Source organism: Megalops cyprinoides, chromosome 19, assembly GCF_013368585.1.
Source record: "Megalops cyprinoides isolate fMegCyp1 chromosome 19, fMegCyp1.pri, whole genome shotgun sequence".
NCBI lineage: Eukaryota > Metazoa > Chordata > Actinopteri > Elopiformes > Megalopidae > Megalops > Megalops cyprinoides.
Genome location: NC_050601.1, coordinates 5155173 through 5294973, shown reverse-complemented (window position 1 = coordinate 5294973; position 139801 = coordinate 5155173). Strand labels below are relative to the sequence as shown.

General features: G+C 46.8%; 8 protein-coding genes and 3 non-coding genes across 15 annotated transcripts; 9 read left to right on the top strand and 2 right to left on the bottom strand.

Annotated features, from left to right (window-relative positions):
• The first annotated feature begins 8206 nt into the window (after positions 1 to 8206).
• On the top strand, positions 8207 to 24590 carry slc25a23b (solute carrier family 25 member 23b). 2 transcript variants are annotated; one of them, XM_036552518.1, is made up of 10 exons: positions 8207 to 9245; positions 17275 to 17398; positions 18218 to 18305; positions 18417 to 18528; positions 20024 to 20182; positions 20825 to 20977; positions 21258 to 21371; positions 22068 to 22235; positions 23186 to 23336; positions 23631 to 24590. In XM_036552518.1, exons 1-10 carry the CDS (start codon positions 9045 to 9047, stop codon positions 23810 to 23812), a joined length of 1452 nt encoding a protein of 483 aa, XP_036408411.1. In that variant the 5' UTR covers positions 8207 to 9044; the 3' UTR covers positions 23813 to 24590. The 2 variants fall into 2 exon arrangements, with proteins under 2 accessions (XP_036408411.1, XP_036408412.1); XM_036552519.1 differs by having other exon boundaries at positions 17272 to 17398.
• Positions 24591 to 30591: 6001 nt separating this feature from the next.
• Positions 30592 to 48767, top strand: LOC118794533 (far upstream element-binding protein 2-like). The gene is made up of 18 exons (XM_036552790.1): positions 30592 to 31051; positions 33161 to 33266; positions 36753 to 36812; positions 37011 to 37047; positions 37451 to 37506; positions 37936 to 38007; positions 38180 to 38237; positions 38352 to 38523; positions 38963 to 39061; positions 39739 to 39837; positions 40296 to 40398; positions 40698 to 40819; positions 41226 to 41516; positions 42063 to 42175; positions 43284 to 43369; positions 44258 to 44461; positions 44645 to 44802; positions 48744 to 48767. Exons 1-18 carry the CDS (start codon positions 30926 to 30928, stop codon positions 48765 to 48767), a joined length of 1986 nt encoding a protein of 661 aa, XP_036408683.1. The 5' UTR covers positions 30592 to 30925.
• A 1155-nt stretch (positions 48768 to 49922) lies between these two features.
• On the bottom strand, positions 49923 to 70945 carry LOC118794445 (MHC class II regulatory factor RFX1-like). Of its 2 annotated transcripts, none has more exons than XM_036552697.1 (18): positions 70806 to 70945; positions 66568 to 66958; positions 64608 to 64717; positions 62626 to 62721; positions 59759 to 59856; positions 58957 to 59395; positions 58033 to 58214; positions 57240 to 57359; positions 56788 to 56909; positions 56514 to 56632; positions 55853 to 55962; positions 55315 to 55466; positions 54589 to 54686; positions 54200 to 54349; positions 52869 to 53077; positions 52252 to 52405; positions 51401 to 51446; positions 49923 to 51293 (listed from the first exon to the last, which is right to left on the bottom strand). In XM_036552697.1, exons 2-18 carry the CDS (start codon positions 66935 to 66937, stop codon positions 51133 to 51135), a joined length of 2736 nt encoding a protein of 911 aa, XP_036408590.1. In that variant the 5' UTR covers positions 66938 to 66958; positions 70806 to 70945; the 3' UTR covers positions 49923 to 51132. The 2 variants fall into 2 exon arrangements, with proteins under 2 accessions (XP_036408590.1, XP_036408591.1); XM_036552698.1 differs by having other exon boundaries at positions 59011 to 59395.
• Positions 70946 to 73542: 2597 nt separating this feature from the next.
• On the top strand, positions 73543 to 74586 carry LOC118794447 (relaxin-3-like). Its single transcript, XM_036552699.1, has 2 exons — positions 73543 to 73793; positions 74241 to 74586. The coding sequence occupies exons 1-2, from the start codon at positions 73631 to 73633 to the stop codon at positions 74534 to 74536; spliced, it is 459 nt and encodes a 152-aa protein (XP_036408592.1). The 5' UTR covers positions 73543 to 73630; the 3' UTR covers positions 74537 to 74586.
• Positions 74587 to 92955: 18369 nt separating this feature from the next.
• On the top strand, positions 92956 to 109303 carry LOC118794200 (transportin-2-like). Of its 2 annotated transcripts, none has more exons than XM_036552403.1 (25): positions 92956 to 93111; positions 94578 to 94684; positions 95136 to 95211; positions 97322 to 97471; positions 98013 to 98119; positions 98608 to 98741; positions 99162 to 99243; positions 99337 to 99459; positions 99714 to 99832; positions 100094 to 100154; positions 100629 to 100800; positions 101943 to 102095; positions 102991 to 103216; positions 103461 to 103632; positions 104344 to 104430; positions 104551 to 104658; positions 105050 to 105208; positions 105534 to 105621; positions 105912 to 106010; positions 106668 to 106763; positions 107159 to 107234; positions 107457 to 107556; positions 107926 to 108000; positions 108600 to 108742; positions 109197 to 109303. In XM_036552403.1, the coding sequence occupies exons 2-24, from the start codon at positions 94586 to 94588 to the stop codon at positions 108705 to 108707; spliced, it is 2670 nt and encodes an 889-aa protein (XP_036408296.1). In that variant the 5' UTR covers positions 92956 to 93111; positions 94578 to 94585; the 3' UTR covers positions 108708 to 108742; positions 109197 to 109303. The 2 variants fall into 2 exon arrangements, with proteins under 2 accessions (XP_036408296.1, XP_036408295.1); XM_036552402.1 differs by having other exon boundaries at positions 95136 to 95217.
• Positions 97736 to 97804, top strand: LOC118795235. Its single transcript, XR_005005801.1, has one exon. It is a non-coding gene; the product is annotated as a small nucleolar RNA SNORD41 (small nucleolar RNA).
• On the top strand, positions 98467 to 98537 carry LOC118795237. Its single transcript, XR_005005803.1, has one exon. It is a non-coding gene; the product is annotated as a small nucleolar RNA SNORD41 (small nucleolar RNA).
• Positions 100266 to 100336, top strand: LOC118795236. The gene has a single exon (XR_005005802.1). It is a non-coding gene; the product is annotated as a small nucleolar RNA SNORD41 (small nucleolar RNA).
• A 4385-nt stretch (positions 109304 to 113688) lies between the features above and the next one.
• On the top strand, positions 113689 to 121018 carry fbxw9 (F-box and WD repeat domain containing 9). Its single transcript, XM_036553042.1, has 8 exons — positions 113689 to 114008; positions 115369 to 115521; positions 116101 to 116248; positions 116586 to 117609; positions 118284 to 118432; positions 119012 to 119215; positions 119783 to 119848; positions 120031 to 121018. Exons 2-8 carry the CDS (start codon positions 115376 to 115378, stop codon positions 120103 to 120105), a joined length of 1812 nt encoding a protein of 603 aa, XP_036408935.1. The 5' UTR covers positions 113689 to 114008; positions 115369 to 115375; the 3' UTR covers positions 120106 to 121018.
• Positions 121019 to 121908: 890 nt separating this feature from the next.
• Positions 121909 to 123547, bottom strand: LOC118794982 (guanine nucleotide-binding protein G(I)/G(S)/G(O) subunit gamma-12-like). The gene is made up of 3 exons (XM_036553296.1): positions 123413 to 123547; positions 123126 to 123313; positions 121909 to 122230 (listed from the first exon to the last, which is right to left on the bottom strand). Exons 2-3 carry the CDS (start codon positions 123216 to 123218, stop codon positions 122105 to 122107), a joined length of 219 nt encoding a protein of 72 aa, XP_036409189.1. The 5' UTR covers positions 123219 to 123313; positions 123413 to 123547; the 3' UTR covers positions 121909 to 122104.
• A 975-nt stretch (positions 123548 to 124522) lies between these two features.
• Positions 124523 to 131243, top strand: dhps (deoxyhypusine synthase). 2 transcript variants are annotated; one of them, XM_036552946.1, is made up of 10 exons: positions 124523 to 124665; positions 125344 to 125543; positions 126640 to 126798; positions 127224 to 127345; positions 127948 to 128044; positions 128316 to 128402; positions 129064 to 129169; positions 129461 to 129564; positions 129863 to 129988; positions 130358 to 131243. In XM_036552946.1, exons 2-10 carry the CDS (start codon positions 125349 to 125351, stop codon positions 130448 to 130450), a joined length of 1089 nt encoding a protein of 362 aa, XP_036408839.1. In that variant the 5' UTR covers positions 124523 to 124665; positions 125344 to 125348; the 3' UTR covers positions 130451 to 131243. The 2 variants fall into 2 exon arrangements, with proteins under 2 accessions (XP_036408839.1, XP_036408838.1); XM_036552945.1 differs by having other exon boundaries at positions 125332 to 125543.
• Positions 131244 to 139801: the final 8558 nt, after the last annotated feature.

The window sequence follows — 139801 nt, the reverse complement described above, 5'->3', positions numbered from 1 at the left end:
ATTGGGTGACGTATCGCAACCAAAGAGCTCCCCCTGCTGGAGCTGACCAGCATCAAGAGCCCCAGGTAAAAGTGAATGGTGCACTAACATTATGTGTGTTTGCAGCGTGAGTGGAGAATGCTTGAAAAGTAGATGGCTTTAAATTACATTCACACATCCAGACTCCAAACAATTTAAACGATTCTCCCTAACATTGCATCGAATGTTTATGTTTGTTTCTTAATGGGTTTCAGGGAGATAAAAATAGTACAATTAAATATGACATCAGCGGGAGTGAAATCACCCTTGATTGTGTCATTACTTAACAATATCACTCTCAAAAATGCACAGGTCTGCGCAGACATGGCAGGAGAGCTACACGCGCCTCCATGAAAAATACATTTTTCAGATTTGCACGCGGTGCCAGAGCGTGCTCACAGCAGAAGGCCTCATAAAGCTGGGCGTCTTCCTGCCCCCTAAACTGCAGGCTTCACTGACTCACTGCACTCTAGCGGCCTCGTCTGGCCAAAGATGGGAACTACATCATGCACACAGAGATCCACGCATAGAACGCACGGTACATGCAACGCTAAAACATGCGCAAATGTACGACGTAACACATACAGATCCTTCCGTGTTTCTTTACCCGCTCTCTGTGTCTGTCATCATCATCATCATCATCATCATCATCATCACCATCTCTGTCATTCCTCAGCTCTATTGCTCCACGGTCGTATTCTGCCGTCACTCAAGTTTATACTGAAGTAACAGACTTTACGTAAACATTTCTTCTCTGTGGAAAACGGTTTTTAAGCCTTTCCAATCAAATGCAGATGCTAAAATGATAAAATGACTGATAAACTTAATAAAATAGTTTTAACATCTAACAACTCCCTTATAGGTAACAAAGCAGACACCAATTCAGTAATAACAGATGTTATTAAATTGTTCCACACAAAATGCCTCTTGTAATTTCACTGTTCTCCTCTAAATGTATAAAGGTTTTGTTTAGGAAAATAGAACAATTGTGTATAAAAAGTGATCAAGAAGAACAAATATCAGGTAATGATTATAATGTATTGTTAAAGCCATAAAAACAGCTATGCCTATTTTAACAATGTGTCTGTATTGTCTAAACACATATACAAACTGCTTATTTGTATATTATTTTATCAGTATGACCATTAAAATTTTTGGCAAGACTGCATGATTAAAAAAAAAATCTAGCCCTGAAAAAGTACTTGAAGAGCCCTGGAATATATCAGCCCACACAGAGCTGCTGTTCAGCACCTTACAGACATCACTGAGAGCACATTCAAAACCCTGAAGAGACAAGACGGACACATTTGCTGTTGTTTTAAGGTGTTCACGAGCCTCGCAGACCAATGTTTTTGGGGGTATCTAAGCTTTAAGCAGCACAGTTCTTGATTCCAAAGAACAACTGATTCCACAGTGTGGGAATCGGGTGTTCTAGAACCAGACTCTCACCGTAGGTTGATGTCGTGGGTGGATTTACGCAGAAGGGAGGAATTCATCAGAACTTGAGTGTGTTTGGTTTCAAGTTTTTTTTTTTTTCTGCATTTGAGAAGAGTCCATAACAACACGTTAAGATTAAGCAACGAAATTTGTAAATTGTAATGTAATAACAGCTGATATCTGTGTGAAATGAGCAGTTTAGTGACACCAGAAATGGTGTGTTTTTTTTTTTTCTGGCACGTGCTGTGCTCCTTAGCAATGAATGTTTTACTGTGACTCTCCTTTATTTTATCTCAGACTTCCGACTGAGAGTCCTTGTCCTTACACAGCACTGCCCACCACACACAGTAACAGCCATGTGGTATACTGGTTAGGGAACACAGTTAGTATCCAGTGGGTTGCTGGTTTCAATCCTACGTGGCACACTGCATTCGGACCCTTGAGAGTGGTACTTAGTTGCTTCAGTGCATATCCAGCAGCTCTGTATGAATAGATAATGGATAAGTGTAAGCTTTGTTAGCCACCCTGGCGAAGGCCACCTGCGGAGCAAATGAATAGAATAAAGTAAGTATTTAGCAGTAATACCCAGCACCCGGGAAATCCCCCTGCCTGCGGAGAGGGAGACCTGTTTTTTATTCATCTTTTCATTTGTATTATTATGAATCACAGCATGGTTCAGTTTAGTATTCTGCAAATATTATTCCACCGTTTTTTTTTTTTTTTTTTAATCTCCGACTGCATGCGGTGTTCCGTGCCACGAAACAAAATAAACGTGTGTGCGTTTATACCCTGCGATGTCGTCCTTATTTTTCAAGGAACGGGTATTGGCGAACATCACAAACACAAAATGTAAAACGGTGGCTTTATTTGATCATTTGACGTACAGAGTTGAAATGTCCAGATTTAATGGGCGCGGAGCGTGCAAATGAAAATACTTTGTCCTGTGCCCACACGGAGTGAGTGCAAAAACCTGCTTTAAGACTGCGCTCTCAGACCCACAGACGCACTGGAACTCTGCCCGCGTCTCAGCCGGGAAAACGCTTTCTCTCCTTCAGCAAAGATGATTGACCACAGCGGTGTCCCAGCCCAGGTGGCTGGCTAATCCCGTTTCCAGAAAGCCATGTCTGAGCCTCGTCTGAGTCACTCATTCACAGCCAGCCTTACACGGATCTGGTGATGACCATGCTCTTCACTGAGATAAGCATGCAGGGACAGCCCCTGACCACAGGGAGGAGTGCTGTTTATCCCCGGCTTTACTGATAAATGATAGCGATGCTGATAATGCTAAATGTTAACGTTTAGCAGGTGAATCACCATTGGTTTTGATCTGCGCATACATTATCTTGATTTGGAGTACGGTTGCCCAGCAGTGTGCTGTCAGTCTGGACATGTGGCTGTTGAAAGTAGGCACATTTCCAGAGGGAACTGCAGAAACAGGGGAGATTTAATCACCCCCTACTGAGTTACTGTGAAATGGAAGGACAAAGAAAAAAATAAGATGTTCTTAGGGCTCCTCGGGAGAGACGAGTCCTGCGACACCCACTGGGAGTTAGTTCACTAAACGTTTCCCCTCTGTCTTCATCAGTGAAGCTTCTGCTTCCCCACTCTAAGCACTGGGCATGTCAGTGCCTATTACAGTCAAGGTCTCCCAGAGCAACCAAAGCGTGTGTACATTCTAGAATGGATCTTATGCTCCACTGTTCCCTGGGAGCCCTTTCTAAAGTCCGGTTAAAACCTTTGCTGAGAAGTCCTTTTTTATTTATGCACCATGTTCACTCAGGCATAAAGCTGCTCCTTGGTGTTTGGGCGGTCATTGTTTCGCAAGCTCCTCGCTGTGCATTCTCAGACATGGCCAGGTCCTGCTGTGAGGTTACATCCTCAAAATATGGCTGCTTCATCGCTCTGACAGCAGGTTGTTTCTGCACCCCCCCAACTGCTGTCTGAACACAATAGCACTGCTCACCTCTGCGGGCGTCATGCTTATCATAATTTGCAAGTTTTGGTTATGTTGTTATTCATTTTATGAGGTTTGTCTTCAGAGAAACTTCCGCGAAATCAAACCTGGGGTCATAACTAGGAGATGGTGCCGTGAAGTGATGGACTGTAAAAGGATTCTGTACTTGACTGCCAACAAGGCCAATTACTGTGTCCAAGGCCGGCTAAGTTGGGGGGAAACCCTATCAGTAGGAAAAACACAGGAATCATAGGAATGGGCCTTGATGGTGGGGGTGTAGATCAGGGCTGCTAGCATTAGCTTTTTTTTTTTTTTTTTTTTTAGTAAAACTGGCTTGTTTCACATTGACTTGTGAGATTGAAAAGAATGCAGATATTTTGCTTGTTTGCAAATATCACACAAATTAAACAAAAACCTGTGTTTTGAGTTACAATAGTAAGACAGAGAAGAAAGAAGTAACATTTGTGATTCCTCAGTGACTTGGAGCCTGTTGTCTTTTTTTAATAGCTTTTCCAAAGGCAGCATTACCGTGAGTTAGATTTTTGTTTTGAATCTTGTTTTACCTTTTGGACGTTTTAGCTGACAAATGTCAAGTTGGCTTGGTGTGCTGGGATCAGCCAGCCATCCACAGTGCAGACACACGCTTGGACTTATGCAGCCAGGCAACCTCTCGGGTTTCACACTCCACATGCACCTGCAGATGTGTGACACCATGTGTGAGGTCATAATAGGTGCACTGATGTAACAGTCAAGTGGTAGTTCACAGGCTCCTAAAAGCACACACAAAGGAAACCTGCAACCTGCACATGTGGCATCGGTCAGCTTCTTCATTACATTACATTATTGGCATTTAGCAGAGGCCCTTATCAAGAGCGACTTACATCAGTTACAATTTTCATAAGTTTACCCATTTATACAGCCCGTACCTTGCCCAAGGGTACAACAGCAGTGCCCCAGCGAGGAATCAAATCAGCAAACTTCGGTTACGAATTCTGATCCTTACTACTATGCTCCATTGCCACCCCGCTATGCTCCATTGCCGCCCCATTGTTCATGGATGGGATATGCACCCATCCAGATAGCATAAACATCTGTGATTCTGCACAGTGTCTGCTCTGAATCGATGCCCCTGAATGAGTGGCGTGACAATAACCGCGTCCACTCCTGCAGCTCTGCCAGATGACTCAGCTTCACCCACAGCTTTTCATGCTCAGAGATACACGCGGTTCTCGCAAACAGCTCTCCCTCCTTCTATCGCGGGCAGGGTTGCCAGAAGCTAGAACGCCGGGCACCGATGAACTGACACAGCCTCAATTAACTGCGCTGGGCTGCAGCGCGGTAATGAAATCAAGAGTTCACACACACAGCATGCTCGCTCACTGTCCCCTGCGGAAGTCACAGGAGGGGTGCTGACAGAGAAGCAAGGGTTTCAAAGGTGCAGCCAGTGAGAGGCAGTCAGGGGGAGTAAGGGGGTAGTGTCTGTGTGTGTGTGTGTGTGTGTGTTTGTGTGCTTGTGTAGTGTTTGTGCATGTGTCGTGTGTACGTGTGTAACAGTGTGCGTCTCTCTGCCTGTGTGTGTATCAGTGCGTGTCTCTCTGCCTGCCTGCGTGTGTGTGTGTCTCTGCCTGCGTGTGTGTGTGTGTGTGTGTGTGTGTGTGTGTGTGTGTGTGTGTGTGTGTGCGTCTCAGCCTCAATGCGTTAGTGTCAGTCTGCCCGATAAATAGAGAGCAGGCTGTTTCTAAGCCTAAAATCAAAAGACAGGTACCTAAATATAGCCTCATTTGCCTCTAGACATATCCTGAGTGCAATCAGAGTCGGTCGGCTCTCAAGGTGTCTGCCGTTATGCTTTTTGGACAAATCCCTCGGTTTTGTGTTTGTCTTGATTGCTGTGTTTTATATCATCTAGTGCACACAGCTTGAATGTTTTTTTTTTGGTTGTAATTCACGAAGGGAGCCTCCCAGCTTTGTATATGATACCAGAGTCAAGGATGTTTGAAGATTTTAAAACCTATATTTATGGACTTCTTGTTCAGTTTGTATTAACCTTCTCCCCTTCAGTGATAATTGACATGCTTATCAATATACTTGTTGCCACTTGCAAAAAGCTTAAATTTACTTTTTATGTGCATAGCAATAAATAGACATAGTCTTTCTAACATGAACTTACCTTTCAATGTATTTCCAAATTGTTGAAGTGTACAGTGTATGTATTTGTATGCACATACTGCACATATTTACACTAAATGTGCATTTCCAATCTGTTCACAAAGTTATATCCAACACTTTCCTGTTTGTGATTCCTAGAAATTGCAAGATTGTTTGGCTTTGGTCATATGGTATGAGGGTGAATCTCCCTGGATCAGGGGACCTGAGCCTTTAAATTTCTGTGTGCAGGGTACGTTCTTGTTTTTGTTGCCACAATATTAATACAGTCTATTTAAAGTTTGATAATGAGCCAGGAGGCCTCGCAGTGCATGTCAACCTGGAATCTTACCGCTGAACTGGGTCAGTGAGGGTACGCCCCCAAGTGTCGTAGACCAATCAGTTTCTTGGATAGGTGTATACCTGCAGAGTTCAGTGGCTTTTTCACTCCTAGTCCAGTTGTGAATTAACCACCTGAATATAATTTATTTATCTTATTAAGTTACAGTATTTACAAATGATTTTTCTACATTTATATTTCACCGTTTTCTTGAGGAAGCGATGAGAAAGATCAGCTAAAAATGGCACATTTATCTGAACACCCTTCTATTAATATTTGTACCAAAACTCATAAATTTCAAACATATTCTGGCTGCAGCTGGAGCTTTTTAAAAAATCACATTCCTTCCACTATATGCCTTCTTATACTCATTTCAAAAGAGTATACATTCATTTCCTCATGATCAAAAATAATATCTTAAACTCGTGTAAATAACTCATGCTGTATACTTTAGGTATAGGTTTTGAATGGCAAGAGTATAAACAAATATTAAATTCGAGTTATTTGATCAGAGCAGTTGAAACTCCAGTATGTCCTCCAGTTCTTGTTTTGATGGAAAACCAATATGATCAGTTAAAAATGGAAATCAGATATCTTTCATACAAAGAGGAATATGTCAATATATGAAAAATATAACCTATTTGAAATATGAGTAAGATACATTAGTACATGTCAGATTTACAGCATGTAAGTTACAAAATGTAAGTTAACCTTTTTTTTGGCTGTAAATGCGAGTTTCATGCATTCGGGTTTATGAATAGGGCCATATATGTAATTGTGTAGAAATAATATTACTTTATTATTATGTATGACTATATTGCAGGGTTACAAGTGAGGAATGTGCGGTTGGTTATAGCCTATGCAGTACATTAGACATGCCCAGAAATTATACATATAAGTGAAGGAAGGTCGTGACATTGCAATACTACAAGGATGTTCTTCCATTCTCATAGTAAACTATACTGTCACCTCTCACTGTCTCTCATTGGAATAATCTCTCAACGATCTCTCTATCCTATGAATGCTGACTGCGTTGTTTCCAGTCATAGCGCGTCACACCGCTCCAACCTCATTACATCCACTATTAATATCCAATAAAGCTCTGTCGCGTTCATTGGGGAGGGAAGACGACAGCCGGAAGTATTCACCGAGAAAATAGCGGAACACTGACAGGAGAGCATTTTAAATGTAAAAAGTCACAACATCATGTTTATTTCGACCTTTTAACGCTCAACAGTCTCATAAACAGGCACTTGAAATGCTGTTCATTGGTGACAAAATGTTTTGAGGTACAGACATAACTCGGGGGGCACGAGAGATGCTGAGAATTAAGGACAAACCGACAGAAATTTTCGGCCAATTAAAAGGGGTTTATAAGCGCGCTCCATGTCCTGAGCTCGGCACTGCAGTCGTCTCCTCTCCTAATTGACACACTCTGCACTGCTTTCTGGAGACGTAGTGAACTGCACACAACAATTAGGCCGATGAGACGTCACTGAGGTTATATAAAATCATGTCTAAAATGAAGTTCAATTAGAAAATAAGCATGGATTTTTTTTGCTCGCGAAAACGTATGGTCTCCCTGTAATTCCTATGCGTACCCTACGTGGTGGGTGGCTGTTGATATCGCAGCCGCCTCAGGCCTGGCTTTCTTAAATAAGTGACTGGCTTGACTGCATGTTGTTAACATGTGGTTCGAGACCATCAGTACCACGCAATCGGCGTCGATGTATACTGATACAATCGCATTATTTAGATATGCACTGTTAGCTAGAAAACGTCGTCAACTGACCGACATACCGGAGAGTGCGCCCATCATTTCACATATACTGATATCTGCCTAAGGTCTCGTCAGAGTCAGAGTTCGAGACCCTGTCGAGAGATCCAGAGCATCATTGGCACTTACATCTTAGACCTGCGCGCCTCTAGAAACCTTTGCATTTTAGCATTCCTTATACATTTTCACAGCTTACTGCGTCAGTTCAAACCATTTGTAAATAACGCAATTTGGCTAATATTAAAGTTTGTATAGCCTATTCTGTTGCGTGTGCAGAACTGTCGTCCAAAACGATTCTCACCGCACTGGAGTGGAATAGGAGGCGCAGTTAATCGAAAACACTTGAATGTACAGTTGTTTTTTTTTTTCTTCTGGGGACGATCAGCGTACGATAAATTGCGTTTCGGTAGGCTACGATTTAAACATAAACACGCGATTGCGAGTGAATACCCTTACACCCGCAGGATATTGCAGCAAATTACACTCTACTGGACACGCACTGCATAGCGCAGTTCATCTGTACGCTAGTAGCCCTCTAGATGTGTAAACCGCGTTCAATACAGTGCGGACTCGAGCTAAAACCTTTTCCTGATCACTTTAAGATGGTACGCAACAGCATTTCAAGAGGGGAGGTAAAGATGAATATGACCTTCTACATCGTTTCTTAAACTATATTTTCATATTTTTCAGCCTGACTTACCGGAAATATTTTGCACTACACATACTGGGAAAGACCATTGGCGAATTTCCGCCGGTAGGCTGAAGTACCACCATGCACGTTTGATTTTTTGTTTTGCCGGCGCACTATGCGGTAAATGGCAGAGTCGCTTTCATTTTCATAATGCTGCACTGCAAGTTGCCTAACACAGGAGACCAGGCAAGCTTGTGACGAAGAAGCTAATTCCTTTGAATTAGCCTATGGACCGGGGCATCGCTGTTATTACCGGCAATGTAACCGATAGGTGGATTAATATTAAATTTAGGGAGCTCATTTACGCCTCACGCGGTGTAGAGATTCACTGTAATGCTCGACGGATTAGCTAAACCTCTCGGAGCAGTAGCACAGAGAACGTGGAGAGCAGATATTTCTGTGTTCCTATTGGGATATACAGCCTCCTTGTCGCGGGCAAATCGACTGAGCTTCGGGGAACTGGATGAAGCGGAGCCGGCTTGACCACCCAACGGTTTGCTCTGTTGTGGAAACGACTTTTCTGTCCCCAAACTTCGCAGTACCTTCGTCTGTTTGCTCAGTCACCGCTCGTGCAGGGAAAGGCAATCCCAGCGCGGGGTTGACCGGATTGCGACAGCTGTAATTTATATTTATAGTGTCGCGCATTACCGAATTCAACGGGGCATTTCAAAACTCACCCATTCACATGGGCGACGCCAGGACTCCGTCCTGTCTTGGTTGGACCCTAGCTCGCTGTCAGGAGACCGGTTCTGCTGACCCCGAGCGAGAGAAACGATGGGCTGAGCTATTCGAGCAACTGGACCTAAATAAAGACGGGCGCATCGACATAAATGAGTTGCGGATTGGACTGAGAGCCCGGGGGTTCCTTCGGAGTGACGTGGAAGAGGTAAGCAAATTATTGGAGCAAGAGTTAAAAGTTTAAATTCGGTTGCACGCCAGTCTCCCCATCACATAACAGTAAATCCGGTGAACAGTAATAACTAATGCTCAACAACACGCCAGTCTCGTGTTACGCTAAATTGTCCGAAATGGTTGAAATGAAGCCATCGCGCGCGTGTTGCCGTTTGGCCTGGGACGCCCCTGTGTCAGCGCCTCCCATAGTCTTGTCTGAAGATGCTGCAGCACGAGAGCGGTTAACGGGTCTATACAGCCCATTAAGCAGTTCCGCTGTCCCACAATACGGACAGCGCAATGTATTGCATCATACCCCTCATACTGAGCCCACCTGGAGCGTAAACGGAAAGGCCGGTTCCGCAGTAAGTAACCCAAGCGGTCGGGCACATGTCTTTGGCTACGGCTGTAGAAGTGTCGGCAGGACCCCATATGTACCCTCGCGACTGAGTACGGTGATCTATTTTTTGATGGTGAGGTCACTGCTTAAGTACGGATAACCACAGTAAGAGTCAGGAGTTGGAGTTTTAATTCAGCTGCAGCTGAGGGGTCGTCGGCGGTCGTTCTTAAATATCAACTTAATACTTATCCGTGTACCATATTTCAATTTGATGTTAGAACTGAGCAGACTGCAGCATAGAAAAGCACTGGCAAATCGCAGCCCTCAACCCTACCCCTAGTGTTAATTTACCAAACCTCCAAAAAGTAGAATAAATATTTTAGTGTTCTGCTGTCTAATACTGTAACACTAACTCTTTGCACTGCAAACTGTACCAAGGCATGACATAGGCACTGACCTCAGTCTCAAGCTCTACTGTTGTATCCAAGGTTGATTTGCACTGTAGTGGGCTGTGCAGGGACAGCATACATTTTGACATGGCATGCCTTTGGAGGCAGTGTTGTTTTGCCATTGCTTAATCAAAATAGTACATGTTTTTGCTTTATTGGCCCCCCTCAGCCTAGCCATTGTAGAGATTTTGACTGTCAGCCCCAAATGTGTGTGTGTGTGTGTGTGTGTGTGTGTGTGTGTGTGTGTGAGAGAGAGAGAGAGAGAGAGAGAATTTCATATGTCAATACTAAGATTCAGTAGATATTAATTTTAATACAGTAAGATGCATTGCAGTGGATGAGGGTATAGGGGTATGGTTCTCAGGCTTGGAGACCAAGGAAGGGGGCGTTGCCCTATGTCATAGGCAGAGGTTGTACGTCCGTCCCCTCCGCCCCCCCCCCCCCTCCCCCCCCCCCCCCCCCCCCCCCCCCTCCCCATTTGTACATAATAATAATAAAAGGAGGAGATTAGGTGGAGGAGGGATGCCATGAACAGCTGACATGAAAAAGAAGTGGTGAGTGGGTTTTTTTATACTTGAGGATGGGGACAGATTTGTTAATTGCATAGGGATGGCCTGAAAGTTGCCCTCCTGAAACTCTATTTGTTCTTTAGTCTATAATCTTCACTTATAGTGAAGTGATGAGGGGAGGAAAATCCTTGGAAATAAAACAAGGGAAATAAAGAAATAATAATAAAATAAAGTACAGTAGATTAAATGACAGGACTCCTGTGCCAGTGAAACGCTGCACAGCAATTTCTCCTGTGTGAAACACACGCAGTAGTGTCCTGTATTCAGGTCACTGGAGTAGATCTTCTGTGGATTAGTGAGTCTCCTTCATTGGCATTACACGTCAGCTTAGCTGATTCATGAATGGCCATCAGCGGCGGCAATTAAAGTTTCGCAGCACTGGTGGACGCGGCGATCAAAGTCCCTTGACACCCGGAAACAGGCACCAGCCATTGATCCGCGCGGTCAGAGACTTCCATTAGCGTTTTTAGCCACGTGAAAATGGCAACTCTGGGCAAGCACTTTTGTCGTGTTTACGTTATCTCGGATTCAGCCGTACTTCATCGTTGCTGGGTTTTTGTCCTGTTTATATTGCCCCCAGTTACTGTGCACCTCAGCTCAGGCTAGCACTGGTCCCTCTCAGCTCATTTAAGAACGTGTACATTTGCACACCTTGGCACATGACACCCGTATACAACCAGTTCCACAAAGGTTTGTTATGTGGAGTTACTGGGTGACAGACAAGGGTTGAAGGTATACACAATAGGAATGTGTAAGTCCAAGCGTTTAACTCTTTCTACCAAGATATGGGCAGATGTCTGAATGCTTTGTCAGTAAATAAAAGAAATATCCATAAATAAAAAATGGGAAAATCCATAAATAAAAAAAAAAACAGTTTTCCTTTCTTTCTCATTAATATTCATAAATGAGAAGAACCCTGCTATAAATTAGATGATTCATGCACGTAATTTGTTTTCTTGTCTGGAAGCGTGAGTTTGCAGTGACTCATTATTTACACACGAAACAACTGGACTTCCACAAAGTGCTTTGGGTGGGAAAAGTGGAGGCTGATTGTTGGATGTATTATTAGATTTGGAACAACAGAATACTTGATTATCAACAAAAATTTGAAATACATGTCTGAGCAAAAATTTGATTGATAACTTCTGTTTTTATGTTTCTAAAGTGTAGGCTGATGAATGTCACTTCACCGCCCGTGCGAGGTTGCACAAACCTCTCTATAACTCTCTATAACTTCTGTAGCTGCCGTCACTTGGCTGGAGGTGCCAATAGAAGCAGCTCTCCAATAGGTGTGCTGTTGTAAGCTCTGAGCAGCTGTGACAGCCTCATTCATTTAAGCACTGACATGGCTAATTACATGACATTCAATTCAAATGAAGCCATTATTGTGACACTACACTCAGATGCTAATTATGCAATATAATTGCTGCAAACCTAGTTGGAATTGACTGAATTATTTGAGTGTGGTAGCAGTAATTGGTGAAGAAAAATCCCCCATCATTAGTGCGTGCAGAATGATGTAGAGGACCTACAGTACATAAGGAGTAGCTTAATCTCATTGTGTCTTTTATTATCCATGTTTCTGGAGTTTTTAGGGTAACTTGTATGTGGACAGCTTTACATACCATGCACTCATAAGGGCACAGGGACATTGTACTTATGAGAACTGGCCTTTAAGTACATCCTGGATTGTTATTTAAGATGATAACAGAACTCTTTGTTAGTGATGTTTATCCTCTACTAAAAACTAAGCAGTGCCAGCACAAAGTATGGCAGTAGTGAATACTAAAACAAAACACACAAAAACTCTTCCATCTGGAAGAAGGCTGAAATTTGCAAGCACTTCCGTATTTGTTGTTTCGGGTTGACGCAGCTGATCTCTGACATTGCCGGATGGTGATCCCGGTCCAGGTGTGCCCTGTGGAAAATGTGGCAAATGACCATTTAGAATGTCTCTGGGTCAGCGCAGTGTGGGCTGGCATGTTGTGTGTGAGGAGAAGAGGGCAGTGCATTCTGGGAATGTGCAGCGGAGCCCCGCACATGTAGTGGATCCAGGGCGGCTGTCACCCCTCTTGTTTCGGGAGACCCTGGAATAAAACGCACAATCGCGTGCTTTCTCTGGCTTCGCACAGAGGCTCTGTTGGTGGCGAATGGAAGAGCTCACTGTCGGGGGAAAAATGGACATGCATCAGGAGGAGAGGTGCTGTTAGTGTTATCACCAGTCTAAAGGCTGTGCACAGTGCTGTGCTGAAGTCTGTGGCTGGAGCCTGTGCTGGAAGCAGTATGTCATTCCTTATACACATGCAGGAACCAACTCTGTTACTTTATGCTTGAATATGCCGAAGTGAAAACATCAAGGTTTATTAATTTATTTGAATGTTTAATGTTGATCACTCTATTTCCCGGTAGGAGCAAAAGTGCTAAATCAAAGCAAAAAGAAATGTTCTCAGTATTTGCAACCACCCTCTGTGCCCTCAACAAATAGGCAGCTCATATTTTTAAAGATATCACATGAACACCAGTGTGGCATATGCTGTTCTCAGCAACATTGAATAATACAATCGTTCAGTTCTGAGCTCTGCCTGCTCAATGATATTTAGCAGCTCTGTGTAGGCCAACATTAGCATTTGAATTCAAGTTGCCTGGGAAGTCCTCTTTTTTACATAGCAGATTTTGCAACAAAAAAAAAAACATATTAGTTAGCTGTATCCTAGTGTAGCTCTGACCCTGTTTTGACAACTTCAAATAAAGCACTTTGTCATAAAGCCTGCTGAGCTGTGGCTGATTAACTGGTGAAGTACAATGCCATGAGTGGACGCCTTAGCAGATATGAATGGGCAAAGACACACAGGAGGGCTCTGCATTGGCTGATCGGCTGAGTCATTTTATTCCCCTTTATGCAGTGAGGCAATACAAAATAGAAAGCAAGCAATGAAAAACCAATCAAAACGCAAAACAGGCCTCGCCAAATATAGCCTTGTTACCGACTGGTACATCTGCGAAAGGCAAAGCACAAGGGCAGTGGCTGTCTCCTTGCAGATTACCCAGAAGGCTGTGCCTGATGAAGGGATCAAGCAACACCTGAGGGTTACCCAACCCCAGCGGTGAGCGTACTTGTGGCTGAGGCCCAGGTGCACCTGCACCTCCCCTCCCTGTTTCATATTTGCCTTTTTTATTTCCTTTCAAGGTGAAGTGAGGTCCACAGGACTTCATGATCTCCTAGACGGGAGTCTGCCGGTAGTTTGAGTTAGCGGTTTGAGTAAACTGTTTTATCGTCACATCTTGATAAAACTTTATAGACCTCTGTTTGTTTAAAAAAGGCTTGTGTGATTGTGGGTACAGATCACTACTCTTTTCCTGGCCTGTCTGGCCACTCACCAGCATTATAGATTTTTTTTCCCCTAAGTGAATTAGTTTATGAACGACTACATCGAGGGGTTGAACAGAGATCAAGACTGTTTATGCCGTATCATTCTGAGAAGTGAGGAAAGCTGTGTTGATTGGTCGGCTGTTGTGGAGCTGAGGGACTCTCAGTCATATTCTGTTCCTTTGCTCAGCCAAGTTAATTTCCTGTGGACTCGGAGTGCATGGAAGTTATTGATTAACTGACTTGTTTAATTGTTTTAATGGAGCCCCTACAGCTGTAATACTGATTAACTTAATTTAAGCGGAACTGTTCGTTTCATTGGCCCAACGCCCACAACGCACTCACATGTGCACACATACATGTACTGTGTTCCTCATTTTCCCTGTATTTCACTTTTCAGGACCCTGCCTATATTCACTTACTCACCTGGCTGAAAGTACTGTCGCACTTGATTTCAAACTGTCACTTTGGTCATACATGTATTATGTCTGATTGTACATTCTTGTTGTAGAATGGGTTGTCAACATTTCTGTGAGCCCTGATGAAACATAAAAAGACAATGAAAGTGGAAACACCCCTCAGAGCAAAAGGTATTTTTTTCTAGATGCTGCTGTAGTCTGTGTGTGGGAGTAAGCAAGTTTTCTAAAACACGCACCCATTTATATTTGACCTTGTCGTGTACTCTACTGATAGCATAGCGTGTGTTCTGATGTTCCATTTCAATTACCCTGCTGTTTATGCGTTTCTGACGTTTCTGTCTTGAGGAGTCAGTCAGAGGGCCCTCCTCATGTCAACCAAAGGCCCCCACAGCCCCCCCCCTCACTGCACTGAAGTAGAAAAAATCAGTCAAGATATTCACTGCACCCATGCAAGTGATTACATTTTACAAATACAACTTTACAGCTGGGAAAAGGTGGATTTAATCATATAGTATTTGTACCTATGTGGACATTGGTTTTTATTCAGTCAGAAAGCTAAATTCTCAGAGAGATCCAGGAAGGTCTGAATAACAGGCTCCAGTAGATTCCGCACCAGTGCGGCAAGGTGGTTAGTGCAAGACCAGACAAGATTTAACCTGATTTAACCCGATTTAAAATGGACCAGAGCTTGGTGGGGAAAGAACAGCTTGCCTAGGCCTGCTTCTGTGAGAGGGACGCCAACTCAGTCCTCTTAAAGGTGTTTGCATACCTTCACATACTGATGTGTCAGAGTCTCCACAACCCTATATGATTTTACATGTACACAAAGGTCTGTAGTAACCTGTGAATACTATAATGAAAGCATAATGAATAATCAGCGCTGGACAAAAAGTTGCAGAATGCAGATTAATGTCCTCAGCGACATCAGAGCCAGTTGGTGTGGTTTTTGCAAATGCATGCATAAGGATAAGCAGAAAACTGGTCCCTGTGTTTAAGAATTTTACCAAATCTAGTATAAGTTTTTAGTAGCCCGTTTGTGTGTTTGTTATGCAGGCCGCCTTTTAAGATTTAGTCTTGCTCTAGCTGAGATCCAGCTAGCGGATAACATTCTAATGACGTTGCCATGACTTTGTAAACTCCTCCTCCTATTGTCCTAATCATGTGATGTTGTGGAGGTTGAGGGATTAGTATTTGTTCAGAGAGATCATTCATAAAGGAGATTATGAGAGAGAGGTCAGAGTGTGGGCCTCTGCTTCTCCCTTGAACTTCTCTTTTTTTTCTCTGTTTCATTCTTTCTTTTTCTTTTTAACTTACCTCAGAAACAACTTCAAAAATGTGTAAAATACCCTGGCAGGTGCTTTGGTTCTTATTCAGGAACTAAGTGGAGAGTCATGTTACTTGTAAAATTTGAACTGAAATCCTGCCAATATTTTTCCAGTTTTTAAGTTTTCCAGTGGGGAGGTGTCACAGTTACTTGTGGCTGATATGTAGTCAAAATAAAAGTCTGGTCTGTGTTTTTGGATGCTTATCAGTTCCAACGAAGATGTTTGTTGTTTCACTCTCATACTACCTGCCTCTCTATCTTGACTATGTCAATGTAGAAATATGAAAACATCTCTCACATTAAGTGACTGTTAATCATAACAGCAGTATCAGTTTTCGTGTGGCTCTGAGAGATGTGTCCAGGCATGCACTGCTGCTGCTCCTGACATGACCATGTTCTCTGTATCCTACCTCTGATTCCATCCACAGTCACTGGACTCTGGAGGCGATGGAGAGAGAGATTGAGAGATAGGTGTGTGGGTGTATGAGCGCTCTTTGGTACAGTTTAACACATCATTGATGCTAGCTGCTGATAATCACACTGCTTCCCAAGATCAGAGCTCTCCCTGTTAAAGCCGTGACTTCTTAACATCACATCCATGAAGAGGGTGAAACTTTCAGATGTTGCAATGATAGTCATTTTTGTTGCTGATACTCTGTTTGTTTTCAATGACAAGAAATAAAAGGAATCAAGGTCTCAAAAAACGTTCATTTATAGTACACTTACAATGTAGTTTGTCAGCCTTTGGTGTGTGAAGAGGGTGTTTAGCACTGTTGGCTTTATTGTGAGTGTTGATAAAGCATTTATATACCCAACGCTGTCTGGATGAAAGGTTTTCAGCACTTGATTTCTGTTCATGGAGAGAACGAATCCTCACTCTTAATCTGAAACATCTAATTTGATACAGTCGCCAAGTTACAGGATTAGTGGGGCATACCCCAATACCTGTACAGCACCAAAAAGTAGGCCCTTTTGGGGCTTCCTACAGATATAATTGATACATTATATGGATTAGACGACCCCAGTTTTCACAGGAGTGGTGCTGTATTGTTTTCTGCTCTCCTAAATGTTCTTGCTGAATGTAAAAACGGGTCTCTATTTAACTTGAGGACATGGTCCTGAGCATGCTCAGTGCCTTTGCAAAGAAAAAAAAACCCTGCAGTCATGAATCTTGAGTGATTATGATGGTGAAGTAGTTGCACCAGGACACAAATCAAGAGACTCTAACCCAGACCACCAGAGAGACCGCGTGAATTCGTGTTTGAGAACTTCTTCATGTGTGTTTATGTGAGAGAGTGCGTGTGTGTGTTTGTGTGAGCAAGTGTGTGTGTGTGTTTGTGAGCAAGTGTGTGTGTGAGAGGGTATGTGTGTGTTTGTGCAAGGGAGTGTGTGAAAGAGTAGATGTGTGCTTGTGTGAACAAGTGTGTGAGAGCAAGAGAATGTGTGCTCCTACTTCATAACAGAACCTCTCCCCCCTCTTTCATTTTCTCTCCTGTGTTCCTAAACTCGTGGCATCCTACCTCTCTCCTTCTTTCCCTTCTGCCGATTCCCAGCAGATAGTACGGGAAGGCGACACCAATAACGATGGGCAGCTGGACTTCGAAGAGTTCACAGAGTACCTGCGCGTCCACGAGAAGAGACTCCGGCTCATGTTCCGCAGCCTGGATTACAATGATGATGGTCTGCTTTCCTTCTACTCGCTCACCACACTCTGTAACACGGCGCACGGTCACACACTGTGCCCACCACATGAATTATTACACTGTACAGCATATGTGTGTTAATGTTTGATCAAGCGTCAGCTTGATCATTTTTTTATCATTTGCTCTCCAACATGGCAAACCCAAAATCTTACTCAGATTTGGGAAACCATTACAAGGCAAACAACTTGGAGGCTACAAACTAAATGGGCACATTTTTAAGATATGTATAGGAATGCAGTTATACTTTGACAGAAAACTGTTAGCCCAACCACTGCACCGGTCTATAAAACCTTGAGTATTACACAAGCTAGAAGACATAGTTGAAGCAAGTTCAGTTCTTCTCAGTAAACTCCCATATTCTCTGGGAAAAACACTTATAAAACACTGAACATTTGGGGAGATTAACAGAGAACAATTAGCATTAATTATAATTCCAGTTTTCTCTGGTTAGGCTCCAGATGGAAGATAGGAGTTTAGTGAGATGAGATGAACCTGTTTCAACTATATCTTCCAGCTTGTGTGATACCAAAGGTTTTACAGGACTGTACAGTGGTCGTATTTGTTGGACAGTTATCTCTGGCAACAGCAATGTGGCTTGGAGGACTTCTACTCAACAATTATGGTTTATCATTTGCATCAGAAAGAAATGCAAATAAGAGGCAAAATAATACAGACATCTATCTTTATTTAACAATTATTAAACTAGAAAGATCCCTTGAGATTAAAAAAAAAACAGACAACTACTCCACTATCATACTGGCTCAGTTGGTGCTCACATATCAGTGCTGTTTTGCAGGTTGCATTGACTTGGGGGAGATCCAGCGCTCTCTGCACAGCCTGGGGGTGGCCGTCTCCACAGAGCAGGCCTCGAGGATCCTGCAGAGGTCTGTGTGTGTGTGTGTGCGTGTGTGCGTGTGGGCGTGTGTGGAAACAGTTATTTTTGCATGGAGCAGAGCCTGCATCTCATCTTTTTTTCTTCTTGTCCCTCCTCGCAGTATGGATAGGGATGGTACCTTGACCATTGACTGGAATGAGTGGCGAGACCACTTTCTGTTCAGCCCCATCCACAACATAGAGGACATCGCCCACTTCTGGAAGCACTCCCTGGTCAGTTTGCTCTCTGAGAGTTTGTTAATGACATTTAACTACATCCTCAAGGAAACGATCTCTGTCCCTTGGGCATGCATAGCTCACTCTGCTGTTGCTTTCAAAAACATTAGCAGCCAATAAAACGGTTGCACAAATCCCTAGTTTCGGAAACCTATTTGCAGTTTCAAATCCTTTATTCGAGAGATCGGGTCAGATCTCTCGATAAAGGATGAGAAACTTAATTCTTGTGGTTTCCGAAGTGGCATCGCCATTGATGTGTACTATGCCTAACTATTGTAATTTGAGTCGGCGAAATTACGGTCAAAAAACACACGCCCATCCGACTCAACCACCTTAGCAGGTGTAACCAGCAAGCACATCGCAGGCTGGACCCTACATAGACGTCCACATGTCTTTTCGTGCGACTATGAGTTACAGGGTTACCGGGTGTTCGTATACAGTGAGCACGCTCATTCTCAGTTCAGCCAGGTTTTGTTACAGTGGAAACGAGTAACTTGCTCTCAAGTTAACAGCTACTGTATCCGAACCTCGCCTACCAGGTGTCTGTCAGGTACTTTTCTTTCATGTACTCTTACGATATAGTTGGAGACGACGAGGCTATGGCTACGTCTGCGTTGGCGATTGGGACAGTTACGTACCGCTCATGTTTAGGAAATCTTGACATTTATCACAGTCAGATGCCTAGTCTAGAGGGTTACCTTCCTGAACTCCAAACGTACTTTAGTTATAGCCTGATAATTAGATTACCTAGCTGATTTGCCGTAAAACTGGTTACTGCCAATTTGGCAAAGCACGAATGACGATTTTTTTTGCGTGGAAAAACAAACGAAATGTAGCTAACCTAATCCTGCTAACCTTTACATTTTGTCGCTTAGCAGGAGAATTTTTACACCAGGCTTTTACCTTTATAAATAGGAGGGCGAAATAGCTCAATACTTAAAGCGTTCCCGAATCAAATTTATGAACTTGAGTTTTTTATTGTAAGATATTTTATTGTAAGAGTCAAACTAACAAAATTAGAGTAACAAAGATAGCCATTTATCGTGATCTCCAAATATGGAGTCTACTTCATAAATCCGTCCTTGTCACAGAACATTCACGTACCGTAACTCTGTAGCTCAACAGTCTTAACGATAACCGGAACTTCTTAGCCGAGGCACGAAAGAACATGAGGTGCGTAGTCTGTGATTATTGGTCCTTGGCTGGAAACCTTGTGCGAAACAATAGCGGCATTGACGTCATAGATAACCGTGTTTAATTCAGACGAAGTAATCAATCCACGGGAGAAGTTTACGAAATTAATGCAAAGCAATTTTAGTGACGTGGGCTAATTTTGCAAAATTACCACTGCATGACATGCAGTGTCATTTTAAAACATGCAGAAGGACGGGATGCTAAAAGAAGTAAGATATTAAAATGATTTGGACAATTTTTATGAACTAAAAAGATGTCTCTTGCCCTTTGCCTCTCACTGTCTCTCTCTGTGTACCAGATGCTTGACATCGGTGAGCACCTGACTGTGCCAGATGAATTTTCGGAGCGAGAGAGGAGGTCAGGGGTGGTCTGGAGGCAGCTGGTGGCGGGAGCAATGGCGGGTGCTGTGTCGCGTACAGGCACAGCACCTCTCGATCGCCTCAAGGTCTTCCTACAGGTGAGTGCCATTGTGCCACAGTCAGCACAGCATGTGCTGTTTGCATTGATTCCATTCTGTTAATAGCATTACCAGTGCACCGTTATCAACCCTCTGGGTCAGCAGCTGTGTGTCAGCAGTGCTGCAGAAGTCACAGTTTTATTGTAACAGCTATGTGAGTGGCTGCTTCCTCCACTGGCGAGACTCAAACCGATGTTCTCGATGCTCAGCTCAATTCTGATTGCCAGCATCATTACCAGTTGAGCTAAGGCAGCGTGTCCCGCATGTTTTAGATCTCTTCCCCCCCGCTCCAACACAGCTGATTTAAACGATCAGTTTGTTATCAAGCAGCTTCAGGAGTTCATAACGAGTTGATCGTTTGAATCAGGGGGTGTCTCGCTTTGACAAGGGGTACTCCAGGAGAGGTTTGGGAAATTCTGAGCTAAGGAAATTTTCCCCTAACTCCATCAGCAACAACACAAGCTAACCGAGTCTTGGGGAGTGACGTCACCGCTGAACCCGCTCTACTACCTGCTGCCCTACTGGCTTTACACAGGACTCACACAGGCTACTAATTTCAGCTCTTCCACATAGTCAGTGGTGTGTTGCTGATGCAGTATGACTGACAGAGTGTGACTGACGCTCTGCTGTCCTGCCGCTCAGGTGCACGGCTCCCGGAACCCCCGGATTAACCTGTGGACCAGTGTGCGCAGGATGGTGCAGGAGGGCGGTATACAGTCCCTGTGGCGCGGGAACGGCATCAACGTGCTGAAGATCGCCCCGGAGTCCGCCATCAAGTTTATGGCCTACGAGCAGGTGAGTCGGTCCGCCTGCCCCCTCTCTGTGAGCCAGTCACTTCCTTTGCGAACGCCCGGCTTCTCCTCTCCACCCCCGAGCTCGCACACGCCCACCTGCCACGGCCTCACTTTACTTCACTTCCTCACGCTCCCACACGCTCCATTTCAGACTGTGTCCCCCCCCCTCCCCCTTGCCACCCCCTGACTCACTCCCTCACCTTTTCCCCCCACTACCCTATCACCCCTGCCCTTGTCCCTCGCCCCCCCCCCCTACCCCCCCCCCCCCACTCTCCCGCCAGATCAAACGACTGATGAGGGGTGACAACGAGAACGTGTCCCTGCGGGTCCAGGAGAGGTTCCTTGCGGGGTCGTTGGCCGGAGCAACCGCCCAGACTATCATCTACCCCATGGAGGTCAGAATCTGTGCCCCGGGTCAATGCAGCTGTGCACCCCTGACTCCCTCCGTGCACTTCTGCACAGAGGGAGTCTTGACTTATGTACCCATGCAGCACAGCCCAAGGCTTTGTGTGGGAGAATGCAGAGTAAAGGCAATACACTTCCTGTTTCTCACACCTCTCCTCTCTGCTGGGTCTGCGCCTATCTCTCCATCCCTTTATCTGTCTGTGCTTCGGCCAGAACATCAAAATGCTATTGCAATAACAATAATAATTTTAATGCATAACAGGTGTCATAGCTGTTATGAAAAAGTGCAAAGTGAGGAATAAAAGTAACTGCAATGAAAAAGAACAATATGGATAAATAGCGTAATGATAATACATATTTGGCATCGTGTCGCTGTCAAAACATACCATAAACAGCATAACAACGTCTTATATGCATCTGTTGACAACCGTGCACTTGGCTGAGATAACTGTTGTAGATGAGCTGAGATAGGGACAGCAGGAAAGGGCACTGCTTGTTTTCAGCTTGTCCCTTGCGCAATGAGGGCACGTACATCATGCTAGCTGAGCAGGTGAAACACCTGTTACTTTTGACTGCTCGGCCTTTGTGCGTGTATTATCTCAGTTCAGAGTAGGGCTGTCACCTCATGGCTGTAAGTAAGTAGTCTTACTTGGCGTGGTAAAAATCTCCGTCTCCGTTGGGTCAAGGTGCTGAAGACCCGCCTCACCCTGCGAAAAACAGGACAGTACTCCGGGATGGCAGACTGTGCCAAGAAGATCCTCTGTAACGAGGGCGTGCTGGCGTTCTACAGGGGCTATGTGCCTAACACGCTGGGCATCATTCCCTACGCGGGCATCGATCTGGCCGTCTATGAGGTGTGTATCTTAGTGTGTGTCTGTGTCCATGCGTGTGCGGGGTTGTGAGCGTGTACATGCATGTATGTATGTTTAGTTGTGAGCGAGTGTGCATTTGTGCATGAATGCGTCTATGCACTTGCGCGTTGTATGTATGCGTGGGCACGTTTGTGTGTGTATGCGTGTGTGCGTGCATCTGAGTGTGTGCTTGTCTGTGTATGTGCAAGGATATTCACTGTGCACCTTTGTGGGTGTTCATACTCCGCTCCTTCACCCACAGAGGCGTCTTATGCCATGAGGGGCACAGTATTTCATTTCATTGGGTTTACATGTCTCCTCTTGCCAGGATACCAGTCCTTCCTGTTCTAACTGCCATTTTCCGGGTAGTTTGAGGATGTGTGGTGTGATGGATTGTGGCTTTTTTCCCACTTGACTGTGACGGCTTTTGTTTATATTAGTTGTACCTGAAGAGGGTGTGGGCATGGGAACATGTGGGCATGCACAAATAAAAATAAGCATACAGTGCCCATAGACATAAACGTTGCAGGCCCTTCGAACCTCACGTGTTGTTGTAGGGGGCAGCTTTTTCATCTGCAGTGTCATGGACAGCAACCGTCTGTTCCCGAGTGAAAGTTTAGAGTTCACTCTGACGCGTCCTTGTGAAGACGGCGGATACATTTCGCTAGAGGGTGTCAGAACATTTTTCTATAACTCTGTGAATATCTGCGCTGTTGCTATTTTTGCTGCCCCGGTCCGATCTTGTACAGTCCACTGGGGTCTTGCTGTCCTCTCTGCAAAATGGTGGGGCGATGGAACTCACACAGGCTCCTGCATTTTGTCCACTGCATTTTCCCACAGGAATGACTAGTTTCCCCCTCTCTTTGCAGGACAGTCCCTGCTCTGTGTGCGTGTGCAGTGTATTGATTGTATCTTGTCTCTGTATCACATCCCTCCACATCTCTCTGCCTCAGACCTTGAAGAACGCCTGGCTGCAGCGGTACTGTGTGGACTCCGCAGACCCGGGCGTTCTGGTGCTGCTTGGCTGCGGCACTGTGTCCAGCACCTGTGGCCAGCTGGCCAGCTACCCGCTAGCGCTGGTCCGAACGCGGATGCAGGCCCAGGGTAAGTGAGAGGGGCTGGGGGGGGTTGACAGGAGCGAAGGGGGATAGGAAAGGAGGGGTGGCAGGGGGCGAGAGAGTGAACGAGGGCAAACGGTTAAGCAGGTGTTGAGGGAGGCACTGAAACCTATTACATTATTGTCTGGCTTATGTACCGTGCCCAAGGCAGCAGTGCCCCAGCAGGGAATTGAACCAGCAACCTTTCGGCTATGAGCCCTGCTCCTTACCACTCTACCACTATGCTACACTGCTGCCCCCCCCTGTTTAACTCTGCCCCACTCTCTGTCCTCCTCCACAGCCTCTGTTGACGGTGCCCCCAAGCTGTCCATGCTGGGTCAGTTCAAGCACATCGTGTCCCAGGAGGGAGTGCCAGGACTGTACCGTGGCATCGCCCCCAACTTCCTGAAGGTCATTCCCGCGGTCAGCATCTCCTACGTGGTGTACGAGCACATGAAGAAGGCCCTGGGGGTGGGCTCGTAGACGGACGCGGGACATGAGGGACACAGAGCTGAAGGCGCGACAGCCCGCGAACAACAGCGAGGAGTGCAGCGGACATGACGGGTTTCAGACGGGTTTCAGACGGGTGGAGCAGAGGTGGAGAAGAGGAGGAGTCCAAGGAGGAGGGAGAGAGAGACTCAGCCCCAGCGGATGGGATGAGAGGAGGAGAAGAATAGAGGGGTTCGGCTGTGGAGGGATCTCACTCACATGCCTGCCGCGTTCCTGCGTATGTTAGCTCCTCTGAGCATACAGACAGACGGACGCACATAATTCTATCTGCTTAGGAAAGACGCAATACACTGTTGTCAGGGTTTCCTGAAATCGGAAAGGATCCAGTGTGATTAGATCTTGCCTGTGCGGAGTTTCTTAGTCTTTCATAAGCAACAAAAAACGTTTTCATCAGTCCTAAAATTCAGTTTTTAAAACACTTCTCCAGTCTCCTTATATAATGGATGAGTGCACTTACCTGATTACTCAAGTCACACTGCATTTCCCTGTTGGTCAGCCCTGCACGTCAGGAATCAGTCTATTCTACTTCCCAGGAACTCCCTCCTCTATGATGTCATAATATTTCAAAGGAACAAAAGAACGGAACGTTTTCAGCTGCCTACTGGTCAGTGCTGAGAACTACACTTATTGCACACAAAGCAATGTTTTTGAACCCAAGAGAAATGTGAATATTTACAGTGCTGTGCTTAACACACAGAGCAATGAGGTTTGACAATATGCTATGGAAAACGAAAGCAGTACGCCAAAGCATTCTCTCATGACACATGTTGATATATGTTCAGAAAATGAAGCCAAAAACATGAGGAAAATATTTTGGTATGTAAAAATAGGTGTCATATATCAAGAATATATAAAAAGAACACATTCATTTATAGTGTGTATTTTTTGCATATATTGTAATGTATTTTTCGGTGTATCATTTTATGATGTATTCAATATATGCATAAAATGACATGCACTGTTGGGAGGTGGCAGTAGTTTATGTATTTTAATTTATGATGCCCATTTTGACATACATTTGAAAACTAAATTGCTTATTTTTCTTCTTTCATACTTTAAGGGATGAATTTTTCAGAATGTCCGGAGTGGATCTAGAAGAGTCTTTACTAAGCTCTTCTTTGGTGTACCAGTTTAATGGTGGATTTGCACTTTTCAAAGTGAATGTGTTCTCCCAAAGTGGTACTTACTGAATAATATGCACTGCATGATGCTCCATTGGTATATTTTGTATAGTTGGGAGTCTGTCTAGTTGCCTGATTGTTACATAGAACTTAACCCATTTTCTGAAAATATTTTTTGTGGTTAAGACAACATAGTGTTAAGTTTTACAATGGTGCTGTTATGCCTTTCAACAACTAATGGTTTGAACACAAAACAGAGTGGACAGGGTTCTAAAGTTGCAGTTGTGAGTGCGCGCGTGTGTGTGTGTGTGTGTGTGTGTGTGTGTGTGTTTATATGCATGAGTGCAGTGATTTCCTGAAGGAACCAAATGTTGATCAAAGGCTACCTGGGACACCTTCAAACATTTGTCAGTGTGAGGGGCTCCAACTGTTTGTGCACGTAGAAATTGCATGTTGGCTGGGTTTGCTTTAAGCAAACAGAACAGAGAAAGGGCTTCTCCCCTGTATCCACTTGGAGTGATATCGAATATCCCAGTGGCATATTCCGGTGACCTGTCTGAACACAGGGACAAAAATAATACTGTAGGTTTTGTACTGTGTCCAAGATCTCATTTTGAGTGTCCAAACTGCTTAGCTGAGCTGAATCCATTGCTCCTAAATGGCATGGGAATTTAAGGCAGCGAAAGCCAAATGACCGACAGACAGTGTTCTGCACTATGGCACCGGTCTGTTGGATTTGTGCTGTGCGGGTTGTTAAATTGTTCGCTTGAAGGTTACAAACACTGTTGGCTGCTGCACCTTAAGTGACATCTCCGCTTTGCAGACTCGAACATGTCTGGGAGATCACTTACTGTCCTCTCATTAAGAATAGCAACGTGATTTATTCAGGTTCAGCTGAGCTGAGACGTAGACGAACGGGCTGTCCCGGGCATACGATACTGAAGGTGGTGAAGCAAAGAGAGAGCACAGGGCAAGCTGAAACATTAGAACTATTATGGAAGTATTATAACATCAGTTTAGCTGGTCCCCTCCGCCTCAGCTTCATTATTTGGAAGCAGGTGCCTGGGACATACAGCGCTCGTGTTCAGATCTTTACCAAACCTGTCACATTTCCGTAGGCACTTACTGAGTTGTGTTATTTACTGACACACTGGTCATGCAGTTACATCATGACAGAGGATGGGTAGATGGAGAGATTGAGAGGGAGGGGAGTGGAAAGCGAGAAAGAGAGACTAACGATGGGAGGAGATGGGCGGGGAAGGGAAGAGGAGGGCAGAAAGGAGTGAGAGGAAGGAAAGAGTCACAACAGGATGCGGTCCAGGGATACTACTGTTGTGCTGCCTGGATTTTAATGTTGCCGTTTTTTATCATTATTTTTTTTTTTTATCTCAAAGGAACTACTTTGAATATGTACTGTATGTAAATGTCTGTGCTGACTGATTGTAGTATTTTTCATCAGTGTGGAATGATCTATGTGATATTATCAAGACTGACTGCTTGCTTTTAAAACTTAGATGTACATTTTTATGGTCTTGTGAGTGGGGCTTGGCTACTGAATGCATGGGGTTAGTGGGTGGGGGAACGTACTGCCTTGAATGATTTATAGAAAAATATATTGTGTATTACTGACATGGAGAGTGCATGCTTTCTATACAGAGATAATACAAACACTTGTGTTAAAACTGCTTGTGCTGCCAGGCCTTTGGACAGTTTTGTCTGGTATAGAATGTGATTTGTACTATTAAATCCGGATGAAATCCGCTCATCCTCGTATGATGAACGTTGGGCAGATGGTGGGACTCTCAGTTCCTTGAGCCAGGTCAGGTGAAGAGCATTGGGTTTCTGCGCAAGTCTCCATTAATGTATAGGGTCCTAGACTAAACAGCACCGCTGACCCACAGGTTTGGTATTGATTAACAGGCAAATGAAATCTGTGATCAAAAAGAGTACTGGTTTTTATCCCTTTCAGTACTCCTGCCTTTGATAGTGTTTTATTGGGCATAGATTCAGTGTGATGGAAGGGCGTTAAGAGACACTGAGACTTCATGAACCCTACAAGGGATCCAGCTGCCATGCACTGGAAACCACTGACATGTATGAACAAATGAAATTATATAATGGCACCATCCATTCTAGGGTCCTGACTTTCCCATCAGTAGCTGAAGGAGCCATGGAGGGCCTCAGTGGTGATATAAAGAGCTCTCAAGCCACAGATATAAGCTGTGGAAGCAGGAGTGCTCAGAGGATGACTGGTTCCTTGAGAAAAATGTTTAGAATTCTAAGACACTTCTCAACTTTTGTTGGTTTAGTGTGTGATTGAGTGTGCTTTTTTTAGCTAAGCCATTCTGATACAACAATGTTAGTTGAATTGTTGAAATGTTTTAAAGTTTTCAAGAGACCTCCTGAAAATAAATATATTTTTTATCATTCTGCAAGGCATAGTGTTTAACAGCTGTTATGGTACAAGTCACAGTATTTGTTGCCTTACGGCTTTCAGCTACTGATCGTGATGTTGTTAGGAGTTCACAGCTTTTTAAATGATGTAAAGTTATATTATTTTTATTATATTACACCTTTTTCAGTGTAATAGTCCTGAAATAAGCCTTCCTGACTGTGGCTCAAGGCAATGAGCAGAACCCCCCCCAATGGGGTGAATGGAACAGTCCATTTCCCAGTCCAAGGTCTTGAGCTCCACCAGATTCTCTTTTTGGGGGTTGTGATGGTGAAACATTATCTGCTGTTTTTGCACTGTGTTGGGCAAAGCAGTAATTGAATCTTATTTCTACATATTTTAGTAGAAATGGAATTATTATCTACAATATATTATTATTATTATTATTATTATTGAAAAGCAGTTTTAGTACATACATCAACTGGCTACTGAATTCTCATTGGCTAGCTGACCTCTGCCAAATTGAATAAGGCAGATTGTTCTGTACTTTTGCACCACTCTTCCACCCATGATTCATTGTTTACTAATTGGGGATAAAAAAGGAGGCTTACCCTCTTTTGACACTATACATCTCTCCATGTGAAACCGCACAGTAGTTAAACCTTAACAAGTAGCCGTGATTTCCGCATAACCACAGTGAGTTATCATATACTGCTGCACATGTTTATCCCAAACTCTTGATTGTGAGAGAGTGAGGCTTCACGAACCACACAATGTGTGGAGCTGCCATGTGCTGTCAATCACCGACGTGCACGAACCAATCAGAATGCTTTTGCTTGTTTGATTCCGTGAGTCACTGATAACACATGATAGCTCCAGCCATTCTGAAGTTCTGAAGCCATTCTCTGAACTGTCTGTGACATCTGTATACCCGACAGTGGGAATTCACACAGGAATGCCCAGTGGTAATGCACCTTATCGTTAAGGCTACTAAATGCAAGTTAGCAGACAAGGATATCCATTATCACAGATTGAAAAGCCAAGCATTTCGGGCCAGTGGGTTTTTTTTTTTTCCTTTAGAAGATGGCACTGGTTCAAATATGTTGCACTCTGCCCATGGGCACGCGGAAGCTGACGTGTGTGTTGTTGCTTGCACATTTAAGGGCTTTTAAGTGTTTGTACATACCACACTGTAACTTTTCAGTCTGAAGTTGCTGTACCTGTAACTTTGGCTGTCGTGGTTACTGCAGCTGACCCTAGTACGCAGGAATTCGTTGCCATGACATGCTTTATGCGCATAATATTTATGTTTATCATGAACATTGTCATGGTGTTTTTTTTTTCATCTGACAAATAAGGCCTGCTGCATATCATTATGTTATTATAATTTATGCTTAATGAAATAATACCTGAATGTTTTCTTTACACTGTAATGTTAATTGTAAAAGTTATTTTCATGATATATACAATATATGTGTAATTATATATACACAAATGGTAATAAAGCGTGTATATATATTTCTATAAATATAAATATATATAATATATGATATATTTGTCCTGGAGTTACATTTGATTCTCACACTGCTAGAAAATAAAATGATATTTTGAAGTCATTATAGTGCTGTACTGTTTGCATTTTTGTTTGTTTCTGTGGAATGAATACAGCGTAAAACACACATACTGTCTTCAAAATCATTGGTTTTGAGGCTCAAATGTCTCCCTGAACTGGTCTAGTGATATGGTACACTAAGCACATGACTTTCTGCCACTCTGACCTATACATTCCCCAGGCTAAATGAAGTATATACAGCCAAAACACATGGACTTTGTGTTTGAAAAGCTAAAAGGATTTGCAGATGAAGTGTAAATTCTAGTTTTACATTGGAAGTATATGTATTTGCAACTACTTTCTTTTCAGCCTTTTGCCATAGGGCTTACCTATGTCAAAATGTATGGGGAAAATAGCAGTGCTAAATATATGTTTTTTTCTTACCATCTTTACTTTTATTGCCAAAATAACACAAAAAAGCTTTGGCTTCCATTAAAATTTTGTGTTAAATGTTAAGTTATGGGTGGCCTGCTTGTAACTGCAACAACATACTGAACTTACCAAAATTTTGCAAAAATACTGGCAAAAGGCCAAGGATACTATTCCTCTTAGTGGACCTCCTTCCATCCCACTAGTCCATTGGTCTGTTGTATACGAACGTCCATACCTTTTAAACAGACAGTCCCACCCCAACATTATGACGATCCTCTTCGCTATTGTGCTTCTCATCTTAGCTTTCTGCTACACACCTATCTAGCATCTCTGCTACTGATTTGAGGATCCCAACATCCTAGCGCTCCGTTTATTAAACCGCAACGTTAAAACTTGCCTCAATTCCCCAGGGGGTGTGTAGCTGTGTGTATAAATGCGTTATAGTTAATACATTCCCTCTCAGTTTGTCTCCTGAGTCACATAATCAAAACATTGACACACCGTGAGTAAGGGGTGCTTGCTAAGATAGTAAATAATGGAACTTCTCACTGGATATCCACACCTAAAATCTGTCACCTGATTAACTGTGCATTATGCACTGTGGTGCAGAAGTGCTGTGTCCATATCATTCCAGCGGACATCTAGTCTAGTGTTCACCGACTTTCCCATGAAAGTTTCAAATATATTTCAAACTCTAATTTTATATACGTGTTAATGGTAATAATGGGCTAATTAACTTTTTTTCAGTGAAGAGCTGCTGTTGCCCTTAAATCTTTTAAATGCCATGTCTGGGTTGATTTTATTCATCGTCAGACAGATCTCCTTGTAGTCGATAGATGGCGATGTTAACCTTTCAAAATGGTATTTCTGAGCAACAGCAGGTGCAGTTAGGTGTATCATGTCATGACATTAAACAATAAATTCAGTGTCTGGATAAAATAAGTCCTGTCCACGGAAGTAATTCTGTTGAAAGAATGTGCTTATATTGCCTCGGATACACAGAAAACACCGTGTTCTCGTCAAAGTATTCCTCACATATAACAATTTTTTGTCAGCTCTTGTCCATAATCCTTATTGTTCAAGGAAACGTCAACCCGTCTTACTTATCTCACATTACTATTTGTCACAGTTCCCGACAATCAATGTGCAAGCCTTCTAACACTGGGATACAATTGGCCAAAATCCTGGGCGTCTGATGACGCATTATACATGCGATTGGCTCTTTCAACAGCGTAAAAAGGAGCGTGTCCGTAATTTAGTCCGTCTGTTTATTAACAATCTCTCAAATTATTTATCCTGGGTTTCAGGTGTAACAGTGCGTGACACCGAAAAGTCGTCTAAAATATTTGAGAGGGTGTCCCTGAACTTCACTTTCTTTTTGCTGTTTATGACAGAAGAGCTTTATCTTAGCTGGAGACGTTTCTGGGAAACTCCAGTTGGTTTTACTCCCGCCCCCTTGCTCCTCCATCGCCGCTTCCTCGCCCCTCCCCGAATCTTGCCTTTTCGGCTTCCCGCTTCTGCGCACCTCGACCCCGGCCTAAGCTGTCTTGCTTCGACTCGACCGCCTCCTATAACCAGCACGGCCAAGCATGTCGGAATACAGCGCGGTGCCGCCGCCCGGGGCTGGAACACCCCTCGGCGGACAGCCACCCCTGGGGGCCGCCGGAGGAATCAAGAAAGATGCCTTTGCTGACGCGGTGCAGCGAGCCCGTCAGGTAACGCTGGAGACGGGGCGTGTGGGGAGGTTTGGAGCAGCAGCGGCTAGCTAGTTAGCTACATTAAAATGTGCATGTTGGGGTCGGGAGACGAATCAATGGAGCCGGCGTAGTGTACAGTTAGCTTACGCTTGCTAGCTAGTAGGCTAACTGTCTCTTGAGTCCTGGTCTCTCTGATCTAGACCTGGGGTTCCAACAAGCTAAACTTACTAGCCACTAAATCACACTACTATTAATTTAACCGTGCTGTTTTTAGACTTGCCAGATAAACCGGTTCCTTTGCTGTCACACGAGGCCTGCACAGTGCTCCCTAGCTAACTGGCTAGGTATGCTAACATGGCTACAACCAGGATACGACAAACTTACATGTTCAGCCGTGTTGACTGAGATAGATGACCAGCTGCCGCAACGGGTTAGTTAGGCTATTTAGTCTGTTAGTATACTGCGGTTGAGAATAAACCAAATCAGGTAAGAAACTCACCCGCAGGCCGCGGCGCCTGGCTAGCTACCTATAAGATAGTATCAGCTAGCGACTAGTGCACTGGGTGAACAACCTGAAATAACAATCAATATCATATAATATTTTCAATAAAACTGCGCGTCAAAAAAATCAGTTCCCAACAGATGGCATTGACTATGTAACGTTACCGTTGGGAGTTAAGAGCAAACTATTTGCTTAACTAGTTATGCTCAAAATAAACGTTGTAATTGGCCAAGTTATCTTGGTTGGCTAGGGTTGAGGGTACCGGCTAACCCCCTAGCAGCTGACTTTGGTGTTTCAGTTAGCAACATTGATACTGTCAAAAGTAGCCGGCTGGCTGACCTACTGTCCGCAATAGAACCGTTCAAATTGTGCACTGGCTAGAGATCTGAACATACAGGTTAGCTAGGTAACTAGCTAACTGTGTCGCGTCAAATGTTGGCAGTGAAAACGCCAACTCGCTGGTTAACCTGGCAAACGTTAAATATTATAGTTCTAAAACTCAGAAACGGTGCTATTGACAGAACCAGTGCTCGACCAAGATCTCGTTTCAGTGAATCAAGTTTCCTTTCGGCTCTTCTCTCAACGTGTTATAACAGTAATGAACAACCTGAAAACGTTATTAATAGGTTTTTTTTCGGTTATGGTCCACATTTCCAATTAAGCGGCGCAAGCTCTTGACTTGCATACACCTTTATCGATATGTCTTGATGGCATTTTATTGCTCACGATAATACAGAAGTAGTTTTTAGTTTTACAAGTCGGTCCGCAAGTTTAAAAGCCTCATCCTTTTGTATTAGTGGTCACTGTGTTGTTGTTGTGACAGTTTTTTGCTTAAGCCAAATGTCTTTAGCATTGTAAGTGGCATCAGGCCCTCTTTGTCAGTGCTGATGTTTGTTTGCTCGCTAGTTTTGTCTGCACAGCGGGACCTCACCTGTGACCTGGGCTTAGCCCCTTTCCATTTCATTGGAAATCAATATAGGTGGAGGTCAACCATGTGGCATTTTGCTGGACCAGTGCGGGTTTTCTGCAGGCTTTACCAATCGATCACAGATAGATCTTGAAATATTTTGAACAGATCTCAAACGTAAACACTTGTGATATCCAAGTCCCCAAGAATATGAGTTAGACTGTATTCCCTATCTCTTTGTTCTGACTGTCATGTTTTGTTCTGAGTAACAACCTGTATGTTTCACTGCAAGTCTGAAAATCTATTGCCCTGGTCTTCCGCCAGGCCAGACCAGTGGATCACTGATCAATCCTTGACAGAATCATGTAAATCAAGTTTTAAGTCTTAAGTTATATACAGGTTATTTCATGGATGAACGTATAGTTGACAGTAGTGTCTAAATTAGGAATTCAATAACGGATATAAAATTGTAAGGCTGCCGGCTGACCATCGAAGCTGTTGCCATTCCCACTCTCTGTCTAAGCCACCAAAACGGAAAGACTTGCGCTTGTTTGCTTGAAGTATATGCAATGGGAAGTACATTACCACTCGAGCACGGTCTCCACTTGTCTCTTCTCTTGGTTCCCCATGTGCATACTGTGCGATAGGACGGTGGTTACCATGCTTATGGCGTGGCTTTTACGCTGAGTTTTTCCTGCTCTGTTGTTATGTGCACCAGATCGCAGCGAAGATCGGCGGAGATGCAGGGGGGGCCGCAATGAACAACAGTAATCCAGCCGAGAGCTACCCTTTCACAGCACAGAAACGGCAGCTGGAGGATGCAGGTACATCGCTGCCCTGAACACAGTCACCTCACCGGAGTGCTGTCTCTCTCACACACTGCCCCGAACACGGTCACCTCACCGGAGTGCTGTCTCTCTCACACACTGCCCTGAACACGGTCACCTCACCGGAGTGCTCTCTCTCTCACACACTGCCCTGAACACGGTCACCTCACCGGAGTTCCGTCTCTCTCTCACACACTGCCCCGAACACGGTCACCTCACCGGAGTGCTGTCTCTCTCACACACTGCCCCGAACACGGTCACCTCACCGGAGTGCTGTCTCTCTCACACACTGCCCCGAACACGGTCACCTCACCGGAGTGCTCTCTCTCTCACACACTGCCCTGAACACGGTCACCTCACCGGAGTTCCGTCTCTCTCTCACACACTGCCCCGAACACGGTCACCTCACCGGAGTGCTGTCTCTCTCACACACTGCCCTGAACACGGTCACCTCACTGGAGTGCTGTCTCTCTCACACACTGCCCTGAACACAGTCACCTCACCGGAGTGCTGTCTCTCACACACTGCCCTGAACACGGTCACCTCACCGGAGTGCTGTCTCTCTCACACACTGCCCCGAACACGGTGACCTCACCGGAGTGCTGTCTCTCTCTCACACACTGCCCCGAACACGGTCACCTCACCGGAGTGCTGCCTCTCTCTCACACACTGCCCCGAACACGGTCACCTCACCGGAGTGCTGTCTCTCTCTCACACACTGCCCCGAACACGGTCACCTCACCGGAGTGCTGCCTCTCTCACACACTGCCCCGAACACGGTCACCTCACCGGAGTGCTGCCTCTCTCACACACTGCCCCGAACACGGTCACCTCACCGGAGTGCTGCCTCTCTCACACACTGCCCCGAACACGGTCACCTCACCGGAGTGCTGTCTCTCTCTCACACACTGCCCTGAACATGGTCACCTCACTGGAGTGCTGTCTCTCTCACACCCTGCCCTGAACATGGTCACCTCACTGGAGTGCTGTCTCTCTCACACCCTGCCCCGAACACGGTCACCTCACCGGAGTGCTGTCTCTCTCACACACTGCCCCGAACACGGTGACCTCACCGGAGTGCTGTCTCTCTCTCACACACTGCCCCGAACACGGTCACCTCACCGGAGTGCTGCCTCTCTCTCACACACTGCCCCGAACACGGTCACCTCACCGGAGTGCTGTCTCTCTCTCACACACTGCCCCGAACACGGTCACCTCACCGGAGTGCTGTCTCTCTCTCACACACTGCCCCGAACACGGTCACCTCACCGGAGTGCTGTCTCTCACACACTGCCCTGAACACGGTCACCTCACCGGAGTGCTGTCTCTCTCTCACACACTGCCCCGAACACGGTCACCTCACCGGAGTGCTGCCTCTCTCACACACTGCCCCGAACACGGTCACCTCACCGGAGTGCTGCCTCTCTCACACACTGCCCCGAACACGGTCACCTCACCGGAGTGCTGTCTCTCTCACACCCTGCCCTGAACATGGTCACCTCACTGGAGTGCTGTCTCTCTCACACCCTGCCCCGAACACGGTCACCTCACCGGAGTGCTGTCTCTCACACACTGCCCTGAACATGGTCACCTCACCGGAGTGCTGTCTCTCACACACTGCCCCGAACACGGTCACCTCACCAGAGTGCTGTCTCTCTCACACACTGCCCCGAACACGGTGACCTCACCGGAGTGCTGCCTCTCTCACACACTGCCCCGAACACGGTCACCTCACCGGAGTGCTGTCTCTCACACACTGCCCCGAACACGGTCACCTCACCGGAGTGCTGTCTCTCTCTCACACACTGCCCTGAACACGGTCACCTCACCGGAGTTCCGTCTCTCTCACACACTGCCCCGAACACGGTCACCTCACCGGAGTGCTGCCTCTCTCACACACTGCCCCGAACACGGTCACCTCACCGGAGTGCTGTCTCTCTCACACACTGCCCCGAACACGGTGACCTCACCGGAGTGCTGCCTCTCTCACACACTGCCCCGAACACGGTCACCTCACCGGAGTGCTGTCTCTCTCTCACACACTGCCCTGAACACGGTCACCTCACCGGAGTGCTGTCTCTCACACACTGCCCTGAACACGGTCACCTCACCGGAGTGCTGTCTCTCTCTCACACACTGCCCCGAACACGGTCACCTCACCGGAGTGCTGTCTCTCACACACTGCCCTGAACACGGTCACCTCACCGGAGTGCTGTCTCTCTCTCACACACTGCCCCGAACACGGTCACCTCACCGGAGTGCTGTCTCTCACACACTGCCCTGAACACGGTCACCTCACCGGAGTGCTGTCTCTCTCTCACACACTGCCCCGAACACGGTCACCTCACCGGAGTGCTGTCTCTCACACACTGCCCTGAACACGGTCACCTCACCGGAGTGCTGTCTCTCTCTCACACACTGCCCCGAACACGGTCACCTCACCGGAGTGCTGTCTCTCTCACACACTGCCCCGAACACGGTCACCTCACCGGAGTGCTGTCTCTCTCTCACACACTGCCCCGAACACGGTCACCTCACCGGAGTGCTGTCTCTCACACACTGCCCCGAACACGGTCACCTCACCGGAGTGCTGCCTCTCTCACACACTGCCCCGAACACGGTCACCTCACCGGAGTGCTGTCTCTCACACACTGCCCTGAACACGGTCACCTCACCGGAGTGCTGTCTCTCTCTCACACACTGCCCTGAACACGGTCACCTCACCGGAGTGCTGTCTCTCACACACTGCCCTGAACACGGTCACCTCACCGGAGTGCTGTCTCTCACACACTGCCCTGAACACGTCCTCCCTCCCTCCCTCCCTGCCTTTCTCCTTCCCTTTTGAATGCTGGAGCATTTTTTTCGTGGGTTTTCTCGTGTTCTGGCATACTTTTGAGTGGGCATGCACACATTCTCTGTCACACTGTGACACATTCCTTTACACTCTTTCTGGCAACATTGGTTTTAGAGGTGGGCTTTGACTGTGTTTTAACACATAACACATCTAAATAGGCAGTGGGGCGACAGTGTAGCATAATGGTTAAGGAGCAGGACTCGTAACCAAAAGGTTGCCGGTTCTGGGGAACTGCTGCTGGACCCATGGGCAAGGTACTTAACCCACAATTACCTCCTGTATAAATGGATAACATTGTATAAAAAAAAAATAATTGATGTAAGTTGTCTGCTCACTCAAAATTGCCGGCAGCATATAGATATATAGTGCAACTTGCTATCAGTTAGTCCTGGTAAATTTCTCACAGAATCGCTTTGTGCTGTGGAGACCGCTTTGTAGCAGTGCCATCCCACTGCACAACCTTACTCAAACTCATACAGTTGCTGTGGATCACATTAGCGTTAATGAAAGTGCTTGCTGCGTTTCATGCTCCCCAGCTTAATGACCTGCCAGTTAATGCATTAACTGTGTTATGGATGTTGTTCCAATTTTTGTTTTTTTTTCCTCTCTCTCTCTCTCTCTCTCTGCAGAACAGCCAGAGAGCAAGAAAATGGCCCCCCAGAGTGACCGGGACTCGGCGACCGCGCTGTGTAAATGCCCCCATCTTGGCTCCTACCGTGTGACCGGTGTCTCCCCCCTGTGTTTCCACTCCTTGACAGCGAGATCGCTGTCACCCTCCCACCCCCCCCACCCCCCATCTTGTGTTGTGTCTGCGTCTCTGTCTTTGTCACCTCCCGGTCTTGCAGTTGGCCTGTAATCTGATCTGAGACCTTTCTCTTCTCCCGCAGCCATCGGCGCTCAGCTGGCTGCTCTGGCCCAGCAGAGGTAAAGGCCGGGCGCTCGGGGCCCCGTGTCACCCGCTCCTCATTATTTTACACTCGTTCATCAATGGGGAAAAATAAAACAGCGGCCAGTCAGTGGCATATTTCATGGCTTAAGTTTTGTGATTTCCGATTTCCGTTTGTCAGTGGTTTGGAAGCGCGGAGGTGGGGGGGGTTTAAGGGGGGGTTTAAGCGAAGCTCCTTGGCTCTCTGCTTTGGGAAGGGAGACTTTTTACCTGTAATGATAATGACGTGGAAGTGGGAGGGGCTTGGTTTTTGGTTTGGGTGGGTCTGCAGAAGGGTAATGTTCTGTAGTGTTCTCCCACGCTCTCTGTAGGACTCACTTTAACAGATTGGTGGATTTCGTGGTAACTTACCCTTCTCTTTCATTTCTCTTATATTTCCAGTCGGCCAACGACCACCACAGAGGAGTACAGTGTCCCTGATGGCATGGTTGGACTCAGTGAGTGCTCCCACTCAAAGATGCCTTGTACTTACACACACACACACACACACACACACACACACACACACACACACACATACACACACAGTCTCAGTGCTCAGGTCCTCTGTTTACCTTGAGCTGGAATTCAGTCTGTCTATGTATAAATGATGATTCCAAAGCAGGGTTGCATAAAGGAGGAAAAGGATCAAATCCAGCCCCTAGTCTGTCAGACTAAAACAGCATCTACCTTGGTATAAGTTGTCTTGATGGAGATGAGGACTCCTCATGGATGTTACTACTTGTATGTGTCTCGTTCTCCATAACAGAACATTTTGTTCTTCCTTCTTCAGGCTAGCAGAACTGTTCAGGGTAAATCCTGTCCCTTGTTATAAGCTAAGGGCTTTATATTAAAATTATTAACCCTTTTACCTTCTTCTCTTCCAGTCATTGGCAGGGGAGGAGAACAGATCAACAAAATCCAGCAGGATTCTGGCTGCAAGGTTCAGATTGCACCAGGTAAGAACACCTTTGGCTTTACTCCATGTGATGCTAAAGTCCCCTTGATGAGGTGTGCTGGGCTAAGAGTGAGCTTTAGCAGTAGGTGCTATAGTATTTAGATTGAATGGACAGTATCAAAAGTGTACAGAGTGGATCACTGATTTGTTCTTATTTCACTGCATTTGCTCAGACAGTGGAGGTCTTCCAGAGAGGAGTGTGTCTCTCACTGGAACCCCGGACTCCATACAGTAAGTATCTGTCCCTGTCTCCAGTGTGTCAGCATGCTGTTCCAGGATCAGCTCCATGTGCGTATGTTCTGACCTTCCTCCTCCTCCTCCTCCTCCTCCTCCTCCGCCGCTCAGGAAAGCCAAGATGCTCCTGGACGAGATCGTGTCGCGGGGGAGGGGGACACCCCCGTCTTCCTTCCACGAGTCGACCAACGGCCAGAGCGGCTCAGTCCAGGAGATGATGATCCCTGCAGGCAAGGCCGGCCTGATCATCGGCAAGGGAGGGGAGACCATCAAACAGCTGCAGGTGTGTGTGTGTGTGTGTCCCATTTCTGCAGGAAGAGGAGGGAACAGGTAACCCCTCCGTAAGGGAGCAGAGAGAAAGATCTGGGAGGAGGGATACGTGCTCTGACATGTTAAACTGAAACCGCTGCTGTAATCTGCAGCAGAGGGAGTGTAATTACCCTTGGTGAAAACTCTTCAGTATTGCCTTAGTTTATCATTTATAGTGTACGCCATTAAATCAGCTATGCCAGAATGCCCAGACTTCATAACTGATGGCCTCGGAATCTGGTTTCAGCCCAAATGACCTGAAACTGTATTTAATGCTGTAGCAGCGGGCAGCATAAAATGATGGTGCGCATATACGTGTACATGCATGCTGTTGTAGAGCGCAGAGGTCAAATGTATAGAATGAAGGGTGCTTCAGGCTGACAGAGCTTCGCGTCTTTATTTTTGGGGTGCAGGAGCGAGCAGGAGTGAAGATGATCCTAATCCAGGACGGTTCCCAGGCGCCAAACATGGACAAACCCTTACGCATCATCGGGGAGCCCTACAAAGTACAGGTGCGTGACACGGGGCGGGCCTCCCAGGGTCCTGAGAGCTCACAACAGCCAGTCCTGCTCCTGTAGCTGGATACCTCCCCGCCAGTGTGGGCTGCTGGCTTTGTTAGGCTCTGGTCTGGAGAGGAGTATGTCTTACATCATCAGTGATGAAGTGGCAGCCCTTTGTGATGGGAAGTTATCCCCTTCAGTATGTTTCTGTTATGTTTCTGTCACAAGGAGCTTGTTGAGGATAGCTGGGGAAATGTGCCATGACTAGCCAGGTTTTCAGTTCATTTACTCAACTCGGATAAAAAAGACCTCATTAAAGAGCAAGCGGGGATAGAGAAACTGCTTTCCACTGTTTGGGCTGTTTTTTGGAGGGAAAGGACAGGTCACGGCGCAGATGGAAGCGTCTTTGTGCGCGTACATCTGTGTGTGTGTGTGTGTGTGTGTGTGTGTGTGTGTGTGTGTGTGTGTGTATGTGTGTGAGAGAGTGAGAGTGTATGTGTGTGAGAGAGTGAGAGTGTATGTGTGTGAGAGAGTGAGAGTGTATGTGTGTGAGAGAGTGAGAGTGTGTGTGTGTGTGTGTGTGTGTGTGTGTGTGTGTGTGCGCGCGCGCGTGCGTGCGCGCGGGCGGGCGATTTTTGTTAGCAGCGAAGATCCCCCCCCCCCAACTCCCAAATTCTGTGTCCCGGCAGCAAGCACGAGAGCTGGTCCAGGAGATCCTGCGAGAGAGGGATCACCCCGGATTCGGAGACCGGAACGAGTACGGCTCCCGCATGGGCGGAGGAATCGATGTGAGTGTCTCTCTCTAGCCCCGAACGGCCGTGTGTAAGGGGCCTGGGGGCACGTCTGTCTCATCTCTTCTGACCTGATGCATGTGTGTCTGTGAGTTTCGCTGTCTGGGTGACCAGGTTTGCGTGTTCATCTGTAATGAGTTGCCAGGTCGCGGTCTGTGGCAGAATGAGAATTCTCCCAGAGAGCACACGTGAGCGTGGCTTGGTCTGTTGACCCAAGTTTTTGGCATCAACGCAGTCAGTCTGCCTACAGATGCTCAGTTCTGTTTTTCTGCACAGAAAGCTGTGTATCTGTTGTTGAAGCTCTGGCTGTTCTGACTTGCTGGCTCATTATCACCATCCTCCAAAAGGCATAGTGCTGCGGCATGGGATTAATGTGCGAAGTGCCTGTGAGATGTTTCAGGGCCACGATGAGGTTTCCATTTGCTTATGCGAGTTTCTGCTCTCTGATCGGCTAGGTGCCAGTTCCCCGTCATTCAGTCGGAGTGGTGATTGGTCGCAACGGAGAGATGATCAAGAAAATTCAGAACGACGCCGGAGTGAGGATACAGTTCAAACCAGGTAACCTGTGTCCTGGTACAGATTCCCATCATCATAGACATTCATACAAATCAAAGTCAACACTGTACATGTGAGTGTGCTTGCTGCTGTTTGGAGGTATATTAAAACAAATCGGTTCCGTATTTCAGTATGTGTCAGACTACGCATTATCAAGCAATGGGTTATAAAAATGTACTCCATTTCTAAGTGTGTTGTAAAGTGAAGGGCAGTTTGGGAAACCCTGCTTTAGGAGAGTTTTTGGGGATTTGGGTTGGTGTTTGTGGGTGGGGTCCGTCTGTAAGCGACTCTGTTTCCCCCAGATGATGGCGCAGGGCCTGACAAAGTGGCCCACATCATGGGTCCCCCCGAGCGCTGTGACCATGCTGCCCGCATCATCGCTGACCTGCTTCAGAGTATCCGGGTTCGAGAGGAAGGACAGGGGGTGGGTGCAGTCAGAGCACCGTGTGCGATACATTGGGCATGAGCATTATGAGGTCATCTTGAAATCCTGTGATGTCACAGTTAGACGACATGGGGTTTGAGGTGCAGCCTGCAGTTAGAAGAAAAAAGAGATCACTTCTTAGCTGTTTGCAGTAGGTCCTCTCTTTGAGTTGAACTGCTTGAATATTTAAGAGATTGTTGCTCTATGACCAGCAACCAGAGTGTGGGTAGATGTATTGTGATGAGGAAATTAAGTTAATTCTACCGATTATAAATTAATTTGCCAAAATCAACATTGAATACATTTGGTATAACATTGGGTACACTGCTTATTTTGTGGCCTAATATTGTTGTGTATGGAATGACAGTGATGTATGTCTGTGTGTCTCTGTCTGTGTCCTGAGCAGGGGCCACCAGGGCCACCAGGAATGCCCCCTGGGCGGGGCCGGGGGCGGGGACAGGGCAACTGGGGCCCACCAGGCGGGGAGGTGACCTTCTCCATCCCTAGCCACAAGTGCGGCCTGGTCATCGGCCGGGGAGGCGAGAACGTCAAAGCCATCAACCAGCAGACGGGGGCGTTCGTGGAGATCTCCCGCCAGCTGCCCCCCAACGGTGACCCCAACTTCAAGCTCTTCGTCATCCGGGGCTCCCCTCAGCAGATCGATCACGCCAAGCAGCTGATCGAGGACAAGATCGAGGTAACCAGACCCCCGTGCCTGACAGGAGTGTGGATCTAGGGGGAGTAGGACAGCTTTCTTGGCCCTTTTTTCCCCCCAAGTAAATTCTGCACAGATTGGCCACTGTTGAGGAAAAAATATGAAAGGAAGTACAAACCTCAGGTGATCAGAGCGTTACAACAAACCACTATTTCATTTCTTGCTACGGCTGTTATGTGTATTTTAACAGTGACAAGTAAAGAGCATCAGTTATCCAGAATACCAGCTTGGTGAATCATCGTATTCAGTAAGCTAACAGGTACACACAGGTAATTGTAATTTGCCGCAGGGCATATTTTAGAGATTGTTTTGAAGATGTCTTGTATTGTGTTTTGAGCTGTGTTGTATCCACGTCAATTATCACCTGATTTCACTGTAGCAGATGAATGATATAGACAAGCTTTGACTATTAACTGCACCAGAGAAGACCAAACTGCCTCACTGACTCCCCCAAACTGAAGTATACTGTTGAATGCTTTAGAGAGGCTACTGGGCATCTGGTAACTCTGGTCCCGGTTGTGTTTGCAGGGTCCGCTGTGTCCTGTGGGCCCAGGTCCAGGTGGCCCAGGACCCTCCGGGCCAATGGGGCCGTACAACCCCAATCCCTACAACCAGGGACCCCCTGGTCCCCCTGGTCCACAGTGAGTACAGTCATTTGTATTCATTTGCAGAATAAAGGGGTGATAGTGCAAATGGCGACATCTAGTGGTGGGTATAGACGCTGGTTGGACTGGGTAACAGATTATACACACACACACACACACACACACACACACACACACACACACACACACACACTGCTGATGTCATCATGCAGCTAGAGGCAGGTAAGCATATAAAGGTGAACCACTGACAGGAACAGGCACGGGTGAAAATCCATGGTGGCAAACTTGAGCACAGGGAGACATTGGTGACTCTTGATTTGATTCAGGTGGAAATTGCTCTTTGTCCTGAGGTCAGATGTCAGATTTTGTCTGGACTATAATGCTCTCAGTGATTTTGGATATGCTGTTTGTTTTCGCTGGAACTCTGGTCGACAGTGTTTGTTTGGGCCTACAGCATCTGCGCATCAAGCGCTGACTCATTTTGCTGTTGCTGTTTTTCGTTACTGGCACTCGCAGGCCTGCACTGAGTCCCCGTCCCCATCGGCTCCCTGAGGCAGATTGACCCGTTTGTCTTCCTGTTTCTGGCCTCAGTTCAGGGCAGGGGGGGGGGAGGGGCTTTTGTTTTCCCTTTCCTCTTTTCATGGACAGTACACGGGGAGCTGAACTGTTCCCTCTGTGCTGTCATTTTGTGAGTAAAAATAAACGAAACTAAACCAAGCTGGCCCAAAGGGAGATCCCAGGAGTCAGAGAGTGAATGCGTTCGCCTTGGCTATCGATCGGGTTTGCGTTCCTTTGTTTGCTTTCTTACACTCACACACAACACACAAATGGATTACACCAGCTGTGGCCCCCTTCCAGAAAAGTTACTTCGTAACAGTGCACATTCTTTTCCTCCCATATCCACAAGCAAGTTATTATCCAGGTTCATATGGACAACAATGGAGAATAAAAGTGCAGATTACAGTGCGAAGTGCAATATACATCTCTAATGCAGGAAAACAGTCCTCGACTTGAATCTGAACTGGATGTAAATTAATAACAGGCAGATGGGTAGATGTGTATTTGAATGAACCTGGAGAGACAGTATGTGTTCAGGTGGATTCTTGTGTTCAGTGACTTATGGGTAACTTTTCTCTCTCTGCAGTGGTCCCCCAGCCCCTCACCAGTACCCCCCGCAAGGCTGGGGTAATGCGTACCAGCAGTGGCAGCCCCCGGGACCTCATGACCCCAGTAAGCTCTTCCATTCACGTTACATTACGTTACTGCCATTTAGCAGATGCTCTTATCCAGAGCAACTTGCAACAGGTTACAGTTTCATCTGTTTATACAGCTGTTGATGTATCAAGGCAGTGGTGGGTTAAATGCCTTGCCCGAGGGTTCAACGGCAGTGCCCTAGCGAGGAATCGGACCAGAAACCTTTCAGTTACCAGCCCTGCTCCTTGCCACTGTGCACTGCTGCCCTCTGCTGTTTGACTGCTTTAACATCATTCCCCAGCCAAGTCTCTGTCGCACCGTGTTCATTCCGTTTGTGTCTGAACCTGGCACATAGGGGGCGGTGTTGTGCTGTGGTGTGTGTGGCCAGGTGGCAGCGAGTGGTGGTCATGATGACCCCAAAGAGCAGAAGGTCTGACAGAAGCAGCCCAGGGACTTTGCTGTGATATCGCAGAGCCGGGCAGACTGCCTAGCTGTCCCCAAGATTCTGTCCCAACAAGATCCTGAAGTAGCAGTGTTCTCAAAGGAAGTAGCCGTCTGAGTCTGCAAAGATGGCGGAGGCCCACAGCATATGCACAGAGATGGCTTTCATGAGGAGACGGCAGACTGAAGCAGCAGCTGTTCCTTTGAAGTAGTCAGTTTAACATTTTCTGTTCATTACCTTTGGGACACTTGGTGGAAAGGCGTTTTTTTTTTAACCGCTAGAACATGGCAGCACTATTGACAAGCCTTGACATTCTCTTGCGGACTGCAGTTCCTGCCGTCTGGCCTTGTTTTGAATCACTGCATAAACTTCAGAAGCAGGTGGAAGTCAGGTCTGCTCCACTATCCTGTTTTCTGACTGGCTCCGCCCCCTCCTGATGACCCCTCCCCCCTCACTAAAACCCCTCCCCCTGTGTGTTTCAGGTAAGGCAGCTGCAGCGGACCCCAACGCTGCCTGGGCGGCTTATTACGCCCAGTATTACCAGCAGCCTGCGGGCGCAGTGCCCGGGCAGCCCCCCGCCGCGCCCACGGGCGCCCCCACACCTACGGAGCAGCCCCAAGCTGGCCAGACCCCCGGCGGCCAGCCCGACTACACCAAGGCCTGGGAGGAGTACTACAAGAAGATGGGTGAGCCGTTTCTCTCCTCCGTTTCATCCATCACAATGTCTCCCTCTGCTGGAGACCTGTTGTATTCCACTCCGTGTGTTCGATCAGTGGGAGGGCTCTCTGAACCAAAGTCACAGCCTGTTGCAGTTTCTGTCTCGTCTCACTGTCTCTCCCCCCCCCCCCGTCTCTCCCTCTCTCTCACAGCTCAGGCAGGCAGTACGGCGGCTGCCCCAGCCGCCGGCGGTGCCCAGACTGACTACAGTGCCGCCTGGGCAGAGTACTACAGACAGCAAGCTGCTTACTATGGGCAGACAGGGGGACAGGCTCCAGGTCAGCCAGCTGCCCCACAGCAAGGACAGCAGGTGCGTCACGCGAGAACCCACACCTGCACACGTTCTCAGCGGCAGTGTGTAGAGCTGCTCCTTTCCTAACTTCCTGTATTCTTTTTTTTTTTTTTTTTTTGCAGACACAGTGAGACAACATGGATCAGCCTTTGTGTTAAGAGAGAGGAAGAATGAGAGTGAGAGAGACCGTGTGAAAGAGAGACGCCATTCAACTTAACCCAGCCAGCCATCTGGACTGTTTTTTTTTTTTTTTTTTGTTTTTGATTTTATATTAATTTTGCTTTTTTATTTTTGTTCTGAGGGAAGCTGTGACCGCAGTCCTCCCCCTGCCCACCCACCCCATCTTGCCGAGTGTCCCTCATCCAGACCACTTTTAAAGAAAAATGTGAAAAGGACAAAAATCTATCCTTCTTTTTTTGATGGAAAGATCGAATGGAGAGACCTGTGAGCCTGTGCTCGGTTTTGGCTGTCTCCCCTGTTATACCCCTCCCCTATCCCGACTCAGAAGATGTTGACATGAACTTAGACTTGACGTCCAGATTCACTGGCTGGCTGACACACCCACCCACCAATCAACTGATCCGCCTGACCGCACTTTTCCCTCTTTTGTTTTCCTTAGCGATCGTCTACTAAAAATACTTCTAGTCCTACTACTGCATTTACCCAACTGAACATCAGTTTGTAAAAATTCAATTGTGTTTTTTTTTTTTTTTGTTTGTTCGTTTTGGCAAACGAGATTGAGGGGGGGGAGCGTAATAAAATCTTTTGTTTGCTTTTAAGTCTAATTTTATTATTATTTTTTTTAACTAGATTTTCTTTTTAGCTTTTGAGTTTGGAACATTCCCATTACTGGAGTAGCAGGTTTTCCATCCATTTTTGACAATTTTAGTTTTAATTGTTTGGATCGACGGGGGTCTCCTGTGTGTGCATGCATATATGTGTGTATGTGTATGTGTGTACGTGTGTGAGACTAGTTTAACAATGCCTGTGTAACTGTCAGAATGGATGTGTGTGGAGATGTATATACGTGTCTGTCCAGTATGCAGGTTTATGTACTATGGTACATGGTATGTCTGGGGTTGAAAGTGCAGACAGCACAGCCCATGCAGGACCCCTTGCTCTGACTCCTGCCTTGATTGCCGTTTTGTCACAGAGTGGAAAGGTTTGTTTTTTTTTTTGTTTTTTTTTCTTTTGTTTTTCCATTTATCTCCTGTTCATGATGTTATATATTGTATGCTTGGGTTTTACTTTTTACTGCTTGTTTTTAAAAACTTCACAATAAAAGATGATATTCAGACCTCCCACTCTTTCTCTCCAAGTCACGCTTGATCTATCCAATGAGCAGAAATAGGATTGTGACTGAACATCTCAATGGCTTCTATATTATAGGTCTTTTTTTTATAATTATTGCAGTACAAACAAACTGTAAATCACATGGATGGATGTCTCATTGAGAGGAATGTAGTGTAATGATTGCATCTTGCACGGCTGGCCGTGCTGATGTCTTTGTGGTGGTAGGGGCTCAGTGACATCCCCAACAGCATGGTGGAAATTCATTGTGGTTGACCAAAAACAACGTCCCAGATCACTTGTCACATCCGGTCACATATAGATGTGTGAAGTGTCTTGTCATTCTTCTCGGTGCTTCCTAAAAGTACAGGAAGTAACAGTTGCTTGTTTGATAGTGCACTCGCTGCTTGTCAACGCTAAAATGTTACTCATTTCTGAGTCATTTTGGAGCTACGGGCGACCTCTTCTACACAGCGAATTCCCCCAGTTTGAGATAAAACCCAGCAGTGACACACAGCAATGTCATTTCAGTATGTTAAGAATTGTTACTGAGGGGTGTAAGTACATGTCATAAACTCTCGTTTTTACTGCTATGGAAAATTCAAATTTGTCTCATTTTCTGTTTACGTCCTCCCTGACCTGAGTTTAGCGCAGAACAGAGAACCCAGACGATCTGTTTTATGCCCCGCTGTCATAGCAATGGAGCACTTCTGAACAACAGTGTAAGCACAGGATTGCAGTGTAAGCACAGGATTGCGCCATGAAGATCATAAGACCATAATGTACATAAAATCTGCTTCCTCTGTCACGCGCCCCCTCACCACCCGCAGGGAAGCCACGGAGGATAGTGTACTGTGTCTTGTCAGCTGATTCTTTATACAGGATCACAAAACAGCTCTTAACTGTTACTTTAACACCTTCCCACGTTTCGATGCTGCGGTATAGCACTGTGCTTAGGTGAGAAATGTCACACGGTTCGGCCTGCAGTGCAATTATCGTCCACCAGAGGGCGGCTTGACCAGAGAGCCCCCCCGTCGCTGAATGTGGCACTGGCCATGTGCCCAGGGAGCGAATGTGAACAACAGAGCAATTCTGTTTATGAGTATTACCTAAGAAAAAGGCAGCGGCCACGACCACGTTTTTGGGTTTTGAGTAAAGAGACGTGGGTGGGCCAGCAAGGCCTGTCATTGAGAAAGGAAAAAAAACCTATAGTGGAGCACCAGTAGGGTAAAACAAAGCCCTCACCATTTATTTCTGAAACACCGCCCCCACGCAGCTCTGTACCGATGGCTGAGCATATCAGTGAATCACTCTAGGTTTGATTAATCATTCAGTAACGCTTAATGCAAAGGACCCGTACAGCCTTCGTAGCACCTGTACAAACAACCTTACAAATTTATGCCAGCTAACGGACTCGCTGGGCGTGATGCAACCGTGCATGTCACAAATGATATCATAAGCTGCTATTGTGGTTCTGAATGTTACGAGGGTATGTCAAGGTTACGATGACACAGCCCATCCTTTGATTTATGCCTGACTGCTCAGAAAGAGTTGCTAATTATTCAGGTCTGGGTTTTGTCATGGTCTAGCTTCATTTTGTGCATGTATCTGGATCTGCCTGATGCTACATTATTCATTTTGCCAAGCAGATGCCCTTAGCCACAGAATTTCCCTCTGTTCCAACACCTTTAGCCATTGCAAATGACAGTGCTTACAGCTTTACACTGTGCATTTGAAGCCCATCTGAACGACAGGGTTCTTACTAGAACATTTCTGTGAGTCGTTTCTACTTCTGTATTGCTGCCTAACCACCTGAGAGAAAGTGCCCTGTTTGTGTGTCAGCTGTACCCCATGTGGGATTTGAACTAGCAACCCTCAGCCCAGCTCTGTAACCACTACAGCCACACTATTTCCCCTTCTGTGTGCCATCGTGGGAACTTGGTTATGTCTTACAAAAAAAGGAAGCTGACTCATATCATTATAGAGAGAAAAGTGGAAAAAAAAACATGCAATATACAAGCTCTTCAACACTGTGCAATTTTAGAAATTCTTAATTTATTTATATCTTTAAAATTAAAAACATCTGCATTGCATTCTATAACCTCCAAAGGCACAAGCATTCTCTTGGTTGTCCAGATTCATAAAACACTTTCCCACACTAGGTTTAGTTTTTTCCTGTTTGTCTTTGTGTAGTTAGAAAATGAAGTACAGCTCTCAAACAATATGCATGTTAATACTAAAAAAACACCACTCTGTAGTGAGTATCTTTTAATATTTTTGAGGATTTGAGTGTTGATATGTTAGATCAGTCCTGGTGAAGCATCAGCCCCCCAGAGGAGAGGGCAAATTCGTGCTGGTATCAGACCCTCCACAAAGAGTAAAGGGATTGTACACTGCAGTAAAGAGGCAGCTTCACTGTGGTGTACAGTTATTTGTGAAATCAAAATAATAGTAATAATAATAATAATGATCATAATAAAGTGGTGGTCAATGTTTTATGAATGTGGCTCAATTTCGAAAACCAAAGTTTTGGCAGAAAGGAAATCATATCTTACAGGTACAGCGACAACAAAGATCTTGTGATGGGACTGGGGAGAAGGCTGATCTATATTTCTTCAGCCATGTAATCTCTGTTTTTTTTTTCTTCTGGCTCTCACTCTCTTTAACAGCCAAGGCAGTGGGACACAGAGTGAGGGAGGGGTAAAGGGTGAGGGGAAGAGGGGTGGACCGTGCTATGCTCCACCCATGTGGCAGACAACAGCGCTCGTCTTTCGCTAAGCACGTCCCAGAGCCCAAACACAAGGGCTCCCTGTAGGGGCGTCTGTATGCAATTCGTCAAGGGGGGGGGGGCTTTTCGTCCTGTTCTCTCAGAGCAACCAAACGATACACATTTTTCTGTTTTTCCGCTCAGGAATGGACCTCTCTCTTTTCCATACAGTGTGACTTATCACGTGAGGGCAGTGTTCAGGACTGCGCTGACCGGCAGGTCCGGGAGCAGTCTGCGTATCACAACGGCATTGTTCTGCTCAGAGCTCTGGTTGATGCTTGCTGAACTGGGTGCCCATGTACCTACCCACACACACACACACACACACACATATATACAGTAAAGTGAATGTAGACATTACTGACAGAATGAAACACCACTTGTCACTGAAAAAGGTTACATTATGACAGTTATAAACTGACAGACATACCATCACTTCCACACGTTCCTTAAGACGTGCACACACACACACACACACACACACAGAGCACAAAGTCCACCCCATAAAGTCCACCCCTCCAGCTGCAGTCCTCTGTCCCAGAGAAGGATGAACACAAAGTAAATGCAAAATGAGCCAAGGCAAAACAAAACAAAACTCAACTCACGTTTGGCACAGAAATCAAAGTGAAATGTAAATCAAATGGATACATAAACCTCATGAGACGACACAAAGGCAAACCGAGGATACAGAAATATCTGGACCTAGGGGACAGAAATTCAGGAGTCTTGAGGCCACCAGTGCCTCCAGAGGAGGTGTGAGAAGAAAACAGGAAAGGTGTACACACACTCTCCTGCTTTCACCCCTCGCTGCCACACCCTCTGATGCTCCCCAGCACAGGAGCACACACACACACATACACACACACAACCCCCCATGTCCTCCCCGTCACGGTCGTTCTACCCGGACCAGCCCCCCCTCAAAGCAGCGGTTACAGGCACTGAAAGCGAGCCCCACAGCGCACCCCCCCCCCCCCCCCCCCCCCCCCCCCCGGCGGCCTGGTCTGAAAGACAGCGCTGAATCTCATTCACGCTGGAAAATGCTGAGAAGTCACACTTCTTCTGTGTAATGGCAGGCCGGTCGCACCGTGCTGCGTCTGGGGAAAACGGGGGGGGGGGAGGAAACGAAAGTGGGGCAGCACCTCCCACCAGCACAGTTCGGTTTCATTAAAAGTTAACGACAGACGGCTGACGCAACTTCAGTGTCTCAAAATCAGGAAATCGCACAGACTACTGACACGTTCAAAGGGAGGCTGTAGTAGAATGCACCCTGAATGCACCCACTGACAAAGCGGACAAACCACAGAGACGCATCCCTTCACTGAAGCCCTTAGACAGATCCACACCAGCACACCACAAGGCCCCGAGACACTAACACACACACAGACGGCCACAACACCACACACACACAACACGCTTAACAGCGGTGACCTAGCTAACCACACACCACTCCAACAGGGTGCCAGAGTATGACTGACATCAGCTCTCCTTTCAGGATCGGCCAGCTGTGACTGTAGACCTGGATCCATGTGTAGGGATTAAAGCAGGTATATTATCTTGTTTTGTTACCTGTCCAAGGTTCACAAAATCAGTGTTTAACAACCCTGGTCCAGTGGACCATACATATAGGCTGGTTTTTCATTCCAGCTGAACTCTCCTTTAGTTAGACCGGACTCTATGTGAAATGTGGAAAAAGTGACAAGCCCCTTATCAGGACTGGACCAGTTACGACAGTTGCAGATCTTGTCAGGCTGAGTGGGAGTCCAGAGAGGACTGTGGAGCAGGCGGCATGTCTCACAGCTGGAGACGACAATCCAACGGGGCCAGAGGAGAAAGCTGTCAAAGCATCGGCTGAGTGTTCGCGCCTGCGTGGCGGTGTCTCCGCCTCTGTCAGAGTGCGCTCTTGGCCTGTGAGTGCGTCTGTGTCAGTCTGAGCTGCAAAGCGCAGAGCTGGCGTCAGTGTGTGAGCGTCACGGAGTGTGTCCACGCGACACTGTGGAGGAGTGGTACTGCTACTGCCGTGTGTGACTGCACGTGTCTGCGTGTGTGTGTGTGTGTGTGTGTGTGTGTGTGTGCCATAGGAGCTTCTGTGGGCCAGCCTTCCAGTGTGTGTGAGGTCACAGATGCCTCAGTGAGCGGGCGTTCCTGCGTGTGTGAGGTCATAATATCCTCAGCGGATCACTGTTTCAGTGCACGTGGGGGGTCGTTGTTGCCTTAGTGAGGGGGGCGTGTTCCAGTGTGTGTGAGGTCATAGTTGCCTCGCGGGGCGGGTGATCCAGTGCGCGGTTGCAGCTTCAGTTGTCAGTCTGGGCGGTGTTGAAGAGCACTCTGGGGTCGGTTCTGGCCAGCTTGGCAGGAGGCTCCAGAGACTCCACCCCCAGAGAAGCTGAATCCGACGGGAGGGAAAGCTCCTGACACTCATCCTCGCTCTCCTCTTCCTCCTCCTCTTCCTCCTCTGAAAGACACACAAACAGTGAGGCAGGGAAACAGAGAAAGGAACAACCCCCAGAAAGACACAGACCTTTCCTATGCAACAGGGACAGTGACAGTGACAGTCAGTACCTTTGTCTGGATCCAGAGTGTTCAGACTGCGACCCAGGCTGGCAAACTGAGGAAGAAGAGAGGAAGAGGAGATTACTTTTATACTCCAGTGTTTCATTACAACTCTTCAATCCTACTGCACAGTAAGCACTGCTCATATGGGACTCCTGGCTGGCTGAAGCACTGCTTTTATTTGCATTACACAGCTCTATCCTGGCGACATGTACCCTTAGGGAAGAACTACCCGGTGTTCTAGTATCATGGTGACTTCAACCAGAGGTATAAATTCAACTGTGACATCATTAGATGCCAGCCATTACCGCAGCTCGATTCAAGTCAAGCCTTGCTTTTAACGGTGGGACAGATCCCACTTCTGCAACAGGATCCTGCATCTGCAGAAAGCACTCTCAGTTCCACTGAGTAGATTGTAATGTAATACCCATATCATGGCTGAACACATTCAGTATGTGGACATACTTACTCAAGTGCGGCCGTGAAACCATGTGGTTATTTCACAGACTTGACCTTCAAGATACATTTGTAGCAGAATAAATGGCAAATTACACGTTACTGGACAGACGCATATGCCCACAGCCACCTAACAAAGCCACTCCACATGCTTATGAATAAGTCAAGGGTTTCTCTCCACACAAACCAGGTAGCCCAGCTCTGTAACTGACAGTTTTCTGAGCCTTTTCCAGCATTTTGAACTAAAAGGTCACAAAACACGATGAACGAGTCGCAAAGTTGAACCTTCTTCAAAGTCAGTGTGATGTCACCGAGCGAGTCATGTCGTCTGAAGCAGCAGAGTCCCGGGGCGTGTGAGCGTGGGGTAGCGGGTGTTTGTAGCGGGGATTTGGGGGGCGCAGTACCTCTCCCATGACGGCGATGGGCGTCTCCCCCTTGGCCTGTGCCACCCGGTGCTCGATCAGGTAGTACATGTACTCGTCGTACAGCAGCCGGATCAGGTGGAAGGAGCCAAAGCTGGCCGCACTGCGCAGGGTCAGGTCTCTGATCACCATGGAGCTGGGGGGGCCAAGCACACAAAGTCAGAGAATTAACTCCCACCACAACAACCATTTTAATATTCTAATTTTTACATTTTTTTTTAAAATTCTAATCTCGGTCTCACTTCAATCCCCACCCCCTAACACCTGCTACCTGTACTATTTGATGTTTATTTTACATGTAGTATTGTGATGTATTTTGGATGCTGTGTTCTAGGAACTGTTGTATCGTAGCATACTTGGCTTCTGTCAGATTGCTCAAACTTAACTTGTGGTAGGCTCAAACAGTGTTACGCTCACACTCACTGGTCTGGGAGTGTTGTTAGCCTGGTCTGACACTGTTGCTCATTTAAACTGAAAGGATACACTTATGTTCTATTGCGCTGGATGTCGCTCTGTAATGTAATGTAATGTAACGTAATATAATGTAACGGGCAGCGTTTCCCCTTGGTAAATTCCCCCCGCGTCTCTCGGCCGCTCACCTGTAGAAGGACCACTTGAGCAGGAAGAGCTTGGCGGCCTTGGGGAAGGCGGCGCTGGCCTGGTACGGCTTCAGCACCTGGGAGACCACGCTGTCCAGCCAGGCCGCCCACTGCTCCAGGGAGTTCTGCTGCTGCAGGGTGAGCTTGAAGTCCTGCTCCAGCCGCTGCACCACCCGGTCCTCACAGCGGCACACCCACGAGGCCTGCTCCTGAGAGACGGAGAGAGCTCAGCCAATTACAGAGCTGCTCATTACCATTACCACAGCTGTTACTCACCCACAAGGCCTGAGAGAGAGAGAGAGAGAGAGAGACCGGCCAATCACAGACCTGGTAATACCATGGTTAGTATAGCTTTTACTAACCTATGAGGCCTGAGAGAGAGAGAGAGAGAGAGAGAGAGAGAGAGAGAGAGGGATAGAGGGAGTGCGAGACAGAGAGACCAGCCAGTCAAAGACCTGTTTATATAGTCACTACCATAGCTGCCACAAACACAAAGGCTTGCTCCTCTGAGAGAGCTCAGTCAACCATGGACCTAACAGCTCTCTCTCTCTCTCCTACATCTACAGGTACCACACATCCACAGGACCAGCTTCTTAGACAGACAGAGACCAGCCAATCACAAACCACCTAATCTACTCACAACTACATCTACAGCACGCTCATGAGACCTGGTCCTGTGAGAAAGATAGAAAGACTGTCCAATTACAGACCTGATAATACTCTCACTACTACAGCTACCACACATCTACAAGGCCTGCTCCTGTGAGGAAAAAGAGAGAGACCAGCCAATCGTACACCTGATAACGCCCTCGCTGCTGCAATCTTGCCCACATGACTGGCCCCTGAGAGAGAGAGAAAGAGAGTGACCAGCCAATCACAGCACTGCTAAAGCACTCACTGTAGCGCTACATACCTAGCTTTGTGTCAGGCCTGCCTTGCTGACCCACACACATACGGATCCTCATGTCCTTCACAGGGCTGTTACATCACTATCACACACTCACTGCTGCAATAGTTACTACAATTATTCCACTACAACAGACTCACTACTACAATTATACCACTACTACACTAGCTGCTTCAATTATACCACTACAACACTAGCTACTATGATTATTCCACTACAACACAGTCACGGCTACACTAGCTGCTACAATAATACCACTATGACACGCTCAGTACAACACTAGCTACTACCGCCTTGCTGCTACTGCAGACTCTAGCGAGACTACCAAAAACACACAGGACGTATTGGAGAATGACGACGGGCAGACGGTAACAGCTGCATTCAGACAGTAGATGAGCAGCCAGACGGAGCCGGTCGGACAGACCTGCACGTTGGCGAAGTCGACGCGGTTGAGGTCGCTCAGCATCTGGTTTATCTGCGCAGTGTTCTGCAGGACCGCGCGGGCCGCCTGGGCCAGGTGGTTGAGGGAGGTGTACCTGCGCAGAGTCTGCGCAAACGCGCTGGCCGAGGTCACCTGGGGCGGGGGGGTGAGAGACAGCATGAGGGAGAGCTGACCCAGACGTTCAATGCACAGCCACGGGGTGTCTGAGGCACTGCAACAGCGAACAGTACCTTGAAAACGGATTTTTACCAGAAGCGTAAATCAACAGCCACTCATACGCATCCATTATGAGTACATATTACACACACACAGGCTGACGGAGCATGTCAGTGTTGGGCGGTGCTCAGCAAAGCGTTCGGTAATGTTATCACCTTGATGCGAACCATCTCCTCCGGGATGTTCATCATGGCGTTGGTCAGCCAGCTCTCCAGGCTCTTGGCAAAGTTGCGGATGGCTTGTGTTAAGGCACCTGCAGGGCAGAAATAAAGACAGTTTAGCCTATGAAGAAGTGACAGGGGCGGCAGTGTAGCATAGTGGTGAGGAGCAGGGCTCGTAACCGAAAGGTTGCTGGTTTGATTCCCTGCTGGGGCACTGCTGCTGCACCCTTGGGCAAGGTACCTAACCCACAGTTATCTCAGTAAATATCCAGCCGTAAAAATGGATAACATGTAATAATTATAACCAATGTTCCAATAACCAATAACCAAAAGTCCCTCTGGATAAGAGCGTATTTTAAATGGCAATAATGTATTGCAATGTTTCAGCAGCGCTGGTGTCTGATCTGCACGAGGTGTGTTTTCGGCTGAACTGGCACTCTTGCCTTCTGTGAATGAGCTGTGAAAATCATTTCAGCGTGGTATGTCTGCGGAGCGAAGTCACCCGTGCTGACAGCCGGCTCCACCCTTCCAAAGTGCCCACACGCTACGCTCGCTGTGAGGAAAAACTACGCTCCTCTTTTGTGTGAAAATCAGCAGTTTCGCATAGTGAACGAATTCAGAACGGGCAGGGTGGAAAGAGCCGGCCTGCCTGACGCAGGGGCGCGGGCCTCGGTGTTAGCGGCAGCTCCGCGGGTGCGGGAGGGGCGGGGTCTCACGCACTGGGGATGGGCCGCAGCACGTCGGGGATCAGGATCTCCACCAGGCCCTGGTACAGCGTGTTGTCGCAGTCGCGGCTCCAGCGCAGCACCGGCTCGTACTTGCACAGCAGCACCAGGCACGACTTGGGCAGCCGCTTCTCCGACTCGTCGTGGCTGGGGGGGGGGGGCGGGGAGACCGGGGCGTCAACATCGCAGGAATGTTTAACTTACAGGTGTGAGCACCTGTGTGTGTGTTTAACCTTTACTGGGAGTGCCTGGTACTTAACTTATACTGCATGCATCTGTATGCATTTATGTTTAATTTATACTGAGAGCACCTGTGTGTGTTTGAATTTCACTGTGAGCACCTGTGTGTTAAAATTACATGTTGAGCACCTGTATGTGTTTAATGTGTAAGGTGAGAACCTGTGTGTTAGAAGTACACTATGAGTGTCCCATGTTTAACTTACACTGTGAGTGCCTGTGTATTTGAATTACACTGAGTACCTGTGTGTGTGTGTGTGTGTGTGTGTGTGTGAGATTGTGCATGCGTTACTTACACTGTGAGTGTCCCTGTGTCACTGGCCTGGTTCTCACTGAATCTCCAGAAGGTTTTCCACAGGGTCTCTACCAGTGTGAACTGCAGGTTAATCATCACATCCAGGATCGCCTGCCGAGGAGAGCAAGCACACACCCCCCCCCCCTCGTGTTTAACAATACAGTCAGTCCCTCAGAGATACAGTCAGAGAGGTGTGCAGACAGGAAGGCCCCAAAGACAGACACAGCTTTTACAGACAACTTAAAATCAGGTGTGCTGTCAGACACCCTTACATATCCAACCAGATGGACCTACAGGCACAACTACTGAAACAAAGACACAGATGGGTAAGCAGTGCAGATGAAGCAGACAGACAAATGTATGACGCAGATAGACAGGCAGACAGACAGATATGTAACACAGACAGGCAAGCAGACAGGTACATGTATAACACAGACAGACAGGCAAACAGATAGATGTATTACACAGACTGGCAGGCAGAAAGACAAGTGTTTAATACAGACAGGCAGATGTTTCGGGCCTACACACAGGCCTGTTAGAGCACGCACACAGACAGGCAGCTGTCTCGGGCCTATACACAGGCCTGTTGGAGCACGCACACAGACAGGCAGCTGTCTCGGGCCTACACACAGGCCTGTTAGAGCACGCACACAGACAGGTACCTCACAGTGCTCCCGGTAGAGCAGCTGGAAGCTCTTGATGTGTTCCAGCTCAATCCCATCAGGCAGCGCCTTCCCCTGCAGGTCGATCTCGGGAAACTCCGGGAGGGCACGAGACGCGTCTGATCACAGAGAGGAGAGGGGAATCACTCAGAGGGAGCCAATCACAGCCTAGAGCCAGAGTGTTGTGTCACTAAAGTCTCGTCAGTGTCAGCGTTAGGGTGGCGGGTGCTGGCGCAGTCGTACTGCACTGTCGTGAACCTCCTCTGTAGCTCACCCAGAAACTGCTGGTACTGCTGCACCTGAGCGCTGATGTCAGACAGCGCCGGGGCCTGCTGCTGCCCCGCCCCCAGAGCCATCCCATTGGTCATCCCCTCCACCTTCTGCACCGGCTTTAGCCTGGAGAGAGAAAGAGAAGGAAAGAACAGTCAGGAAGCACTGGCAGAGTCATCATTCACAGAGACCATTAGTCAGTCAGACAGGCAGAAAGCACCGGCAAAGTGTTCAGTCACAGAGACGGACCAAAAGAATGACAGAGGCCACTGGAGGAGCAATCAGTCACAGAGACGAGCAATAGGGGAAAGAGAGAGACAGACAAGAAGACTGATGAGAGACAAAGATAGACATATATAGTGACTGAAAGATAAACAATCAAGACAGACAAGTTTATAGAAAGAGAGGGAGTCAGACAGGCAGGCAGGCAGACGGACAGAGACAGACAGGCAGTACCGCTGTTTCTGGGAGAAAGGCTGCTGTCTCATGGCCAGGTGCTGCTGGTCTTCCATCAGTCTGAGCAGAGAGGAGCTGGCCTTGATCCGCAGCCCGTAGTAATGGTACTTGGAGTTTCCTCTGAAACACAGGCCTGTCATTAGTGCCAGTGCACGGAGCACAAACACCTAGTTTGATCACTCTGTGTGTCACTCTTATCATAGCTTATTTTGTATGTGTGTGTGTGTGTGTGTGTGTTGTACTAAATGTGTCTTTTGTTGTGTTACATGCTGTGTCTGTATCAGATCTTGACATATGTCAGTATTACCATGTGCAGTGTCAGTGGTTATCGTGCACAGGCTCAGTGGTTACCCTGTATTGTCACTGTCTACCATGTGGAGTGTCAGTGGTCACCCTGTCCCAGGGTCAGTGGTTCCTACGTGCAGTGTTAGCAGTGGCTATGCAGAGTGTCAGTGGTTTTTGTGCGTAGTGTTAGTGGTTAACATGCAAAGTGTCAGTGGTTACTGTGTGCAGGCTCAGTGGTTACTGGGTGCAGGGTCTGTGGTTACAGCGTGCAGAGCATTAGCGGTTACAGTGTGCAATGGTTAGCGGTTACTGTTCACAGGGTCAGTGTATACACTCCGCAGGGTTAGCGGATACAGTGTGCAGTGTTAGCAGTTACCGTGCGCAGTTTTAGCGGTTACTATCTAGAGTGTCAGTGGTTACTGTGCACAGGGTCAGTGATTATACAGTGCACAGTGTCAGTGGTTACAGTGCAGAGCGTTAATGGTTATTCAGCGGGGTCCGCGGTTACCGTGTGCCCAGCCGGCGTGTCCGCAGGCCCATGAAGACGGAGCGGATGAGCTTGCCGAAGGAGGCGGCGTTGACGGGCTCCAGCTTCTGCTCCTGGCAGTGCAGCAGGTAGTGGCAGTAGAGCGTGGAGCGCGGCAGGCTAACTCCCTCTGCCGTCTCGTAGTTATCCAGCAGCCACTGCACCTGGGAGGCGGCCCAACCGAGAGAGAGGTCACACCCGGCCCACGCCCACACACACACACACGTGTGCGCTCACATCACACACACACGCACACATGCTCACATCACACACACACACACGTATGCTCACATCACACACACACACACACACACACACTGTCTCTCTCTTAGTGGCGTGCCGTGACATACAGTTGGGGTATGCAATGAAACTCGCCTTTCAAACTAGTCATTATCAAAGCATCATCCAGACATACCTCTTTGTAATAAACCAAACAGCAATTAAACCAGCCCTGGACTGACTTTCTGAGCTGTTAAACATTCACGACTAAATGATGCAAAAGAATTACCGCGTTTTCAGTTACAGACTCACGTACATTCAAATCACATCCCCTTTCCTTCTCATGCACAGCTTGAGATGTGACACAGGATGGAGACGAGCTCGGTTTTGCGACTGACGCAAATGAAATGTTTGCTCTGAGGCTGAAAACACAGTCAAAGTGTGGGGGATCCCATCAGCAAGGCTCTCAGGGGAATTAATTCACAAAATCTGGCCACCTCTTTATTCAGAGAGGGGAGGAAAAAAATCATGATTTGGGGCATGGCATTCGCCGCAAACTGAAGGGTTGGCTTTTTAAAATCGTCGTGGCTGATCTTTAACTGTGTTTTCCCTGTGGGCTGAATGATGAAGTTCATGAGCGACATTCCCGCACACGACAGAGCCGAGGAGACGGGGTTCTCTGCATACCTTTTTGTCTGCCGACGGCACGCTACTGGCCTCCCCCTCTGTCAGAATACTCACGGTGGCAGGCGACGCGCGGGTGCTGTGCGAGTAGTTCTGATTGGCGGTGCTGCTGCCCAGCACGTAACCCCCCTGGATGACATAACTGCCCCCGCCGCCGTTGCCTGCCCCTCCTGCCCCGGCTCCACTGGGCGTGCCGCCCGCCACCGCCGCCACCACTGCCGCCGCCTCCCCTCCCCCCGCGGCGGACGTGGTGTTGGCCACAATCTGCCCCGCCCCTGAGACGAACATAGACACCGCGCCGGCGCCTGTCGTCACTGACACGGTCTGCGAGGTCGCCGGGGTCGTGACCTGAGACCCCGAGGCGGGCGTGGCCTCGTAGTAAGGGGCAGCGGCGGTCTGGGTGTAGAGGGGGGTGTCTGAATAGGTGTAGCTGCCGGATCGTCTGCAGGAGGGTGACGATGAAGGAGGAGACAGACGGGAGGAACGGAGAAAAATAAAACAGGAATAAGAGGGAAAACAGTGGGCGGAGAGGGGAAAAAAGACAGTTGGTTAAAAACTGTCAGCCGTTATAGGCTTATCACCCCACCCACTGTTATCTAATCATTTGCTTGGAACCAGTGTAGCCCTACACACTACACACCACCTGTATATACTGCTGATGCAATTCAGGTTAAGTAAGGCTACAACATGCTCAGGATTCAAACATACCACCTCCTGGTTAAGAAAGCAGCGCCCTGTGCAGGCACATGCAGGGCCCCAGGGGCCTTGTGTTTGGGTGAAGCAGTGTGAGCGCTGCGGGACTCACATGGTGCTGGTGGTGTAGCTGGCCTCGCCCCCCTCCACATACTGCACCTGACTGGAGTACACATGCTGCACTGGAACCTGCTGGAGCTGCTGCTGCACCTGAGAAACACACACACACGCACACACACACGCGCGTGCACACACACACACACACACACACACACACACACACACAGACAGACACACAGACACACGCGCACACACACACACACACACACACACACAGACAGACACACACACAGATACACACATACGCACACACACACACACACACACACACACACAGACAGACACACACACAGATACACACATACGCACACACAGACACACACACACACACACACGCACACACAGACACACACACACACACACACACACACACAGACAGACAGACACACACACACACACACACACACACGCACACACAGACAGACAGACACACAGACACACACACGCGCACACACACACACAGACAGACACACGCGCACACGCACGCACACACAGACAGACACACCCACGCGCAACCACACACACACACACACACACAGACAGACAGACACACAGATACACACACACGCGCACGCACACACAGACACACACACACACACAGACAGACAGACAGACACACAGACACACACACACACACACAGACAGACAGAAACACACACGCACACACAGACAGACAGACAGACACACAGACACACACACACGCGCACACACACACACACAGACAGACAGACAGACACACACACACACACACACACACACACACACACACATTAATGCAGCTGCAAAGAAAAACGGATCATAGCTCTGAGCTGTCAAACTTTACTCTACATTGCAACGCCAGCAGTACTAGCAAAGACCTAATCTAGTTTAGGCTGAGTAACTACTATACACTCCCCTGTCTGTGGCTCCTTCATCTGTATGCTCGGCTCCGACAGCATTAGCATTTCAAACCCTTCGGTCAATAACGTGCGTATTGGTCTGACGTTTCCCAGCCTCTCACCTTCGGGTCACCCCGTTCCCCCTCTCACTTCCTCACAGCTGGGGCCTGTGGCCGACTCTCACTTCAAACGCCATTGTGCCTCACACAGCTTTATGAGAACCGGTGATACGGTTGCCATGTGCAGCTTCATTACATTCTACATTCCCCCTGACTGGCGGTTTAGAGCGCGTTAGCTGAACTTCCCTCCCAAACAGCGAGGCAAAACCTGGCCATAGACTCAAGGTTTTGGACAGGACAGCTGTGGGTTCCCCCTAGTAAGTATGTGTAATGGGTTGCAGTACAGTTACCTGCTTCCTACCAGTCTGACTGCATTTTCTAATTTCTCTGTACATGACCATTGATGAGAGCTGCTGGAAAATGAACCAATCAATACTAATACACAAGCAGGAAAATGCATTATTGCATTATTCAGTGCTTTTTCAACAATTTATATTGTAAAAACTGGCAGTGAATAAACGGGAATCAAATCTGATCGACTGATTGATTGATTGACTGACTGGCTTATTGATACATGCTGAAAATCAGATTAGCTCTCTTGGACATCTTTAGCTCATGGACACCACATGACACCATCACATCAGCACATGTACTTCCTCCTCACCCTCCACTTCCTTTCTTTAAATTGTTAATTTGCCTCCCAGACACCCTTATATAGGACAGCTGAAGCTTCTCTATTGCCATTTCGACTGAGGGTAAATTGTATCCTGTTACAATACACAGGTTTTCAACAACCTTCTTCTTCTTCTACTACTTGTTTTCGATGACTATTTCCTATTTCGTTTTTTTCAGCTGACAGCTCAACCAAACCTAATACACTGAGGGATCAGTTGAAATGAAAGTGATCATAAATGGGTCTAGGTTTGGAAAACAGTGTCTGCATAGACCCTCTTGATGCAAGGTTAATTTTAAACAGGTTACGCTACTCGAGGGCATAACAGCAGTGCCCTGCACGGGTTTGGAACCCCCAACCTTCTGGTTTACAGTTTTCTGTAACATAAGCCCTATTCTACGACTCCCTCACATACTCTGTGAGCGGCAACTGACTCCCACAGCAGACACTGCGGCGAGGGAGGCCCCGCCCCCTGGGGGTAGGCGGGCCTGTCCAGTCTCCAGCCAACCAGCGGCAGAGGGAGCGAGATGGGGAAGGAGACGGGGGCGGAGAGGGGGAGGACGGGAGGCAAGGGCCGAGGGATGAAGAGGAGAGGGGCGGAGCCGTCCACGCCGTGTCCTGCACTGCCTGACGAGGGGAAAGGCTGGCTGGCTGTCTGTCTGTCTGCGTGTCTGTCTGACGCCCAGTGGAGTCTCTCTGCCCTCCTCTGCTTAGCTTGTCCTGCTCTTCCTGTCCCTGCTGCCAGCCCTGTCTGACTGCTGCACAGACTCTGTAATCAGGGGAATGTCACACGCTTCTACATCCACCTGTATGGCTGACATACACAGAGTATAACTTCATCTGGTGTGAGACGCAAAACCCCTGTCTCCTCCGGCTGAGGTTTCAATATGAGCCATGGAACAATTAATGTAGTTTTGCATATTGGCACGTATTTGCTGGTGTACCGGCTGCATTTGTCTCTATATGTACTGTATGCGTGGGTTTGTGCAAATAGGTTTGTTGTTATGTGTGAGTGAGCACGTACATCCGTTTCGAATATGTTTATATGTATGTCTAACGTGTGTATGTCAGCATGAATGCGTACACGTTAGCGTGTGTATGTAGGTTCCTGTGTGCCCATCTGCACGTGCATGTGTGTCGTATTGCTACTGTATGTGCATGCATGTATGTGCATCCGTGTATGTGCGTGCATGAGTGTGCACGTGTGGATGGGTGTGTGTGTGTGTGTGTGTGTGTGTGTGTGTCTCACCTCCTGAGTCAGATGCACAGGCTGCAGGCTGGTCACACTAAGCTGGGCACTCTGCCCCGTCTTGCCTGTCTGAGATGCTGCTTGTACCACTGACCTCTGCGGACAGGAAAGACCAATCAATCAATCAACTGGATTCATTTTCATCTGATTCGTTGGTGTTCTTCACAATGTGAGTGCCTGCAGACTCATTACAAAGCACAACACAGGAATGCGACTGCAAGAAATATGCAAAAAAAAAAATCACTACATATTGACACAATATTACAGAAAGCTGCTTAAGTACCTGAAAAATTGATCCATGAATCAGTCGGCAGGCCTGTATGCAATTCTGTGTAAGAGAGACTCTTATCCAGCACATGTCCTGACTAGCGGTGTAAAGTGCGTTACACAATACCATTATGAACACCCGTGCACCGACCAAACTGATGACACTGTTGGCAATTTCCGATGCCTTTTCGCAGTGGCGGATTCCGCTGTGGAGTTTATTTAAACCGGACTTGTGCGTATATTTCAGCGGGGGTGCCTCACGTAACCATGCTTTCGCAGCGGTTCTTGCATAACATGCTGGTATGTGCTGATCATATGCGCCCTTTTAAAGCCACGTTTCAATTCTGATGCTAACTCAGTTCTTTCCCCTTCTGTTCTGTGTTATTATGGCGGCAGTGTAGCATAGTGGTGAAGGAGCAGGACTCGTAACCGGAAGGTTGCCGGTTCGATTGCCCACAAGGGTACTGCTGCTGTACCCTTTGGCAAGATACCTAATCCACAACTGCCTCAGTAAATATCCAGCTGTATGAATGGATAACATTGTGAATCTGTTGTCAAAACCAATTATATCTTCAGTATATGGGTGCTATCTAAGCAAAAATATTTTAAACGTTGTGTTGCTTTGTTTCCATGAAAACATGCATGGATCAACTGATCGCTTATTAGTAATCTGAAAAAGTAAGTTAACATAATCATAATTGAGATGAAACAAGCATCCAGGCTAGCTCAGAGGGAAAAAAAATGCAAAGTTTTTGTTTAACTGCACATGAGATCCAAGCACAAGTGGAGCCCAAAATAGGTTAATTAAACAATAATTACATATATCCAGCTGTATAAATGATAACAGTGCAAAAAAAAATAAAATTCAAAACAGAATCTGGAAGGCCCAGATTCTAAATGAATGACAGTTTGTGAGGATCAAGGATTACCCCCGCTGGCCCATACTGACAAGTTTAAATGAGGAGCCGATCACCACAACTGCCTGAAAAATAATCTAAAGAGTAAACGGTTTGCAGCCGGCTTTAACACAGGCCCGTATGGTTTTCGAGAGCAGAATTTGCACAGGGATGTTGTGGTGCGTGCCATCCGTTCCAGTTACCTCAATGTTTCATCATTCATTTGCCACATCAAGAGAGCACAGCTCACTTGCACCCCCATAGGAGCCCACAGGCACTGCTTGCTGCCCTTCATTTGCTGAATAACACACAAAGGCTAATGTAGTTCCCATTGATGCCAACACGGTTTTCAACTTCTCTCCAAGCACTGGGTTTTTACAGTTCTGCTTGCTTAACTTCCGTTGCGATATGCGTCGTGTAACAGCCATCTCCATTTTCTGATCATCTGGCCATATCTTCTTTGTTTGCATAAATGAATGCAGATTTAAACAAAGGACGTGACTGAAGTGAATGCCCACCTGCCACGCTGTTGTGCGGTCTTTTTCTACAGTTTCTAAAAACATAGAGAAGGTGCAGAGTGCAGGCTAACTGGGCACAAAGCAGTGTGTAAAATCAGCTGATATCCTATGAGCAGAGCCACTGCTCTGAGGGTCTACCGCTCCCTGCGGGGCGGAGCTTTCAGCGTGCAGAGCTCAGAGGCGCGCAGGTGAGCTCAGGTCTGTGGCTCAGGTGTCCAGGTGTGCGTGGAGGGTGTGCAGTGAGGACACATGCGTGTGTCACGTCTCTGGTGTGACGGGTGACAGTGGCAGGGGGCTTTACCTGCTGGGATGTCTGCACCTGCTGCACCACCTGGGTGGGCACTCCCGTCTGCACCCCTACGGGAGGGGGGCTGGAGTCCGACACTGAGTCACTGGAGTGCAGGGAGCCCTCTGTGGGGGGGGGTCGAGGTGAGGTGCAGAGCAAGAGGGGGGGGAGAAAAAGGGGGAGAGACACAGAGGGAGGGGAGAGAGAGGCAGAGAATCACAACTGCAGTTCACAGCAGCGCTGGGGAGGCTCCACATGTCACACATCTACATATCATACAAATGATCAGGCAAATGATAATGTGCCTGAGCACATATCAGGTCTGATGCTCTCAGCTGGTATTCTAGGCTGGGCTAGGCCAGTAGCTACCTGTAGGACTAAATTCTGCACATTCCTCAGATTTTTGTTGCTTCATATGCCAGGCTGAAGTTAAGGCAAGGCCTGAAAAACCCTGACCAAACTGAACCCTGTTGGCTTTCGGTGAAATTGATGCCCTCGCAGGCTAACTAATAAACTGTTATACAAAGAACTTCAGTCTGGACCGTGGTTGAAGGAGAGGTAGAAACAGCTTTATTGATGGTCTTCAATACAGCAAGGCTTCACACGCGATGGTCGGCTTCAGATGTTACACGCACTAAGTCTCACTTTAGAGTCTTACGCCTTACACACTCATCAACCTCTCACGATCCAGTCTGTCTCTGCTGCGGGTGGGTGACTCTCACACTCGCACACACACTCACACTGAAACTCTGCTGCACAAAGAACATCTTATACCATCCCTAAGCTGTCCAGAATATTTAATTATAACTGACCTTGCATCACCTAGAGTTTGGTGCCTAATTGGAAAAACATTGCTTCAAACGGTATCCTTGAATTGATAGGGAGTACACACTGACCCAACTCCTCTTTGTCACAAACATTGACAAGGGAGGCAGAGTGGGAGAAAGTTCAGCCGGGTAGAGAGCCCCTATATCACCCAAGAATAAAACCTTTAATATAAGAAGCTTCAAAAAACTGAGGTATTTTGGTTGTGATATATGCATCGATATATCTGATCATCCCAAATGGTTAAATATGAAGTGACTGACCTAGTACTGAACTACAGCTATATGAGTGCTCGAAATCATAGGCCTTTCCGTTGGGACAGCCTTGTGCCACGTACACACTTTCAGTATGCCTGTGTGCATGATTAGTTCAACAGTGCAGCATCTCTTGGAATGTAGGCCACAGGTCACAACTCTGTGATCAGCCTAAAAACTACACAGACACAGTCACATTATACACTGTGCTTACTAATTCTACCAAACTAATCAGTCTATTGAAATAATGATCACTAAATAATCACCACTATTCTTCAGCCCTGACAGGAGAGCCCTGTGACCTGCATACACTGACAGCAACAGTGACAAGACCGACTGACATACTGACACAGAGCACCGTCCAGGGTGCGGTAGCCGTTATAACAGAACATCGCTCTGAGGGCACAGCAGGGAGAGGGAGGCAGGGATGATCTTTGGTGTTAAATGGATCAGTGTAAAATATCTACAGGATGAAAAACTTCTCCTCAGATCTCCTCCCCCTCCCTGCAGGCATCGCCATGCTCTTGGCATTTCTACAGTGGCACTACCATTCACCGCCTCACTCCCCGCCAGACAAATTCATCCAAGCGAGGGAGGTCCCCTCCCTCTCTTGGGGGGTATGACTGTTACCCGATACTGCAGGGGTGGTTCCACTTATAGACTTGTTTGAAATAAACACACTCAGTCACTTACACACTGTTGCTTGTGTTTGTGTGTTTGGCCACATGTGACAGAACCCCAGTTATGCAGAGTGCCGTTGGTGATATACACAAAGAGTGTTCAGGACAGAGCTGTGACTAACCCATACTGATTTATAGCGTTTTCAGAGCAGTGGTGGTTATTGTATGTATATATGTTCTGTGTATATATCTGCTTTCCATTCATATGGTCCTTACCTGTGACTGTGACCACAATGTACTGTGGTGTGGACTGTGTGTTGCTGGGCTGGGAGGGAGAGCTCTGGATCTCCGCGGTGACATACTGTGTCTGGGCGGGGGGCTGCGGGGGGGCGGTCTGCGGTCCCGCCGCCGCAGCCGCGGTCTTCTGTGCGGGGGTGGGAGGGGCTGGAACGGGGGGCGTGCTCTGACCCGCCGCGGGAGCAGCGGAGGGAGGGGCCGTGGTGGTCTGGAGCTCCGCCAGGAACTGGGGCGTGGCGGGGTGCGGGGCGGCGGGAGGGGCGGAGGCCTGTCCAGGTGCCACGCTCACGACGCCCCCCTGTGGCTGCGAGGCCTGCTGCAGCTCCCCCACGTAGCCTGGAGTCGCCATGACAACCGCAGGGACTCCACACTGACAAGGAAAGAGAATCGTCACACACACACACACACACACACACACAACAACACTCGTGTGTATACAGACCACAGAGCACTACTAGCTATCACCTAACCACCACAAATTGAAGCAGAATCTACAAAGTAAGGACAAAGTTAAGTAGCAAACACCTGATCAAAGACAAAATGAGTCAACGCTCCTTGAGTCAACGCTCCTTGAGCCTAGTGCTATTCCAGAACCGTTTAAGTCAAACTAACTGAACGACCAGCATCTTAGACAGTAAAAAGGCTTTTAACTTTAAGGACACTGATGCTATGGTGTCTGCCTAACACTCACATCGAGTTTGGATCCGCAGTTATGCTGTAAATGCTTTCAAGGTTCAAAGTTCAAAGTGTACTTTATTGTCATTCCAACCATACAAAAAGTAGTGTACAGCAGAAAAAAAAATTGCGTTTTTCCGCCCAATGCTCAATGTGCAAGGTAAGTACAGGCACAAGTAAGACAACAACATAAAGCTAGTATGAGCAGGACAACAACAGGTGGACGTAATATACACCATAGACAGACAAGATGACATATCGGCATGTAAGACAATCTAAGCTAAATATACACAAAAACTATACAAGAACTATACAAAAATTTTACAAAAAAAAATTGCACATAGTTTTCACAGTTGCACTAAGTTTCCACAGTGGGTGTATTGCACATAGTGGGTGTATTGCACATAGTTCATAACCAAATTATATCATATGCCCTAAAGATGAAGTTAGCCTTCCACTGAACTTCTGAATGAATTTCCTCATGAGAGTTAGGAGCTGCAGTTTGGGGGTGGGATTTCCCCATAAATCATTTCTTTTCCAGGAATAAGGGAGGGAGGGAGAGCATGGTAATGTATCAAGTCAAGGTAGCCACAGGCATGGAAGAGGAGGAGGAGAAGGGGGGGAGGGGGAGGGGGAGGGGAGGGAGAGTTCTGGTGTCTCGTTACCTGTAATACGATCACAGCCGTTTGCAGTGCGATTGCTGCGTGCTCTGACTGTGCTCACACTGACACACAACAACAATCCTCTTTTCACCTGGGCTCCTCAGCTGCGAGTCCTCATTTTAACACACTCCCAAATGACCTTTCCCATACATTATGCACTCTAAAAGAAAACGTTACGAGCCTTTTCCACACTTGTCACGCTGTCCGGGAGATTTACACTTACACCTGTTTGCAAGACCTTACAGTTTGCATGGAGGGAGGGATGGATCATAGGTTACGAACAGCTGTTTAAAAATAGCCTCATCTGTAGCATGAAAGCTCCTCTTCGCAGCTCACTACCCCTCCCTGGTATTACGAAACACGTGTCCACAGATGCACACACACACCCCACCCAGGGGCCTCACAGTGGACAGCACCACTATAATTCATACTATATTCCTTCTCTGGAGCCAGGAGTGAGAACGAGGGGTAGAAGAAAGACAGAGGACGCAAACTGTCAAAAACAGCAAAGAGTGGCAAGGCTAGGTGCGGGCTCTGCGCCCAGAGAAAATACTCAGGGATGCACTTGAAATCCATGGGGGGGGGGGGGGGGGGCAACATCATATCTTAAAAAAAAAGTAATAAATACTGTGTAGACATCGGACTATAAGGAGACAACTGGGGGTGCACTGAGGCCCGTCTGGGGGTGCAATGCATAGCGCCAGCCCTGGCTAAGAGGAACACATAGGAGGGAAAGAAGGAATCTGAAAGAGAGAGAGAAAGAGGGAGCAAGAAAAAGAGCAGTAGCCAATTACTAATACTGACTAACACACAAGAAAGAATCGGTGCTAGCAGTGGAGAGAGTGGTTCTCTCTTTCTCACATGGCTGTGCTTTTAAGTGTGTGGGGGAAAAAGCGAAAAAAACCGAGATTATCAAACAAGGAGTGGAAGGAGACTATGCATCAAAGGGCTGCTGAGAAACTTCCTGTCTTACAAAATTCCACACTGACGGCAACATCTGCCAAGTCACCAGTACAGTCATGAAAAATATCCCATTCTGTGTTTAATTTGCTAAGAATAGAGGAACAACCTTGCTCCTTGATGTCCACATGAACACCAGAACACAGAAATGATCTTCACACTCTAGTAGAGGAATTTTATTTCAACATGTGCCAGTTTAGTCCAGTCAGACAGATAAAGTCAGATGGACACCGTCCTCAAAATGAACACTGTGACCTGCCAACTCAGTCCGTAGCAGTATTCAAAACAAAACAGCCCACAGTCACACAATTTCATTGACCCTGGGGGCCTGTGCTCCATACAGCAAAACACAATTTAAGTTGCAGCCGTCCAGCACTGACACCATCCCAGGGTTGCCAGCTCTCAAAAATACACTGTGACACAGCCTTGCTTTTCAGTCTCAAGGCATGAGTGCCACAGGGAGTGAGCAATAACTGACAACCCTGCAACCTGCTGTTTACCTGCACTTCGCGCTGCTGTTATTACTCTAAATAATGTCTGCCACAGAGGCCCAAAATCATCAACCTGTTAGTTTCACCTTCAATGGAAAGTGAGGGTCTGAAAGTAAAATCATACATACATATTTTTTTAACCTAAGAAATTGTCGTCGAAATCGCCCTTTCTTCTTAAATGTCATCATGTTGACTTACTAGGTTTCACTCATCCTGCCCATGTCTTCTGTTTACTTGATTTATTTTGGTTGCTGGTACTCTGCCAGCTACAAAAATAAATGTTGCAGCTGGCAGATATCTACAAATAGCTAATCGTTACATCAAAAAATTAAAGGGGTGAAGACAATTGACACTCTTTCTTCTTTTTCGTCGTAGTCGTCATGCTGCATAATTAGTCACTTCTCAACACAGTTTTGGTCCGAGGGCGGACTTTTTGGACCAAACCACCCAATCACTTCCAGCAGGCTGGACTCGGTCTCTGGCATTCCCCCTCTGAGGGTTTCCCCAGTTCACATCCATTCCGACGGAGATAGTGGTAATGCACAAGGTAGCAACGGCGCGCTGCGCTTCTGTCTCACGCGGTGCGCACTCCACTCTGATTAGCGCAGACGCCAGATTGGATGCATCTACACCAATCAGAGACTAGTGCGAGTTACGTGAGGCTATAAAGGCAACTCTCGTTGCAGTGTCGCAAGCGAACTAAGCCCTCGGAGTCGTTGCCTCTGATGTCAATCACATTCACTCTGCTCTGAACACACCTCCAGCCCATTAACATCCGCCCCCTTGTCGTCTTCACAGTTTTCACTCATGCCGACGGCCGCGGCATGATAGAGCAAACATATGTTGCTTGGAATTGCACAGATCCGAACTAAAAACTGAATAGGTGTAGTTAACTACTAAATAGTTACACCATCGCGCCTGTAACGTTTCTATGAAAGACTCAGCTGTAGTTGCTGGCAAGAATTCGGAGACATCCGTAAACGAAATGAAACGGAAATTACACTGTCATCAGTCGAACCCGACTTTGCTTGTTAAAGTTCACAATTTGACACGGTTCGTCGGTGCCCTTTTCTACATCGGTGACACACACGCGACTTCTGCCACAAGTATTGACAACAAAACTCACGTTACAACTAAAAGTACAGTGCTCTCACGTATTCCGACACCCGCCATTTTGTACCCCAGTCACGGATTTGACATCGTCATAACAACCGCCTGGTTCTGTAGTGGCTTCTACTAAACACACCGCACTCAGTCCTCCGCCTTGCTAGGTACTTTCTACTCAATCAGACTAGCTAGCTTCCTGGCTAAGGTGGCTATGGGCAAGCTAGCAAGATACAGAAATAACAGACGGGGAAAAAAACAACAGCAGTCTTCACAATCTTTTTTCATTTCAAATATTAGACGACAAACAAACAAACTTTTTCACCTCTGATTTCCTTTGAATTTTCCCTTGGATTTTTTTTAGTTTATTTTTTTAAAGATTCGGGCTGTTGTTGTTGATTTTCGTTGCTGGGTTCTTGTCGCCAGGACTACCGTGGCTATGGCGCTTCGTCCTCACCGGGGCAACTGTTGCTACCCACCCGCTTTATTCCCGCCCTCTCTTTCCCTCTGATTGGCTTAGTGTATCAGACACGCCCAACATGTCTTTCAGTTATAGGAGCATCCCGTTTGTCAATAGACAGTTTCTCGTCCGATTCGATGTCGGGTCTTGTCTGTCTTCAACAGCAATTGCGCAATTGGAACAACACACCCCAAATACTCATAGCGATTGGCTAACGTAACTGTCAATCAACTACCGTTGCTGATTTCACAGGAATGCTAGTACAGCGGCGAAGTACTAGTGAAACAGTTAAGTGACAATAAAAAGAGTATATGTGTGAATAACTACTCTGATTGTCCAATAAGAATTTTCGCAGAAAATTAATTTCCTGAAACCGAAAATATTCCATAGCAGCTGGGGAAAAGTTATTCCTCTCAGTTATGCATTTTGGGGAGGTCAAACTATTTTCTCAGTCAATTAATTGTTTTAAGATGTCTCCAAGATGGTTTATGTAAACCTGAACTCGAAAATATCAGAATGATTAAGTATTAATTTTTGCTTCTATACACTCATGTATATTGCCCAGAAAAACGGATTGCAAAACAATCTAAAGAAACAGCTATTCATGTTCAAAGTGTAAAAACAAATTATCACCCAACACCAGCAATCACAGTGACAAAGGAACAGAACCACATCCACAGATGTCTCTGTGGGTAGCTGTGTCTGGTAGACTATGTGAATGAGTGAATTAGCTGGCTTAGCTGATTTTGGAAAAAAAAAACTGCTATCAATCTCTTTCCTAAGCAGTGATATTGTACAGTGTACAAAGTCAGAATTGTATTACCCACTGAAGTCTCAAGAGGCACATGACACATAAGACGTTGAGTGCACTGTCACAAATTGCAAACTGTAACGGTCTATAGTGTGAAATGCTCACCAGCAACACCAGTTCCCCCACTAGCAGCTATTGGTAGAAAAAAAGGGTGTTACGGTGATTAGCGCTCTGGACTGTAAAATCCCTGACCAGTAATGCATGAATCCTCAATAACGTACAAACCTAATTTCTAGGCCTGCAGTACACTTAGTCACTGAAAATATCGACATCACTCTTCTTTGCACTTCATTGATGTGACGCACAAATGCACATTCCCATAGACATAGACACACACACACAAACACACGCACACACGTTTGTAGAGAGAGAGAGAGAGAGAGAGAGCAAGAGAGAGAGGAAGAGCGTTGAAAAGGAGACAACGTAAAATAAGGGCATTCCATTGGTGCGTGAAGATGTTACGCACTTAACCCCAACCGATGGCTTGCAGACAATGTGAAAAGTAATCTCCCGCCTCATATCTTGCTGAAATGCCATGTGGTGCGCAGGACTATCAGTATATTAATTACTGTGTCATTGTCATTTTGGGAACGAGGGACCTTTGACTGTGTGGTCACACTGATAGGGCCTGGGGGACGCAGTTCTCTGCTTCGCCTGATTAGAATACCTGTCCTTGTTATCTGTGCGTGGAAATGTCACCTGCTTCCTCATTCTCTCACCCCCTCCTGCCCATTGCACTGTGACGCCTGCCCTCACTCTCTCCTGTTTCCCCCTTCACTTTGTGCATAGAGGCAAAGCTCAAAGAGGTCAGAGAGGAGACACCTTGAATGGCACAGTCCCGTGTGGGACCAATTCCTGAACACAGAGCTGGAGTGTTAGGCAACAGTTGTGAGGAGAGAGGACAAACAAGGACAAAGGGACTACCAGGTCCAAGTTAGCTGGTCCAGACAAGGGTTAGGCAGGCAGTCATCTCAACAGGTATCTTTTTCTTGAGCTGTGTGTTGACAAAGCGTAACAGTTAGTTTTGTGTGTTAGCAGGGGTCAGTGTCACCTTACACTTCACATTTACGGCAAGTCTGCTTTTTGCCTCCATGTTTTTTTGGCCCCCCTACAATGAATAAATGAATGTTAAGTTATGGCTGAACTGATGGATGAAGGAGTGGCACAGCGTCGTACTTACCAGCGCCGTGTTGGTAATCCATAGTATTACAAAATATGCTTTAGAACTACACTCATTGTGTAGTAGAAAGATGAAGGTTCTCAAAAAACTTGGAGTATTGGAAACAGCTTTTCAATCTTCTATCCAATTTGTCATATATATATATATAGCATATATACATATACATGCATAAGCTATACATACAACAATAAACCTGAACACCAGCTTAGTGTGTATCTGCTCTGTGTGTGTGAATTCCATGTGAGTGGGATAACAATATCCACAGTTCAAGTGTTCATAAAGGGAGAGAAGGTTAGAGGGCTGAAGATCACAGAAGGCAGAAATTGGAAGGGTGGGGGATGGGGGGGGGGGGCCGGCAGACGTAAATGCCTTTTTCAATCAGATTAGAGCACACCCTGACATCACTCCACATTTTGGCATTGTTAACTAATTACAGCACCTTTGGTTTCCATATTGTCTCTGTAAAGGTCCCTGTCTATCTCTCTTGGCTATCTGTGACTCCCTCCGCGAATGAGTGTGCGCCGGTCCTGCTTCTGCCTCACAGAGCCCCAGACCCCCCGTATAAATAGAACCTGGGGCACAGGAGGAGCCACAACACTCACCAACGCCGAAAAACGAAGAGACACCCAGACGCCTGCTACGAAGGAAGCAGCGGACCACCCTCCTCTTCGCCCCCCCCCGAGCTCCGACAGTGCCGTGATGTGGAAAGCCGTGGTGCTGGCCGTTTGCCTGCTGGTGTCCAGCGTGCAGGCGCTAGAGGGACACCCGACATACGGAGTCAAACTGTGCGGCCGAGAGTTCATCCGGGCGGTCATCTTCACCTGCGGGGGCTCGCGGTGGAGACGGTCAGTCAGGAGCGCAGGTAAGACCGGGTTACAGTTACGGTTGGTTAGCGGGTGCTCTTACGTTTGGGGTGATTCTGGTTTAATACCTTGTCGAAAGGCACAACAGCAGGGCCCGCTGGGGAATCGAACTGGCCAACTATGGGTCCTGTCCCTTGCTGTTTACACTACGCTGCTGAGTCTCTGCGTGTCTGTGTGTAATCCTCTCACTGCACTCAGTTTGTTTCACCTTGTCATTGGGCTGTCTCTCAGTCATTTGAGCCTCTATGCTGGTCTACCTGTTTTGGGGTGAAGCCACTCAGCTTCCCCCATTTCCAGCGTACCTGTGGCTTATTTGAGCACCATAGCTTGTCTTGCTTCGGTCTGTCTGTTGATTTTCGACAGTCGGTGCAACATTGGGAACCTTTTGAGGGTGAGGATGGCAGCCGATCTCTCTCTGCTAAAACCCCCTTCCACCTCTGTTTCAGGAGACCTTTCTCAGGACCCCTTCTCTTCTCACGACGATGAGGCCGTAGACAGCTGGAGCCCCGACTCTCTCCCCGAACTCCCCTACCAGCAGGTCCCCGAGAGAGAGCCCTCGGTCTGGGCCAGGGAGGAGAACGAGGGCGCCGTGCTCAGCCGCTCAGTGCGCTCCCTAATTTCAGAGGAAGTGCTGGAGGCCCTACGGACATCGGACAGGAAGGGCCGCGACGTGGTGGTGGGGCTGTCCAACGCCTGTTGCAAGTGGGGCTGCAGCAAGAGTGAGATCAGCTCGCTGTGCTGAGATTCATCCCTTTTGCTCTCTGTCTTTCCTCTCTTTCCCCTTCTCTTTTGCCCCCCCCCCCCCCCATGTGGAGGAAATGTCCTCTTTTCCTGTATGACTATGCCTGTGTAACGAGTGGAATGAGCAGTTTGTAGTGCCTGACCGTCATGTTGTTAAGTCTCTGCCTTCTATTTGTCTGTCATTAGGCTGTCATTGCAGTGTTGCATATATTGCTCAATCTGCCCCTGTCTCCGGTTTTCTTGTTTCCTCTTTAACCATGTGCTGATGAGAAAAATGTTGAAGCCACTGTACAAGGACCTTGAAAGTTATTCAGCAGATTTTAATAAAGGTGATTTTTTTTGCATTATTTTGTGAATAGTTGTGTTTGTGTGTATAAACCCAAACAAACCGACATATTTGGTATAATAAATATGCATAAATAACATCAATCCTGAAAGCAAATTATAGTTTTTAAATATGCTTTATATTTCAAGATTTGAACCCAACACTGAAAAAATACCATACTTCTTGTGGTTGCATTTATTACATTTATGAGTTACAAATTCTGTGGTTATCAAGAATTTCCTAGTATTTATGCAATAACTGAAAATAAAGAAAAAGATATCTAAGCAGTCAACACACTGAACATTGAACGTGAACTTTCTTGCACACATCTCAGACCATATCATACCGTATGAAATACAGAATACCGGTCAAAAGCACATCTGTCCAACTGTATCTTATTACATTTCGCTGCGGTCATAAAGCAGTGCTATGCTAAGACCTCGATCATGTCTTGCGAGGTTTGCATTCCCGTCAAGGGGGGCGTTTCAATAGCGGATGCAACTGAGCATGGTGGAGTGACGTCATAACAAAGAAAACTTAAGCGGAGCAGGGCTGCGGGAAGTAGCTGTTGCCTCACTGTTGCTGAGATGTTGTGAATGGGTATGTACCATTAACGTCTAAATACATATTTCCCAGTGGTAACGCCGTTTGAAGGTGACATAGCCTTCAGGCTACTCGTCAGAGGTACGGGAGTAGCTAACATGGATTGTTTCAGGTGGAGATTAAAAATATTTTATAAGAAGCTCACAGGAGCAGCTGTAGTTAGGTATCCAGCGAACTGGTGTGGTTGACCAACCTATGCATGCAGCTGGATTATGATGCAAGGAAAGAAAAGTTAAGATTTCGTTTAGACTTCGTAGGTAGCATAACATCAATCTTAACTAACGTAATAGTTACGAGAATTAACTGCATGTTTGTGGAGTTAACTGTAGAATGCTGTTGTATGTACGCAGAGAGCACCAGTGGTAGTTGTACTGAATGGAGAACTATATGCCTTTTTCTTTTATTGATGTGATGTTCGTGGCATTCGACTTATTTAAGCAACAGTGGGAAAAAAATGAAACGCAGATGACCAGAATATGGACGGGAAGAAAACAAAATCGTTCATAACTCCTTTTGTGTGTAATTAAGCGCACTTTATTGTGTTTTGGTAGCACTACGCTTGCAATACAATTGAATATCTTTGGATTGAACAAGAAACTTAGTTACATTGAAATTGCAGATAAAATTAGTGATTGCTATGACCCACGGTAGGATTTTAAATTGGACTAATAATATTGTGGGTAGGAACGTGTCTGTTGTATTTATTTTTGTTTTATTTACCTGACTACTGCATTAACTTGCGCCATTGAAGGCTAAAACGTGATTACATCCTTTACAGGTATCCGTCAGATCACTATGACAATAAAACAAAGCCATTACTAACACATTAAAGGGAAAATTACTCTTGAATTGGAAGGGAAAGTTCGTTGGATTTTATCAGAGAACCTGTGCTTGTCTTTGACACCTTGAATGTCAATTACATGGGTTTCTCTTTTCCTATGTACAAGTTGCAATCGAGTTAAAATGTTTGTGTACGTATGTTCATAGCTGAACTTAGTTACTCACAAAATATTTTTGCCTGAGTCAAAGTTAAAAGCAAAACTAATAGCTAGTTAGCAGTTAGTAAAGCTGTTATCCACAAATTTGAAATCATTAACTGAAAATGTGTTTGACCGAAGGTAATCATCAGTAGTCAAAAACAAATGTGATAGTTGGTTTTAACACTGTGTTTGTCTAGCACACAGTTTATGAGGGGTGGAAGTAACAAAAACTAAATTAAAAGTAAATTGGGAATTAAATTTCATGTAAGTTTTTATTACTTCCACCCCTCATACACAGATCTGTAGAATTCGCTTGGGAAATTGGGTGACGATATGCAGCTATGCAGAAATTGGGTGACAAAACGCTGAGACAGTAGATAAACAAAGACCTTTTAAAGCTGTCAGATGTTACTTGTGTGCTCGTTTTTGGGTTTGGCAGAAGATGAGATCTTGAAGTAAAACAGGAGGAACCCAGGGATTTTAAACAAAAGGAGCCGTGTAATATCAGACTGAGGTGAGGAGTTACCCCACATGCATGTACGTAGGGCACTGGAGGGCAGGTGAAAATGCTTTGTGCTAGATTGGGACACTTTAACCCACTTAATTCCCAGCCCAACAATAAGGGGAAGAGCTGAGGGAAAATGCGAAGAAATTCTACTTGGGAAGTAACAGCATTTTTTGCCTTTGACCTTTCAGTGATGGTGCCGTGACATTTTTTCGCAAGGCCGGGAATACCTCATTAATGCTTTCTTTCACGAGATCCCCCTGGAGTCCCTCCTGTGTTACACAGCCAAAATAATTCTTTCAGAACTTTTAGATGTTCTGAGGACCCTTTGCACTACCCCCAGCTGATACCCTGCTGTGAATTATGGGTCCTGACCCCCCCCCCCCCCACACACACACACACACACACACAGAGTGAATCACAAAATAGTAAAGCTAGAATGTGTACCGGTACTGCACTTTCAGTTCTTACTGACTGTATATCAGCATGGAATTGCTTGTTCAAATGTTAATTATGTTTTGCCAATGGTAGACTTATTAATAATCTTGTGCAATGTAAATAGTGCAAGGAGGAGGCTTTGTCAGGGTCTTAACAGCCTAGAGGCCTCAAAGGCATGGCACTGTGTCTGCCTGGTCGGTAGAAAAGAAAAAGTCAAAATGAAACATCACCGTCTTTCTTCCGAGAAGTGCACCGAAGGTGTAAGAGAAAAAAATCTGTTGCGGTGTCTGTACACGCTCATGCCTGTGTTGTTTTTCAAGCCTCAAGCCTGCTGCTTTTACCGGTGACCACAAAGTACTTGTTTGCATTTTTTCTGTTGTTTTGGTTTGCACAAATTTAGGTTTCAGGTGGCCACTGCTGAAGTTTGTCTGCATAAATTAAAGAAATACTCAGAATGTCTCAGGACGAGTTCACTAGATCTGTGGACTTTGAATGAATGTTGTGGAAAGTAGATTTGTCTGGAAAATTTATAAAATTACGTAAATATAGTTGAGTACATCATAGATATCTTCGACTGTGTACGTTAATACTTCAGACAGTTTGCCTAGTTTACATAGCCTAGTTTACATATTGAAGAATAAAAGTGCTGCTTTGCATTTAATCTTGAATATCCTGTTTTAAAGTGAAAACATGTATTGAGCTATGTATATTGCTTCCATGTTACCTACTGGTATGTCCTCATATGCAGCTGAAATTTCCAAGCCAGTCATGTTTTAGAATGATGGAACCATGCGCAGGGGTGGGAAAATGAGGGTCACCGTGTGTGTGTGTAGCTGTGTGTGTTTGGCATTTACAATCAGCGTAACAAGAATTAAAGAGCTCAAGTCCAGCAATGCTATTGTCAAAGTGGCACACCTCTTCCTTGGTTGAATGTGACTCAGAGCCTCCCTGCTGCCGTTTTCCTGCTGTTGAGTGACGGGGCGGCCAGTGAAACTGCTGCATTTGGGTTTTCGAGTTGAAGATGGGCACGTGAGCGCAGCGAAGCCTGTGATGTGGTGGTGACTCAGAGACAGCAGTGTGGGTTAGTGGTCAGGAGTAGGCACTGCAATGTACGGGCTTCCCGGTTGAGCTGCAGGTTTGGTTGGCATGTTAGGAACTTGAGTTGGGGGATTGGTGGGCGGGGGGGGGGTTATCTCAAGCTTGATTCTTGTAAGGGTTATGTCTGTGGGGTTTCGAGAAAAGTCAGAGACTGCGGGTCAAAGTCAGAAAAATAAACATCAAACAATTGTGATATGCAAAATCCAAGAAATATGGCCATTTTGCAATATGTGGTACTTTTCTGACAACAGATCTTTTAAAGACAAAAGAAAACCTTGACTTCTTATTGCTTAGGTTGCTCCAGGGGTTTGTTTAGAAACAGAATGTGTCTCTACAGGTGGAGAGTGTAGGCAGGCCTGACTTTACCTTAAGGTGAAGGCTCTTCTTTATTTGAATAGCCTGTGTTCTGAGTCCATGAGTGACATACATATTACCCATCATCCATCAGCGTTGAGCAAATCATAAATACATTGAGTATAACAAGAGTATAACACCACTGTTAAGAATTCAAAATAATGCTCTTGCTGCCTCAGTCCACCCTCCCAAACATTACAGTGAACCACACCATACTGCCAGAATACTTTTAAGGCAGGACGTTAAAGACGGGGTGTCGGCATGCCCCACATCACTGGTATGATACCTGGAGGTGATTGAAGAACGTCTGCCTCTGTCTCTGTTTCCTGTCTCTGTGCAGATGCCGGGTGTCCTGCGTGATGGCATGGCTCAGTGCCTGCTTGTTCCTGCTGTCTGCCAGTCTCCTTCAGCAGGGTGAGTGAGTGAGTGTGTGAGTGAGTCAGTGTCTGAGTCAGCGAGTGAGTCAGTGTGTGTGTCAGTGAGTCAGTGGATGATTCAGTGAGTGAGTGAGTGAGAGCACTGTGTACACAATTCAGTCACAATCTACTGGTGTGTTATTACTGTGTGTTATTACTGTTATTATTGAATTAGTTACTGTCATCATATTATTACACAGTGAAACCAGACGTTTTTATTGTTTGATTTAGTTATGTGAGAGCTTAAAATCACGGTGTACATGCCTATATCCTCACACAGATGTGTCAGTTCCAAATTGTGAGAAATAAATTATCGAGGATAACGAGAAAAGCCTAAAAGACTGATTTCAACACAAGCACACTGACTTTCTTAATGACCTCCTTGATGAAATAAATGTTTCATTAGCATGGCAAACACACATTTGTGTTGCCAAAGTAAAACAAACATGCTGACATACAGAACATATAATGGTTAAATAAGGAGGGCAATAGTGTTAATTGTTAGCGGTACAGTATGGCTGGGCGATATAGCCGTCGAGATATACCGAATAGCTATTTTAGCTCAATAACTTGGAAAACTGGTCCTCCCTCATCAGGTATGACTAAAGGGAGAAAAATAGGGGAAGAAACCTAACTCCACATGATGGGGATAGCTGTTATTGCGCTAAAAATGGCTATTTGGTATATCGCGACGGCTGTATCGTCCAGCCCTACAGTACAGTGTTAATTGTTTCTCTCTTGCACACCTTCTCTTCTGTCCTCTGCCTGTTCTCCAGCAGCAGTGGGAGTGGAAGTGACATGTCTGTGGGAGAAATATTTCCACATTGGCCATAATGTGTCAGGGGCGTGTGGGATGAGTAGGCACCTCCCACCAGGGTGTAGGAGCCAATCCCTGCATCTCACCGTTGATGGAAAGCCCCTCTTGGCCTATCAGCACACCAATGACACCGCCCATTTCGCCATCCCTGCACCCGTTAAGGGCGCTCTCCACCTGCGGTGTGAGCTGACCTGCGCCGGCCTGAAGTCACACAGCTACTGTGACATCACACTACAGGGAGGCTGTGAGTATGACATCACTCTGCGTGCATGGGTTAAGTGCACAGGGTTCAAGTGGTGATCTTCTCTGGAGCAAGTTACATTACATTGTATTACATGCATTTAGCAGACGCTCCTATCCAGAGAAACTTTCAGCACATTAGAACATACAGTAAGTGTATCTATTCAAGTTTAATGAGCAACATTGTCAGACCAGGCTAACAAAACTCACAGACCAGTGAGCGTGAGCATAACACCATTCAAGCCCTACCACAAGTTAACTTATGTAAGCTGGCTAGTCAACAGATGCCAACAGAAGTCCACTACGCTACAGTCACAAGATCACTAGGTTTTTTTTTTTTTTTGCTTATATGAGCATGCGGGTTAGCTGGAGTTTGGACGCTCATTCGTTCATTCACAAGAAAAAATATTGTGTGAAACAAAAAAAAACAAAAAATGTAGTGATTGTGTGTGCGCTTGAGTTACATGTTTGTGTTCAGAAAGCTTTCGGTGATCACAGAAAGCACTCATGCAGAAGTTCTTTTCAGGAGCTCCCTTTTTCCTCAGTTCAAGGCACTATTCAGACTGTGGCAGCGTAAGCAATGCATTGTGCTTTGGGTGGAGGCCACCGCTCTCCTGTAGCACGCCGCCCGGGTTACGCCCTGCATGTGGAGCAGCGTGGTGCTGATTCTGCAGCAGCGAGTCTCATGACCCCGCTAAAAGGATCAGATCTGGTTTCGGCTGCCTAGTTTCGGCAGACACATTCAGGCTTGCGGCCGCAGGAGGGAAACCGTTTCGGTCGCTGGAAGGGAAGCGCCGCCAGCTTCTCTGCCTGTCAGAGAGGCTGCTTCCTGTTTGTGTTCGTTTTTTTTGCGCACGTCGAATTCGAGGTATTGCCTGTCTGCATGTTTCTCGACAACTGTTGCAAAGTGGGGGAAGGGCAGAGCATGTTGCAAAACATCTCTGTTCCTCTTCACTGCCCTGGTTTCCGCTCCGGTGTCATTGTCACCAAAGGTCCAGGAACTGCGGTGGCCATTCTTTTTAAGCTGCCCACTTTTTTCTCCCCCTCTCTGACTCAGATCCTCCACACCCTCCGTCCCGCCCAGAGTGCCACATTCGCTATGATGACAGAGATATCCAGTGTTCCTGGGACCCCGGGCGGCAGGCACTGCTCCCCACCAACTACACACTGCACTGGGAGCAAGATGAGGAGGAGTAAGCACGGGCCTTTCTGCCTTTTACACACCCTCGCTGTCTAACACACACACATATACACACCCACACCCACATGTACATGCATACAGACACACACACCCACACCCACATGTACATGCATACAGACACACACCCACACCCACATGTACATGCATACAGACACACACACCCACACCCACATGTACATGCATACAGACACACACCCACACCCACATGTACATGCATACAGACACACACCCACACCCACTTGTACATGCATACATACACACACACACACACCCATACCCACATGTACATGCATACATACACACACCCACACCCACATGTACATGCATACAGACACACACACACACGCCCAAACACACATGTACATGCATACATACACACACACACACCCACATGTAAATGCATACAGACACACACACACACACACACCAACATGTACATGCATACATACACACACACACACACACACACCCACATGTACATGCATACAGACACACACACACACACACACACACACACCCACATGTACATGCATACATACACACACCCACACCCACATGTAAATGCATACATACACACACACACACACACATGCACACACACACACACACACACACACACACACACACACACACACACACACAGACCCATACCCACATGTACATGTATACATACACACATGCCCATCATGCATACATGCACCCACACACGTACACACATGCACATAATTGCATGAATGCTTGCGCACACACAGAGGCTCTCACTCTGCTTGGCGATTCCCTCTATCTTTCTCTCTCTTGCAAGTATAAGGATGGCTTACTGGCCACAGTTAAACAGAACTTTTAAAATTCGGCAAAGCACATTGCCTCATTTGAAAGGTTGAGGCTTTGACACATATGAGAAATGCTTGAGGAAGCTGGGTTTTTGTGAAGGCAGAGGATGTTGTTTTGCATCAGAGTTAAACAAACTGACACGATTCATGGCCTCACATGCTTCAGCCAGTATTTGCTTGATCTGTAACCTCTCTTTAGCACCCACAGTGATGTTCACGTGTGTAAGAGAAGTACGCGAAACGGTCTTGACGTGTGGTTTTGTGTGTTTATAAACCTTACTCTGTGTCATCAGATGTAACCCTGAGGGAGAGGTGAATGGCACTAACAGGAGTGCCACTGTCCCTTACACTGACTTCTGTGAGGAAAACATGACCATCTGGGTGGTTGCCCAGAACGGGCTGGGCTTTGTCCAGTCTGAAAAAGCTGTCTTCCACACTGGTGAAATTGGTGAGTTAGCCAATGCATCCCTTTAAGTTTCCACTCTTTTTTTGGGGGGGGGGGGGTGGTGGGGAAGGTGGGTTGGGGGGGTTTGAGAGAGGAGGTCAGCGGGAGTTTGGAGTGGGGGGGGGTTCGGGGTTGGGAGGGTTGGGAGGTGGAGGGGAGGGGCACAAATGAATCCTTTTTTTTTTTTTCTCCGTCTCTCTCTGTACAGTGAAGCCCCGTGCTCCAGTCATCACTAATCACTCCGTCCAGCCTCTGGAGATCCTCATCTTGTGGAGTGCCGTGTGTGACGAGCTGGTGGGCTACTGTGAGGTGCAGTATCGCACTCAGGAAGAGGGAGCCTGGAGAGAGGTGAGGAATACTGTGGCTCTCTGATGCATTTTAAAGCCGGTACATGCACCACAACTCAAGCTCAGCTCTTCCAGTTGCCCTTTTGATTTTGCCACAAATCTTGAAATTTGACACGCTGGGCACCGGACTTGTACCTCGGCTTGGATTGTGTGATGGTAATGGCTCTTCTGGGTACCTTACAAGCTGCGGGTGAATATCAAGTGTGCTGTTTATTTGAGGTTATTTCTTGCTTGCAGCAAGGCTTCATGGCAATGAATATAATAAACAATTATTAAGTAATAACAAATGGGACCCAAAACTCCCTAAAGCTGTTTTATACTCTGTAGTGGTCTCCTTCCTTTGTGACAGGACTGGATTATTGATTCATTGTACTTGACTAACTGTTCTTTGAATGAAAGCATCAGTGAAAATAAGTGAAAATAGGAAGTAGGTCAAGATCAAGAAGTAGGTCTTTTTATGTGTAAATATATATACACACACACAAAATGTGTTGTGTTTCTGGAAGCCATTTACCAGTATAGATACATCTAAGTCCAACCATGCTCATTTGTGTGTGTGTGTGTGTGTGTGTGTTTTTGTGCGTGTGTATATCCATTGTTTAGGGAGACGATGTTGCGCAGGAACACTTCCTGCTCCAGAACCTGCAGCCCTTCTCAATGTACGAGTTCCGGGTTCGCTGTTCCTGCGAAGGGAAGGTCAAGAGTGACTGGAGCGACGTCTACAGAGTGCTCAGCTCTGAGGCAGGTCAGGGTGATGCTGTTTGGTGCTCATGGGAAATGCAGTGCACTGTCAGGTTGGTCATTTTACCAGGTGCCTCCCTCTCTCTCTTTCTCTCTCTCAGCTCCTGATGGGAAGATGGATGTGTGGAGTGACTGTGGAATGTCTGATGGACAGTCCGAATGTGCAATTGTTTGGAAGGTAGCTATATGAATGCGGTATTAAGCAGTCCATTGTCATTATTAGAAGAAGCTGGGCGGCAGTGTAGCATAGTGGTAAGGAGCAGGACTTGTAATTGAAAGGTTGCTGGTTCGATTCCCCACTAGGGCACTGCTGTTATACCCTTGGACAAGGTACTTAACCCAGACTTGCCTCAATAAATATCCAGCTGTATAAATGGGTAACTTGTAAAAAAATTGCAAGCTGTGTAAGTGGCTCCGGATAAGAGCGTCTACTAAATTTACATTTACATTTGTAAATTAAATGACGATAATGTAATGTAATGTAATGATTGAGTGTGCATAACTGAATCAAAAAAACTCAGTAAGACTTCCCAGTGTCCCAGTCAGCAAAATCAGCAAAGGTGCTTCTCTAGTGGACTAAGCCCTACAGCCTGAGTGTCATTAGACCCATTCTTGTCATTAGCCAACACTAACACGGAGGCCACATTGCCACAACAAATTAGCTTTGTTATTACATGGTAGGGCTGGTTTCCTTGTCACTCAGGTGCCTATGAACCCCTAAAATGACTTCAGTGATCCTCCCGCGGACATTTGTTTGCTTTGTTGTGGTGCACTGTGGGACTTGTAGTGTGAAAAATAGTCCCTGCGAGGGGCGTGAGTGTGTCAGAGGATTGCACTCGCGGTCCCCAGAGCTGCTGCTCAAGTGCAGCGGTGAGATGTGGTGAGGGTGCCTAACATGCAACTGGTGACTCCAAAACGGGGATGCAAAAAAAATTTCAATGGTAACTGTGTGCATACGATTCTTTAGGTCTGAAGCCCATGGTTTTTTTTTTTCAGAAAGTACAGAAATAGCAGACCATAAGCTGGGAGTCTGCAGCAGCAGATCATAAATGGCTTTGCCCCACTGCAGTAGGGAGGGCGTAAGAAGGCCAGGCCTCCTCAGGTCACCGCTGCATCAGCACCTCCTAGCAACAGTTCCTCTTTGCAGCTTAACAGTGCTTTTTACTGACTCACTAGTCCCTCTCAGTGACTGGACTCACCAGCGTCTCTTAGCAGCTCCCCAGCGGCTCTTAGCAACTCATCGGTACCTTTTAGTGACTCACCAGTGCCCCTGCAACACATCTCTCCCTGTCAGCGACCTAGTTACTTCTGGATGCCTGTTGAGGCTTGCTCTCTGTGTGGCCTTTAAGGTGAGAAGCCAAGCGTTGGTTTTGCAGGTGAAACATTGTATGGGAGTGCCGTTTACTTACTTCCTGCATTGGTGCAGTCTGTGAAAAAATCGTAGATGGATAGAGGGAATGCCTGGTTACTTCTGATCCATATGTTTTGAGTGCATGATCTGACCTGGCCCTCTGAACTCTGACCACCCCCTAAACGAGCCCCGTTTCTCTCTCCCACACATACTTCCCTCTCCATTTCCTGTTCTTGTGCCCCCCCCCCCCCCCCCCCTCTTTTCCTTCCTTCTCCCCCACCCCCACGTAGGAGTTGCCCCGCTCTGTGGCCCGTGGGAAGGTGTTGGGGTATTTGCTGATAGTAGAACACAGCACAGGGAATGTGACGGTGATGAACTTCTCCACAGAAGAAGTGGGGCCCAGGAAGGGTGTCCCAGGAGCCGCGAACCAATCAGAGATCTGCGGTGGCCGCTGCAGTCACCTCCCCCTCTCACTGTGGGGGGTGAAGGGGGTGAACATCATGGCCTATACCTCACAGGGAGGGACAGACCCTGCTTCCCTTCCCCTCCCCAAAGCAGGTGAGCCATCGGCAACCGTTACACGTTAATTATTTGGAAAACACACGTAGTATGCCTGTGTATGGTTCAGTAGCCACAGAGTCCAGCCACATGATGGAGGTCCAGTGTGATTGGCTGTGGTTTGAATCACGTGCCTCTCCTCACAGGTCCAGAAATGCCATTGGCTGTCTCTGTTACTGTGGCAATGGACGGGCGGAGCCTCAATGTGTCATGGGCTCCATCCCCCAACCTAACTCAGGATGTACAATATGTGGTGCAGTGTAAGGAGGCGGGACTCCATCAGACACAAGGATTTGATTGGATAAAAGTGAACGGGTCTCAGAGAAGCGTCATCCTGACAGGTCTGTTCGGGAGGTTGAAGTTGTTTCAGAGTTGATAAATTTACTCTTTCCTTTTTATGTTTTAAGGGAGACTTATTTATTGACAGAAGATAAAATTTGTACACTTTTTACACTGTTTAGAGATAATTGTACATAATCATTTCAGCGATGTGACTAAAAGGTAAAGCCATCTTCTCAAAAGCGGATTGTCTCAGCTGTGGTCACACGTCTGCTTGCTCATGACTGCTGTGTCTGTATCCCCACCTGCAGGCAATTACAGGAACTACACCCCTTACAAGTTGTCATTGTTCGGTGTCTTCAGCAACTGCAGCTGTCTACTTGGATCTGTCATTGCGTACACAGTGCAGGGAGGTAAATGGCCTTTTACACTCAGTGTGTCTCTAAGTCTGAGCCTCTGTCTGTCAGTGTGTCTCCCAGTCACAGAGTGGAAGTTAATTAAAACAAGCTACGCTCTCCTGCCTTCTTCTGTGTCTGTTTCACGTAGTAATGTTTCTGTTCATCCTCTTGTCTCCATCTTCCCTTCTCAATTGTGTCTTAGTTCCTCCGACAGTGGCCAATTTCCAGGTTTCTGAAATCAAATCTTCTGGTGTCACTCTGACTTGGGACCACATACCCCTGGCCCAGAGAAGGGGTGTCATCCTACGCTATCACCTGGGACAGGGCAACTACACAGGTACACTGTGGCACATCGTCCACTCAGGTACACTGTGATACAATGATGACACAGGTACACTGTGACACATCAACAGACACAGGTACACTGTGACACATCGCCCCCTCAGATACAGTGTGATACAGTGATGGCACAAATACATTGTGACACATCAACAGACACAGGTACACTGTGACACATCGCCCACTCAGGTACACAGTAACAGAGCGACACAGGTGACCACACAGGTGTACCAATGCTGCGCATAGCTGTACTGAAGATGCGCTCTATCACATGAATCTGCTAATAACACTGACTACAACAGATGGAGGCATGTATGTTTTATTCCTATACAAATATAGGCTTCTGCTAAACTGAGCAGTTTATGGTCCATTTACTCCCCAGCTACCTACATGTCATGTTATTGTTGAGGAACATCAAAAAAACCATCAAACATCACCATCCCCCAGCCCGACACACCTTTACCCACATACCTTTCCTCTTCCTGTGTGAGCAACAGCAGTGTAGAAAACAGGAAAGTATATAAGCCACTATGCACTGGTGGAAATACATTCTAGAAGTGCAGAAACACTCTGATGAATGGCTGCAGCCAATAAAAACAGAAGCAAAACCAGCGGGATTCGTAATGAATCAAATGACCATCAAGATAAAGGCTCACTAAAAATATGATGAATTTTAACTTGCATTTGCCTTAAGGGTCACTTTAATATTCCCAAAAATCATGTTTGAAATTCAGCTACGGTCCCATTTAGGACACAAGCTGGTTTATAGATTCATTGGAATGTAACTTACCTGCTCAAATGCAAAATCCCTTTAATTGCAGTCCATGAGTCCAGTCCGTGGGTCTGCTGCTCAGTCGCATATCTGGCATGCCTGGTGTAGTTCAGGGTAACCCCCCTGATGGATGCTCAGCTCAGTGTCACCCTTACATTGCTGCGAAAATGCATGATCGTATGCATTGCCACTCAGAGACAGGACCAGCCCATCCCTGCCGATGTGTCCCATGAAGCCTGTGTTTCTGGGCCCCGTGTAACTCTTAGTCTCCTTCACAGACACACGCACACACACACACACACACACACATACTCAACTCGTCCCATCTGTCCCCGTGTCTCCCAGAGTACAACGTCAGCGGACACAGGAACAGCCTGCTGCTTTTGGATATGCATCCGGGCCAGAGGTACCAGTTTTGGATCCGCGCCGAGACCACAGCGGGGCAGGGCCCAAGGGCGTACATCAGCTTCGTCACCATGATGACCTATGGTACCGCTCACCTGCGCTGGGCCAGGAGCTCGGTTTTGCTGTGTCATCTGCTCCTGCTCAAAAGGGGATCTGTTCAGTCATGGAAAGGGACTTGCAGACAGAGCTCTGCTTAACTAGGACCGTAGACTAGTACAGTTTTTCAGGTTAAGTTGTGAGGTGTTTGCTTAGGGAGTTGGGGATAGTCCACAGCCATTAGCTAGCAGTAGTGAACTAGATACACTGTAAATATAACACTAGGGCAAGTGGAGCTGCTCTGACCTTTCATTTCTCATGAAAAGGACCATGGGGTGGACTTAAAGGAGTCATGTGAAGTGATCTCACCCCATTGCATGCACACAGTAACTGTCCATCAGCGGTGAAATTTGTTTTTTTTGGCCCGAAAGGACAGGTACTAAAAATAGAGGGTTGGATTGCAAGTGGTTTGTGGAGATTGTTGTAAAACTTTAACATTTGTAAAGAGTAAAAGCAAATGCAAAGTGCAGGGCATGGATTTCAGTGATAACTGTGCACTTGTGTGTGCACTGCCATCCCCCTCTTTTTTTGGAAGTCTCATTTTTTTCTCTTTTTCTGTACACTTGTCCCCATCTTCCCCTCCTCTCAGATTACGTCACCTACACCATAGTGGCCTTGCTGGTGACATTTGCTCTGGGTCTGCTCCTGGTATTCTTGTACCTTAGGTAAGGAGGTGGTCTGTTGTGTGTAGCCCCTCACCTGTGTCAAATCCATCCTTGTATCTCTGAGCCTGAGCTGCCCTTCTTATAAATTATGATAATTTATCACATTATACAATGCATAATTTGAATTCATAATTATACAGTAGTAACAATAATTTATAATTATGCAATTTAGAAACTGAGCGATGTGTAAAACTATATGATTGACTTCCTCATCTGGATAGAGGGAATACTGTAATGAAGCCTGTTCAAGCATAATTGAAGGACGGTATATTATTATTGCCACATCTAATTGCCGTGCCTGTGTTTCTTTGTGCAGACTGAAGATGTTGCAGCACTGCCTGGGCCTGACCTGGTGCTGTGAGAAAGTGCCTGATCCAAAAAACAGTGGATTGCTCAGACAAATACAGGTGAGAGCTGACCGTCATGTCACACTCACTTGAGTGACCAGCTGATATCGGCATCATAAAAAGTACATTATATTTATGCTGCATATAAAAGAGACCCTGCACTTTTGTGTGTGATTTGTATATATTTTCTGTGTTCACAGTATTAATTTCCATTTATTCAGTAACCCACTTTGAGTCGTATAAGTGGATTGCTTGATTATTACAAGCTGTTCAGTTGAACTATACACATTGTATTTCTGTTGTACATTGCACTGCCTATATTTTTTAAACCTTGTTGAGATCCAGAAGGACGGTATAAGGAAGCAGTTGCCTTGGAATACATTTATAATGCTGTTGGAAGCTACCATAGATGCATCTGTGGAAATTTTAATGGTGTTTTTTTTCATCAGAAGTCCTTCTCATTGGTTAGGTCTTGATGGTGAGGCAGCCTTATAGGACAAGCTTGCATTGGGTGGTCTTGGGTAATCGAGCTGTCAGTCACTGCAGCTGCCGGCCATTTAGTGGGGGTATTGGGGAACATCACAGCTCATTCAGAAGTTCAAAATGTCATATGCAAGCCATGGACACCCCAGCACCCAGACTGATCGAGTGTCTCCCTTTCTCTTTGTGTATCTGTACAACAGTACACTGGCAGTTGGCCCGGGTTTTTCTCCCTGGCGGAACACAATCAGAAGCTCTGTTATGTGGAGGTGATTGAAATCCAGCCCCAGGAGCGGGAGTCCTTTTTGGAGGCAACACCTGAGCCCGATGGACAGACAGATGGCTGGGACAACGAGGGGAAAATACAGACAGAGGAGGAGAAAGAGGAGGAGGAGGAGGAGAAGGAGAGCAAGGAGGAGTGGAGAGAAGGGGAAAGGAGCGGGTCAGAGCTGGGAGGTGAAAGAGAGGACTACAGTCAGATGATCGACTCTGAAGGGAGGGAGGAGGGCATGTCCTGGAGCCCCACGGAAACGCAGGAGATCTTCTCGGGGTATGAGAGGCACTTCATGCCCTCCCCCCTAGAGGTTTAACCTTGCAACTACAGCTGCTCCTTTGGGTTTTCTCGTGACGAAGGAAAAGAGGAGTGTGTAGCATAACATTCGTACACACTTTGTGTACATAGAAAGAATGAGATTCGCCACACAACCAGCTGCTCTCAGGGACCACAGAACACCAACAAGTGAAGACTTTTACGGGTACATGGACAAATAATCCAACATTAACGGAACCTCTTTGGGTAAAAGGCCAGCTCAATTAATGTGGAAGAATATTTTTTTACATACTGGAGGAATTCAGTTTTCCTGTACTTCTGAAAGTAAAACATTTTCAGAATTCTGTATCCAGCTAAAGAAGTGGTATCATGCATTTTGTGCATCTGGAATCTTAAGGAATTATTATTGAGAACTGTGGACATTTGTATTCAGATCATCCAGCCTTTGCAAAAATTGCTCAAGTGCATGGTTTCCCTTATCGTTGTATACAGCAATGCTCATTGTGGTACACACCAGAGAACACTGATTCTGTGAGGTCACAATGGGCTGTACAGTCATGTGCATAGCATTCCAGTTGCTTCGGAAAGAGAGTGCCCTGAACACTGCTCCAGGGTGAGCTTTCTGTATCTGAATCCTTAACTGGACCATTATTAGCTATAAAACAAAACTGATCTCAAACCAGAAAGGCTCAGGGAAGAACATGAACATGATTAGCTATGCTGTGAATGCTGACACAGTGAAACAAAACTTGAAGTAATCTTTTAAAGAAGTAAACTTTTAAATGGTCACTGACATTAGGTTCAGCGTTTGTAAATTTAATCTATTTATCATGGATACAGAGTGAAATAAAAGCAGCTGATGTCAAACATACTCTTGAAATACAATCAACAGATGTTTTCCATGAAACAAAAAAGACAAGCCAGGAACCTCTGAATAGCTAGTGTTATTACTGCTTAGTGTGAGTAAAAAATTCAAGTGAATGAATGAAATGAATAAATATTTGCACAAATATGAAAATAAAAAGGACAACTCAGGCAATACAGCAAATGGGACAACTCAGGTAATACAGAAAATAGATTGCTTACTTGCTGGAAGAAAGATGCTTCCAAAATGCATCTAGTTAGTACATTTTTATTTACTTATAATACTTACTTACTTAAAACAAATGTGGAATATTTTAAGATTTAATGTAAATAAATGGACATATCAGTACAAAGTCTCAACTGTAATGCCTGTCACTGTTAGTATTATCCACTCATGTCATGCTACAGGAAAAGACAGACATCTACAACAGATCTGAGGTGAGCATCTTGTAGTCTCGGAGAGGCTGTTTCTTTGGGGAGTAATTGGGCAGGATGTGGGTTGTCCAGTTAAGGCCCTGTCTGTCCTGTGACAAACTCCAACAGGAAACATTTATCTGTACACAATGAAACATGTTCACATTTAGTGGGCAGTACAGAATTACACAGTTCCCAAAACAAGGTTTGCCGGCAATGACACCTCCTTGTGCAAAACAAGGTCCATGACTTTTGTGGTGGTTGGGTAGAAATCCCCGAATGTGGTGACAAATCATGCCAAACCTGGTAAAAATTCATCTTGCAACAGATGGGGTGGTGTAGAAAATGCCACTGACTATAATGGATTGTAAACTGTTTGGTGTGTGTGTGGAATCCCAGTACGATGAAATGAACCACTGTGAGTTGGAGACACACTTACACCTCACTTATACCTCATTCTCCCTGCACTAGGGGGTGTTTAGGCTGTCACTGAGAGATCGCCCCCTGCTGTCTTCAAGTGTGTACTGCGATATGCTTTGACTTTTTTTTTTCTTTCGGCACCCTCCCTGTTCATTATTCTGTTTGTTCATTCCGTTTCAGGAGGAGCAAAACAAAAACATTGTGTTGGCTTTCATGCTGCAATGAAAAATCCTACCGTTATTTTTCATATGGAAGGATTTTTTTATACGTATTAACCTGTTTAAAGCTTTAAACACAGATTTGAGTACATGTAAATATGCAACAAACTTTATTATTAATAAAATTTACCTTGCCTAAACACTGTTTTGCTCGTTCAGCCAAGTTTTTTGTCTGTTCACACTAGTGCATCGAACGAGCTGTAAACATTCTGTAGCGCTAGGCTTTAAGTGTAATAATATATATGCAGAATATTTAGATTTGCTGTTCACATTTAAGATCATTCATGATTACAATCCTTTCCTAAACATGCATTTTGCATTAACATTCTGCAATAACTTAATCGGGGTACACAGTAAAAAAAAAAAAAAAAACTGCATCCTCGTCCGTCTTAACTACATATAAACCCCTGACAAGCATATTTAGCTTGCTATCCACCTGTAGTTCCAATTACTGTACCTATACTTAATTAGAAAGCTTCACTGATACATAGCCAGCTATGTTCCTAAGAATGATTGTATATTTACAGCTGTCAAATCGGATTATTTAGTATAAAAACTGTCTCAGTGACTTGTAAAAATGTGTTCAGTACATCAGACACCCTGATTTCAGGTACATATGCTCGTAAGGAATATGCTGTGGCGCACAAGAAAGTTCTCTTACTAAACAGCAACGCGAAGGGGCCCTGGGACACGATATTAAAAATAAACACAGAGAGTGAGTCGCACCTCTATACCATCTCTCTTTACACACTGACATTGAAGAAACTATTGAACTTGCCCCCTGAAGGAATGTTTCATACGCCCTTCTGTGATTGGCCAAGGTCCGATTCGGAGGAACGTTGGACGGAAGCCGAGGCGGGTCATAACAGCAGACGAGAGCCGAACGCGCACCACCCCGCTTCTTCATTCCAAACCCGTAGCGCGGTAGTGTAGCACGGGAGCGAGCACGAGAAAGCGGCTGTTGCTAACTGAGAGAAACAGTGGAATCGCAATAACGGCCTCCGCTCGTAACAATCACCGCTAATTAATCACAATTCAGACGCGACGACGAAAAGGGAGCAGGCACTTGACTTATTTCAGGTAAACGTTGCGTTTTGGTCAAGATTAGTCTGTGCTGGGTAGTCGCTAGCCCAGCTAGTTTGAAGAGGACAGAAAGGAGAAGGACCGGTGGCTGGCTAAGGCTCCCCGGAATTTACTGTCTCTGACCCTATTTAGCCTTTTCTCACGTTAATATTAGACGTGGGCTGTTGGCATATGGCTTCTTTTCTGATCGCTGTTGGTGTTAAAACATGAAGAGCAACTGTTGCAGGCTGAAGTAGCCAGTTAGCCAGCTAAATAATAGAAAACGAGGCCGCTCTGGCCTTGCTTGGCGCCGAAGCCGGGGACTGTGGTGGTTTCCTAGGCTGTACCGTATGCACAATGCGTATCTTGCATTATGTAGTTGGAATAGCTAGCCACTTAGATTGTGACCAATCTAGTGATTCTAGTTTGTTACGATTTCCAGATCGCTTTGAGTTTTGGTGTGTTCATAACTGGCTAGGTTGCTAACGAGTAAATAGCCCTGGCGGGCCACCATAATCCCTTGGTTTGCCCTCAGATAGCTAGGCAGTGTTACCTAGCCGGGGAGCTACCTAAGTATTGTCAGAGCGTTGGAAAACAAAGTTACCTAAAGCACGCTAACTATCCATGTGTTGGGGGCTGTTTTTGATTTACGGATCGCCTTCCAACTAGTTATTAAGTGGTTTGTTTCCGAGGAATTTGCGCTGTTCACGGCGGAAGCGAACCGGGTGGCGTGGGGGGTGGGGGTAGGATTAGGGCGGTTAAGCCGGGTCACTGAGAGATTTTGCTCCGTGTGTTCGACAGATCTGGCCTCGTTTTTCGGCCAAATCCGATTCTTAACCCACACCCGAGCATTGGCATATTGTGTAGAGGAGTCGGGTGCAGTCGATTTTTGAAGGTATCTACCTACTTTGCTAACCCCGGCTAGCTGCGCGCTATGCAACACACGCGACTCTCTCAGGCCTGATGTTCACCTCCCGACCGCAACCATGTGCATTGCTGCCGGTCGATGGCTAGCACTTAATTAGCTGGCTACCAAGTCACGGCATTTAGTTACAGTGTGCGCTTTTGCAGATATTTAGCCAACTATCGACGTTACAACGCTTTTGTAAAGTTCTTTCAAGTGACTGCATAAAGCATGGACTTTCGGATGATGGAACCCATATCCGCTAGCTAAGTACTATGTCTCCAACGAATGTAGGCAACTGGCTGGCCAACACAAATTCCCTCAACGTTTTGATCACGTACAACAGTTGGCTATTAAACAAGTACGACCTTCGTTTGCTCAGTTTTCCAGCGTGAACGGCTACACATGTTGCGTAATTTGGTTGGATATAAATGTTGCGGTTCAGCACGGGGAAGTACGTCTGAAGTCTTCATCTGCTGGCCGTTGGCGTCTGTTTTGAAAGTTGTTTTTTTGGGATGGTGGGTATCGTTAGGACGTTTCTCTCCCAGTCACCCCTTTTTGTGTGTGTTTTTTTTCCCAGAGCCCAAGATGGAGTGGCAGCCGGACGAACAGGGACTCCAGCAGGTCCTCCAGCTCCTGAAGGACTCGCAGTCTCCAAACACGGCCACGCAGAGAGCGGTGCAACAAGTATCCTCATGCTCACGAGCTTTTGGTGCAGGGGAAGGAGGGAGAGTGGCTGGGACATGGAAAAGGGGGCATCTTTGCAGAGAGATTTTTTTGGTGACTTTTTATGTTCCATATTTACAGGACAAAACCCAAAGGAGACAGGGGAATAGGAACAAGAGTGGCAGAGGATGAGGGTGGGGCCTGTGCTAGTCACAGTCTAAAATTTCTGCCAAGTTAATTATTTTAAGTAAGTATTCTTAAGTTATTTGCCTTCAGATATGGATCGGGTTAGTTGGTGCAGTTGAGCCATTTTTTTTTAGAAAACATTACAAACAGTTCATTGCTAAATTTCATCTGGGGTCTTACTGAAGGTCTCCTCAGTATGGTCCACCTGGGATGAGACAGTGGAGTGAATGAATGTGATCATTGAGTTTTGCCTGTGTACAGTCATTGTCCTTAACAGTGATGCCAGAAACTGGAACAGCTCAACCAGTATCCCGACTTCAACAACTATCTCATTTTTGTCCTCACAAGGCTGAAAACTGAAGGTAGAGGTACTACTTCACTGTCCTAATCTATGGCTGCAGGGTCCTGCTTCTCGTCTTCAGACAAGTGACACGTTACTAGTCAAGTGGTGGCACTTTCCTCCTTTGCATGGCTTGTTTCGGTACATAAAATGCAGATTATTTTGTCTTTGCCCGTTTTACAACGCATTTTACATCACGTTGGTTGACACAGCCCTAAATTTAGTACTAATGTCCTATACACTTGTCTGGTTCTGTATCTTTTACACATGCAGCCACAGCTGTATGTGTGTGGATGCACAGAAATATTTAAGAATTTACACTTTATATGAACACAGTGTGTGAATAAGTGTTTGAGGGTGAGGATGGCATGTATTTCAAAGTTGTCTTTACAGAGTTTTTGTGGTTCATTTATCACATTTTGTAGTTTACTGCATGAGCTCACCCACATCTTAAATGTCGTGCACGCTCTTCTAGACAGCTTTCCCCGCCGCTGTTTTGAATCGAGTTACTCGGCCCGGTGCACTGGCGCTTTGCAGCACGTTCCTCGGACGTCTGAGTAATGACCTTTCAGTGCGCTGCGCTTGTGCAGCATTTCAGAGGTTGTGTTTTAGAGTGTCGTTCTGCGCAGATCCACTGCGCTTTGAGTCATCTGACGGGCTCGTCATGTTGTCTGGCTGGAGTATCGCCTGATCCCCATGAATATCGGTGAATCTGTGCAGCGTGAGTCCGTAGCAGCATTACCCTGGTTAAGCGCTCGGTGTGCCCAGCTGACTGCGTCTGTGGGTGGGCTTCCTTTTGGACGTTGGTCAGTAGGCAGGTGGAACGCGCATAACGTGTATCTGGTGTATCCTGACCTGCCTTGAGTGTTGTATTTATAATGTGCATGATTTACAGTTCTGTTCTAGATCAACACAGTTAGCATCTGTTATTTTACTACTTAGCTGGTCATGTAACACCCCTAGTTTTGGCTGGAGGAATTGTGGGTGGCTGTCCTCTTGGAGTGGGCCAGCAGAGTTGAGGCTGTTTGATAGTGGTTTGTTTGCCGCAGAATATGTCTCCTTTCATCCTGGCCTGTAAGCATTCTCTGAACGTTTTAGCCTGTGTTGTTGCAGAAGGTTGTCCACCCTCGTGGTGGTTATCTGCTTGCCGCCATCTCCAGCCATGTCATTACTGTTGTTCCCGACTGCACGCGTCATTCCACACACACACACACACCTGTGTGTTTTTGCCTTAGGAATGCGCCTGCACTGCAGTGTTTTAGTGAATGAATTAATTCAAATTTAGTCGCAATGTTGGACAATTTGGTGGCTGGATTGTCTTTTTAGACAGCTGTTGACTAGAATTCCGTCCCTGAGCCGTTATTCAAGGGAGTATCACTGATGCAAAACGTTTGTCCTAGTAAGCGAAGAAAAATGTAAATCAATGATAGATACATTAACTGATACATTTTTCCTATTTTATAAATACATGAAGTGCAGTTTGAATGCATATGGTAAGAACTAACTCAGCATGATGGTTGTGTATTTAAAATATTCTATTCCCCGTGTTAATATCTGTGGTATGACGGAATTCAGTCAGCACACATAGTCGAGGCACGAGTGTAAGTTTGAGCAGTTTGTTCTTTCATTGGTTTAAATGGAACTGAAAAAGGTCACTGCTGGGACCATTTGACAGGTACACTGCGGAAGATGTGCGGCCAGAGTAAACGAAATAAGGAATGATTGGCATTGGTTCTGGAGGCAGTAATGATACATTCAGGGTGTTATTGCAGAGCTCCTCACCCACTTCCGAGGTAGCCCGCTCATGTTCGCGCTTTGATTGACTTTGGAAGTGCATATTTCTGCTCCCTCTTCCCCGCCCCACATCCCTGGCATTCTTCTCTACCCACCCCTTGACCTCATTCCTCCCTCTGTTTCTCTCTCTCTCCCTCTACTCCCCTGTTCACTATTTACCTTCTCTCTCAGCGCCTCACTTTTCTCCTGTTCTCTTACTCCCCTCTGTCTGTCTCCCGTCTTCTCACCTTCTCCCCGTTTTCATCTCCTGTCTCCCCCTGCCCCCCCGTGTGAAATGCTTTATTGACGCGCAGTTCACGTTGCTGCATATTAATGTTTGTGCGTTGTGATCCCTGTAGACGAGCCCACTCGCTCTCTCAGCGGTCTGATTCTGAAGAACAATGTGAAGGCGCACTACCAGAACTTCCCCCCGGCTGTGGCCGACTTCATCAAGCAGGAGTGTCTGAACAACATCGGGGATCCATCCCCCCTCATCCGCGCCACCATCGGTGAGCCGGGGCTGTGTGTCCGTGTGTGAGTGAGTGCGTGCGTGTGTGAATGAGCGTGTGAGTGCAGCTGCTACATGTGTCTGGTATCTCGCGCACCATATACCGTATCTCAGAAAACACCTTTGTCCTGCCTTGTGATTTGGTTAGCTTCTGTAGCTTTTGTAACTCACCTTTTCCTGTACTCCCCCACCTCCTTGCTCATTCCTTCTCTCTCCCCTTCTTTCTCACATCCTGTCCCATCCTCTCTTCCTCCTCCCTCCATCTCTGGAAGTGATGTACAATATGACAGCTGACATTCAGTGATGGTCTTTGTATTCATACTGTCTGATCCAGAGACCTCTTATTTTGTGCATCTGTGTGAGCAGTGGTTTCTCTCTCTCTCTCTCGATCAAAGGATCAAAGTTGAACAATCTACGTTTTTATACCTTTCAAACCTCCGTCCCCGTCAGCGAGCGAGCCCTTTTGGGGATCACCCGTCCCCTCTCTCGTGTTTCTCCCCCTGTCCAGACACCGGTTCCTCACCTCCCTCTGTCTGTTCCAGGTATCCTAATCACAACCATCGCCTCCAAAGGGGAGCTGCAGACGTGGCCGGAGCTGCTGCCTCAGCTCTGCAACCTGCTCAACTCTGAGGACTACAACACCTGTGAGGTCAGAGCGGCCTCCTCTCTTACACTCCCGGCTCTCCTCCCTGAGTCTCCATCTCCCCACACTCCCTCCTCCCTCCACTCCATCCCTCCCTCTCCTCCCTTTACACCTGCACATGCTTTGACTTTTATGTTTTATGATTTTTTTTTTTTGCTTTAATTTGATTTTTCAACTGCCTATCTTGCCTTTTGGTAGGTTGGGGGGTTGTATTCAATCTTATAATGAACTTCTTATTAGTCTGTCCTTTCCTTTAAACTTACCTTTTTAACTTCTGTTTCTGCAAAGCTCTTTTTGTGTCAGCCATGAATTTAAAGGTGGTACAGAAATGAAGTTGTTAATAGCACTTTTATCTGGATGTGATGGACAATCCAAACCCCATGATCCACCGTGATGTTGGATGTATTCATACTGTCTGATCCAGAGGGTGGCTGCAGGTCCTGTCTCTCTGGCTCTGTAGCTCTGTGTTTGACTCTTTCTGTCTGTGTCCTCAGGGCTCCTTCGGCGCCCTGCAGAAGATCTGCGAGGACTCCTCCGAGCTCCTGGACAGCGACGCACTCAACCGCCCCCTCAACATCATGATCCCCAAATTCCTGCAGTTCTTCAAGCACTGCAGCCCCAAGATCAGGTGCGTGAGGGCCCCCCTCAGACAGTCCTGTTTGTTCTGCACCCATATGCATTTATGTTACATTACATCACGTTTAGTTAGCAGGCACTTTTACCCAGAGCTACTTCCAGCACAATAGAACAGAAGTGTATCCACTTCTGAGAACTGAGATGCACTCTGAAGAGGTGGGTCTTCATTCTGTGTCAGAAGATGGCCAGTGATTCTGCTGTCCTGACCCCCATGGGGAGTTCATTCCGCCACTGAGGGACCAGTACAGACAGGGAACATGCCTGGGATAGTCAGTTGCCCCATGGCTGCTGAGCGGAGTGTAAATGGTGTATCAGTTGCTTACGATGCAGCTCAGCTCATTTGAAAACGACCAGGCTAGCACTCCCATCCACGCTGCTAACGCCTGGCTTTCCCACCCCTCTCCCTCCCCAGATCTCATGCCATCGCCTGTGTGAACCAGTTCATCATCGGCAGGGCGCAGGCCCTGATGGACAACATCGACACCTTCATCGAGGTGAGGGTTCAGTGGGTTCGTATCACTGCTGTGAGGGGTCTTTAGTGGTGCTGAGCTGGAGCCGTGTGCCTCACTGTGCCCCCCCCCCGTCAGAGCCTGTTTGCGCTGGCTGCAGACGAGGACTCGGAGGTGAGGAAGAACGTGTGCCGTGCGCTGGTCATGCTGCTGGAGGTTCGGATCGACAGGCTCATCCCGCACATGCACAGCATCATCCAGGTGAGGCCCCGCCCTGTCGCTGTCAATCAACCTGTATCTCCACCCCCCTCACACACACTCACTCATTCCCACACTCCCTGACCAATCACCGCCTGTTACACCGTATTATACTGTTCATACTCCCTGACCAGTCGCCGTTTGTTACATCATATTTTGCCGTTTATACTCTGACCAATCATCACCTGTTCCGCTGTATTTTGGTGTGCGTGCAGTCGTGCAGGCCCCACCCCTGACGGCACTTTTCCCTCCCTCAGTACATGCTGCAGCGCACGCAGGATCCCGATGAGAACGTGGCTCTGGAGGCCTGTGAGTTCTGGCTCACCCTGGCAGAGCAGCCCATCTGCAAGGAGGTTCTGTCAGGACACCTGGTGCAGTGAGTATAGCCGTGTTACTCTGCTGGATAGCGAGAATAGCCACGTTACTCTGCTGGGTAGTGAGAATAGCCATGTTACTCTGCTGGGTAGTGAGAATAGCCACGTTGCTCCAGTGGATAGTGAGAATAGCCACGTTGCTCCAGTGGCTAGCGAGAATAGCCACGTTGCTCCAGTGGATAGTGTTACTGTAGGAGAATTGCTTTGAGTTTAACTAAGGAAGATTAACTGACTCTTGCCCTAACTGGAGTGTCTCTACACAGGCTCATTCCTATCCTGGTGAATGGAATGAAGTACTCTGAGATTGACATCATCTTGTTAAAGGTGAGCCAGGCGTGCATTATAGACTGGGTGTAATGACACTGTCCCTCACACTGTCTCTCTGGCTTGGACAGCGGTCTGAGTGTAGTGTCTGCCTGTCTCTGGCTCAGTGCTTTGGGTGTGATGACAGCTTTCCTCTTGAGGCTCCGCTGTGATGTTTCATGTATTCATACTGTCTGACCCGAGGCATTGCAGCCTGTGAGGCTTGCACAGTGGAGACTTCTGTACATTCTCTGTTATGATGCAAGCTGATGTGCTGGGGAGGTCCAGGCCATTTGTAGCGGTATGGCGGTAGAGCTGGCCCATGACCATTGGACGGTGCAGTGATAAGTGCTCTGTTGAATGTACTGGTTCACTGTGACACACTCCTGGCTTCCAGTTACGCCTCTCTCTTCGAGGGAAGCCAGTGAGCTTCAGTGCTGCCTCCTGGTTTTTAACCGCAGTGCCCCCCCCCCCCCCCCCGTCTGTCCCCCCCAGGGTGATGTGGAGGAGGACGAGGCAGTGCCGGACAGCGAGCAGGACATCAAGCCGCGCTTCCACAAGTCCCGCACAGTCACCCTGCAGCACGAAGGCGGCGGGGGAGAGGAGGGGGAGGACATCGACGAGGACGAGGATGACGATGACGACACGCTGTCCGACTGGAACCTGCGTGAGTGACGCCTCAGTGACACAGCGGTGCGCCGCGGCCGCGCAGACGCCTGCATTTCTGTGGGAACACGCTGCATGTGCTCCCTGCCGGGCTCACGGGCGTCGTTAGGAGAGTCCGACGAGCTCAGTGTTTGTTGAGTCTGTCGTAACTGTGTCCTGTTACAATTCATTGCCTGTTCTTGAGGCGAGAGTATTACACCATGGCCCCTTCTGCTGTCTGTGGTTACACTGCTGTATGGAGAACAATGGCAGCCCATGAACCACTCTGTAAAATGAGTCTGGAGAGTCAGGCTGTGGTGGTGCTGCTTTTGAGGAGGTGGAGACGGTGCTTTCCGTTAAGCTGTGTGTGCAGGCAGACTGACTGCACAGCTGACAGGGAGCCATTGCGTTTTGGTTTGCAGATTGCCCAGAGACACACAGCTGTTTTAAACGCTGGGATTGCCCATTCCATTAACGTGCCAGATTAGTGAATCTTGGCCGTGCGATTCCCTAAAACGCCACTCATCGTGCGTAGGCTGGCTGTGCAGCTGGTTTTCACTGAGCGTGTGCACACTGACGACACAGGCGATTTGGACTGAACGTGTGCAGATGATTGCAGCTGATTAGCAGTTAGCGCAGGCTCCTGCTGTGGAGGTGATGAGCTCAGTCTCCTGAGTGTCAGTGATGCTCTTTGTGTTCATACTGTCTGATCCACAGCGGCCAGTGCAGCTTGCTACCACACAGTCAGGGTGCTGATGCTGGTCCTTTGAGCAGACCTGTCTCCCTACAGGCCTCCTCTCCCTGCATAAGGAGGTTGGCTTCGTTCTTCCTTGGTGTCGCCCTGATTGACATGCTGCGTAAATTCGGGCCCATCGAATGAACATATTACATTACATTACACTATGTTACATTCGTTTAGCAGATGCTCTTATCCAGAGTGACTTCCAACACAAAAGAAAAGTGCATCCATTCAAGCTGATCATGTCCTGGACAAGTTCATGTTGTTTGATCAGGAAGACTAATAGAGTTCACTAGGGCTTTGATAATCCAGCTGTTGTTCATTGCTCAGAGATGAGGGGGATGTCCCTCGGGTAGCTGGACTCTTGGGTGCGTAAGGGTGATCTTTGTAGCGATTGACGTGTCCCCCTTCCTCTCCTCCTGCAGGTAAGTGCTCGGCAGCCGCCCTGGACGTCTTGGCCAACGTGTTTCGGGATGAGCTCCTGCCCCACCTGCTCCCCCTGCTGAAGGGGCTACTCTTCCACCCCGACTGGGTCATCAAGGAGTCCGGGATCCTGGTGCTGGGTGCCATCGCTGAGGGTAGGTCCCTCTCCCCCCCGTCTCTGTCCTCCTTTCTCCTCTCTCTTGTTCGCTGTTTCTGGCTTTTCTCCCTGCTCCTGCCCCCTCTCCATTTCTCTCTGTCTCTTACCTAACCGTGCTTCTCTTGGTTGGTCCCTTCTCTCAAAAGGGAGCTGCTCCATTTTTGATAACAAAGTGGCCAATAATCTAGGATATTTGTTTGAAATTTGCTGCCTAATTTGCATGCCTATGACTACAAACTAAGAGCCAGTTATCCACTGCTACCATTAGACCCGGTACTAGTGCTGGGAAGATCATGAGTGCGACACTGTTATTACTTTGTAGGGAGTATTAGGTAATGACGCATTTTCCACACAACTGACCTAGTTAAATAGGCTAATAGGATACAGACTAATTGGATTTCACGTATGAGAATATTTCCTATTGTATGAGTGCAGTTGTACTTGTGTACCAGTAATTACATTCATTCATCTGAGTGCAAATGCTTGAGTGTCGTGATCTCAGTGTGAACTATTGGTATGCCAGACAAAAACACGTTTCAGGCAATGCATCTCAAGGCTGTATTTAAGAATAATTCATATTCATAAGCAAGTGTATTGTTTTTCCCAAAAACTACAGAAAGTTTAAACACATTTTGCAATTATTTTGTAGTTTAAATACATTTGTAAATGCTAAAGATAAAAAATATTTTGATATTTTATGATTCCTTTTTTTCCTCATGTGTGTTACAGCGTAGTCTTGTTTGCTGAGTTTATGGCTGTGTATAAATAATTCAGGTCAAAGCTTTGAAATACTCCCATGGTCTCACATGAGTGTTTCAGCCCTAGTGGAGGGCAGCCCCGCAGGCTCCACAGACACCCTCTCACCCTGCCCCCCCCCCCCCCCCCCCCCCCAGGCTGCATGCAGGGCATGGTGCCCTACCTCCCGGAGCTCATCCCCCACCTCATCCAGTGCCTGTGTGATAAGAAGGCGCTGGTGCGCTCCATCGCCTGCTGGACGCTCAGCCGCTACGCCCACTGGGTGGTCAGCCAGCCGCCCGACTCCCACCTCAAGCCCCTGATGACCGAGCTGCTTAAGAGGATCCTGGACGGGAACAAGAGGGTGCAGGAGGCCGCCTGCAGGTGTGTGTGTGCGTGCATGTGTAAGTGTGTGCATGCACATCTGTGCTTAGTGTGTGTGTGTGTGTGTGTGTGCAGGATTATGATGGACATGGTATCTTGAGGTTATTTTTTGCCCTTTTGAAAAAGATGAAATCATTTATCAGTCATCCAAGATAACTTGAGTAGCTTACAGTTTGATCTGTTATGATGTCATGCATACACTACTGCCTGAAGTAATTTGTCTCCCCTGCATCCCCCCCCTCAGTGCGTTTGCCACCCTGGAGGAGGAGGCCTGCACGGAGCTGGTCCCGTACCTCAGCTTCATCCTGGACACGCTGGTGTTCGCCTTCGGGAAGTACCAGCACAAGAACCTGCTCATCCTGTACGATGCCATTGGCACGCTGGCCGACTCCGTGGGACACCACCTCAACCAGCCGGTGAGCCAGGCCGCGGCATTCTGGGACACGCAGAAAACGTGCTTCAGATGCATTTTATTGGCTTAGATGCCCTCGGGCTCCTCGATTTGACTTTGTGTTCCCACAGTCCCTCTGTGAAAATATTTTTGTCCTTGAAAGTCCCAGAAAAATTTTAGAAAATGATTAAATATTCCACTATGCTTGAAAAGTTGTGGAAAATTTCCCGGATCTAAAAAAGAAAAATAAAGGTTACATTTTTTCCCCTCACTTTTCTGCCAAGCCAAATATGTCTGCCTTTCTTGCAAAAGCGTTAGGTTGATGTCACTTACCATTAAGTCTACAAATGTCAGCGCACTGATATTGCTAACAAATTGGCTAGCTTCGCTGGCTTGTACTCTGAATGCAAAAGAGCATCTGCAAAGAGCATCTCCAAGAGTCTGTCAGCCCAGACACAAAAGATTTTGAAAGTAGTCTGTCTCCAAAAGTAATTTCCCCTCCAGTTCTGTCTTCAGAGATCAATTTCATTGTATCTTACATTTTTTCATGAAGTTATTGAAAATTCATGGGAAATAGAAATATGATATGAGGAATCTTGTAAACATAGCTGTGTATTCACTGCAGTGGTTTAGGGTAAGCACCTCCCTTAGGGTAATGTTTCAGGTTGCCAATGCCAGCTCACAGCCTGGTGTATCTGCCATATGTATTCATGAGCATCTCGTCCCCCTCCTTCAGGAATACATCCAGAAACTGATGCCCCCTCTCATTCAGAAATGGAATGAACTGAAGGATGAGGACAAGGACCTGTTCCCTTTGCTGGAGGTAGGTGTCCAATCCCCCCCCCCCCCCCCCAAATCTCCCACCCCTGGTATAGGGAGAAATCATGTGATTCCATTGAATGTTGTTGTCCAGTGTGGGTTACCGCTCTCTGTCACCCCCTAGTGCCTGTCCTCGGTGGCCACGGCCCTGCAGAGCGGCTTCCTGCCTTACTGTGAGCCTGTGTACCAGCGCTGCGTGACGCTGGTGCAGAAGACCCTGGCACAGGCCATGGTGAGCCCCGCCCCTTCATGTCCCATGCAGCACCACACCCACTTCCCCTGCCAGCCGTTCCTCCACCACCCTGTTACTGTGATGAGTAGGAAAGGTTCAGTCATTTATATGAGCAGAAGTGGTGTTTCATGGATTTTTTTGTCATCATGGGAGCATAAGGCTTCACAAACCCCAAAGTGGGCTGGGTTTTTTGAGTTGAGTGGCTCAAATCAGCGAACCAATCAGTGTTTCCATGGTGAGCAAGGTTTGTATTTCAGTCAGTCAGTAATTGACAGCCCTTAGTAGTTCTACCCATTTGGAGATCATGATGCCCTGCTCTCTCTCCAGTGGGTTTGCAGCTTTTCCTTCACCATTCATAAGTTTTCCCTGCTCATCCTGTCGTCCCCCTCAGATGTACAACCAGCACCCCGACCAGTACGAGGCCCCCGACAAGGACTTCATGATCGTGGCCCTGGACCTGCTGAGTGGACTGGCCGAGGGGCTGGGGGGCCATGTGGACCAGCTGGTCGCCCGCAGCAACATCATGACCCTGCTCTTCCAGTGCATGCAGGTATGGCTTTGGGGGGGGGACTGTACAGTGGATCTCCTGCTACAGCTGTCATGAAGATTTGCTATCAGTGGATCTTCAGCTACAGCCAGCTTTTGTGCACTGAATCTGCAGATACTACCATGGCGATCAATAATCATGCTCTGAATTTCCAGGTACTGCCTGGATGATTTGTGATAGTCACTTATTATACACTGGGAGTACAGTGGGCGAGTGCCAACTCACATTTTTTCCAAATGAAAAAATTGAGTGTATGTGTGTCTGGATCCAGGGTCTGGAGTTCAGCCTAAGCACTGAGTCTCACCGTAGAGTGTTTTGGTCTCTGCAGGACACCATGCCAGAGGTGAGGCAGAGCTCGTTTGCACTGCTGGGAGATCTGACCAAGGCCTGCTTCCCTCACGTCAAGCCCTGCATTGGTGAGTTCAGCAGCTGTTCTCTTCATGATGCAAAACTCCTGCAGCACTTGAACTGACGCATGAATGTCTGCAAAACATGTCTGCAATTTTTTTTACACAATTGGTGGCGGTTTCATTTTAAAATTGCAGTGGTCTAGTTCTAGGAGGTTGTGAAAAATATGCAGTTGGGCACAACGTTGAAAAAGCTGCTCGTTCTGATTGGGTAGAGTCGCTACATATGTGTAACCGGTGGAATTGGTGGTGTGAGGTCCGCTGAAATTCATGTGGTCTCTCTCCTTCTCCACCTGCAGCGGAGTTCATGCCCATCCTGGGCACCAACCTTAACCCGGAGTTCATCTCCGTGTGCAACAACGCCACCTGGGCCATCGGAGAGATCTCCATGCAGATGGGTGAGTGGGTGACTGGTGTGTTGTCATGTGACCTACACACGTATTCAAATATGTTTGCACAAAGCAAATACACACAGCTAGCTGAATGTCACAGATGTTTGCACCCCTGATAACCCCTCACATTGTTAGACCATTATGTATCAGAAATTGTTTTGAGTATGACGGTCATATGATTGGCATATGCTCAGCCTTTGAGCTGGGGTTCTTGGTCTGAAATGAAATGTGCTGTTGGATGTTCTGCACGCTTGTTCAACGTGCATGGCCCATTTGCACTCAGTGCTTCTCTGCTATGCTGTGAGAGTCCAGAGAGGAAGCTGTAGGGAACGTGTCGTTTGGTGTGCAGCACGGCCCGTGCGCGCACGCATCTGCATGTGTGCCAGGGTAGTGACAGTGTGCAATATCTCAACAGGGAAGAGTGACAGGAAGGATCGAGGAGATTGCCCAGGTGAGCTAGGGAGTGAGAGCGGTCGCAGTCTTCAGTCAGTCACTGAGAGGGATGTTTTGGGACTCAGTCCGGGTTCACAGTGGTGAAAGGGAGAAATCTGCTTTATCGCTTATTTTAATCAGGTTCAGCACTTACGATGATGATGATGACGACGATGATGATGATGCTGATGCTGAGAATGATGGGTGACTCTTCCTCATTGTTGTCTGCAGGAGCGGAGATGCAGCCCTATATTGGGCTTGTGCTTAGCAACCTGGTGGAGATCATTAACAGACCCAACACACCCAAAACCCTACTGGAAAACACAGGTACGCATAGCCAATGAGAAGAGCTTTACCGTTCATGCAGAGGACCCCAGCGTTGGTCTGTCCAGCATTTCACGCTTCCGTTTGAACTTCGGAGTTCGGATGTGAACGGGTGGTGCACAGACTGACTGTGAGCATCTCCACTGTCCCCAGCTTGCAGGGACTGTTGCCCCTGGTGGTTGTCATGGTGATAGTTGCTGTGGCATGCCTGATGCACATCCATTGTCACTCCTTGTCCATGGCATGTCCTTTCAGCACCAGCTCAGTCCATGTTGGTCACCCAGAGGTGTATGATGAATTAAAACCTGGTTCATGCTTGACATTCAGTGTGTGAGAGTCAGGTGGCATGGACCGCAATTGTATAATTATCATATTCACCCTGTCGTTTCCTTGAACAGCCATTACGATTGGACGGCTGGGCTACGTGTGTCCACAGGAGGTGGCTCCCATGCTGCCGCAGTTTATCCGGCCCTGGTGAGTGTCCATCACTGCTCTCGCTTCCTCTAGGTCTGGGTTCGAGCTGACAGGGTGCTGGGGCCAAAGCCGTTGAGATGGGGCAGGGCTGCGCTAGGTTACTGCAACCTGTCTGCTACCTGCAGTTTCCCTTTTCCCACATAACACGTGGTGTTTTTTTCCTCCTTTGCCCAGTGGTGTATAGGTGCTATGAAACGTAAGGAATTTTTCGTTTTCAATCAGGTGTACATCATTAAGGAACATCCGAGACAATGAGGAGAAGGACTCCGCCTTCCGTGGAATCTGCATGATGATCGGGGTCAACCCTGGGGGGGTGGTGCAGGTGAGGGCAGGGCTGAGGGGTGGGTCAACAGGGTTGGGGGGGTGGCATAATACTATACCCAACCAATAGCTCATTCACTTAAGTCTGTAAGTGAATTCAAAAGTTCTTGCAAAAACTGGATGGTACTTGATAGTCTTCCAACTATTAAACTTGTCATAGTTGTCTGTAAAACTGAATATGGTATTTGATATCTTTGCTGTTGCACAAGACATCATTTCATCCAAGCATGTATGTCAGGAATCCTGTTCATGGACCCAAAAACATATACACCCTATGCTCCACCTAGTGGTGAAGAAAGGAATGGTTAGCCTGAGAAGCTTGAAGTAGACGTGTCATCATTAGCTGACTAGCTTGTCTCCTTGTTTACAGGACTTCATCTTCTTCTGCGATGCTGTGGCCTCCTGGGTCAGCCCCAAGGACGACCTGAGAGACATGTTCTACAAGGTAAGCATCTACTGACATTCTCGCCCGAACCATAAAAGCTCTCTTTGGTACCTGGCAGCACCAAAATGAGGGGTAATTGCTAGGTTTTATGTTATTAGCACAAAGACAATGCTTTTGGGTGCACTGATCCTTGTGTGGGTCAAGTTGTGCACCAAACCAAGTTCAGTCGTCTCCAGATAAAGGCATGTGCTGTGAAGTGTTAAGACGTTATGCAGCTAACCAGAGTATGCACTTAACCTGCAATGGGATTTAAAATTCTCAATTTACATACCATGCAATAAAAGGTGTATGCAGTTCTTTACGTGCAGTTAAGGGGAGTTCACTGTAATATATTCAAGATGTCGGCATGGATAGATTGTCTCTAGGCTTTTTTTTTTTTTGTCTCCCCAAACTATACGCACTCAGCTCCACACCAGTGATGATCCGTAAACAGACATTGGAAATCTGAATTTGACTTGTGGATGTTTTAGGCTCTGAGGGTGTGGCTGCTCCTCTCATTGGACCGTGGCTTTGAGAATCGAGCCAGGTGTGATTGGGATTGGGGTGCACACGTTGTGCAGCTGTGTAGAGCTCACCTGCTTCTGTGTGCCTCGTTGCAGATCCTCCACGGCTTCAAGGACCAGGTCGGGGAGGAAAACTGGCAGCAGTTCTCAGAGCAGTTCCCCCCCTTGCTGAAAGAGAGGCTGTCGGCCTGCTACGGGGTGTAGTCCCCTCGTTACCCCTGGACGGGACACCGTGTCAGGTACCGCATCGCTCACTGAGCCTGCGATGGGGGTGGGGGAGGGGGGGGCTTATTGGGGTGAGGGGGGGGGGGGGGGGTGAAGGGATAGGAGGGTAAGAAAGCAAGCGCAGAGAAAGGGGTTTGTACTATAGACAGATGAGTGAGCTGGAGTACTTCAGCTTGCGGGTCACTGCTCACCGATCAAGATCAAGGTATTGAACGAATCTTGTCACGTATTTGGTTTGGATGGGAACATTTTATGGGAATATCATTTTCTGTCTCCTGAATTGGGGCATTTGGTTTTGTAGCCCTGACAGATGGGTCCATATGAATATTTCCTCAGCCTTTGTGTGCTTCTTGCAGTTTGCCTTTTCGTTGTTTGCCCCTCTCCTGTTGCTGCGCATCATGTGATCAGTGTTGTTATACCTGTTTTCTCGGCTCAGCACTAACACCCCGACGCTCTCCTCTGTTGCAGGTGTATCTATGGGAGGGTTACTGGGAAACTCATCCAGCTCTATGTATTGCACTGCCCTGATCATGGGGGAGAGGGACGCCATTGGCCCGCCCCTCTGGACACGCCCCCCCGAGCCCTGTGTGTCTGAGGGTGGGTGGGAGGGATGGGAGGGAGGGAGGGGGGACCTCTGGATCGACGCCGACAAAATCCGACACGCTCAGAAAACTCAAACAGGGACATGGAGGGAGGGAGGGAGGGAGGGAGGCATAGACAGGTTGGGTAAACCTTCTACTTGCGATTATAGACATTAAAGACAGTGGAAATCCGTGTCGGTTGGGGGTGGGAGGCGGGAGTCGGCCGCTGCAACATAAAAAAAAATCCGTATCTGACCTGGCTCACAACCACAGATTTACACAACACACATAAATACACGCGTAGACAGACGCACGTAGTTAAGCGTTTAAAAAAATAAAAAGCTGCTGGTGCCCAGACACATGCGCTTTACATACACATCAGAAACATGGTGGTAACCGAAGACAGGCTGTTGGTCAGACTGCTGTAGCTCAAAAGTTTAGAATCACACGGAGAATTGATTGTAGGGGAAAGGCAGATGCAAGCTATTCTGAAATCTGTGGTTTATAAGACATAATGATGGGGGAGGTATAGAAAAGAATTTGTATTCATACCGCGCAAGCATAGCCAGGAACCACCGTTAATATTGGGTCTGCTTACTGTACCTTATTGACCGCATATATTTTGCTTAATTTTTTCGTCTTCCCCTGGTTGCAGAGATATTTTTTCCTTTTTAATGATTTTTCCCCCTTAATTGTAGTGATTTGCCCAAGGGTTAAGGAAAGCGCGAATAATACCTCCTATGATCATAACCGTAGAACTGAAATCCAAGTTTGTTTTAAGGGAGTGAAAGGAACGTTGCGTGGTGATCATCGCATCTTTAGCGATGTGCTGTTCTTGTGTGTGTGTGTTTGTGCACGTGCGTGTACATGTCACGTGAGAATGTCTGACGTTAATTCTGTCTTTTAAATTTACGTAGAATGTGAGGACACGTATTGTAATAAGGTACCTAATGCTTGATTTAAATCCACCCCCTTTATCTGAAATCTGTGACCATTCTATTGTTTGATGAAACATCTGTTGGAGTAGGTAAAGGAGAGGGACAGAGAGAGAGGGCAAGGTTTCAGTGAATGAAGGTCCATTGATGCCACATAGAGACTCAAGGTTACATTGATCTTACATGAAAATCACACTGCAACAAGACTAATACTGTAGTACAAGAATCTTTTTGCTGCTACTGCTTTTTGTGTTAATTATTTTACTGTGGACTTATAAGGAGAGAAATGAGACGGCTGTAGAATGACAGGTGACAGGAGAGCTTCTTAATGTTATGCACTTTCTTTTTGTAAGAAATTTGAATTTCTCTCTTTACAAATAACAATAATCCACCAAGCGTTTTTTTTTTTTTAAGGGTCATTAATTCCGTTTATAAAATGTCATTTGGGTTCTGCTGGGTTGTGAGAGAGAAAAAAAATTTTAAAGTGAAATGCTTGATAGAAGGCGGAAATAACCAGTGCTTGATTTGTACGGAATAGTTTAAAAACAATTAGGCTGCTGGAGTGGCTGGAATTGATGTAGGAGAGGGTGTTTGGGTTCATGTCACGCGTGTGTCTGAGGAGATCTGGCCTTAGATGTTGCCAGTCTCTTCGTACTGACACCCTTGAAATAGTTTGCTTGGTGGAGAGGGGGGGGTGGTTAGAAGTGGGAGTGTAAGCCTCAGGGGACAGGAAGGCCCAGGTAAGCAGTGTTGTTTTCTGAAAGGCCTTTAGCAGTAGCCTTGACGAACAGGAGTTTTTGCCATCGCACACTTACACCATACATGTCACTCTCCCAGCAATAGGTACAAAACCCAACCGAGGTTGATGGCAGTATGTGGTCAGTGGCTTTAGATCAGGGGGATATTACTAAGTTTGATCAAACCTTAGATTTGTGGTCATTAATTCTAGGACTGCCACACAATAGATTTCAGTCTGGGGTAATAGAAATGTTGCTTATCCATCTTAATTTTTTTCCCCCTCTCTACTGTAATCTGATAAGTTTACTTCTGTATGAGTGTTTCAGTACCTGTCTATTTGTCAGTGTCTGTGAATCGAGTTAGAATTCGTCGAGTCTGTTGTGTGTTTTCACCGTAAGCGCATGTGTGTAGCATAGGCGAATAACAGATTCTCCCCTGAGATGTCATAGTCACATGACTCGGAGTTCAGGGGGGCTGACCCCCCCCCCAAGGAGAAACCTTCAGCAATGACACTTGCACGTCTGTTTCCACACCATTTTGTATATTCAGATTACATTTTTTTAAGAATGCCTCTCAGAGCTTAAATAGATTGTATTCTATGCTTTGAAATACAGACGTTGTTAACTGCTTATTATTGTACAACGTTTAAAAAAAGTTGTGGTGTTTTTGTAGTCCTCAGGCAAAAGACTCCGCTGATGGCTGAATCTGTGAAAGCTCGCCTCAGCTCGGGAACGGGTGCGAATGCTCTCGCCGTTCCTCACTTTCAGCTCAAGCATGGATTTGAACTTCCGCTTTTGATATCACTGTGATTCAGATCAGAGGCATCTGTGTAGATAAACCCACATTCGGGTCCCTTTGACATTTTTGTAATCCGCTGCAGCTCTTGCACAGGGTTTTCTTGGTGTGTGCGATACATACATGGGCAAACTAATATGCAAGTGTTCATAGGTGAATGTTCTCCTACGGGCTGCCTTTCTAGGGAGTGGAACAGGTATGCACAAATTTAGACCATGCCCGTCACTCGCCGCTTCAGAGACTGGGATCCAGTGTCCCACACAACAGAAATTCTCGCAGTAGGTAAATCACCTCATTACGAAATGATAAATCAATCTTAAGATGCAGGCAGTATATAGTCTCCAGTGTTACATTTTTGTTTTTCACCTTTTTTTTTCCAGTTCATGAGATTTTTATTTTTGTTTATTTATTTTTCCAGTTTTTTTTTTTTATTTATTTTTGTTCTGGATTTTTTTTTTCTTTTTACAATTTGTTTTTGTGCAGACGTGCACAAATTTTGTTTTGGACTTTAAAAGTTTTTTCCCCCCCCTTCCATTAACATTCTTTTTATTTAAAGAATTTTTTTTTGTTTCGTTGTTTTATAGCGGACCATTTAATTTAGTCAACTGTTAAAAAGGATGGGACTGGGGAGGTTAGAGCGATTTAGCTTGGAGCATACCTGGGGAAGAAGGGAAGAATTGTAAAAGACTTGTATGACCCTGGTTCAGTCTCAAGTCTACCGAGTGAAATTGATGTATTTTTCTCAAATGTGGGTGCAGGTGGGACGTTAACTTATGTATCAGACTTATCACTTTCTATTTTTCTTTTGTGAATGGAAAATAAAAAGGTTTTCTACCAAGCTGGGAACACATTTGCATTGAGTCTGTTCAAGTTATTTCTTATAAAACCTGTGTGTGGATGCCTTTCTTACTGTTGCTACTGCTGGAATAGAGTCATGGGATCGTAACTGGGATTTTAACAGAATGCAGGTTAGACAACTGAAGGTTTCACAGTGGTAGTGTATTATCACTAGACAGCCTGGTAATACCATGCAGAGGTAGTTCTTACTAGTACATAACATGCGTCTATGATACTAATGTGGCTGCTGTTAACATGACAACACCATGTACTTAAATGGACTCCTTGATCAGATTTATTTTTATTTTATATACATATGTATTTTGCAAACGCACAATATCATGAAGTCTTCCCCTTTTCCCATACGCGGAGCTTGACCGATTGCATTACGATCCATAACAACTACCTGTACATGACAGGGTTCTTCACTTCCTTTCCCTGAGAGATGGGGAGATAGTTTTGATGTTCCATCACTGATTTTTTTTACAGCATTGCGTTCACAGTGTCTAATTCAGGCGATCCACAGAACAACCTGTCTTCTCGTTTCTGTAAGAATTAAATAATGGAGCTATAACATGCACTGGGTGAGGCAGTGTGGTGTGTTTTTATATTAACACTTCTGCTCATTCCCCTGACTGGTCCAACACAACAGATTTCATTACATATCGTTAATATATTGTTTGAAATTAAATACATGTGTGACAACCCTCCCGCCCACAACCATTAATGGCTGGATGAATGTGGCTCGATCCATTCACTCTTTTTCTACATTTCATTATTACTGCCGTCGAATGGATTACAAAATACGACCGAATTATCACACGATGACACCCTGTTTGATAATCCCAGCGGAATGACATACATTCCCCTTCACTGTATTTGGTGCGACACATACATGCGTTGCGATCGGATCAGATTTTCTTTCTTGCTTTAACCAGTGCCACGATTTCATGAATTCTCGTGCTGCTAATTCTCTGATCCCTTCCTAATCACCCAGCACCCAGTTGATGACGAAAATGCTGTGCGCCGGAAAAATACATGTTTGAAATGCAACTGTAAATGGGCAGGGTTTTATTGTGAGATTGTATGTCTGCATACATCTGCTGTTGTAGTAAAAAAAAAAAAAACTCTTAAAAACCCTCAATAAGTTTAATTAGTCATACGATTTACAGCGGGGGACAATTTCTCACGCAAGGTTCTAGCTGTTTGAGTGTGTGTGATGTTATCGTTGTAAAGAAAAGGTAGTGAACGTTAGCCTGCACAATGTATTAGCAACAGTTTCCTTGCTTGATTAGTGTAGCTGGCTACCTGTTTAGTGTTTGATGAATCCACAGCGCAGGGACGACAGCGGTATTTGTAGAATGAAATATCAAAACTAAGTGAAGTATTTGCAGGTAGGTTTGTTTCATTTTATTTCTGGTCCAACTTGTTAGCTTTCTGACATGACATAGCGGTATTAGGCTGATGGGAGCTGCAAACCAGAGACGGTTCATTGCAAATTGAGCGGCCCCCTCCTAGTTCTGCTTTGGGGTTCCGGTGTGAAGTTAAGACGAGAGAGAATGTCCAGAGTGAAAAACTAGTGATACATCGTACTATAGCAAACCTTTGCGACTTTTCCCTCATTGACGAGGTTGAAGTTGGTTTCTTTCACAGATATGTAAGTATGAGAGTCATACCTGTGCATGTCACATCGAAGTAGTCACAACTTGTAGTGAGCATAGGAAGACCGCAAAGGAACCTCGTACACGGGAGGTCGTTTTACCATTTAAATCTTCCTTTCACCTTATCGACAGCAGGCTTGTGGAATGCATCACCGAACGATTGATTGCCACTGTTTTCCCATTGGTCACACGACAGCTCGGTTTGAAAGCAATATCAGTCAGTTACTTCGTTATCAATATTGTTTCACTTGGAATCGAGATTTACGTTTCACAAAGCGACACTGCTGCTCCTTGACGTCAGTGTTTGTATTCCTGGTTGCCAGCGTGTTTGTCTTTGATCGACACAACACAGTCACGTTGTCAAACACTTCTCATGTCGTATGCAATCTAGCTTGATTGAAAACAGGCACGTTACACAGCTCAGAAGTGGTGACAGAAGAGGAGACCATGTAAGTGGTGATACATGCAAATAAGGTTGAACCATTCACTTCCACTCTGACAGCTCACTTGCTCTTTTTAAATCTCCAAACCACAGGGAAAATATTGACACTGACCATTGAAAAGAGGTTTACTTTTCAATCAGCCCCAGTTGGTCTATGTTTCTGTCACAAATCAATTGCACCACACTTACACATCTGTCTTGTGTCTCCTTGCAATCTCATTCGGATCTATTGCCACATATATTTCATGTATCTTTCTTGCGATTTCATTTGCAAGGGATTCATTTGCACCCCTCTCGAGGGATCCCTAGCGCTGTGTTCGAGGGGTTGTCAAAGATTGGCACCCCCAGAAAATTTGGACACTTGCAGTGACCGTCCTTGGGGGCCATGTGCGATCACCTAAAGTGGCAGAGAGGCATGTTTGGTGCCATTGTGGTACTAAACCGCTGCTCCCTAAATAGCCAAATAAAAAGCCTTGAAATAAAGAGGTAACAGTGAGGCCATGTAGCATGCTAGCTCTAGAACACAGCACTGAGGAAATCAGAGCTGAGATGAAAGTGTGAGCGTCAAATACTGAGAACTGTGAAGATGAGTCCTGGCTACAGCTGAAGGTATCTGTCTTTGGGTCGCTGCTGTCCCACTGTCACCCGCAGCGCATGGATGTCGGAGACGTGGGGTCCGCGGGAGGAAGAGGAGGCTGAGGCAGAACTCAGTGAGCTCAAACCCGGGAACGAGGTCGGGAGAGCTCGACGGCACACCCCGCTGAATCTGCCGTGCAGCGAGGCCCTGGGGCAGGACCAGCAGGGGTCAGCTCTCTTCCTACATTACGCTACGTTGCTTTACATTATCGTCATTTAGCAGGCGCTCTTATCCAGAGTGACTTACAAAGCGCATCCAATAAACTGGCATGAAAACGTGAACATTTGAATGTCTCCATGGGGACACTGCTGCTGTACCCTCGGGCAAGGTACTTAACCCACACTTGCCTCAGTAAATATCCAGCTGTATAAATGGAGAACATTGTAAAAACCTGCAGTTAATGTAAGTCGCTGCCTGTAGTTGATGTGAGTCGCTCTGGATAAGTGCGCCTGCTAAATACCAGTAATGTAATGTAATGTAATAAGAAGACTACTCTACTCCTTAGCCCTGTCTTACCTGCTCTCTCTCTCTCTCTCTCTCTCTCTCTCTCTCTCTTCCCTCTTTGTCTTATTGTGTCTTCCATCTGTCTCATCGCTTAGCAGATGCTCTCATTGCTGGGAGTTATGTAGCTCGCCATTAAAACTTGTATTAAACATTTATACAGTTGCATGTTTGATGTCTGCTGTGACGCTTCTGTGCGGGTCAGTCTGGCGTCAGATAGTAACGGCCGTATCGTGTTACACCAGGCTTCCCCTGGCACCAGCCTTCACAGCTGCGGAAGCAAGCCCCTCCCCATCTAACGAAGGCACGGGGCTGCTCTCGTTGCCGTGGGAGATGGTGGCTCGCATCGCTTCTCACCTCCCGGCGCAGTGCGTCATCACCGTCCTCCCCCAGGTGAGGGTCCCCCCAATTTGACCCCTGTCTGTCCATTTAAATGTAGAGGCCTTAGGTTGTGGTGGAGTGCAGTAGATTCCGTGATCTAGTGACTGATGTGTGGTACTTTGATTTGCTTCCCTTGTCTAGTCAGGTTGGACAAGTTAGCTTGTAGTAGGGCTTGACCAGTGCTGCGCTCACACTCACCGGTCTGGGAGTGTTGTTAGCCTGGTCTGATACTGTTATTCATTGAACCTGAATGGATACACTTCTGTTCTGTTGTGCTGGAAGTTGCTTTGGATAAGAGAGTCTGGTAAATGAATGTAATGTCTCTCCCTCTCTCCTCCCCCCCCAACAGGTGTGCCGTGCACTGGAGGGCGTAGGTGAGGACAGCACCGCCTGGCAGCTCCGCGCTCGCAGGCTGATCGGCCCAGGGGCCTCCTTCCCCCTGGGGCCGCGGGAGAACTTCGACTGGCCCACAGCCTGCCTGGAGATGGAGCAGCTGATTGGCTGCTGGGCAGAGCAGGGGGAGCAGACAGAGCAGGCGGAGCAAGTGGCGGGGGCCGAGAGGGAGGAGAGGGAAGGAGAGAGGGACATGGAGAACCAGAGGGAGGGGATTGAGGGTGACGGAGAGGGGAGGGCCGAAGAGCAGGCTGAGGAAATTGGGGGCGGGGGACCGGAGGGTGGGGAGGGGAGAGGTGGAGGTTTAGAACATGCTAGAGGTCTAGTGGATGGTGAGATGCTGGTTGATGGAGGCGGACGGGTGGAGCAGGAGGTGGGTGGGGCCCAGGAGGGTGAGGAGGGAGAGAGGGAGGGGAGGCAGAATGCGGTGGCTGCGGGAGAAAGAGAGGAAGAGGAAGGCCGGAGGGAGGTATTAGAGATAGATGAAGGTGGAGGGGAGGAGAGAGCCGCAGAGGGCGGTGTGGAGGGGCAGAGACCAGGCGAGAGCGAGGGGGATCAGCCTGACCCCGCCGGCTCGCCCCCAGCCCTCCAGCACTTCTCGTTACCATCGGGCCACATCGCCGAGGTGAACACCGTCCTCCTGGTGGGCGGGGAGGGGTCGCTGTGCGCCTCGGGGTCCCGGGACAGGAATGTGAACCTGTGGGACCTGCGGGAGGGACCGAAGGGGACGCTGTTGCGCACATTGGGGGGGCAGGGACTCTTCAGCACGCACCGGGGCTGGGTGTGGTGCCTGGCGTCCCGGGGGGCCCTGCTCTGCTCCGGCTCCTTCGACAGCACCGTGCGGCTCTGGGACCTGGCGGCGGGCGGGGCCGAGCGCGGGCTCATAGAGGGCCGCGCCGCCGTGCTCTGCCTGTCCTGCCAGAGCGACGTGCTGCTGGCTGGCTCCTACGACAAGAAGGTCAGCATCTACGACACCAGAGGTCAGTGGCCCCGGCCCAGTCCCGCCCAGCGCAGCACTCAGCCTGTTGGTGTGAAGGGGCGGCAGTGTAGTGTAGTGGTTAAGGAGCAGGACTTGTGACCGAAAGGTTGCCGGTTTGATTCCTCCGCTGGGGCGCTGCTGCTGTGCTCTTAGGCGAGATGCTTAACCCACAATTTCCTTACTAAATATCCAGCTGTATAAATGGATCACATTGTAAAAAAAAAAAACTGTAACCGATGTAAATCGCTCTGGATAAAACCGTCTGCTAAATGCCAGTAATGTAATGTAATGATATATTTTCCTGTCAGTTACTGTGATGCTCTCTCTAAGGCAGTTGGCATTGGTTGGAATGGGGGTTGGACAGTCATTATTACCCATAATCCAGATCTTGCCTACCCCCCTTGTGTGTGATGCCATGCCAGTACAATAAAATTGTTACACTGTGACCCATGGAAGTCACTGAAGAGCGTCTCATAAATGACTGTAATGTAATAGGGTCCCTCTGTGCTCTTTCGGTTCGCGGATAGACTCTTGTTCTGTTATCCTTTCACCCCATGCCCCTCAGTCCTGTCCGCTTCTGGTGGGAGGTGTTTCAGGTGTTTCTGCCATGGCAGCGTTGAATTGCGGTGTGTGATGTCGTGTTGCTCCCCCCCCCCCCCCCCCCCCCCCCCCCAGCGGCAGAGCCCTTGGTTAAGAGTCTGCGTCTCCATGGCAACGCGGTGCTGTGTCTGGCTGCAGACGACAAGTACATCCTATCCGGAAGCAAGGACCGGACGCTGGCCGTGTTCGACCGCCGAGCGGGGAAAACTCTGCAGAAACTGCCAGTACGGTCACACACACAGACACCGATGAGAGCCAGGCCACTGGGAATACACTCCGCTTAGACATACTCACAAACACACAACACACTACAGACACAGACACACACGCTCACACAGGTGCACACAGACATGGGTACACACACAGGCTCACATGTATACACATATAGGCACACACACACACACACACACACACACACACATAAGCCACCGCACATATATTCACACAACACACACACCTACAATGATGCATAATACACCCAGAAGCCAAGGACTAACTGAAAGTTTCACATGCTCTCTGAAAAAGGCAGCCCGGATGTGTCTTTCTGTTAAGGTCACTCCTTTTCTCATTGACTGAGTGTGGAGAAGACAGGACAGCTTTAACTTGACTGCATTATTAGCTGCATTATTAACTGCTTTATTCTTAACTGCTTTGTTCTCAAAAACACTCAAGGTCTGAGTTATGTCACAGGGTGCCAGTGGGATCTATGTGTAAATTGGTAAGGAGCACACGTGTTGCTATGGCTACCTAAACGCGAGCCCCCCCCCGCACAGATCATGCTGACCTCTCTCCTCCCTCAGCAGCTGAACTCCTACTTGCTGTCCATGTCCTACAGCGGGAAGGAGGTGTGGGCGGGGGACAACCGCGGCCTGCTCCACACCTTCTCCCTGCAGGACGGCCTCTTCCAGCCCGTCGCGCAGTTCGACGTGGGCCACCATTCCCTGGTCACGGGCGTGCACAGCTCGCCTGGAACACTCTACACCTGCTCCTCTGACCGCACCATTAAGGTACGTCCTAACGGCCCCGCTCATTCCCCTGCTCACGACCCCCCCCCCCCCCCCCCCCCCCCCACCCCACCTTGATCCACCTTGATCCACCTTGATCCACCTTGATCCACCTTGAACCTACTATACCAGTCAAAAGTTTGGACACAACTTTTATTCTTTATTTTTACTATTTTCCACATTTTAGAATAATAGTAAAGGCATCAGAACTGTGAAACAACACAAAAGGAATTATGTGGTGACCAAAAACAAATGAAAATATTCTTGCATTTTAGATTTTTCAAAGTAGCCAAAAGTATTTTATTTTTTTTTTTTTGGAAAGAAATTCATACATAGGCATCAACTTTACTGATTATATTTGTCTGAGAAACAAATTTCAAGCATTTAAGCATAAATCTTCAGATCAACGTGTTTTGTTGCATGTGTCCCATTATCTTAATCAGGTGTGTCCGGACTGGTGCTGTATACCGTCTGTGTTTACTTCTCTCAGTGCACCACCGTGTTTCAGATCGATACAAACGTCTACCCTCTTTTGCTTGCATTCTCATCTGCCTCTTTTTTTCTCCACAGGTTCACTTCCCTTGCGCCCCCCCTAGGACACTTTGCACATTGAGCCATCAGGCTGGGGTCAATGGGGTAAGACGTCCACACGTCATTAGCTCAGTCTCTTTACCTTGGGGCAAAAACCTATGATGAACAAAATTGCCAAAGATTGAAATAGGGCCTCAAACTCAGTGTGGATGCTTTCTCTCTGCCTCTGTCTTACTCTCTCCCCCATTTCCTCTCTCTCTCCTTCTGTATCTCTCTCTTTTCCACAGCTGAGCGTTGAGGCTGGGGTGCTAGCGGTGGCTTCAGGGGACATGTGTGTAGAAGTGTGGAGGCCCCAGAGATAAGTAACAAGGGTGGACCAAAAAAAAAAAAAAAACGGAGGATGGGAGGGGGTCCGTTCCCGCTGCATCTGCGGTGAAGCCACTAAGCACATCTGAGACAGGCTTGATACCTCTTTATTTGAACATGAAAAGGCAATGCCACTGATCCCTCTTATGTCACATATGATACATATAAGCTTTAAAGCAACGTCATCCTCCGTTAAAGAAGTGTTGTCTTTTATACATATGAAGAATGCTGTTTGTATCCTGTCCTTTTTTTATTTTAAATTATTGTGTCAATTGTGAAAATGCCTGCTGAAGTTCATGTTATCAGAGGTTTTGAATTAAAGGGGCTGTTTGAGCACAACAAGCACAACTCAACACTATTGCAACACTATTGTCCAGGAAGATGTGTCTTTACGTCACCAGAACTCATAGGAAACACTGGGTTTTACAAGGTTTTACATTACAATGGACTTGTACCTGTTCAGTTACATATTTAAGTACTATGTAAGTAGTATATAAGTACACCTTCTTAATCAGTACTTACTGCATAGCAAACCCTGAAGTACACATGTATTTATATAGTACTTGCATTTGCTGTTATACAGGTACAAGGCCACTTTGTAGTGTGACCAAAGTAATTCTATTAAAAACATTCCAGACAGCCCATTTCGAAGGAAACTTTGTCTAAATCCCATAGTATGTGACTGTACAATGAAGGATTTTGACTGACCCCTCTGCTGGTACTTTCTGAGACAGAGATGTGATTAAATCCAGAAATGCAATGACCAGGAGGAGAAAATAACTACCTGCCTTACAAGGAGCAGGTCAAAGCTGGAGTTGCCTTTGAGTTTATGTTTGTTAGCTTGTTTTTTATTGTAATTCCCTGGTCGGCTTTACCTTTGATTAAGTGTTATGATTTAATGTGTTGAACTAAGGCTTAGCCCGTTTAAAATTAATTTTTTTAAAATTTTAGAGTCAGAGGATGAAATGGTTTCAGACATTAAAGTGTCAGAACTTGGAAGCAGTTAAAACACATGTGCATACATACACTCACTTACACAAAGGTTTCAGTAAGATCTTATTATTTGTTTGCAGGGCAATAGCCTTTTCCAGGGATTTTTACTGGATTTTTATGTACACACACACACACACACACACACACATACAGATACACATACACATGCACATACATGCACATACACAAAGACAACATTTCTCAAATACGTGGGCATTGTAAAACATACACATACATATACAGTTTGTCACAGGTATTGCCATACTACATAATGACTCCTCACCTACAGATTTAAGTGCGTTATTAGCAAACTGAGTGCAAACACAAGACAGAATATTTCAGTTTTGTAACTGTGTGTTTGTATTGTGTTAATATTGCATTACTTTAATGTAATAAATACCAATTTGTGTAACAGTACTTCTTGGCTGGTACCTGGTTACATTGTTACTGTTTATGAACTACAGTATTAAATTTAGTGCACCTTCCCACTCTAAGTCTTGAGACATCAGACTTAACTCCTGTGTTCAGTGGATAGTGATTGTGGGTGTGGCTGAACGGTGGCTAGTTCTGTGGCTGGTTTAAGTGCAGTGCATTGTGGGAGTCCTTTAAACTGGACACTGATGGCCAGGTAGGTGTGGTGGGAGAGTAGCATGTGGCTTGGATGTGTTCTGATGGGTAACAGAGTGGGTAGAGCTGGAGAGAGGAGAGTGTCCCAGTGGGAGTGGTTTAGTCTGGAGTGTGGGGAATAATCTGGTGGGAGTGGTTTAGAGTGTAGGGAATCCTCTGGTTAGAGTGGTTTAGAGTGTAGGGAATCCTCTGGTGGGAGTGGTTTAGAGTGTAGGGAATCCTCTGGTGGGAGTGGTTTAGGGAGGAGTGTAGGGAATGTGCTGGTAGGAACGTTGTAGGGTGGAGTGTAAAGAATGTGCTAGTGGGAGTGGTTTAGGCTGTTGTAGCTGAGGTAGCTGTTGTTCAGGATGCCCGGGTTGCATGGTGGAAATGGTCCTACAGCAGCACGCAGGTCTTCTTGTCCTTGAAGGGGTTTGCAGAGGTGGCGATGCCGGTGAGGAGGGGGTCACTGCGGCTGTGCTCCTGGCAGTACTGCACCAGCTGTGACGCTGCAATGGAGATCTGTGGGGTCCACCACCACCACCCACCAAAAAAATCAGCCATTACATCTAACCACCCTTCCAGCTTTGGGACAATATACACTCAGCACTACAGCCTTGTAGGGATCTAAAACTCCTCAGATCTGACCAATATGGTTTCCAATGCGTTTTTTTTTTTAATTCCGTTAAAATTTTTATAGATTTTCAAGTCTTCAAGTTTAAAGTTTTACATTAGGCAATATAAAACAATTGATCATACACTGCTACGACCTAAGAGCTGAAAGTGTTTTCAAATGTTTTCCATGCAACACTTACACAATGTTATTTGAACATGTAATACCAGCAGCAACAAAAGTCAGATTAGTTCAGATCTCATTACCACATTCCATCTTTTTCTGTATTTATGAAAAACATTGTTTCCCATGTCAACTTGCAGTACCAAGTTCAATGAGCCTATGAATCGCACTTCCCGGGTTATACTTCCCTAAGCCAGAAGCAGTATAACACACGACAAGGATTCACAACATACTCAACAGAAAGCACCGACAGCGTACACCCACAGGGTACATCGCCATAATACATTTCCCCGAAGCTGGAGGGTATGAGCGCTTGATGCAAATTAAACGCGTCCTACACAAAATGTAGTTACACATGTCTCTGCTGGGGTACATTTCCAAGCAGTGAGGAAAGAGTTGTGCACAGCTTGCGTAAAAGTGAAAGTATAGTGTATATATAAGTAAAAATGCTTGGCCCTTGAACTGCCACGATGAGAAAGGGAGAGAGAGAGATGGGGAGGGGGGGGGGGGAGAGACAGAGACGGCACTGCACACCCTGTATAGCATGGCTGCAGGTAGACTGAGTCTCCAGGTGGATCTCCCAGTGTCTCCCGCCAGGTGAAGCAGCAGAATCCCACTCACCTTTATCCTCTCCATGCCAGCCTCCACCCTCAGCTGCTCCAGCACACGCCGCGCCTGAACCACGCTGTTGCTGGTGCAGCCTTTCCCGGACATCTCTCCCGGGGGACGCCGCTGCTGCAGACGGGCCTCTCCTTAGGATCACAACCCCCCCTTCCTTTCACTGGAATCCAGGAGTCAGCACCTCCAGCCTGCGTTAACAGACAAAGTAAAAGTCTTTGCTGGACACCTTTCTGTTCATATGAATTAGCCCGTGGGTCAAATATTTTGCTCAAAAAAAGATGACGTACCAGAGAAGAGTGTGGATTATTTGGAATGCCATTCCATTCTGTTGGTTGTTGGTTTTCTTGTACGCTTTTCAGATTTAATCTGTGTGTTCTTTTATTACACACAAAAATGCTGGGAGACGCAACAGTTGTGCTCGTCGAGCGGATGACCTGTTGCAGTGTCCACCTCCCATCCCTTTTTAACCTCTCCCCTGCCCTGGATGGCAGGTGCAGAGGCATCTTCAAAGGTCCTGTGATGTTTAGGTGGGACGGGATGGGGGGCAGGGAGGCTTAAAGGTGACACCAGTGGTCGGGGAAATGTCACGGCAACATCACACACCTCTCACCTGCCACTGTTAATCACGAAAATGTCGGGCTGGCCTGCGGTCTGCACAGCCTGACCATCACAGGGGAGGAACCGAGTTCTTTCATCTCTGATATTTCACTGAAGAACAAAGAAACGGGTCACTCCTCAAAGGCACCACATTGTGGCTCCCTGCGTGTATGGTTTAGAGTTTTTATTCAATCTGTATGAAGCTGAACTGCAGTTCAACAAAGGTGGCTTAGGAAGTCGTATTATTTAAGAACCACTGTATATGAATTCTTTGTAAATTTGCCTCCCATCTCTAGTTTTTCAGGGGATGGGCACACATTTTTATGCCTTATATAAAAAAAAAAAAATCATCAGAAAGATCTAAACTAAACTAAAGCTGTGTTCTGAATGTTAAGTGGGAAATGAGCAAGAAATTGGAGAGGCAGAGAATTTGCATTTAAAGTGACAATTATCCTGAACCTGCATTTGATTGTGTTTCATGATTATCAAGGATTGCAGATTGAGAACGGATTACCCATCACTTTATTTTTCATTATAACAAAGAGATAGGAGATGAGATTTTCCACTTCTTCCATGTATTAAATTTATTAAATTGCATTTCAAGTGGACAAATGTAATATTATTATGTTAGATGCATTCAAGTAAATTTGATTCATTTTGTTTTATTGTATCTAGATAATAGCTGCAATTGCAATCCGAACTGCAGGTGGTCCAGGTTGCCGATTTCGACCTCGTACAACGCCCGGACACCTCTGGCAATGTATGTTCCTGTAGAGTTGCCGTAGTTGTTTTGACGCAGTGCGTGGGGAAAATGTCTGCGCACTGCATTGCGGTGTGAGCGACGTGGGGAGTCCTCTTCCAAGAAAGCCGGCCTGTATCCAGTACCCCACGGGCTCAATCAAACAAGCTATTACGTAGACCACCGTGGTCTACGCATATTCAGGTGTGTAGTGATATTGATTCTTTACAGAGTCGAGTGGTTGGTTTTAGAACTGACCTGTGGTACAGTGTCAGCTCGCTAGCTAGCTATCTTCCGAGCCTCCCAGCTAATTAGCTTGTTGGCTAAACCGAGTTTCTTCGCTGCAAATACGTTCAAAATAAATTCTTTCGTAAAACGTATCTGTATGTGGATGTTGCGTCTGGAGGGACCAGCAGAGAACGAAGCAATAGCTATCTATCGAGTGTGTGTTTCCTGCACCCTAACCGTAACCCATATAGCGATGCCATGGTCATAGACAAATGCAGGGTAATAATAACCATATTTCCACGTGTAAACGCATGTTTATTTTTAGTTACGTAGTTCGATAGATAGGATGTGTACAAAGCATAGGAGTTTCAAGTGCAGCATAACAAATTAGCAATAAAACATTCTATAGAGAACTGTGTATAGGTGCAGCTTTCATGTGAAGATGTCAAGTACAGTCAGGAAACACAGCCTTCTGTTTGTGATAGTAGTAATTAACGTTAGCTCTCTGACTGATAGTATTTAAATTCATGACAATATGTACTGTGTACCTGAGCTACCTAACACAGTGTCAAATGGCTAGCGATAACCTAACACTGCGTGCCAAAATCCACCTGTCATAAATTGGATCACTTTACAATGTAGAACGTTTGACAGAAATCATGGATGGACACGCCCCCGCTGTGGCTCGCGAGGCGGTGCTCAAAGAGAGCTCCGCGCTCCCGAAGGACATGCCGAGGATCAAGGGCTACGACTTCAACCAGGGGGTGGACCTCCGAGCCCTGCTGCAGTCCTACAGCACCACCGGCTTCCAGGCCAGCAGCTTCTCACAGGCTGTTCAGGAGATCAATAAGATGGTGAGTGGAGGTGGAGGTGGAGGCATGCCAGGTTTCCAGTGGGGGATCAAACAAGCAACCTTTGGTTTTAAAGCCCCGTTTCATTACATTATTGTCATTTAGCAGACATTCTTATCCACAGTGATTTACATACAGTGGGTTACAGTTTTAACCATTTATACAGCTAGATATTTAGTGAGGCAATTGTGGGTGAAGTACCTTGCACAAGGGTATAAAGACAGTGCCCTAGTGGGGAATTGAACTAGCAACGTTTTGGTTACGAGCCCTGCTCCTTACCACTATACCACACTGCTGTTCCGTATCACTGTGCCACACTGCTGCCCTGTGGCATGGTCATGCGATATGTTCAGCAGCTGAAAGGACAGGTCAGGGAACTTGGCCACAGCCTGAAGATGGTATGCCCATATCCCAGGTGGGGTGGCCTCTGAGCAAGTCATTTGTCCAGCCTGATACCGTCAGGTCAAAATAAAGCTGCAAAATGTAAGACACTCTGGACTGCAGCCACACTGGATTAGAGCAGATTCCAGGCAAATGAATAAGCTTCACTGGTGTGTTTAAATATCCAATCAGTAGGTATCTAATCTGACTCATGCCCTAAATTTAATATGCTCAGTTCTCTAATTACATTGTGGCCCAGTCACAGTCAGTGTCTCCAAGATCAGCCAAAGGGAGGGACATCTGTGGTTTTGTGTTCCATCAACACATGGAGGGACGAGGAGCCTAAGGGCAAGATGGGCCTGGGATTAAAATGGACTCTATTGGATCCATCCAGTCTTGTCTTTGAAAGTCAGAGTGTCACCTTTTGTGTTTTTGTTTTGGCATCTTGTTGAAATTGGTTTGACAGTTTGTTTATGTTGTATACAGTTTATAAAATTGGTATTGGGTTCTTGCTGGTACGGAAAACAGAGAAATCCCGTTCGTTCATAGCTTGCTGAATAAGACTTACCCTTGTATGAGGTTGGTAACAATATGGGGGAAAAGTTAGTGAGTTGGTGGTGTTCAGAGTGAAATGCTGAAATACAGGGGAAATGCCTCATTAACCTCCCCCTCCACATTTACCTCCTCCCTCCTCCTCTATGCCTCCTCCATCCCGCAGATAGAGAAGCGGCTTGATCCGGTGGAGGAAGAGGAGGGCAGCGAGACCTCTGACCCCCAGCGACCCCGCTCGGGCTGCACCATCTTCCTGGGGTACACCTCCAACCTCATCAGCTCTGGAGTGAGAGAGTCCATCCGTTACCTTGCCCAGCACAAAATGGTACGGTCCATGGTGAATCATTCACCTAATGCTTTATTACCCTTGAGGGGGATTGGTTTTGTACATGAGTCTAAACATAAGCATGAGAACATTAAGTAAGCACATGATATTTCAAAATCAGTCCAGCTTTCAGCTATATGACATATCTAACCATACCAAAGGTCAGCTAGCTTTATATGGGTTAAAATGTGATAGTGTATTGGTTCATTCATAAGATTTTTCATTCATAAGGTGAATGAACTCTTCACCCTCTCTTGCATAATCTTCACACAGAAATACCAGCATGTAGGATGATGTCAGAGATGGGTTAGTGTAAAACTGTATAATACAAGGTGTTTCAACAATATGTTGATTCTGTTTCATAGAATTAGGCATCTGCGTTGACGTTTTCCTCTTAATGAACCCCATGTTGCCATGGTAACCAGGTGGATGTGATCGTGACGACGGCAGGAGGGATAGAAGAGGACCTTATTAAGTGTTTGGCCCCCACCTTCCTGGGAGATTTCAGCCTGCCAGGCAAAGAGCTGAGAGAGAGGGGGATCAACAGGTAACCCGCTGCTGCTGTGGGGGGGGGTGCAAATCCAGGCAAGGAGTTTCAGATGAGGGTTCCTGCTGAACTGTTAATTCAGTGATTACTGCTCCATTTTTCACATTCCCTCATCCAGGATAACATACAATGTGTGGGATAATGATGATGATGATGTTTGTTAAGCTTTGCACTACGTTACTTTGAGTTGAATACAGCCACAGAAAATCACACATTCTGGAAATAAAAATGCATTTAATATGCATGGATTCATTTAAGGGCAATATCTGAAAATAAAATCAGGGATTGTGGTATAAATAGATAGTATGTAAAAACTGTGTAATTCGCTCTGGATAAGAGCATCTGCTAAATGACAATAATGTAATATAAAAATGCTGAGTCAGGGTAAATTCATGACTCGGGGGGGGAAAGGGTGGCCTGAAAGGTGCAATGCGTGTGGAAGGGTGGAGGCGACATATAAAGAGGTTTGTCTTGAGATGATGGTTTTGATCAGTAAGAGACTGTGCAGTGCTAACATTGTCTGGCAGTTCATGTACAGTGACATAACAGGTGATCGGTCTCCCTCACTCTCAGTGCACCTCTCCCTTTGCCTCTCTCTTTAGGATAGGGAACCTCCTGGTGCCCAATGAGAACTACTGCAAGTTTGAGGACTGGCTGATGCCCATCCTGGATCAGATGGTACAGGAACAGAAAACAGAGGTGGGTACCACAAGAGGTTCGCTGAGCACTGAACTGAGATCAGTGTCTCTACGTGAAACAGGGGGGCGAGGGAGTGGGTGGGAAAATGACCGCAGGTTTAATGCTAGCTCCCCCTAGCCCACCCGTCCACCCTCTCACTTGCTCTGATTACTGTAGCCTTTGGCAATTTTGCATTGTGGTAGCTGACTCTTGTCTTTCCAGATTCTGTTCTCCTGGCTCTATGCACTCCTTATCAAAGCGACTCCATGTGACCTGCTGTCTTCCCCCACAGGGAATGCACTGGACCCCTTCCAAGATGATACATCGTCTCGGCAAAGAGATCAACAACCCTGAGTCAGTGTACTACTGGGCCTACAAGGTGATATGCATCTAACACACTGATAGACATTAGTCAGCCTGCTGTTACCACAAAAATGGATTATGGCATGAATCACTGGCTAATGGGAGCACTGCGCAGTGGTGTCTGTCAGTGATGAGAGCATTTGTGACGTGATCTTGCCTGACAAAGGTTTAATTGGTGTCGATTTCCTGTGGGTACAGTCTGACTTGTTTTTTGTACTACATTAGACCACATTTGATAAAAAAAGTATAATGTATTTTATGAAAATTATAATAAATGCTGAGCAGACATTTTTGTCTCTTCAAGTCCACCATAACTTTTAATGAATAATGAATAAATGTATCAATTATACTTGGTCCAGTATGCAGTACTTTTTGCACTAATTTAAATTGAATGTAACATTTTTTCCCTGAGCCAATAAAAAAATGCTCTTCATTGTGATTTTTTTTTTACTAGCAGTTGCCATCATTCAAGACAGTATGGTAAACATGTAGCTTGGCTATATCCCTGAAAAGATACCACTACATGCAGTTATCAATGTATCGCTGTTGACTTAATTCTCTTGTATTTATGCATTAGTGCCCCTTTGAGAGAGCTGAACTGTGACCCGTAAAGTAATGTTCCACACAGCTGTCTGCTCCGATCTGTGGCTGACCGTCTGTGTGCATCTCTGTTGCAGAACGACATCCCTGTGTTCAGCCCTGCACTGACAGACGGTTCCCTGGGAGACATGATCTACTTCCACTCCTACAAGAACCCGGGCCTGGTGCTGGACATAGTGGAAGGTGAGAGAGGGGACAGGTGGGCCATGTCTTCCCTATCACAGTGTGCTTTAGACCAGCAGCACTGGGCGTAACGTGCAGCTGATTAATCAAGAGCTTGTGGATGTGAGTATTTACATTTCCACCTTGACGATAATTATTTTAAACCTCGTTTGGGTGCGGTTACGCTGCCTGACAGACGTCCTCGGTAGACCCGGGGCAGTCAGGCTTGGCGGCTGCGGTTAGTGTTGGAGTGTGCAGGGACGTGTGTGACGGGGACACGTGTGTCAGGATGTGTGTGTCGCTGTGCTGCAGATATCCGCAGGCTCAACAGCAAGGCCGTGTTCGCCAAGCGCACCGGAATGATCATCCTCGGAGGGGGACTGGTCAAGCACCACATCGCCAACGCCAATCTCATGGTAAGCCTACCCCCCTGTCTGCACGCCTGACTGACGCTCACTTCACTGGTGTGACACGTCTGTGTGTCCAGCTGTCTGTCAGTATTAATTATTCATATGGACAGTTAATCTCAGCCATTCTGTGTTGAATTAAGTGTCTCTCACTGTTTGTTCCTTTCCTTACTTTTCTGCCTTGTTTCAACCCATGCTTTCTCTCGCTCTCCCCTTCTCTCTCTCTCTCTCTCTCTCTCTCTCTCTCTCTCCCCCCCCACCCTCTCTCTCTCTCTCTCTCTCTCCCCACCCCCCCACCCCCCCTCAGAGGAACGGAGCAGATTACGCGGTGTTTGTGAACACGGGGCAGGAGTTTGATGGCTCTGACTCGGGTGCGAGGCCTGACGAAGCAGTGTCCTGGGGAAAGATCCGCATGGACGCCAAGCCAGTGAAGGTACCACCCCACATTAATAACCCCACACACTGCCACCAGTCCTGGTTTACACGGCCTCTGTACGGGCAATCTCACCCTTGCTGTGCATGGAACCTGTAAATGCAACCACTCGTTTCCACCCAGGTGTTTCTCCATGTGACACAGTCAGGAATGTTTTTACTCACTGAAACTCACGAGTATTTGCAGGGACTCTTCTTCATACCCTGATACACAATACGACTCTCTGACACGTTGTGAGTGTGCATATATCATTAGTTCTCACTCATGTTCAAGATTCATGGCGGCTGGGGGGGCGGGGCGTCCGCCTTTTTTGTATGGTTGGATCCGGTTGGGTTGCCAGCTCAGTTTCTTGTCCTTCCCCTTCTCCAGGTCTACGCGGATGCTGCTCTAGTGTTCCCCCTGCTGGTGGCGGAGACGTTTGCACACAACGCAGCCAGGCTGACGGCCGAGAAGACCGCATGAGCAGCTCTTCCCGCAGGCGTGTCTCCCTCCCTTCCTCAGTCTCCTCGAGGCATTCGCCCTGTGTGCTTCACCCTCTTCTGTGTTTATTTATTGCTCTGTACGTCCGCCAAACCCAGCTCCGCCTACTCCCTCATTTACGTCTTTAAGACTCCCGATTTCTCTCTCCTTTCCCGTTCAGCTCCTTCGTTTCTCCGCTCGTCGCTGACGCTCTCTCTATTTCTAATGCTTCTTCCCTCCCTTCTATTGCAAATCACGCCCTGCTTCCATTTCCACTTCTCCCTCTCCTTTAGCATCTCAGTTCTACCCTCACTGCACATCTCAGCTGCCCTGCTTTAATACCTTTATACTGTCTTAATTAGACCAAAAAAACCCCATCAAAACAGTGCTTTCCGTTAGTGTGTGGTTGTCTGTGGCTAGTTTTTATTTAAATTATGACTTTAATGTGGGGTGTGGATTGAAAGACTGTTTGAATGTAAGGCTAAAGCTGTGTGTTGTGCCACACAATGCCATACTGTACCAAAGATGGTGACCAGGGTTTATCCGCTGGTCGGCTTCGTTAGATTTTAGCTGCGAGATAGAATGTCAGATGTTCCAAAGGATGGGCTGATGGTGTATTTTTGGGAGCATATAATGTTACTCTTATTTAGTGGAAATCCTTTATAAGTTTTATTCCTTTATAAAAGTCCAACATGTATGACTTTGGGGAGCCTGTGCTTTGCATACATACTTTGAAACCCCGATTACACTAGCAAATAAAAGGTGATGATATTCTTTTTTTGACCCTCACATTATTCGGCAAGAATAAAAAAGTGATTTTTTTAAGGAAAGTGTTTTTGAGAATGCTTTCATGTTACCTGTGGGAATGAGAGTTACCTTGTCTTTCTGTACAAGTGCGTATTGACTAGGTCTAGGAGAATCGTGGAGTGGATATGGTTGAGAATTGTAGTAACACAAATATCCACAAGGGGTCTCCCTTGTGTAACTAAACCAGATTCCTGTAGGGGAGATTGGCGAGTGCAATGTGAAATGAGTGCATTTTAAGAACGTTTTTAATTTGCGGATCCAGTGCTGTCCAAAACAAACAGGCAAGGAGTCGGGCGCAGTTTCAGATAATTATACGCTACATATTAGGATGTATTTTTTCCAGTAACAATTTCGCTGCGTTGCATCAAAAACAAACACAAGAAGTGACCCTTTTTATGGTTTCCTCTCAAGGGTGTTGTTTTTTTTAGGGTGGATTTATGTCTTCAACCTGGCCATCCTGGTCCTCTAGTTACTTCTCAATCAGGCACCATTTCTGAGAGGCAGCTTTCGTTGGCTTCTAAGGCAACTAGTTGCTCATCTCGCAACTTCATGTTGTTGTTGAATGCTATCGTTGGCTAGTTCAGGAGACTCAACTTGGCCAAAGGAAGAGACAGGAAGTGGGTTAGCTTGAAAGGTAAGGTGATACCTGGGCATTGCTATGCATGGCTGAGTAAATAAGATCAGTGCTTTTATCCGAAATAAAGCGCTCAATTGTCTCCAAGACCACCAGCGCTGGACATCTAGTCTTTGAATCTTCTCCTCAGATCTTAACAAACTGCCTTTGACCCATACCTCCCTGACTGCATAACTAAACACCAGACCAACGTGAGGACAATGCCACTGGTTATTCATACTCACTTCGTGACGACTGAGGGAAAAATAAACCGCCCTTCACGGCACACACTGTCCCCGTGCAAAGCCATCGGCGCAGAGCCGGTTGAGTTCATGTCTGGCCGCAGCGAAGCTCGGTCGTGGAGGTATTCACTGTGATCTTATTGTGGTTCCGGCAGGATTTCTGCAGCGTGCCGTTTCAGGGATCAGGCCCACAGAGACGGGGGTGTGCGCACTGAGGAACACAGTGTTCAGCCTGCAGCGGGGTGACGGTGTAGCATAGCGGTTAAGGTGCAGGACTCGTGACCAAAAGGTTGTTGGTTCAATTCCCTGCTGGAGCACTGTTGCTGTACCCTTGGGCAAGGTACTTAACCCACAATTGCTGCAATAAATATCCAGCTGTATGAATGGATAACATTGTAAGAAAACTGGAACCAATATATGTTCTTTTGCATAAGAGTGTCTGCTAAATGGAAATAATGCAATGTAATGTAGTGTAATGCATCTCAACAGAGGACCACCATGCCTCATGGTCCCACCCCCTTCAGAGGAAGAGTCTCTGGCTCTCTGAAGAGTACGAGCTCAAAATAACAGCTTACGAGTTGACCTCGTGCAACAGTAAGGTAGCAGAGGTCACAAGTACAGTGTTACCTGTATGGTAAAGACATACACCTTGTAGTGTAGCTTAGTGGTTATGAAGCTGGATGGGGTGCTTCCCCCCAGCATTGCCTCAGTAAATACAGTACCAGTCAAAAGTTTGGACACATTTAACTAAGATAAGGGAAAACGTGCATTCAAAGACATTTTGATCTAAAGACTTATGCTTAAATGCTTGAAATTTGTTTCTTAGGCATCAGCTTTGCTATATTTGTCTTTGTATGAATTTGACACCATCATAGTTTTGATGTGTTCATATGACAACTTTGTACAGCAGTACTTGGATTAAATCTTTTTTTTCTTAAGTCATCTTACATCAAATATTTCAAATTCTCATTTACATACAGCACAAGGCTAAAAAGAAATGGGAAAGCTGTATGCTTTATGGATCATTGGTCGTCTTTGGTCGTGGGGTAATTTTTTGTGTCATATTCATAAGTGCAAACATTTGTGTATGTATGGTTGTATGAGTGTGGTTCAGAAAGAGCTACGTCTGTAAGACTAATCTGGGATGAGGTCAACACTCACAACCTCATCGAAACACATCGTTCCACACCCCAACAGATGGACAGTCCCCTCCCATGCCAACTCACTTTCTACCGAGTCCTCTGCTTCTCTGCAATTGGACGCCTGCCTCCAAGACCCTGTGTGGATTTCTATAACTGAGGGCTTGTCTGTTCGCTGGCAGCACAATGTGGGCGCGTAATGTATTCAGTTTTAATGTACAGATCGGCTGTTTGTTTAGCGCCGTGAAGGGGGGGCGGAGAGAGGTTGAGAGAGAGCGCGCCCGCCGCACGCATGGGGTTTTGTGCGACGGACAGCGTATCAGAGCTGGCATTGTGAAGACGGGCTTTGAAAGGGTCGGTCGACGTGCTGCTGTCACGCAACCATAATATTGCACGCTTTCAGGCACAGTGCAGACAGTGTCTGCCCTACCTCGCCTTATACAATTGGCGCTGTGTGTGTCCTGGAGCTATGCGGTCGTCATGTGGGCTGCCTCTGTGCAGTGGCCAGATTGGCAGATGTCTGTGGAGAAGGGGAGGCCCAGACAGGAGACGGATACAGAGAGGAGAGGAGCGGAGGGGAGACACAGCTGGGTGGGTGGAGCGGGGTCGAGCCATGCTGTGTAGTATGTTCATCAGCTTGTGCAGTGTGTGTGTGTGTGTGTGTGTGCGCGTGTGTGCGCGTGTGTGTGCGTGTGTGTGCGTGTGTGTGTGTGTGCGCGTGTGTGTGTGCGCGTGTGTGTGCGCGCGGGAGGGAGAGAGTGAGGGAGTGTGTTGGCCAGTGGAGTGAACTCCGTGAGGTCCCGGTCTCCTTATCTCAAGTCGCTGTTTACCTGTTATGTCTCCATGACGACTGGCGCGTCGATTGCCGGCCGTGTTAACGTAACCTGCGGAGGTAGTAGCAGGTGAGTTTCTGTGAGAGCGGAACAGCGAGAGAGAGAGAGAGAGAGAGAGGGAGGGAGGGAGGGAGAGAGCGATATGCTGCAGCTTAACCATCTCTTTCTCAGAAACAGGAAGCAGGCTGCAGCGCGGTCCCCGCAGGTGACGCATTCAGCAGCTGCAAACAGAAATGGTGTTTTTCTTTTTTCGGTTACCAGCGCAACGGCCCAGGGAGCGCAGATAATCCAGACCGCCAATCAGCACACTGTCATCGTCATCATCGAAACACACACACACACACACACACCTGGGCAGGAATGGGCTGGGATGGAGTGGGGTGGTGGAGGGTGGATGTTAGCAGGGGTGATGACCTCCGTCACCCTAACACATACGCAAACACCTGCACCTATCCAGCTGCTCCACGCAAAGATCTGTGCTTTGGTTCAGAGCAACAGGACCGGCCTGCTGCGTTTCCACCCGCTTCACTCCCAGGAGTGGGAGGCACATGGCTCTAAAGATAACACCGTGGCAAAGGTAGCGGTCGACCTCCTCAGCATTTTGGGTCTCGATTCACTGTACAGCGTTACTGTTCACGGGGAGTATAGCCCATCTGTGTGCGGAAAGGAGATGGCACACTCATATGAAGGGTTACAGGTGAAAAAGTCAGTGTGCTGAAAGGTCAGGTCCCACGTCTCTGTCTTTGAGGGTGGCCTTGTTAGATCGCTATCGTTAACACTCAGAAAGGCTAGACACATATTCAAGCCTACGCACCGATTTAAGCAATGAGAAAGTGAGTGTGCATGCAGGTTGACCCCACCTGAGATAGAAATTTCCTTATTGTTTAAAAAAAAACATTCTGTTTTATATATATATATATATATATATATATATATATATATATATATATGTATATATATAGACACACACAAAATAGAGAAAGGAAAAGAGAGCTTTAAGGTCTGGTTGTTGATTCTCTGTGGATTGGTTGGTAGCTATTCAATCACTGGAGCTTAATTTTAGTAGTGTGGGAACTGTCATCTCAGACTGATTGTTTTCCTCTGTTGCCAAAGCGTCAGTGCTCTACTTTTATATTAGCCAACATTATGAATCGCATTCTTTTTGTGCGTGTCACGGCGACCGGGCAGTGCTCCGTGAGGACGCTTTTGTCATTATTCTGCGGGCACCGCGTGAAATGAAACAGGACTGATTGATTGGCGTTTGTTATGTTGTCCAGCTGTTGTGGGATTTACTCTGGCGCTGTTATTCATCTCTGAAATATTATGATTGGGAAATTCATAACAGAGGGTCGAACGTTCAGTTTCCAGGTGGGGTGCTGTAGCTGTATGAAGGAAAAAGTGTGTCCATCTAAATTTTGCTTCAGTAAATAGTTATTTGAATGCATCAAATGTAACCTGTTCAAGATGTCTTTGATAAATAATACACAAAAATCTCATCCTAGACCCTTAGTCAAGTCAAGTGCTGGTTTATAGTAATAACTGTACAAATATGAAACTGTTCATATACATGAAATACAATAGTTGTTGAAATACTAGAAGTTGCTTTTCACTTCTCTCTATGATTTCATTCATATTTTTGTGTTGTGTCTTTATGGCTTTAGGTAACCATGGTTACACTCGCTTAGTGATGTCAGAGTCTGTTCCAAAGTTTCATCTGCTGTAGTTGCATAATTACTGTAGCTGTGGCCTTTAGTCACATATATATGTATATATATTTTACCGTTATTACTCAACTCACATGTGTGGTGAGTGAGATATGGAAATGAAACTGAGAAGAAAAAAACAGGAGTGCACAGAGGAGGAAGAGGAGGATGAAGAGGAAGGGTGATCAATGCGATACTGTAGTCTTATTACTTTATTTTAAAGAAATAAAACACTGCACATTTGATATGTTTTAAGGAGTGTATCCTTTATTGAGTCATTTGCAAATGAAAAAAAAAGTCACATTCAGCTTTGTGTCGTTCACCAGAAATGGAGGAGAGGTCATCAGTTTTGCCCCATGCCCCCTTACTGACTGCCACACTCTGAGGAGTCAGCACTACTGAGGGTGTGTTGTACTGTAGTAGTGGCCCTGCAGGCTGCTGATCTGATCTGACCCGCCAGGGCGAGGTTCCCACAGCCAGGCACGGTGAGAAAGCTCGGAAAATCCTCTGTGCTTCCCTGTAGTCCCCATTTTCCTTTCATCCCTCCCTCTCTCCTTTGCCCTGGGTACAAAGGACTTCCCTGTGCTTCCTGTAGGTCTCTCTTGTCCCTCTCCTGCTCTGGGCCGAAGGGACCTGTGTCTGTAGATCACCCTTCTCTCCTGGTGGAAGGGCAGGGCTCCTGTTCCTGCTGAACTGAGCCAGCTGAAGTGAGACACTGATTATCAGCACAGCAGGCACAGGAGACAAGCCTGCAGAGAGACCAGCACATCCAGTAACATAGAGACAACACTGACAGGCAGGGAGACCAGCATGTCTGCTGATGTAGGATTAACCAATGAGGGGCAGAGAAACCAGCATGTCCACTAACATGGAGACAACCCTGAGAAACAGAGAGACCAGCACGTCCAGTAACCTGGAGGCAACCAATGAGGGGCAGAGAGATCAGCAGGTCTTCTAACATGGATATACACAGTGCGGTACACAGAGACCCATGGAAAAGCACACTATGTAACCAAGATACATGCGTCACTGAGAGGCAGAGAGGCTTGCGTGGGTTCTAGACAAACAGATCAGCATTGCCCTTACACTGCACCGAGAGACTCTGTGAGGGAGAGGCCCAGTTTGAGACACAGACACCTGCAGGAGGCTGAAGGCACAGAGAGAGGAGAGGAGAGATGAGGAGAGGAGAGGAGGAGAGGAGAGGAGAGGAGGAGAGAGGAGAGGAGAGGAGATGGGAGGAGAGGAGAGAGGAGAGGACAGGAGAGAAGAGAGGAGATGAGAGGAGAAGAGAGGAGAGGGGAGGAGAGAGGAGAGGAGAGGAGAGGAGGAAACGGGAGCGCATTTAGGCACCGCGTGTGGTTGGACAAAGGCTGGACAGGATGATGCAGTTATTCTTGGTTGCCTCACCTCTCTGGTGGGGCCCTGGGGCGGCAGAACTTAACCACTGTGAACAAGGAGAGAATGCACAGTGTTCACATGTGGGCTAAGTCCTGCCGCCACAGAGCCGTGCATAAGCTCTGCCTGTGTGCGCTTGGACACCAAGCGTTCGTCAGGGCTGTTCGCCGGCTACCGTCTGCTTAATGCAAGTCGGCCATTGGAAATCCCTGGCAATGTGATTCAGTCTGTAGTCCCAAAATCACTCTGCCAGGAATTCCCCTGGCCAACAGCATGGGGGCGACGCTTGGGAGTCAGTCCAGGAACACGCCCCCCTCCCCGTGTCCCCGGGTCCAGTTGGGGGGGAGATGGTCCGACCTTGGGGCGTGACAGGGAGGGCCCGGAGGCACTGCGGTCCAGACCCCAGGAGCGTGCACGTGAGGACCAAGGCATGATCATTTGGGACCAGGCCCACGGATGGGAGGTCCCACACCTCGACTCAAACAGCCGTTTGACCCCCCCCCCGACCTCTTTCAGGCCCACAGACGGGAGAGCAGGCAGGTCCCAAACCTCAACTCAAACAGCCGTTTGCCCCAAACCCAAACCCCCCGCCCCCGACCACTTTCAAGTTCCTTTTTGGCCTCTATCTCTCCATATACTATTTCTGTCTTACCCCAGCAGGTCATTTTCAGTAACTAAAAGAAAAGAACAGAAAAGAAAAGAAAACAGACGGCTTGCTCAAGGTGCAGTTTCCTGCGCCGTCTTTAAATAGCGTTTCGATGACGGTGTTAACGATGAGGTCAGGCGGGCGACGGGTGAGCGAGAGTGCCACTCCCATTCAGATGCCTGCTCCGTGCTTCACACCTCTCCCTCTCTCTGCCTCACTCTTTCTCTCCCTTCCTCCCTCTCTCTTTTTCTCTCTATCAGAGGTCTTTATAGCTGCTGTTCTGTGGAGACAGGCAGTAGGCACCTTAAACACAGACCTCACTGTTAAGCCAAGCTTATTCATCAGGGACAGCATGAATTAAAACCGTTCATAACATGTCATGTGATGCATTGTACTTAGTTAGCCAGCCATGGGTGACTTTTCATTGGTTGTCCCAGAGAACTGTCTCGATGGCCTTGCACAAAGCTTCCCCACTTTGAAATGCACATTACCAAACAACAAACAAAATAATACACACATGACACTTCACTTCTTTTTTTTTTTTACAAAACTTTTATGAAGCCTAAGTTTCATTTCAGAATTTGGTACGTTTAAATAAATTGCCTTCCTCTTTTTGGGGAGGAAGGGTTTGTATATTTTGAGGGAGCCTGCACCCATGCTCCGGGCATGAGTCACTTCGCATTCGGGGAATTCCAGGACCTTAACAAGTTTACTCAGCCATGTCCATCCTGAGCCTGCCCCGCACCCGTTAGCTTGGCTGGGCCGGCCGCGTGACAGGCTACATGCTGGGATAAAAAGGCTCACATCAATTAAGCAATCAGGCCGATTCGCTGCTAGGAACAAGCTGCAATATTGGCAGTGTTCGGCTGAGCTGACACTCCCCCAAGTTTCTTCATTGGGTCTTCTCAGTATAAGGAATTCTCTCTTTATTTTTTTCCTCCTCAGTGGCAGAGCGTGACTGACTGTAATTTAGTAATTGATTGAGTTAACTGAGTTATTATTTCATGTAATATCTTTCCACGGTGTATAAATGGTGTTGTGGTGACTCACTTCACCCCATCCGGGCGCTAGGGATATCCAGTGCAGGAAGGACGCGAAATGTCCGTCAGTTTTGGCAGATGTCGGTAATTAGTAAACGCATAAGTGATAATGGACCAAATTAAGAAAGCAGAGATGTATGCTGCTGATTTGGAATGCATGTGAGCCAGAAGTGTGATCCCCAGTTAAGGCTTACACAGAGAGAATGTGTTCAGTGTCAATATTGACCTTTTCTTAATACAGAACCACACCAGACCAGAGCTACAGATGTTTGGCTTGATATGGTCCATCATGTTTGCACTTACTAAAAAAGTCAGATATGTTAAAATATAAATTCCACAATAGAAGGAAAATGTTATGAATAGTTTTCAAATTACATTTTATATATTAACCTGTCAAAGTTTACTGCATACCTGCACGAGTCATTTCTATTTTTTCTCATGTAATTTAACTACATATTGTACAATACATCGTAAAATGTCATACATTGTAAAATAGTCAAAAATACTTATATTTATGAGAAAATAAATAGATTTGTCATGCACGCTGCACATTTTGCACATATTGAAAATATGTTCCCTATGTAATTATTTTTTCCACGGGGGTGCGATCCAGATTTCCCACAATTCCCCAAAAACGTTAATTTGACCATTCGCCTGGGATCTGAGGCAGGACCTAAATCCTTTTTCCTGGACAAACTCAACCACTTGAAATACACCCGTCTGTGTCGTCTCCTCCCTGGTACTGTTGAGCAGGGTGGAGACTTTTCTCTCATTATTTTTAACGTTTCCTTTTTTTTTTTTTTTTTTTTGACCCTCTCACACCCGCAGTTGTTCACACACGCAGAGAGGGTCATCTCTAACCGTTTCCTTTTCGTTCTGTGACAGGATATGTCCTCACATACACATACATCCTCATCTCTCACTTCTCTAATTCAT

Coding starts and splice junctions, on each gene's coding strand:
- dhps (XM_036552946.1), top strand. CDS start 125,349: ATGGATGGACACGCCCCCGCTGTGGCTCGCGAGGCGGTGCTCAAAGAG. Junction 129,170..129,460: donor GGTGCTGGACATAGTGGAAG/GTGAGAGAGGGG, acceptor GCTGTGCTGCAG/ATATCCGCAGGCTCAACAGC. Junction 129,565..129,862: donor TCGCCAACGCCAATCTCATG/GTAAGCCTACCC, acceptor ACCCCCCCTCAG/AGGAACGGAGCAGATTACGC.
- LOC118794533 (XM_036552790.1), top strand. CDS start 30,926: ATGTCGGAATACAGCGCGGTGCCGCCGCCCGGGGCTGGAACACCCCTC. Junction 36,813..37,010: donor GGACTCGGCGACCGCGCTGT/GTAAATGCCCCC, acceptor CTTCTCCCGCAG/CCATCGGCGCTCAGCTGGCT. Junction 37,507..37,935: donor TGATGGCATGGTTGGACTCA/GTGAGTGCTCCC, acceptor CTTCTCTTCCAG/TCATTGGCAGGGGAGGAGAA.
- slc25a23b (XM_036552519.1), top strand. CDS start 9,045: ATGGGCGACGCCAGGACTCCGTCCTGTCTTGGTTGGACCCTAGCTCGC. Junction 9,246..17,271: donor TTCGGAGTGACGTGGAAGAG/GTAAGCAAATTA, acceptor GCCGATTCCCAG/CAGATAGTACGGGAAGGCGA. Junction 20,183..20,824: donor GCCTCAAGGTCTTCCTACAG/GTGAGTGCCATT, acceptor CCTGCCGCTCAG/GTGCACGGCTCCCGGAACCC.
- LOC118794982 (XM_036553296.1), bottom strand. CDS start 123,218: ATGTCCGGGAAAGGCTGCACCAGCAACAGCGTGGTTCAGGCGCGGCGT. Junction 122,231..123,125: donor CTGGCATGGAGAGGATAAAG/GTGAGTGGGATT, acceptor TGGACCCCACAG/ATCTCCATTGCAGCGTCACA.
- LOC118794200 (XM_036552402.1), top strand. CDS start 94,586: ATGGAGTGGCAGCCGGACGAACAGGGACTCCAGCAGGTCCTCCAGCTC. Junction 99,833..100,093: donor CTGTCAGGACACCTGGTGCA/GTGAGTATAGCC, acceptor GTCTCTACACAG/GCTCATTCCTATCCTGGTGA. Junction 104,431..104,550: donor ACCTGTTCCCTTTGCTGGAG/GTAGGTGTCCAA, acceptor GTCACCCCCTAG/TGCCTGTCCTCGGTGGCCAC.
- LOC118794445 (XM_036552697.1), bottom strand. CDS start 66,937: ATGGCGACTCCAGGCTACGTGGGGGAGCTGCAGCAGGCCTCGCAGCCA. Junction 62,722..64,607: donor AGGTGCAGACATCCCAGCAG/GTAAAGCCCCCT, acceptor TCCTGTCCGCAG/AGGTCAGTGGTACAAGCAGC. Junction 55,963..56,513: donor TCTACCGGGAGCACTGTGAG/GTACCTGTCTGT, acceptor TCTCCTCGGCAG/GCGATCCTGGATGTGATGAT.
- LOC118794447 (XM_036552699.1), top strand. CDS start 73,631: ATGTGGAAAGCCGTGGTGCTGGCCGTTTGCCTGCTGGTGTCCAGCGTG. Junction 73,794..74,240: donor ACGGTCAGTCAGGAGCGCAG/GTAAGACCGGGT, acceptor CCTCTGTTTCAG/GAGACCTTTCTCAGGACCCC.
- fbxw9 (XM_036553042.1), top strand. CDS start 115,376: ATGTCGGAGACGTGGGGTCCGCGGGAGGAAGAGGAGGCTGAGGCAGAA. Junction 115,522..116,100: donor CTGGGGCAGGACCAGCAGGG/GTCAGCTCTCTT, acceptor GTGTTACACCAG/GCTTCCCCTGGCACCAGCCT. Junction 117,610..118,283: donor CAGCATCTACGACACCAGAG/GTCAGTGGCCCC, acceptor CCCCCCCCCCAG/CGGCAGAGCCCTTGGTTAAG.